Raw genomic sequence first — 144,179 nt, 5'->3', positions numbered from 1 at the left:
GAGGACCATGTCAATGGTCTCTTGTGTGAGGTTGATGTTCTCGTCATCCATGTCATCAGGGAACTCATGGACAGGCATATCGGCAGGAGATCTGTGTTCCTCTGCAAAGAAACAGGATACAATTAGTGTGTCTGTGTTGAGATCATTTAGCACTAAGATACAAGCCTTTGGATGCCTTTACTTTGTACTCTGATTTTGTCTTGGTATCTGCTGTCTGTCATAGGGCATTGTTGTAGGCCTATGGCCCACCTATGTGTCACATATATGATATGGAGCTATCAGACATGCCTGCCAGGACATCTCTAGGTGTTGATTTGTAATTATTTTGGAATATGCATTTTTTTGTCCTACTCCTCTCTCGGTGTTTCACTATTGTTATGGAGGGACATTTGTTTGGGTGGGCTCTCATTATCCTACATGTGATTCTTGGCTTTCTAGGCAGCAGGATAGCTAATGGTGTGGGGGACTAAGTTTGACCCACTTGTAAATAACTCTGTCACCCAGATATTGTATTTAGCTCAGACAGACTAGCAGTGCCTCTGGTCTCCCACAACAGAGGAATGTTTAGAAGTCCAAGCCCATGACATCTTTGGGACTTCTCAGGGAAGTGGTGGTCACTCAGGTCCTACACATTTCTATCTTTTCCGGTATGTTCCCATACACAAATGACACAGACAGTATTTGTTGGATATGAAGTTTCAGTGTACAACTGACTTGTAGGAATTTCGGTGTGAGCCCCAATAACCAAAACAATACACACAGTTAGAACTGAAATAGTCCGCAGGAAAGTAATACATTGGTACACAGCTATCATGGTGCCTAACAGTTTCTACTCTCCCTCTGCTTGTTCTATATATAGCACTGCATGTTAAGTTTGGAGCTTGTCTGTCTGAATCACAGGGGAGACATCATCCCTCATATCAGAGGAATGGGCTGGGATCTGGTTGTGCATCAGCAGCAAGGCAGGCAGCATCTAGATGTGATTTTCGGTTTGTAAACTCCCCCATGCGTGTCTTGGGACGAGGAAGTGAATTTAAAAGACATATGTCATGGTGATGACAAAGTTTCCCTACGCAGGAATGGCAAACCTTAACCCCTACCACATCTATCATCAACGAACCAGACGGTATCCTTGACTGGGGCACAGAGTGAATATGTTCTGGCAAACTCCAGTGCAGAAGTAGGCAAAACAGGGTGATTTGACTAATTGCCAGCACCTCAGGACTGACTATTTGCTACATTAACTGATAGGAAGGGCAATGAGATTAATTTAGTGCAAAGTGCTCTGAGGCACTTAGATGTGAGCAAATGAGTATAAGTACATTCAGGGTAAGATGCACAAAGGCCTCCAGCCTGAGGCTATTGCGCAAAGTATACGTTTCACTTGCCACGCTACACTTTGACTGACTGTGGGTGTTGTGACTGCCCTGCCAGCACACTTGCCTCACAGGCCCTGCACCATACACTTTTTATTCACATTGCATGATCTGTACATGTTAGGTGGCATGACCTATGTATGTCAATGTTAGGATGTGGTATGGATGTAAACATTGTTGATGTTTGTATCTGATGGGGTCTCGTGTGTCTTACTGGATTGGCTTGTTTATCGTATGGATGTCCTATTTTTTGGTTAGACTGTGCAGATGTGTTTCATTGACCAGTTGCCTGTGTCCCCTCGTCAATGTTGTTGTCTGAGCAGTATGACATTTGTGATGTAGCATTGTTAGGCAGGCACGTGAGGGACCCTGATGTATGCAGCATGTGTGTGTCGTTAGTGCTGTGTGGCTCCTATTGCTGTTTACTTAGGCTTATGTATGTGTCAGTTATGGACATTCGGCATTTAAGTGTACTGGTAGCTTTGTCTTATTTCTAGGAGTAGTTGCAGATGTCATCCTCACCCCCTAATTTAGGAATGTATGTTCCAGGGTGGGGTTCCTGCCATTTGGTACTATAGCTGCCCAGAGATGAGAGGTGTTATTGTCAACTGTGGTGGCAGTTAAGTTGCAGTTGTTGTATTTGCTACTGCATTACAGGTAGGGACCTAGTTGATGGGGAATAGTTTGTGCAAAACAAGTGCCTGGATGTGGATTCAGGGTAGTGTCCTTCCCACCTGTCACTGGTTTCCCTTGGCTCTCTTGTGTAATTACAGGATGTCCCCATGGGACTGTAGTGGTGGTAGTATTTTGTCGTGGCCCGGCTATGGTCAGTACTGGGCATTCCCCCCTGCCGTGCCCTTTTCCCCATGCCACTTCATATATGTGCTAAGTTACATGCATGGTGTAGTAGGTATCCCCCCCCTGCTTACAGTCCCCATTATTGCATTGTAATTCCCCATGCGACTTACCCTGCATGTGCGTAGTGTCGTGGTAGTCTGCGCTGTCCAGTCCTTGTATCCCTGTGACAATCTCCTCTGGGATGATGGCTGCGACCATCTCCTCCATGTGGTCCAGAGCCTCCTGTTGTGCTGGACTCCCCCCTCCAGTCTGCATTGCTGCCTTCCTGTTCCTGGCCATTTTCTCTTTGGTCCTACGTTTACAGTCATGCCAGCGTTTCCTACACTCGGTGACTGTCCGGCGTTCTTCAGCCACACTGTTTATCTTGTCCACAATTTCTTTCCAGATGGCCTCTCTACTACTGAGTGGCAATTTTGAGGATATGAAAAGTTGGTGCTGGTGTTCCGTCACCTCTTTCACCAGGATTTCCTGCTCCTCTGCACTGAAGCGACACTTTCTTTTTTTCTTTAACATGTCCTGGTTCCTGTGTGCTTCCTCCTGGCTGGGTCCTGGTCTGCTCTCATCCTCCTGGGGTCTGTTGGGGCATCTGGGATCCATTTTGGGTCTCCTCTCCTGTCAGTGCAGTTTTCGCGCAAAAATGTCACGCAATAGCGTGAAAAAAAACGGCGTATTCACGATAGCGCTGTCGTAAATCGACCCACAGTGATTTGCGTCACTTTTACGTGGGTTTGCCTTACGACAGACCGACGCTGTTTGCGTCACGAAATAATGACTCCCACCTGTTGGTTGCGCCACCGTACATCAAAGTATAAATTTGACGCCCGAATGGCGCATCCAAATGGCGTTACACGGCGCAAATTTTTTTGACGCAAAACTGCGATGGCGCAGTTTTGCGTCAAAAAGTATAAATATGGGCCTAAGAATCAACATCCTTCTTCTTGAAAAAACTCCAAAAGTAAGATTACAAATAAAAAGAAAACCTAGCAATTGAGGTTTCCAATGGCATGAAAAAATTCAGCCTCAGATGACACCTTCGCAGCAAGTAAAACATTGGATTTAGAACAGTACGTAACTGTTCTTCCCAGATCTGGAGAAATGGATGGCACAGTTGTTTGTGAAGAGTCTCCATCAGCACTTGTTGAAGCAGATGAACCTTTTCTTTCATGCAGGATTCTGTTACATGCCCTTTCATGTATTGTCTTTAGGTGCTTCCACATGGGACTTATTTCACAGGAATACTTCTTGGTGGTTGCATTTCAAAGTTGCTCCCCGGAGATGGTACATGTGATATATTTGCTGTCACTTTCGTTTCACCAACACTGATAGTGGAGTGTCTCCACACCTCACTTTCCTTCTTTATAGGAGGTGTAGCTTCCTCTTCCTCCATGCTGAGATCCTCTGGATCTACTGCTGCTGAAGAAGTTGAAGCCATTCTTTTTCGAGAAACTTGGAAAGTAAATCACCTAAAGGAAGAGCTCCTCAAAACAGCACTGCTCCCTCCTAAGATTTTAAAGCAGAATGGACACTGTACGGTGTGGGTGTAACTGTTGTAGGGTGTGGTCCATACACAACGAATAAAATGAGAGTATTTCTTTTTCATCATTGGGAGGATCCACAGAATACTTTGTGGAGCCACAACTCCTGATAAGACATAATATCACATATTTAAATATAAAACAACTATAGGACAAGGTACGTCTAGTTACATAAGGTGCAGCCTAACTCCAATACAAAAATCACATCTCCATATAGTAAAATGTACCTCATAAAAATAGCGAGAACTGCAGTTCCAGAATTGCGGTTCTGCCTCAATCACGTGAGCAGACCAAAAACCATAGAATACGGACATCCACATTTTGAAGCACCGTGGATCCGAATTTAAATTTAATGATGATAAACAAAAACATAGCTATTTTTAGTTTATTAATGCTTTTTAAATACTGACAGAAACTAAGTATCCTGTATTATCATACAAACTTAGAAACTCATACAGTAACTGCCATATGAACACAAGACCTCTTATTCCCTACAACAAAAAATCAGTAACTTACCAATGTTTCCAGCTGGTGCTGAACATTCATGTGAAGATTTTCTGTCACATATACTTTAAGCTAGTTAAACCATTTAATAAGAGTAATACTTTTATTGTAGTACATGAAAGTTACACATGAGGAATATTATGCACCAATATACAACACACTGATGCATATGAAGACACACCCAGGCACACACTAATTCATTAATGCACACCAAGGCACACACAGATGCATATACTAACATACCTAGGGAAACACTGATGCATACAGTGACGCACCCACACACACACACACACACACACAATGATGCATAGCTCACTAAATAGAAGGTAAAATTTGAGTTAGTGAGTTTAAGTGAGTTATGTTTCTTCTTGTCTACTAAAATATCCATGTACACATGAGTTTTGCTATGAATTCTGCAATCTACATGAAAAAAATGATGTAGCACTGGTAGATACAAGATCACAGAACAAAAACAATTTATATATTCATATATATATAGCCACACAACACTTAAGTAAAATGAAGTATGCTATGAAGTCAATAAATTGACGCATGGACCACTCATGCAATCATTCCGTTGCCTTTAGATGTACTCATACAGTAAAATAATCTATATTTTTAAACATAATAATAATACAAACACATTTCTACAAACCTTCAAACCTGAACAAATCACAAAAAATAAAACCTTACAGGGATGTTACAGTTACTAAATACATTTCTTTTAAAACATAGAAATTCACTGAAAAAGATCCACTGAAAAAAATAAAGGTTATAAGGATGTTATAGTTAGGTTCTGCATTTATTGCCCAAAACCAGAGAAATTCATCAGGTATAGTTATGTAAGCTAACTATAACTTGCGCCCCGTAATGCACTGCTTATCACCTAACATATTACATCACTCATGACATGGTCAGTGACATCTCCAATGACATCACTGATATATTTATTTAGTTAAAAAACAAAAGGTTACAAGCATGTTATTTTTCTAGTTAGGTTCACATTGCACTCATTCAATACCATACAAATTCAGCAGTTATAGTCATGGTTATGCTAAGTAACTGTAACTCATGCCCTAAGGTAACTATAACTCACACCCTCGCCATGCACAGTTATCTTACCAATAATTTTACTGCAAATGTTACATTGATATTATCAATGATATTATAAAAGATGCCACGAGTGATGTAATTTCTGGGGAAATTAGAAGTGTAGGTCCTTGGGGCATAAGAGAATAACAAAAAAAGGAGGGGGTGCATCAGCACCCCTCTTAAGGCTCATATGAGCCCCAGGGACCACCACATCCCTGTGGCTTGATTAATATTAAGGAGAGGGCAGTGCAGATCCCCCTCCTGTGGCTTTTTTAGCCCCTGGGACCACAGCCTCCCTGGGACTTTATTAAAAGAAATGAGGGGGAGCCATGCGGACACCACCCCCGGGGCTTTCAGATGATCCAGGAACCACCACCTCCCTGTGGCTAATTCAATAAATAAGTAAATGGGGGGCTTGTGGATCCCCCCGCCCTGAGGACCACCACCTACTTGGGGCAAATTAATAATTTAAACAGGGAGGTGGCTGCATGCCCGCCTACCTGGCCATATACGACCCTGGGGACCATTATCTCCAGGGGGCTGGCCCAGGGAAATGAAAGGAGAGGGGCAATGGCACCCCTCTCCAGGAGCCATTAATGGCCTGGGGACCGCAACACCCCAGGGCTGGCTCCTGCTCTCTCATGAAGTGCCCATCCTTGGGAGATAGCTGTTTGCTTTCACTTGACAGGAGCTGTGACAGCTCCCAATTTTAACAATGTATAGATCCCGGGGAGGTGTTGGTCCCTGGAGACCGGGGGTTCCTCAAGCCCCCAACATATTTCTCCATTTAGCCCCAGGGAGGGGATGGGTCCTGGGCTTTGTTATGCCCCAGGAGGGGGGTCCACGCAGCCCCCCTCCATTATTAAAATAAAGCCCCAGGGAGGTAGTGGTCCCTGGGGATCAAAAGAGCCCAATGGATAGAGGCCATGCGTGGCACAGGGTTGGGTGCTTATAAGGGGTATGGCGCAATGCTGGCCGCAGGAAAGGCCCTGTGACCAACCCTTGCCATGCATTGGTGAAGGCCATGCATGGCACATTGTATGGTGCTTATAAGTGGTAGGCCACAGGGTCCTGGCCGCAGGCCATGGGCATCGGTGGTTGGACTAACGTACAGTAATTAAAATAGCTTAAAGTAAAAAAAAATTGAACTGCACTGAAAAAAAGGTTATCCGGATGTTATAGTTAGCAAATAGAATTAAAAAAACATAGAAATTTACTGAAGAAATGCAAAGGTTACAGGGACTTTATAGTTAGGTTCACATTTTAAATGTACAAAACCATTGAAATTTAGCTGTTATAGTTAGTTATGTGAGTAAACTGGGCTGATTGCAGAAGCCCCCTAACTTTTTGACCCCATTTTCACTTTTTGCTGGTGTTTCCCTGACTCTCATGGTGTTCTGGGTACTGCTTGCCAGTCCCAGGGCCAGTGCTCTGTGTAAAATGAGTATGGAAATTAGGCTAATTATAATTAGCAGGATCAACCTACCTATAAATCCCTAGTGTATGGTAGGGCATGTAGGTTTAGGGACACCAGCATAGGTAGTGCCACCATAGGTGCAATGCTGAGATACCCGGGGTCATTTTAAAGGCAGGCCTTCCTTGCTGGTAATTTTAAATTAAAGTTACATGCAAATTCGCTACTATAAAGACACCCACACAAGTCCGCCAGCGCAAAGGTCAGTGATAAACTGGCGGTAGCAAAACCCACACCGTTACACCAACAGAAATACACCCACAGCAGCAGGACCCACGAATCACCTTTGTGGTCTTTCAACCGCGGTAAAACATTGGCGGTATACACCGGCGCGCTCAAAATACACACAGACTAACAAAACTACACCACATTGGACAATTCAAAATACACACACATGACACACATACAAACACAACACTCACACACCCAATCCAATATAAAAGACACACCCACAATACCCACAATCCTCTACAATGAAAAACAATATTGCCAACTGAGAGAGAGACAAGCCAGAAGCACTCACTCAATCTGAGCCACATAACACCATCACCCATACACCATCCATGCACCTCACAGCACACACCCCAACACATCACCCCACACACCCTCACACATACCACTCACACTACACCCATGGCACCACAAAGACACCCAAGGTTTTCAGAGGAGGAGCTAAGTGTCGTGGTGGAAGAAATCATCCGGGTAGATCCACAGCTATTCGGATCACAAGTGCATCAGACGTCCATTGCAAGGAAGATGGAGCTATGGTGGAGAGTAGTGGACAGGGTCAATGCCATGGGACAGCACCCAAGAACAAGGGATGACATCAGGAAGAGGTGGATTGACCTACGGGGAAAGGTGCGTTCCGTGGTTGCAAGACACCAGGTAGCCGTACAGAGGACTGGCGGTGGACCCCCACCTCCTCCCCCACAACTAACAACATGGGAGGAGCAAGTCTTGGCGATCATGCATCCTGAGAGCCTCACAGGAGAGCAGGAGGACTGGACTCTGGTAAGTCAAATATTTATTACTATTTCCCCCACCCTACCTTCATGCCATCACAAACTCCTACCCCTACCCTCACCCCCCTCACTCCACCACCTCACACATACCCCACTATCACAACCTTCCTATCCCAATACCAAGCCATGCATGCAACAACAATGCATGGACACCTATCACAGACCTGCACGGACACCTATCACCACAGCATGCACACTAGTGACCATCACTTAGCCAACCGAATCACAACTCACACAAGCCAAAGCTGCCTTGCTAATAACAACCATAGAGGGAAACATACCCATGCACAAGATGGCACACACAGATACAATAATACTGCGTTTCATCCCCACAGGATCCCCACTCAACGTCATGGGGAGGAGGTGCCACCAACATCCAGTACCCCACAGAAGAGGCCCACAGTGATGAAAGCAGCTCTGCACGCCTGGATCACGATGACCAACCTGGCCCATCAGTGACCTCTGGACAGTCGGTTACCCTGCCACAGTCCCAAACCTCCACTGAGCCTCCCTCCTCAGGAAACATCAGCACAGCACCCACCAGCGTGCCCAGCCCTCTGTTCCAGGACACGTCAATCAGCAGTGTGTCCACCACTACAAGGACCCCAGGCAACCCCAGAAACCCAAGACAATCAGAGACCTGGGGTCAGTGGCAGTGGGCACACGGTTCAGAGGACAGAGGCACAGGACAACAGGGAAGCTGGTAGGACTGCTGTGCGACAGGGGGAGGACAGGCCCAGGGAACCCACTCTCCATGAGGCACTTGCAGAGATCCTGGGAGCATACCACCATTCCCAGGAGACCATGGCCCAGATACTGTACAAGTTGCAGGAGATCCAGCGGCTGCAGGAGGGACAGTACCTGGGGATCCGGGAGGACCTGAAACACATCCAACCCACCCTGTTCACCATTGCAGGGGTGCTGTCAGACAGGCCAACACCATGAGGGAGGCTATGGCACATCAACGGGCCGCTGACACTAGCCACACCGAAGAACAGCCCTCCACCTCCGCCGGTGCTGGTGGACAGGAGGGCCCGCCACAGGAACAACAGGCCACCAGCACCCCTCCCCCTGCAGATGGAGAACCACCAGGCAAAAGGTCCCTGCGATCCAGGCAGAAGCTAGAGAACATTGCCAAGATCCCCCCCCCAGGAAATAAGACTCTCCTGATTGTTACCCTTCTGTCCCACTCTGTCACCCTGTCCACCTTAAACTGCTATTGCTCCCCTTCCTATGCCCCATTGGACAATGCACCTGTGATACCAATAGACTGGACTCTACCCTGGACTTTCCTCCATCATCAACCCAGCCCATTGCAATACCTCCTCCACTTATTAGCACATAAATAAACACTCTTGGAACAAATACAAGTATAGAGTGTGTCAATTGATTCAAATATGTATTTGTTTTACAAGCTGTAAATATTGCAATTCAACTGTACAGTCATGTAGACATAGGTATGACCTGTAGTGGGCAGCAGTAAACACACCAGGAGCAAGAGCGAGGCACAGAGATCTGAAAATAGAGTTGCCAAAGGGTACAGTAAGTGGCCATAGAATGCCGAAAATCAGGCTGCCATGTACAATGTCTAACACAAAACTGCAATGGAAAGTGAAGTTAGAGTGTCTTACCTGTGTGTCACTGGAAGTGCTGTTGAATAAGTGAACTTCTATTGTCCACATCTTCTTCCTCTGCCTCCTCTTCCTCACTGTCCAAAGGCTCCACCGCTGCCACAAGACCTCCCCCAGGCTCATCTTCCTGCAGAAAAGGCACCTGGCTTCTCAAGGCCATGTTGTGCAACATGCAACAGGCAACGATGATCCGCCACATCTTCTTGGGTGAGTAGTACATGGATCCACCTGTTAGATGGAGGCACCGGAATCTGGCCTTCAGGAGGCCAAAGGTTCTTTCAATTATCCTCCTTGTTTGCCCATGTGCCTCATTGTAACTTTCCTCTGCCCTTGTCCTGGGATTCCTCACTGGGTTCAGTAGCCATGAGAGGTTGGGGTAACCAGAGTCACCTGCAAATATTCGAGGGATACCTGTTAGACAGACACTCACCCTTAGGGACAACCCCACACCCACATACCTACATCAACTGGGTGGGGACCATGGGCTCACCTATTAGCCACATGTGGAGTTGAGACATCACATATGGAATGCTGCTATTCCTCAAGATGAAGGCATCATGCACAGAGCCAGGATGCTTGGCATTGACATAGGAGATGTACTGGTCTATCAAACACACCATCTGCACATTCAGAGAGTGATAGCTTTTTCTATTCCTGAACACTTGTTCATTCCTCCGGCGTGGGACAAATGCTATATGTGTACCATCAATGGCACCAATGATGTTGGGGATATGTCCCAGGGCATACAAGTCAGCTTTCACCGTGGCCAAATCCTCCACCTGGGGGAATACGATGTAGCTGCGCATGTGTTTCAGCGGAGCAGACAACACTCTGGTCAACATGTTTGAGAACATAGGCTGTGACATGCCTGATGCCATGGCCACTGTCGCTTGGAAGGAACCACTTGCCAGGAAATGGAGCACTGACAGGACCCGCACAAGAGGGGGGATACCTGTTGGCTGGCGGATAGCTGAAATCAGGTCTGGCTCCAATTGGGCACACAGTTCTTGGATTGTGGCCCCATCAAGTCTGTAGGTTAGGATAATGTGTCTGTCCTCCATTGTCTCCAGGTCCACCAGGGGTCGGTACACAGGGGGATGTCTCCATCTCATATTCATCTGCAGCGGTTGCAATCCAGGGAGAAAAACAGTGAGCAGAGGGTCATATTCACACATATGTTGAAATAATTATGCATTTCTTCTTTTACAGAAACAGTATGTGAATTTGAGAGTCAGTTGATGTGCCAATGTCTGCTGTGATGCAGTTAGGTGCCATGGCCTGTGCCCCCGTGAAATGGTGGCTGCCTGACCTCTGAGGAGAGACAAGGGGAAATGAGGTAATTCTGCTGCCATTATGTGCCGTAGTGGTCGGCGGTCGATGACCGCAGCGCAACTTCGCATTGGTTAACATTAGGCCCTATGAGTTCCAGGAGCCAATGGCGATGTACGCCGGCTGAAGGTACGCACCGCCGCGGACGTGACAGCCATTTTCTATCTGTTCACTCACTTGCTACCTGACCTTCAACAGGAGAGGACCTACACTGCAAGTGCTGCTGTGACCTGTGTCTGGAAGGGACAGTGGCTCAAGTATCTGGGGAAAGGGCCCCTGCCTTCACTTCGGAGAAGTTGGAGAGACTGCTGGATGGGGTCCTACCCCAGTACACTTTACTCTATGGTCCTCCAGACAAACAGGTGAGTATACTGTGAGCATGATGCCTGGGCCATGAATGTATGGAGTGCTGTGTGTGTAAGCCTCATGTGGGGGGTGCTGAGCAGTCCTGGGCAGAGTGCTGCATGTATGGTCGTGAATGAATGTGCGTAAGGGGATGAGGGGGATATGGTGGGCCATGAGTATAACAGTCCGGACGGTATGACTAATCCCTTTTCTGCTGTATTTTTCCTGCAGGTCAGCGGCCATCAGAAAAAGGGTGCCATCACCAAGGAGGTGCGGACCCTGTGGGTTTTGACAGGCGAAGCACCCACTGCCGCAAACGGTGGGAGGACCTGCACCGCTGGGCAAGGAAGATGACGGAAGCCCAGCTGGGGTTGGCCTCCCAATAAGGAAGGGGTGCCTGTCGTACCCTGACCCCCCTGATGTTCTGCATCCTGGCGGTGGCCTATCTGGAGTTGGATGGGCACTTGAAGGCATCACAGCAGCCACAAGGGGGTGAGTACAGAATCTAAATCATGACTTTGCGCGCTTTCACATTTTACCTGGGTGGGGGATAGGGGCTGTGGGTGCCCCTAGGCCAGGGCAAGCATGGCAGGGTAGGTCCCTTGTTGGGCAGGCTCTGAAGTACTCCAACCACAATAGTGTTAGTGGCCATCTACTACTGGGCAGGGTCCTGTTGGTTTCAGGTGTGCACCTGATGGTGTTATGCTATGTACCCCATGGGCTGGTGAGTAGCTTTGTAACTGGTAGTGCATGGCCTAGTGCATAAGGCTGATCCCTGTGTGTTGTGTACACCAACAGTAGTGTTGTTGCTGGCACCGACCAAGTGTATCCTCTGCTCTCCCCCACTTCTTGTTTTGATACCCTGTCCTTGTGTGCATTAGCATCATCTGGAAGAGCAGCAGAGGCACCGGGGATGGAGGGAGTTGCCTCCCACATGGGCCTGGAGGCTGAATTCACTGACAGTGAGGGCACCAGTGGGACAGAGTGCGAGGGGAGCACCATGACGGAGACAGGAGGGGACACTACAGACAGCGACTCCTCCTCAGATGGAAGCTCCCTGGTGGTGGCGGACACCTCTGTGCCCACCCCAACAACAGATACAGCCACCACCCCGTACCAGCACTGCCCTCCCAGCAGCCCCTCAGTGTGTTTCCCGTGTCTGCTTACCCAGGAGGGTGGGCATCTCCTTCGCCCCAGGCACTTCCCCAGTCAGCCCTGCTGCCCTCAGTGAGGAGGCTATTGAACTCCTGAGATCCCTCACTGTTGGGCAGTCAACCATTCTGAATGCCATCCAGGGTGTCGAGAGGCATTTGCAACAAAAAAATGCAAACCTCGAGGGCATTCACTCTGGCGTTGCGGCCCCACAAAGAGCATTTCAGGTTCTGGTCTCCGCAATCATGGCAGCCATTATCCCTGTCTCCAGCCTCCCCCCTCCAACTTCCTCTACCCAGTCCTAATCCCCTCCACCCCAGCCTATCACAAGCACACCTTCATACCAGCATTAACCCAAATCAACACACAGAAGTGGCTCAGGCAAACAAAAGCACCACACTTCATCTCACAAGCACTCACACAAGCACCATCCAGATGCAGACACACCAACATCCACTGCCTCCACTGTGTCTCCCTCCTCCTCCTCATCCACCCCCTTCCCAGTAGCGTCTCCACACACACCTGCATGCACTACATCCTCATCCACTACCTCCATCACCAGCATGCCTATCACCACACGCCCCTTACTGGCAGTCACCACCCCCACATCCAGGCTCATCTTTCCTGCGTCCTCTCGCACTGTATCTGTGACCCCTCCTCCCAAAGTACACAAACACAAGCACACACCCACCCAACAGCCATCCACCTCACAACAACATCCAGCTCATGCACCTGCACCTGTACCCAAACACAGCAGACTGACACCTCCTACAACCACTCTCTCTTCCTCTACTCCCAAGCCTTCACCCTCTTCCCGCCCCAATGTCCCAAATAAGCTTTTCCTAGCCACCCTTGACCTCTTCCCTACCCCTCCTCCCCCATCCTTCACCTCCGGCCAGGGTGGCCAGAACCCAGCCCAGCACCTCAGCCACCAAGTCCAGGTCCGCTGTGGTTTCTGCAGCAGTCAGAGGCTCTAAGGGGGCACCCGTCAGCCTAGCCAGTGTGCCACCAACACCTGCCACGGCCAAAAAGGTTCCGCCACCTGGCAAGGGCAAGAAGGGGACAGCATCCAGTAAGGAGAAGGAGCCACAACCACCCAGCAAGGCCACGTTAAAGACTCCAGCTGGAAGACCCAAGGATGCACCATCATCTGCCAAGGGCAGGAAGGGGCACAGAACACCAGCCAAGGCACTTCAGCCGTCCGAGCCTGCAGGTGAAGGCCTGGTGGCTACCAGCACAACCGCCAGCACCATCACCTGCACTGCCACCTGCACCGCTGCAAGCACCGCCACCTGCAATGCTGCAAGTAGCACTACTGGCAGCAGACCCAGTGGGCAGCCGTCCAAGGCTGCAGGGAAGGGCTGGAGCCTCTGCCCACCACTGGCAGCACCAGCACCTGCACCAAGGCCAGCACCGCCACCTGCACCGCCACAAGCACTGCCACCTGCACTGCCGCAAGTAGCACCATTGGCAGCAGCCCCAGTGGGCAGCCATCCAAGGCTGCAGGGGAAGGGCTGGAGCCTCCCCCACCACTGGCAGCACCCCCACCAGCACCTGTACTACCACCACTGTGCAACCGTAGCCACCAGCAGATGGACTGTAGGAGTGCCTCCATGGAGTGTCATGCATCCTGCCCACTGCAAATCCTGTGGGTCTGACACCCATGTGAGGGACTGTGACCTGTCACTCCCCAAGGTCTGTATCACAAGGCACAAAGTCCACTCCAGAACCATTGGAAGAAGGCATCCACTCACCCTATCCTTGGCAGGATGAATCACACAGGGCAAAAAAGCCCCCTCCAGAAACAGTGGAAGAAGGCATCTGCTCGCCCCCTCCTTGCCAGGATGAAGCACACTGAGCACAAGGCCCCTCCAGAACCAGTGGGCAAACCACCCACTAGAGAGACTGTGTTTTGCACTCCCCAAGACCAAGCAATGGGCAAACCACCCACTAGAGAGACTGTGGCTTAGCACTCCCCAGGACCAAGCAGTGGGCAAACCACCCACTTAAGAGACTGTGGCTTTGCACTCCCCAGTACCAAGCAGTGGGCAAACCACCCACTAGAGATACTGTGGCTTTGAACTCCCCAGGACCAAGCAGTGGCAAACCACCCACTTGAGAGACTGTGGCTTTGCACTCCCCAGGACCAAGCAGTGGGCATAAAGCCCCTTCCAGGAGCAGTGGCATAGTACCATATTCCGGTTGAGATGCCCCCCCTTCCCCGTCCCCCTGAGGTGCCGGTGTGTTTTTGACCTGATGCTCCTGCAGTGTTCTCTCCGTATTTGGGGCAGTTCGGGCTTAGGCCCTCATAACTTTTTGTCCACATAGGCTAGCCAAGCCAAATTTGCGTCCTTTTTTTCCAACATCCTAGGGATTCTAGAGGTACCCAGACTTTGTGGGTTCCCCTGAAGAAGGCCAAGAAATTAGCCAAAATACAGTGAAGAATTTGTTTTTTTCAAAAAAATTGGAAAAAGTGGCTGCAGAAGAAGGCTTGTGGTTTTTTCCCTGAAAATGGCATCAACAAAGGGTTTGCGGTGCTACAATCACCAACTTCCCAGCTTTCAGGAACAGGCAGACTTGAATCAGAAAACTCAATTTTTCAACACAAATTTGGCATTTTACTGGGACATACCCCAGTTTAAAAATGTTTTGTGCTTTCAGCCTCCTTCCAGTCAGTGACAGAAATGGGCATGAAACCAATGCTGGATCCCAGAAACCTAAACATTTCTGAACAGAAGCCAAAATTCTGAATTCAGCAAGGGGTCATTTGTGTAGATCCTACAAGGGTTTCCTACAGAAAATAACAGCTGAAAAAGAAAAATATTGAAATTGAGGTGAAAAAAAACATCAATTTTTCTCCACGTTTTACTCTGTAACTTTTTCCGGCAATGTCAGATTTGTAAAAGCAATATACCGTTACGTCTGCTGGACTCCTCTGGTTGTGGGGATATATAGGGCTTGTAGGTTCATCAAGAACCCTAGGTACCCAGAGCCAATAAATGAGCTGCACCCTGCAGTGCATTTTCATTCTATACCGGGTATACAGCAATTCATTTGCTGAAATATAAAGAGTGAAAAATAGCTATCAAGAAAACCTTTGTATTTCCAAAATGGGCACAAGATAAGGTGTTGAGGAGCAGTGGTTATTTGCACATCTCTGAATTCCGGGGTGACCATACTAGCATGTGAATTACAGGGCATTTCTCAAATAGATGTCTTTTTTACACACTCTCTTATATTTGGAAGGAAAAAATGTAGAGAAAGACAAGGTACAATAACACTTGTTTTGCTAATCTATGTTCCCCCAAGTCTCCCGATAAAAATGATACCTCACTTGTGTGGGTAGGCCTAGCGCCCGCGACAGGAAACGCCCCAAAACACAACGTGGACACATCACATTTTTTGAAAGAAAACAGAGGTGTTTTTTGCACTGCCTACCTGTAGATTTTAGCCTCTAGCTCAACCGGCACCTAGGGAAACCTACCAAACCTGTGCATTTTTTAAAACTAGAGACCTAGGGGAATCCAAGATGGGGTGACTTGTGGGGCTCTGAGCAGGTTCTGTTACCCAGAATCCTTTGCAAACCTCAAACTTTGGATAAAAAAAAACATTTTCCTCAAATTTTGGTTACAGAAAGTTCTGGAATCAGAGAGGAGCCACAAATTTCCTTCCACCCAGCGTTCCCCCAAGTCTCCCGATAAAAATGATACCTCACTTGTGTGGGTAGGCCTAGCGCCCGAGACAGGAAATGCCCCAAAACACAATGTGGACACATCACATTTTTTGAAAGAAAACAGAGGTGTTTTATGCAAAGTGCCTACCTATAGATTTTGGCCTCTAGCTCAGCCGGCACCTAGGGAAACCTACCAAACCTGTGCATTTTTGGAAACTAGAGACCTAGCAGAATCCAAGATGGGGTGACTTGTGGGGCTCTGACCAGGTTCTGTTACCCAGAATTCTTTGCAAACCTCAAAATTTGGCTAAAAAAACACATTTTCCTCACATTTCGGTGACAGAAAGTTCTGGACTCTGAGAGGAGCCACGAATTTCCTTCCACCCAGCGTTCCCCCAAGTCTCCCGATAAAAATGATACCTCACTTGTGTGGGTAGGCCTAGCGCCCGTGACAGGAAATGCCCCAAAACACAACGTGGACACTTCACATTTTTCGAAAGAAAACAGAGGTGTTTTTTGCAAAGTGCCTACCTATAGATTTTGGCCTCTAGCTCAGCCGGCACCTAGGGAAACCTACCAAACCTGTGCATTTTTAAAAACTAGAGACCTAGGGGAATCCAAGATGGGGTGACTTGTGGGGCTCTGACCAGGTTCTGTTACCCAGAATCCTTTGCAAACCTCAAAATTTGGCTAAAAAAACACGTTTTCCTAACATTTCGGTGACAGAAAGTTCTGGAATCTGAGAGGAGCCACGAATTTCCTTCCACCCAGCATTCCCCCAAGTCTCCCGATAAAAATGATACCTCACTTGTGTGGGTAGGCCTAGCGCCCGTGACAGGAAATGCCCCAAAACACAACGTGGACACATCACATTTTTTGAAAGAAAACAGAGGTGTTTTTTGCAAAGTGCCGACCTGTAGATTTTGGCCTCTAGCTCAACCGGCACCTAGGGAAACCTACCAAGCCTGTGCATTTATGAAAACTAGAGACCTAGGGGAATCCAAGATGGGGTGACTTGTGGGGCTCTGAGCAGGTTCTGTTACCCAGAATCCTTTGCAAACCTCAAACTTTGGCTAAAAAAACACATTTTCCTCAAATTTTGGTGACAGAAAGTTCTGGAATCAGAGAGGAGCCACAAATTTCCTTCCACCCAGCGTTCCCCCAAGTCTCCCGATAAAAATGATACCTCACTTGTGTGAGTAGGCCTAGCGCCCGAGACAGGAAATGCCCCAAAACACAATGTGGACACATCACATTTTTTTAAAGAAAACAGAGGTGTTTTTTGCAAAGTGCCTACCTATAGATTTTGGCCTCTAGCTCAGCCGGCACCTAGGGAAACCTACCAAGCCTGTGCATTTTTGAAAACTATAGACCTAAGGGAATCCAAGATGGGGTGACTTGTGGGGCTCTGACCAGGTTCTGTTACACAGAATCCTTTGCAAACCTCAAAATTTGGCTAAAAAAACACATTTTCCTCACATTTCGGTGACAGAAAGTTCTGGAATCTGAGAGGAGCCACAAATTTCCTTACACCCAGCGTTCCCCCAAGTCTCCCGATAAAAATGATACCTCACTTGTGTGGGTAGGCCTAGCGCCCGTGACAGGAAATGCCCCAAAACACAACTTGGACACATCAGATTTTTTTAAAGAAAACAGAGGTGTTTTTTGCAAAGTGCCTACCTATAGATTTTGGCCTCTAGCTCAGCTGGCACATAGGGAAACCTACCAAACCTGTGCATTTTTGAAAACTAGAGAACTAGGGGAATCCAAGATGGGGTGACTTGTGGGGCTCTGACCAGGTTCTGTTACCCAGAATCCTTTGCAAACCTCAAAATTTGGCAAAAAAAACACGTTTTCCTCACATTTCGGTGACAGAAAGTTCTGGAATCTGAGAGGAGCCACGAATTTCCTTCCACCCAGCGTTCCCCCAAGTCTCCCGATAAAAATGATACCTCACTTGTGTGGGTAGGCCTAGCGCCCATGACAGGAAATGGCCCAAAACACAACATGGACACATCAGATTTTTTTAAAGAAAACAGAGGTGTTTTTTGCAAAGTGCCTACCTGTAGATTTTGGCCTCTAGCTCAGCCGGCACCTAGGGAAACCTACCAAACCTGTGCATTTTTGAAAACTAGAGACCTAGGGGAATCCAAGATGGGTTGACTTGTGGGGCTCTGACCAGGTTCTGTTACCCAGAATCCTTTGCAAACCTCAAAATTTGGCTAAAAAAACACATTTTCTTCACATTTCGGTGACAAAAAGTTCTAGAATCTGAGAGGAGCCACAAATTTTCTTCCACCCAGGGTTCCCCCAAGTCTCCCGTTAAAAATGATACCTCACTTGTGTGGGTAGGCCTAGCGCCCGTGACAGGAAATGGCCCAAAACACAACGTGGACACATCACATTTTTTTATAAAAAACAGTGCCTACCTGTGGATTTTGGCCTCTAGCTCAGCCGGCACCTGGGGAAACCTAGCAAACCAGCGCATTTTTGAAAACTAGAAACCCAGGGGAATCCAAGATGGGGTAACTTGTGGGGCTCTGACTAGGTTCTGTTACCCAGAATCCTTTGCAAGCATCAAAATTTGGCTAAAAAAACACATTTTCTTCACATTTCGGTGACAAAAAGTTCTAGAATCTGAGAGGAGCCACAAATTTTCTTCCACCCAGGGTTCCCCCAAGTCTCCCGTTAAAAATGATACCTCACTTGTGTGGGTAGGCCTAGCGCCCGTGACAGGAAATGGCCCAAAACACAACGTGGACACATCACATTTTTTTATAAAAAACAGTGCCTACCTGTGGATTTTGGCCTCTAGCTCAGCCGGCACCTGGGGAAACCTAGCAAACCAGCGCATTTTTGAAAACTAGAAACCCAGGGGAATCCAAGATGGGGTGACTTGTGGGGCTCTGACTAGGTTCTGTTACCCAGAATCCTTTGCAAGCATCAAAATTTGGCCCAAAAAACACTTTTTCCTCTCATTTCGGTGACAGAAAGTTCTGGAATCTGAGAGGAGCTACAAATTTCCTTCCACCCAGTGTTCCCCCAAGTCTCTCGATAAAAATGGTACCTAACTTGTGTGGGTAGGCCTAGCGCCCACAAAAGGAAATGGCCCAAAACACAACATGGACACATCACATTTTTTCACAGAAAACAGAGGTGTTTTTTGCAAAGTGCCTACCTGTGGATTTTGGCCTCTAGCTCAGCCGGCCCCAAGGGGGGCAGAAATGGCCTAAAATAAATTTGTCCCCCTGCGTGACATTGGCGCCAAAAAAAAATCCCCAGTGCCTAGTGGTTTCTGCCCCCTTTGGGGCAGATTGACATAAAATCGGCCAATCTGCCCCCAATGGGGGCAGAAATGGTCTAAATACAATGTGCCCCCCAGGGGAGCGACCCTTGCCTAATGGGTCGCTCCCCATCTCTAAAAAAACAAACAAAAAAAAAACACACCATTTTTTTTTGCCCTGACGCCTAGAGGTTTCTGCCCCCCCGGGGGCAGAAACGGCCTAAAATAAATTTGCCCTCCCGCCCCAACCCCTCCCCGGGAGCGACCCTTGCCTACGGAGTCGCTCCCCCTGCGTGACATTGGCGCCAAAAAAAAATCCCCAGTGCCTAGTGGTTTCTGCCCCCTTGGGGGCAGATTGACCTAAAATCGGCCAATCTGCCCCCAAGGGGGGCAGAAATGGTCTAAATACAATTTGCCCCCCAGGGGAGCGACCCTTGCCTAAGGGGTCGGTCCCCATCTCTAAAAAAACAAACAAACAAAAAAAAAACACACAAAAAAAATGATCCCTGGTGCCTAGAGGTTTCTGCCCCCAGGGGGGGCAGAAAAAGCCTTCCAAAAAAATGCCCCCCCTGGGAGCGACCCTTGCCCAAGGGGTCACTCCCTTTATGACAATTTAAAAATAAAATAAAATCCCTGGTGTCTAGTGGGCGTTTCAAAAGCCGGATTGCAAGCAATCCGGCTTTTGAAGCACTTGGAGAGACTTCAAAGGGAAGGAAATACATTTCCTTCCCTTTGAAGCCTCTCCGGGCCTCCCCCATGTGATCGAAAGAGAAATGCAAAGCATTTCTCTTTCGATTGCGCTGGAAGCTGAGCTTCCAGCGCGATGGGGGAGGCTCTGTGATTGTCAGCGCGCGCTCGCGCGCTGATGTCACAGGGGGCGTGGGGGAGTCGGGGGTGGTAGGGGAAGGGCTTCCCCTTCCATCCTTGACTTGAGTGGGTGGGGGGGAACCCCACAGAGGGTCCTGGGCACAGAACCGGTTAAAGTGGCTGTCTGTGTTGGCGGTTTCTACCATGGTCATGATTCCATTTTTTGAGGTTTTACTGCCGCTTTAACACCCACCTCCAGGGTTGTAATGAGGGCCAAAGTCTCCAAAGAAGCTAGATATGGCAAGTTTGGTCTCCAACTGATAATTATAATAAACACAACAACTTTCCATTGATGAATTTAATATAACTAGTTCAGGGAAAGAGTTCTAGAACTCTTCCTAAAGGTTACCAGTTTCAGCTCTGTAATACCCTTCTCTGATTGGCCAGCTTCTGGCAGCCTGGCCAGGCTGCCTTGATGAGGTGTGAAATGTCCTGGTCTGAACACAAAGGAAGTGCCTGGGGGAGGAGATCTGCCTCAGCAGATGGTGAAACAGGATGGGAGGAGAGCAGCCAAATTGGTCTTCATAGGAGTGAAGGACATTTGGAGCAGCTCAGGATCTCCCCCATTCCCTGCAAACCCAGACAACCAGATGCCCTCTTAACTAGATTAGGAGAGGCAGGAGAGCGGTGTGTTAAGGATTTTTAGCCACAACAGTGGGTGGGCACAGCCAGACCTAACCTAGAGAATTCAGTTTCAGTCATGTTGTATTTTTAAGGGATATTGCTCCCTGGGATAGATTTTTGCCACACTTCCCAGGAAGTGGTCATCGAAGAGGGTTGGGACCTGCCTGTGATTGGACAGTTGGACAGGTGATTGGACACCCCAAAAGCAAGGATACATTTGGCAGAGCTGCACCCACACTCAGATCCCCACAAGGAACAGCATCAGAAGAAGGACTGCCCTGCTGGACCACCTGACCTGAACACTGCACTCTGAAGGACTGTACCAGTTGCATACTTGGTCTACACCACTAAAAGGACTTTGCCTGTCTTCAGATGAATCAAGAAGGGACTCACTGCTTGCTACAGGTGAAGTGGAGGTTAGTGGCCTACTGCTAAATGTAGCTACTTACCTGCCTTTATCAATAATCCACTTTCCAACATTTTTGGTGCACAGTGGTGGGATCCAGTACTTGTGTTTTATATCACAGTACATTTTTAGGTGAAATGAGTTAAAATCTTCTAAATTGACCTAGAGCAAAAGTATTTTTCATTTTTCAGATTTAGACTAATTTTTTTTTAAATTACTACATTTGTGATTTTTCTAAATTGTTCTGTTCAATTCGTGCCAGCATTTCTTTTAAGTGACAAATGACTTTAAGGAGACCATGGAGTTTGATCTGGCTAGCCTACGCACACTCACGGCAGCTCAGTTTAGGGTGTTCTGCAGAAAGAGGAGATTACCTCCTGCTAACAACCTTAAGAAGGGTGTGATGATCAAGTCCCTTGAAGCCTCGATAGTGCAGATGGAGGCAGAAAAAGTTTCAGAGGTAGGAATGGAGAGGGAAGATGTCGGTGACATCAGTAGTGAGGGCCCCATCCAGAGCTAATGGGAGGGGAGGGTCCATGGCATCAACCCAAGAAGAGGCAGACCTGGACCTCAGGGAGAAGGACCTTGAGGCCAGGCAGCTCTTATAGCTTTGGAGGCAGAGAAGTTGGCCTTAGTAAAGACAAAGTGCGCAAAGATTTAATTCAGCGATGGAGGCAATGACATAGAAGTTGAGGTGTCCATGGGTGGTGGGTTCTGTCCCAGGTTACCCCAGTCAGCTGTTCCTGCTTATGTAGAGGGGGATGACAAAGACAAGTGGTTGGAGGCCTTTGAGAGAGCTCTTCAAATGAGGAGGGTTAAGCCCCAATATTGAGAGTTGGTCTCGGAGGGATAGGCTCGTGAACCTAGGGGGTAGGAAGCAAATTCCTATTCCAGTAGAAGGTGTTTAACCAAGACGCTTGGTCTGACCCAAGAGCAGTACCCAATGAAGTTAAGGGATACCCAGAAGGTCAATACCCAGTCTTGGGTTGACTTTATAGACACCTCACTTAATACACTAGAGGGCAGGATAACAAACTGAATACTTATAAGGGGTTGTACAATTTGACCATGAAGGAGCACATCTTGACCAATTGTACCCAAGAGAAGTTACACGAACATCTAGTGGACTCTAAGCTGACCAACCCCAGAGTGCTGGGGGATACAGCTGAGGAGTAGTTGAGAAGCAGGGAGGTTGTCAGGTCCCAGGGGGAGACTCTAAGAATGGGGAGTCAGGTCCCCAAAAACCTAAAGAGGGATGTGGTAAGCCTATCACAGAGACTCCCTCTGTACCCCGAACCCTAAGAAGGAGGGGAGTAAATCCCACTTCACCTCTGACAAGCAGAGACAGGGAGACCCAGGTTTAAAGAAGTTCTTGAACTATAAGGCCTGCTTTGACTGTCAGCAGACAGGTCACCAGAGAGGAGATGCAGCCTATCCAAAGAAGGGGGTTAGCACTGGGCTGTCCAGTGTAGCCAGGGAGGAGGACTCCTCAGATGATGAGGTCCTCATAGCATTGGGCTGGGAGACATGACCTGATGGTAGGCTGGTGATCCCTGAGGGTGGGAGTAGGTAGTTTCACCCCATTCAGGTGAACAGGATCCCTACCAATGGCCTGAGATACACCTGTGCCAGTCACACTATAGTGAGTGACCGGTTGTTGACCCCAGACATGTATGACCCAGGGGAGAGCAGGAAAGTCAGGATAGCCACAGGTGAGGTCACCAACAAAACTGTAGCCATAGTGCCCCTAGAGAGGGAGGGTATCCTTGACTGATTTAGGGTGGTGGTAGTGCTGACCTCCCCTTAGATTGTGTCCTGGGGTATGACCTCCTTAGGTGAGTCTGGTCCCAGAGAGGGTGGTCACCCAGGGCACAACCCAACCCAAAGTCCTGGGGAGCCAGTCCCTACAGTTAGGAGACAGGGGTCATCAAAAAAAGGGAAGAAGAAATGTAAGGTAGGGCACTCTTAAAGAGAGCTCCAGTGAGCCCAAGGCCTTCTGCCCACGTAGGGGGGAGCCCTGAATTGTCACTGGTAAGGTCTCACCTGATCCCAAGAAAGTCCTGAGTAATCAGGCAGCTGTCCAGCTTCAGGGTGTTGCCCCTGCACTGACAGAAGGGAGAGTGGAAGAAAGGTGTCTGCCTCAGGATGTGGTAGCCCTGACTCTAAACAGCAAGAGGGGTGACAGGACCCCACAGTTGCCCCTAAAGCAGCTCACCCACCTGTCATTGGAGAGCTTAGGGTATGGTTCTGGCTTCTGACAGCTTTCAGTAGCCTCTGCTGGGTGCTGCCCTTCATGGCAGCACTGTACTTGGCCTGGGAGGCAGACTACAGGACCAAAAGCAAAGTAGGCCCCATGACCCTGTTGGTCATCGTGGCATTGCTCCAGTGTTTTGGGTGACCTGTTTGGGTAAGCTAAGTGTTACCATAGCAAAGTTAGGGATAGTGGAGGTGGGCACCTCAATACCGAAGTTGGTAGAAATAGAGAAGGAAGACACCCATAGAGGGAAGTTATAGTTTAAAATGGGTCCATTTACTGTTGGGATGGGTTCACTACACATAGGGAGTGACCATGACAGGAGGATGAAAGGCAGAGTAGGCACTGCAAAAGGACAGACAGTTTTTCTCACTGTCTCCCTAGCCTGACAAGACAGGAACACTCTCATAGGGTTGGTCTGAGTCGCCTCGGCGTGTGGGTTGGGGGGGCTTGTGTGAGAAAATATCACTGATTTCAGAATCCCCCTAACTTTATGTCCCAATTTTTCACTTTTTTATATTTTTTTCCTGACTCTGATGGTGCCCTGGGTACCTCTAACTGTGCTCTGTGTAAAATGACTATGCAAATTAGGCTAATTATAATTGGCAGTGTCATCTTACCTATAAGTCCCTAGTATATGGTAGGACCTATAGGTTAGGGAGCACAGCACAGGTAGTGCCTCCATGGGTGAACTACTGAGGTGCCCATGGCCATTTTAAAGGCAGGCCTGCCTTGCTGGCTGTGTTTAAATTAAAGTAACATACAAATTCAACTTTGGAATTAAAAGTACTTCCAAAGTCTTAAACTACCTTATTGTTACATATAAGTCACGCCTAAGGTGTGCCTTAGATGCCTCTAGGGTTGGGTGCAGTGTATCTAAAAGCAGGGACCGTTAAATATGTTTTATGAGCCCTGATGAGGAAAAATAGCCAAATTTGTTTTTCCCTCATTGTAGTGACTAGGCTCCATTGCGGTTGGCCTCAAACTTTGACTTTGCCCCGGGCGAGTGTGACCAGATGACCAGATGACCAGATTGGGGCTTTTAGTTTTTATGCGCTCAAAAACATTAATTATTTAAAAAAATCATATCTCCAGTATCCCTTATCCTATTTTAGTAGTTTTGGTGTAATTTTGAAGGTAAAACTTTTCTGTATTTTTATGAATTGGTGTTGGATTTTTTTTTTTTTTGTGTTTTACTTATTTACTGCTTTGTGATTTTTAAATGCTTCGCACACCTGTCTCCTAAATTAAGCCTTAACGCTCATTGCCAAGCTACCAAGGGTTGAGCAGGGATTAATTTATTGAGACCTGACTGGACCTAGTGTGGGTTAGTGACCTATTGCTAAGTGTAGCTACTTACCTGCCCTTACCAATAATCCGCTTTCCAACAAGTTATTTCAAATAATTATAACTTGTGCCATAAGGCAACTATAACTCCCGCCATCACCATGCACTGGTAATTACCTAATATATTACATAACTCATGACATCTTTTATAACATCACTGAAAATATCAGTGTTACATTTGCAGTAGAATTATTGATGAGATAACTGTGCATGGCAGGGGCACAAGTTATAGTGACCTGAAATAACTTTAACTGTAGCTGAATTTCAATAGTTTTGTAAATTTGAAATGAGAACCTAGCTATAACTTCCCTCTAACCTTTTTTGTATCAGTGAAAACAAATATATATATATATATATATATATATATATATATATATATATATATATTAAAATTTGTAACCTTTTATCTCTCTCTCTCTCTATATATATATATATATATATATATATATTTATATATATATATATATATCCTAGTGGCGGTCACCACTAGGTAGTTAGTGTTACAACCTAGTTTCTATATAAAAAGCGTTTATTGGCTTGCCTGTATCTTTGGCGCCACTTGAGGAATCTTCACGAAATTACGAATCATCAGCTGCTGCCTGGAATGTTTCAGGGTGATCAGTCCACGGGGGCAGAGAAAAAAGGGGGATCCTAAAACAAGTTTTTCCCATTCATTTTTCCATTGGGATTTTGAAGAGCGATAGCGCAAAAACTACTGGACGAGATTACACCAAATTTGGCAGTAAGGTAGGTCCTGTTCCAGAAAGAGTGCTTTTTGTTGTATTTGTGTAATTTGGTTCAGTAGTTTCTGAGAAATTAACACATTTTATAACTAGAGCTGAAGCCGAGTCCCCACATTATTTTTTTTTAAACAAAAGGGGCCAGGGTGCAAACACCCTGACCCTTTAGCTCTAGTGGCGGGGTCCCATATGGAACCCCCAGGGATGAAAAGCATTTTTTTAAATTTTATGATTGGAGATGTGGTACATCAGCGAATCCGCTCGTAACATTAAAAAAAGCTCCTGCGCTTCATTAGCCTAATGCCCCGGGGGATCAAGTCCCAGGGGCTTTAAAAAAAAAAAAAACAGGGACCACCAACCCCCACGGCAACACGCTATTTGGAGGGGGGGTGACCCCCCTCGCTGCCCGGGGACCACCAACCCTCTGGGAAACACTATATTTGGGTGGGGGGGCCATGTGCCCCCCCCACTGTCCCAGGGACCACTACCTCTCAGGGCAACACTATATTTGGATTGGGGGGCTTCATGGCCCCCTGCTGCCCCGGAGACCACCAACCCCAGGCAGATGTTTACAAAAAGAAAGGTTGTCCCTATCTGACCCCTGCACCCTGGGGACCAACACCCCTGGGCCTAAGTTCTCATAGGAGCCTCTTTGAGCCTCTGATGGTCCTGGCAGCCACCAACACCCTGGGCTGGCTCCTGCTATGTCCCAGAGATACCCACCCCCAGGACAAAGCTGTTTTCTATGGCTTGGCTACAGCGCTGCAGCCAGGCCACAGCAAACACTTTGGGTTTTGACAGTGGGACCTTAAAAGCAGGTCCCACTGTCAAAATCTGAAGGTTCAGTGCTGCGGACAAGGATGAAAAATTCAGCAAGCATGGAACTGCTGTTAAATCAGTTCCATGCTTGCTGAAGCAATGGCACTAGTGCAAGGGATTTGTATTAAGAAACATTTTAATTTAAAAAAGTAGGGACCAACGAGGATCCCAGGAGGGCTCCCGCATGGTCCCACATAACCCGTAAAGGGCTTTGTAATGAAAATTAAAGTTAACAAAAATAAATAAATAAAGTAGGGACTGTGGAGAGCCCTTGAAGGCTCCCTCGTGGTCCCAAATAGCGCACAAAGTGCTAAAAAACTAATCCCATAGCTCAGTGTGAATGTCACAGACCTTCACACTGAGCTACGAATGTTCAAGTCCAGCTGGACTCATTTCCTTTTTTTCTTTTTTATTAATACAAAAATTATACTTTTTTAAATATATAAATACATTTTTCTTAAATTGAGCAAAAATATCTCATTCTAAGTATGAGATATTAAAGCCTAAAAAAACTCTCTCTTTTCCCTCTTTCTGCCTCTCTTTCAATCAATTTCTCCCACTCACACAACCACTCAGACACTCATGCACCCACTCATAGATACACTGACACCTTCATGCAGCCACTCACAGACCCACACACAGACTGTCGCATCCACTAAAACACTGAAGTACACACTCTCACACCTAGACAGACAATCTGACATCCTCTCTCACCCCCAGATACACCCTCTCACTCCTATTCTCATACCCAGAAAAGCTGCGGCTACCTCCCGCTGTGCACAGCCAGGTCTTGCAGGCATCCTCCTCTGCGCATGGGTGAAGGACGTGCATGGTTGGCTGCTTATAGGGTGTTGGCCTCATGTTATAGTTTCAAAATAGAATTTAAAAAAACATAAAAATTCACTTAAAAAAAACAAAGGTTGCATGGAAGTTATAGTTAGGCTCACATTTTAAACGTACAAAACCATGGAAGTTCACCAGTTATAGTTAGAGTTCTCTCAAGTAATTACAACTTGTGCCCTAATGTAACTATAATTCGAGTCTTTTTTGTGATATATGGGGGGGGTACCCTCCCTTGCCCTGGGTACCACCCTCTACCCATGGCAAAAATGCTTTAATTGAGTGGGGGAGGCCCATCGCGCCCCCACCATGCATTGCTAATTACCCCACAAATTACAGCAGTCATGACATCTTTGATAACATCATTGATAAAGTCACTGTAACATCTGTTGTAAAATTATTGATCACATACCTGTGCCTGGCAGGGGCACGAGTTATATTTACCTTAAGGCACAAGTTAGAGTTGGAGGATGATCAAATGACGGAAACGCAAATATTATCCACTTTAGGAATAGATACAGGACAACATTAATACACCAAGTTTAAACCTAAATCGAAATTTTGTCCATAAGTGACACCAGGTAATAAAATTGATGTATTCCATGATTTGGTTATTAATGATTTGATAAGAATACAGTTTCAAATGAATGGAAACAAAGAAAACTTGACAAAAATTAAATGAGATGCACTTAAGAACTTGATGGAAAATCAAACTATAGTAATCAAACTTGCAGACAAAAGAGGATATATAGTGATTTGGGGAAGGGATGACTATGTTGCTGAAGCGTATAATTAACTTAACATAGAATATAATTATTGCAAGTTAACTAAAAATCTCATAAATGAGTTGGTGTTGGATTTGAATTTAAGATTGGAAAAATGGTATACAGATGGTTTGCTAAGTTTTGATGAAAGAAAATTTATGATGAATGAGAATCCGATTATGCCGACCCTATATTTTTTACCAAAGATTCACAAGACTCTGAAAAAACCTCCGGGCAGACCAATTATTTAGAGCTGTGGATCATTATATGAAAGGGTGTCACAATATGTGGATTACGTTTTGGCAGCTATGGTAAAGAGTTTAAACTCATCCATACAGGACTCAGGAGACTTTTTCAGACTACTAGAAGGTGTGGCTTGGCAGTGTGACTATATGTTGATCACCAGAGATGTGGTCTCTCTGTATACATCTATCTCACATGAACTAGGTATGAGAGCAGTGAAATATTTCTTACAGCAAATAAGTATTCACTTATTAAAACACTGAGATGTTATTAGAGATGACAGAATTATGTGTAAGAAATAATTTATTTATATTGAATCACCAGATTTACAAACAGATCTGTGGGACTGCCATGGGAGCCTCATTTTCTCCATGCTATGCAAACCTAACGATGGGTTGGTGGGAAAAATGCATAGCCTGGGGACCAGAAAATTAGACTTATATGGAGAAAGTAGTAATGTGGTTACAGTATATAGATGATCTATTTTTAATTTGGAATGGTACAGAGAAGCTGGTTAAGGAGTATTTTCTGAAATAAATATGAATGATGTTGGACTTCAGTTTACATACAAAACAAGTGAAATCTCTATAGAGTTCTTAGATGTGATGGTATATATAGAAAACAACATAGTACAGACAACATTACATCGGAAAACCACGGCAACTAACAGCATTCTACATGGTTCAAGCTTTGACCCAAAAACACTTATAAAAAGCATTCCATATGGAGAATTTATTTGAATTAAAAGAAACTGTTCAAATGAAAAAGACATGGATATGAAATTCAGAGATACAGAGCAGAGATTTCTAAAAAGAGGATAAAGAGTCAGAGATGTGAAACAAGGTGAGAAAAAAGCAAGACTGAAAACATGAGCACAGACATTGGTGAATAGGAATGAATGTAAGAGTGAGGCGGAAACTGAGAAAATAAGATTTATATTGGATTATAGCAAAGAGAATCAACAGATATTGAGCATCTTAAATAGACATTGGCATGTGATTAAAAAGGATGGAGACACTGGATCACAAATTGGAACTCAACCATTTGTAACATACAGGCAGGTACCATCGCTAAAGGATATGTTAGTGAAAAGTCACTTTGAATTACCAGCAGTATCTAAGTGGTTAGTAGATGGAGATAAAGGCTTTTTCTGCTGCAACAAGTGTAAAGCATGTAAGATTGGCTTTAATAAGAAGGAGATTACAGACTTTCGGAGTAAAGAAATCCTGATTACAGACAGGATCACATGCAAAACTACATTTGAAGTGTATGTTATAGAATGTCTCTGTGGTTTGAGGTATGTAGGGAGCACCATCTGTCCTCTAAAGAAGTGAATTCTTGAGCATATCAATTACTATAAATGACGATGCCATGACTAAACATCTGAAAAATCATGAAAAATCGAATTGGTTACATATGAGGTAATTTGGAATTCCAACAGTAAAAAAACAAGAGAGAGGAGAGGATAGAGTTAAAAAATTGAGGCATCTAGAGTCAGGGTATATCATCAGATTAAAAATGAAGATCCCTCATGGGATAAATGGAGATGAGGAATTGTACAATCACTTGTAATATGACGAATGATGAGCTAATCATAACGATATAAATATGGAATTGACTGCACCAGGTGAAAAAGTGTAGGTATACCATGCTGACAATACAGGATATGTTGATTTATTAAATAGAAGAGTGGGTACTAGACCACTATGCTTGCTAATGGATTCCATGATAAAATAATATTATAATATAGATAGAATAGAGGATTGGTGCAGATGAAAGAAACAAATACAAAATGCAAAGAGAATAAAGATGTATTGATCAGTAGAAATTAACATTATTTGAAATAACTTTTTGTGATGACTATAAGTAACAAAAGATTTGTTGTCAATATGTGAATATTTGTTTTTAATGGTATTTCTGGGTTTTTCCTACTTTTTTGTTGTTTGAAATCTCAAGTTTATATGGTATTTATTGGAGAGTACTACATATCCCATAATGCCACATAAAGGCATAAAGGGAGAGAGAGTATTTATAGTCATGAATGGATCACTTATTTACCGTGATCAAGACCTTGTTGTTTGAAACGCGTTGGTGTTGGGGTTATCAGTTGCAGATTAAAAGGAGTCATTCAAAGAATCCTGTGAGTGCCACGTCTTTGACTTTGTGTCAAACTTGTGTATATATATATATATATATATATATATATATATGAAAGAAGTGACTCAAACCGAGGATCTCACTAAAGAACAAAAATATATTTCTACTAAAAAAACATCTTGTACTACCTGAGGAAGGCGGAAGCTGAAACGTTGTAGCAGAAATATATTTTTGTTCTTTAGTGAGATCATCTGTTTGAGTCACTTCTTTCTTGGATATTACATTTTCTTGTGACTCATTGTATCCTTTGGGATCCAGATTTGTGCCCTGGCTGGCTGTTGTTTTCTTGTGATCCTGCATCTTCCAGTATATATATACATATACATATATATATTACACCGAATTTGGTAGAAATCTAGATTTTGTCAGCAGATTGTGCTTTCTGTTATTTGGAGTAGATCCATCCAGTAGCTTGTGAGATATTAAAGGAAATCCAAGTTTGCATATCTTAGGTTGCAAATCCTTCACCAATAATACTAAGCTCGAGCAGGGATCTGCAGAGCTCTGATTAGCTTATAACACTTCAACCAGGAAGAGGTGGCAGACATTTTGAGACTTTGCTTCAGCGGAGTCTAAATAAAAATGTTTAAAAAAGAAAAAGGGCAGGGCACCATTACCCTACCCCACTAGCCTTGTTCCTGGGGTCCCAGAAGGACCACGCCTGGGCAGAAAAGCATTTTTTTTTTAAATTACAACAATATCTCAATTATTTGTGAATTTGTTGCAAAAATAAAAGAAGCACAGCCTCCTGAGGTTCTTTAATTATTATCCTGGCAGTTTGAATAGCTGTGTGGATGTTGTTTACTGTGATGTGAATCATCAGGGAATGACAGTGGCACTCAAGTATTAAAATATGAAGAGAGTCCACCTATTTTTGGTTGACTCTGGCATTTCTTCTGACATGTCCCAAAGCTGCTGTTGGTTGATTCTGCTCAGACAGAATTGATCAACTTAAAGAAAAGAAAGCTGCTTTGAGGAATCTGCCGTGCACAGCCATGATGAAAAAAACAGTGCGCTGCCAGTATTTGCTTTAAAGTGGAATCATTTTAAGTGGTTGAGAGATGGTGCTTAAGCACCGGAGAACCGGTATGCAGGGGACGGCAAAGATCTACAGGTACCACAGGTAAGAGTTTTAGTGTTCACCATATGCGCAATGTGTGCTTTGTGGCACCTGCCCACTGACATGGGAATGTGCACTGTGTGTGTGCCCATGCTTATGCATGTGCAGCCTGCCCTGGGCACCCACCCAGGAGCCATGAATGGGCCAGCAGATGGGATGTCTTGTACCTTACAAATAATTGTAACAAATTAAAAAAAGAAATGAATGACAAATATCTGATCATTTCAAATTAATGCATACAGATAGAACATCCATGTGGGTCCCATGCATTCCTGTATGATTTTGTGTGGGAATGTGATTGTCCTTGGCATTGTGGTGTTCTATAAATAAACAAACAAGGGCTTTGCTCTCCAGACAGAGTTATTCTGGCACAGTATTATTACATAAAACAAAAACAATAAGAAACAGTGGAAAATTTAAAGACTGACTCCAATCTTCGGTGAGCTCATCAATCAATCAATCAATCAAAAAAATGTATAAAGCGCGCTATTCACCTGTGAGGGCGCCTGTGGGGGGTCAAGGGGGGGGCAGGGAGGGTCACTGTTCAAACAACCATGTCTTGAGGTTTTTTCTGAACTGCAGGAGGTCTTTGGTTTTGCGGAGGTTGGTGGGGAGGGAGTTCCAGGTTTTGGGGGTGAGGTAGGAGAAGGACCTGCCTCCTGTGGTGGTGCGTTGGATGCAGGGGACTGTGGCTAGGGTGAGGTCGGCTGATCGGAGGTTACGTGTGGGAGTGTGGAAGTTCACTCTGTCGTTGAGGTAGGTTGGGCCAGTGTTGTGGAGGGATTTGTGTGCATGGATGAGGATCTTGAATGCAGTTCTCATGAGGATAAAGTCTTCCCAGTGGCCAGGCACTCCCCATATATTATATTGATTTTCCCCAGGAGGTGGTGGTCCACAGCCCTGCAGGGGGTGGAAGCAATGCCCCCTGCTTTTAATAAAGTGCATTTGCTTTGGGGAGGTGGCGGTCCTCGGGGCTGCAGCAGGGCAATGCAAGCTCCCCGCAATTACTTAAGGGAATTAGCTCTAGGGAGGTGGCGGTTATTTTGGCACAGTATAAACACATCTGTGCAGGCCACTCTGCATTCATTTAACAACTTTTGCCCCGGAATGTAGTGGTCCCCGGGGCATGGAGAGTCTGTGTCGCCCCCCTGTATTATATTTTCTTTTTTATTTGAGACTCGAATGAAACCGAGTCTCAAACTTGCTGCCAACACTTCCTGGTTGAAGTGTTGACAGCCAATGGGATCTCTGCACGAGATGGGTAGTATTTGCAAATTCATCATGACTCTACATATACAAATTGCGTACAAATCTAATTTACTGACAAATTTGGTGTAATTCCGTTCAGCAATTCGGGCTGCAGGCATGTCTAAAGTGTCTATTGGAATTAACATGGGAAATGCACTTTTGTGATCCCCCCCTTTTTCTTCAATCCAGTTGATGGATCACTCTGAAAATGTTCAAATTTCCATGAACAACAGGATTCTACAGAGCACTTTTCTTTGGAAAATATTATGAAGATTCGTCAAACTGTGCCAGAGATATAGATAAGTCAAAAAATGTTTTTCCTATGAAAACTAGGTCCAAATAAATTTGCCAGTCCTGTTAGCTGCTGTCTGGAAAGTTTTGGGGTGATCCACCCAGGGGTTGGGGGAGAGGAAAAAGGGGGGGCCCCAAACACATTTTCCCCAATCATTTTTCCTTAGGGATTTCGAACAGCAATAGCGCAAAAACTACTTTACGGAATTACACCAAATTTGTCAGGAAAGTAGGTCCTTGTTCAGATTGAGTGCTTTTTTTGTTTTGGTGTAATTCAATTCAGTAATGTTTGAAAAATTAAGTGAAAAACAAATTTGCATATCTAGGGATGCGAAGGATTCACTAACCTTGCTGATGTTCTGCAGAGATCTGATTGGCTGTTAACACTTCAACAACAGAAGTCGTTGAAGTGTTGTTAGCCTTCTTGGGACTTTACGAGTGGATCTGCAAATCCACTCGTAAAATTCAAAAAATGAAGCACAAACTCCCTAGGGCTTATAGTTTTATATGCAGGGGGGCTTGTGGCACCCCGCTGCCCTGGGGACCAGAAAATCCCCAAGGCTTTCATATAGTATGCATGAAGGCCGTCTGGCATCCTCTGACTGCCCTGGGGACCACCACCTCCCTGTGGTGTTAAACTAATATCACACAGGGGGGCCTTTGGTTCCCCCCCCGGGGACCACAACCGCCAGGGCAAATGCAATTTATTTGTGGGGGGGAGGTGGTGCACAGGCCACCACTGCCCCAGGGACCACCACCCCTGGGCAACACTGTAGTTGGGGTGGTGGCCACACCACCACCCCTGGGGCAAAATATATTTTATTAATGGGGAGGTGCGCAGCCCCCCCGCTGCCCCAGGGACAACCACCGCTCCTGGGGCAACACTGTATTCTCAGTGTGGGGCTGCATGCCCCCCTGCTGCCCGGGGGACCACCACCACCCTGGCAAATGTTCATAAAAAGAAAGGGGGGCTCTATGGGACCCTGGAACCACCACCCGAGGCTATGTTTTCATTGGAGTGGGGCCATGCAGCCCCCCTTGATGAGCCTCTGATGGGTCTGGGAACCTCCACTTCCCAGGGCGTGCTCCTGCTATGTCCTGGGATGCCCAAACCCGCGACATAGCCATTTGCAGTGGCTTGGCTTCAGCTCTGCAGCTGCAGCCAAGCCACAGCAAACACTCTGCTCTTTGACAGTGGGACCTTCAAAGGACGTCCCACTGTCAAACAGCAGAGCTTTCATATCTGTCCCCTGCACATACAGAGATGAAATGCTTCAGAAAACAGGGAGCTGCTTTCAAAGCAGCTCCGTGCTTGCTGAAGCAATGGCACTGCAGGGGAAGCCTTAAGGCTACCCCCAGTGCCAGATAGCCCATAAAGGACATTTTTAAATTTATTTCTTTTTTTAAATAAGTTAATATATAAGGAGGGACTGCAGAGAAGCCCTCAAGAGCTCCCTCATGGTCCCAGATAGCCCCTAAAGGGCATTTTCTTGCAATTCTTTTCATTAAAAAAAAATTATAATAATTAAGGAGGCACAGTGACTCTGTTTATAAAAAATTTAAAAACAGCTTTTTAGCCCTGGGGGTGATCCCTTTGGGACCCCACCACCCAAGCTAAGGAGTCAGTGTGTTTGTACCCTGATCTCTTTTTTTAAAAACTTTTTCAGCTTCAGCCGACTCACAAGATAGCTGACAACACTTCAAGGACTTCTGTTGTTGAAGCTCGCAGTAACTCCCCATAAGAATGCCTTCATTGATTTGCAATTTCTTTTAGCTCTCAGTAGCTTCCCATAAGAATACTTCTATTGTGTTGTAATTTCCCTTAGCTCTCAGTAAATCCCCATTTGGGGAGTTACTGAGAGCTAAAAGAAATTGCAGCACAATGGAGGCATTCTTACAAGAACAAACTCAGATGATTCAGAGATTCGGGGAAAGGGGTTATCCCACATGGGTACTATCAAAAGCTGTTGAAAGAGTAGCCCAGACTGATTGCAGCAAGCTCCTGTTCAATAACAGAATTGAGAGTGATAATAAAAACAATGATGAAGCTACATATTTGATGGCCTCCTACAATAGAGGTTTCAGGATGGTATGCAATTGGGACATATTAAAATGTGATCTAGTTCTAAGTAAAATAATTCCCAAGAAACCAAGCATTACCTTTCACAATGGTCACTCATTGAGAGATTTGCTAGTAGCAAGTGACAACACTGAAATCAGCAGTAAGTTGGACACCAATTTGCACGGTTTCTTTCCATGCGGCCACTGTAAGCCTTGAAAGAATTGCACCAACACATATGAGTATAAGATGCAATATGGGAAAGGCAAATGACAGATTACACAATTTCTGACATGTAATTCCACACATGTGGTATACATACTACAATGTCAATGCAAAATGTACTATGTAGGAAGTACTCTGCATTGTGTCAAGAAGAGTATATTGGAACATATGAGGGCTATAAATAGGAATGACCCACAATACCCAGTTGCTAGGCATTTTCATGAGAAACATAATGGGGATCGCCAGAAGCCTTCAAATTTTGTGATTGAACAGGTAATGTGCAATGTAAGACGAGGAAACTGTGTTCAGCAACTTAGGAGATGTGAGTCCAGATACATTAGTGACTTAGAGACAAAACACCCATTTGGGCTAAATTCGGAAGTAGAATTGAAAATACATCTGGTACCTATTTAATTATGAATGTTTCGTCCACTGATTTGGTTTTCAGTTTTTAATTTTGTACTTCTGTTTATTTTGTTTATTTTATTCTAGGAGGAAAGGAAGGGGCTGCATAATGTTGGATGCTGATATGACCTATGCTCTCCCCTGCCATTTTCTTCTATCTAAACTGTGGTGATGTTGGTTTTTCACTTTTTTCATTTTTTCACTTCTATTATTAGGATGAGTGAAGTATTATACAGCGGTTAAGATTAATACATTAATACATTTGCAACATAGAATTAAATCTTTCAAACTATTCCAAGTATATATTTGCGCTGATATGTCGATTGTAGTACTAAGATTGGTACAATGCATGTTTATTAGGCAAATTTAATACAATCTTCAAAGACATTAAAACTCGGTATATTCAGGCAATATTTTTGATGATATGCAGTATGGAGTGACAAACCTATTGAATAAGAGTGTGACATGTAGTAAAATAATATGTGAATATATATCCAGGTACAGTCTCTAGCACTGAGAGTACAAGAGTGCATTTAAGGTCTGTTTAAAGATGGCCGCTGTAATTTTGGGAATTTTCATGTTGTGTTTTTCACTTGGACACTTTTCTGTTCCACAGATATATTGACTGCGGTACTAAAATGGTACTAAAATGGACACAATCCATGTTTATAAGATACGATCTTCAAAGATGATGATATTTGGTATATTCATGCAGTATTTGTGACAATATGCAGAATGGAGTGACATATTTATTGAACCAAAGCATGGTATGAAGTAAAATAGTATGTGAATATGTATCCAGCTACAATCTGTAGCACTGAGAATACAAATGTGGCCACCGTATTTCTGGGGAATTTTCATGTTATATTCTTCACTTGGAAAGTTGCCTGTTGCTTATGTCCACAATGAAAGGAGTGACATCCTACTTTTAAGGAGGCCGAAATGTGTTTGTTGTTTTGGTTTGTGCTGTTAAATTAATCGCTGCATAACTGTCCTGCGTGAGCGTCTTTTTGAGGAGATTTGTTGTTGTGTATATATATTATAGTATTAATAGTAGATAGGAGTGGATTAATATTAGCAACAATTTCCATGGTTGAATAGTTTGTATTGTTCACCATTCTATTATTGCTCAATATGCTGTTGTGCCTCATCTGTGTGTGTGTGTACATATATGTATATATATACACACACACACAGCCAGATCTGTTGGGATAGTCTAATCTTTATACCTTGGTCATTAGTGTCAGGAAGCTGGTTTAAATATATAGGCTATGTTCCTTCACAGGATGAAGGTCAGGGTCAAGAGGGCTGTCTCTCAGTCACAGTTCACAACAGTTCCATGATAATCCTGGCATGAAGTGCTCCTCTCACTGAGTGTAGCATGGATACTGTTTATATAAAAACATACTGTCCCTATTGCCCTGTGGCAGAGGGGCACAGTAGATCATTTGTTTCATCTAGCAGAAGCGGGTTGTCTCCTAGCGAACACAGAAAATAAAACCAGACATTGTATTCTGTTTGTACGACCCTGGAGTAAATGTGCAGACTACAGGCTGACAATGCCTAACAAGAATAATTGCTTATGCAGCACATTCTTGTGTTAGTAGTAAACTAGTGAAAAAGTCACCATCAGAAAAATCTAAAATGGAGCGCTACAACACTTCTATATCTTCCACATATCCAGGAGTGTTCTAATGAGAGTTTTTGAAGGTGCTGTTCATTTACTCAGTACCAGCCTGTAGGTGTACAACACCTTCTTTGTCTAACCTTCCCTCTATCATGACTGAAACCCGAGTAAGGTAAAAAGGGGAGGCAGGGCTTGGTGTCATCTGAATTTGTCAGAGGCAAGGCAGGCAGGCAGAATGGGGTGGTCAAAGCCCTAAGGCGACCCTTTGAAGCTTAGGAAGGCAACATAAACCCCCCAGGACATCCTGCTTGGGACAGCAACACTCTGCCCTACACCCAGGGCCCGTTTGTCCCCATGTCTGGAAGGAATACACAGCACATCACAGGAGAACCATTCACAGTCCTGTGACCCTGGACACATGTTGAAAGGCACATTTGGTTTAGGCAGAAAAATGCCAACTTTCTAGAAGTGACTTTTTTAGAATAGTAAAATAACATTCAATTTTACCAATAAAGAGGGTTTTAAATTACAATTCAGATGAGCAGAAGAAGCATTTCTGTATCTGTGCGCAAACTAAAGTTAATACCTATTAAGTTTAATAAAGCTATCCACTGCTGTTAATTTATGAAACAGATAGCCTTACAACAGTGAAAAAGGACTTTTGGTTTTCTACTATCAGGACATGTAAAACATCAATATGCTTGTCCAACCTTTCCAACACTATGCCCCCAGCCCTATGAGTGGTGAGAGCAAACCTTAAGAGTAACAAGTAAGTATTCAAAAGAAAGGATTAACCCTGCAAATGGTTTGCTTTGCCTGGTTGGAATCTCAGTTTAAAACCACACTACAGAGTGCAGAGGCAAGCCTGAGACACATTTTACAGTGCTACTTTATTGGGTGGCACAAGACATGCTGGTACCCTCTAGTAGCTTTAGTTTACATTCTCTGGGTACATGTAGTACCAGTTACTAGGTACTTATAAGTATAAGTAAATTAAATGAGCCGATTAGGTGTCTGCCAGTTTTACAGTGTTTAAGAGAGAGAGCACAAGCTCTTTACCATTAGTTGGCTGGGTTAAAGTGCACAGATTACTAATGGCAACAAATACAAGTTCAGTATAAATAAGGGGATAAAGGCAAAAAGTCTGGGGAACACCATACCAAGGATGCAAGGTCTAACATGTTACCCCCCCCCCCCCCACAGCACAGTACATGGAGAACTACCCACCCTCATGGAGTTCTCATCAATAAGGTGGACCATCAGCATTGATGAGGTCAGTCCTAGAGTGATGTTCCAAGATGAGGTTAATTCCCTGTATGGAGATGAACCACCTCCGCAGTTTGGGATTCACACCCCTTATCTGCATCAGCCACTGTAGGGACTGTGGTCTGTCTAAGTCCAGAAGTGAGTACCACACATGTATGGTCTCAACCCTGTCAGTGCGCAGATCATTGCAAATGCTTCCCATCCTATTGCAATCCACTTTTCGTCCCTGGGAAGTAGCCTCCTGCTAATGAAGGCTATAGTTTGATCCAAGCCCTCAAGATTTAGCTGTGAGAAAACAGGTCCAATGCCATGCTCTAATGCATCCTTCAGCACTAAGAATTATTTGGAGAAGTGAGGTGCCTTGATCATTGACACTGTGCACATGGCCTCTATCCAGTTCAACTCTTTGGGCTGCCTCTTAGAACTCAACTCTTTCAAAGGGCAACAGTTGTGCCATACCCCTTAATACATCTCATGTAGTATCCAGTGAGACCTTAGAAAGCTCTTACCCCAGAGTGGGACTTGGGGAGCCACAAGCAAGGATGGTTTGTATCTTGGCCACAGGGGGCTCTACTTTGCCCCCACCATCCTGGTGACTCAAGTACATAACTGAGCCCTGCCTTAGTTAATACTTACTTGCCTGAAGCACTGCCTAGAGGTGATACAGGTGGTCATACGAAGAGAGCGGTAGGTGGCACTGAAGCCCTTCAGCCCAGCCAGGACCCCATTGGACAACCTTTGGAAAGCAGCAGGGATATTCTGTAGTCACTGTCCTCAGTGATATGGCCTCCAGGTACCGGTTGGTGTATTTCACGAACAAGAGGATAAACCTGCTGCTAGGCCAATGTTCATGCCCATTACATCAAAGTGGGTTGCTACAACAGGGAGTGGAGGGGGGCAGAGTTTTCCACTTAACCTTTGAGTTTCTAGAGTCCTGTCATGTAGTGCAATACCCGCAGAATGGATTTGAGGTAAATTGCATCTGGGGCCAATGGAAGTGGGTGACCAACTTTGCAAAGGTTTTGCCCTTCTCTAGGAGTCCTGCCAGGGGTACATCATGAGCCAGTTCCAGTAAAAAGACCCGGTAGCACTGAGGGACCACCAACATATGAGTTGCCATAGGCTAAGGGACTTTAGGTTCGCTATACAGTAGACTATTTTCCCAATAGAGAAGGTGATCACCAGTGGTGTCTCTATTTGCCTGGGCTTTGGCCTGTAGAAGTAGGGCCTCAAGAGTGAGGCACTCTTTATGTACCCGGCAGAACTCCACCTGGGCCTTCTTCATCTGGACATATGGCTAATTTAGGAAAGTCTCTCATGGCAATAATGTTCTTTCCTGTAGGTTGCGGAGCATCAACCTCAAATGGTTATAAATTGGCATGCGGAATTCTTCTCTTGAAAGCTACCTTTTTCAGGATGGGGCTAGTAATCCTTCCACTGAGACCTGTTTGAGGGACATTTAAAGAACTCTATAGCTGTGTCTATGTCTCACTGCTCTTTCTTTTGTTAGGGACCCTGTCCACCCATTTGGGGATTCTCCTCTGGATACATTGTTTGACAATCTGGTGCTAATCCAGAGGTCAACCTCCTTGGCAAGTTCTTTGGGTACAATGAGCTTGATATCTATCAGGCATTGGCGCAACTCTGTAAAGCAATGACTGAGCATGTATTTTCTTAGAATCAGTTTATACCTCCCATCAACATCACTCACTTTGCTGCCCCTCACCTAACCATTCAGTGGCTTAACAAGATAGTCACAAAATCCACCCAAGTTTGTGATTGTCCCTGACCCTCAATCAGTACTTCTCTAGAGTGAGACAACTTGGTGATACACGCTGCTTCCACGGGCCATAGGTCATCCAGTCAGCTACCTCTAAAGCCAGTTGTTACCCTTCCATAACACTAACTAGCCCCTCAGTTTTGCTCTAGGACCCTAGCATTTGCAACACTATATCACAGTGTTCAAACCACATATCAATATCACCCCCCACCACAGACACCAGGGGCCGTATTTATACTCCGTTTGCGCCGAATTTGCGTCGTTTTTTTCGACGCAAATTCGACGCTAAACTAACGCCAACTAACGCCATATTTATACTATGGCGTTAGAGGCGAATAGCGCCAAAGTTCCCGGAATGTGCGTCATTTTTTAGCGTGAACCCCTTCCTTGCGTTAATGATATGCAAGGGAGGCGTTCCCGTCTAAAAAATGACTCCCAGGCCTTTACGTGGTATTTATACTCCCGGGCAAAAATGACGCCCGGGAGTGGGCGTGGCTAAAAACGGCGCATTTGCGCCGCTTTTTAACGCCTGGGTCAGGCATGGCGTTAAGGGACAAGTGGGCTCAAAATGAGCCCAGAGTGCCCTCCCCTGCCCCCAGGGACCCCCCCTGCCACCCTTGCCCACCCCAGGAGGACACCCAAGGCTGGAGGGACCCACCCCAGGGACATTCAGGTAAGTTTTTTTTTTTTTTTTTTAAATAATTTTTTGTGGCATAGGGGGGCCTGATTTGTGCCCCCCTACATGCCACTATGCCCAATGACCATGCCCAGGGGACAGAAGTCCCCTGGGCATGGCCATTGGGCAAGGGGGCATGACTCCTATCTTTACAATGATAGGAGTCATGTTGATGGGGGATGGGCGTCGAAAATAAATGGCGCAAGTCGGGTTACGACGATTTTTTCGACGTAACCTGACTTGCCCCATTTTAAGACGCCCATGCGCCATTTTCCCCCTACGCCGGCGCTGCCTGGTGTACGTGGTTTTTCTCGCGCACACCAGGCAGCGCCGGTCTGCTTGCGCCGGCTAACGCCATTCAATAAATACGGCGCCCGCATGGCGCTTCAGAATGGCGTTAGCCGGCGCAAAACTTTTTGACGCTAAACTGCGTTAGCGCAGTTTAGCGTCAAAAAGTATAAATATGGGCCCAGATCTTTAGGAATGTGGACCTTTTTGCTCCTCTATGCAACTCTCTGTTGCTGCAACCATTTTCACTGGATTCTTTGAGCCTCTTAACCTTCAAGTCCAGCTCCTGCTGACTCACTTCATGAGCCAGCAAGGCCTATCTCTCCTCCAAGGCAAAATCTTTCTCATATGTCGCTGATTTCTTTTCCTCTGCAGCCGGTTTTAGCTGGGCCAGCTTCAGCTTAAGGTAAGCTCCCTTTTAGCTCTCCTGTCCTCCAGTTCCCCGGGGGGGGCAGATTTGAAAGTGGATCATTAGTAGGTACAGGTAAGTACCTACAGATAGTAATAAGGCCTCAATCACACATAAGATCCAGTCAAGGTCTCAATAAATGAATCCTTGCTTAACCCTTGGTAGCTTGACTAATGAGCAGTCAAGCTTAACTTAGGAGACAGTTGTGTAAAGTATTTCATAACAAAAAAACAGTTAATAAACAGTAAATAAGTAATTAGTGCAACACACAATAAAAATCAAACATCAATTTGTAAAAATAGAGAATATGTGTTTCTTTAAAATGACACCACAATGACAAAAATCCAATGTAGGGAACCGGAGATATGAATTTTTAAAGAGTTGGGGCCAGCTTTACTACAAAGTGGCGCAGCGCAGCGCTGTGCTGCACCAAAATTTGCAACGCCATGCTCCGTCACTTTAGAAACAAAGGGATGCTCCTTCCTGCACATAACAATCATTCATGGCATTTTGCTCTTTCTATGTGTGCTGCAGAATGCAGCACACATGGAAAAAGCAAAAATGAGGAGGAATAAAAGTATTCCTCCTTGTTGTGCCATGCTAATGCCACCCCTAGGGAGGCATTAGTTTTTGGCATTGACACAGGTTTACAACTACTTGTAAATCCGGGGCAACATCAAAAGCAATGGGTGTTGTGGTGGAACACCCACAGCAACACCCATTGCATGTCCATCTGACACAGAAAACTGCATTGGAGGGGCCCATATTTATAAGGTGGCGTTAAGGCACAGAAAGTGGCTTTGTGCTGCTTTGTAAATATGGTGCACTGCACAGCGCCACCAGAGCATCATTTAAAGTGACACTCCGGTGGTGCAAGGGCCTTGTACACCTGGCCCTAAAAGTAAAACTAGTATTTAGAAGCAAATAAAGCTCAAAGGGTTTAAAAGGTAGTGCTAGACCAGGACAAAGTCAAGAGTTGCAGCCGCTCACGGTGTAAGATTTTAACATTTGCTTCCAGAAGTGTTTTTTGATCAGGAAAGTGGTCCATAGCACCAGCCAAGGGTTCAGAAGCTGTGGTTTGTCGTTTGAGATCTGGGATCATAACTCCCACAATGCACCTGGTCAATCCAAGTAAAATCCAGGTGAAGCTTGTCAGCTGGAATTGTCCTTATTGTTGGTGTTGCAGGTAGCCCTCCCAGCATGTTTATACCTGTTGCTGATCAGGGAGTCCACTCCCTATTCTTGAAGAAAGGCAAAGTCCTTTTGATGTGAAGCCTTGTGAGTGCATCAGGTGCAGGCTTTATTAGTGAAGTTCTCGCTTGTGCAGTCCCAGGGGTCCAGCAAGGAAGCCCTTTTTCTCCAGGCGTTTCCTTTGGGTGTATGAGGGTCCACAATAGCAGTCAAGGTTCCAGAAGCTTTGATTTGCTCCTTGGAGAGTTCAGACTACAATTCCCACAATGCACTTTGTCAAATCCTTAAAAGTCCACTAGACTCTAGTAGCTGGGCTCCTCTTGCAGAAGATGTTGCAAGTGACTTTTTATAGCCCTTTTATACCTGTTGCGTTCAGGGAATCGTCTCCCTAAACTTTGAAGCAAGGCAAAGTTCTCTTTAGTGAAGCCCTGAGTGTGCAGCAGGAGTAGTCCTTAGAAGTGCAGTCCTTCTTGGTGGAGACCAGGGGATCAGCAGGGCAGTAATTCTTCTTCTTAATGTTTCTAGGCAGGGATCTGAGTTTCTTGGCAGCTCTCCCATATGTATCCATACATCTGGGGTGACAAGCAGAGGGACACCCCTGACCAATAGGTTGCAGGGTGTCAGGCCAAGGTATGACAACTTCCTCCAAAATGTGCCATATTCTTGTCCCAGAAAGCACTGCTGTTTATTTAAAATCAAAAATGGCAAAAATCTCTCCTCCAGGTCTGGCTTAGCCCACCCACAGATGTGGCTAATTTTCCAGCACACTCCCATTTCAGCCCCTCTTCTAATTCAATTACAGAGGCTGGGGATGCAGTAAAGGGGGGAGGTCTGGTTTCTGTCCCAACTGTCTTTCCCTCCTTGGAAGATCGGTTTGGCCACCTACTCCACTTCCTGCTCTGGCATCTGCTGCTGCAGTTATCCACCCACCAGACTGTTCCTTTGTCTCTGCCCAGGCCACCTCATACCTCATTAAGGCAGCTTACTCAGCATGCCAGAGGCTGACCAACCGGGAAAGGTTACTACATGGCTTCTTTTAGGTAACTTTAGGAAAACTTTCTAAAACACTCTCCCTGTAATAGTTATAATAAATCTAACCTTGCCAAACTATTAGATTTATTCTACCTGTAAGTATTAATTTGACACATTGAATGACATTTTAGTTCACTTCTATCAATAGGAAGACTTTCTTAATTTTAAATAAAGCCTTCCCATGTTAGCCTATGAAGCTAATGCACAACAATGGGTAAAAACTAAATTGGCAGTTTATTTCCCTCACCAGGGCTTACAAAACATATTTTAAAATGTCCCTTATAGGTAAAAGGCACCCTACCCCTGGGTCACCTAGAAGATACCTTATGGGTGACTTATAGGTAAAAATAAGGTAGTTTAAGACATTGAAAGTGCCTTTAATTCCAAGGTTGATTTTGCACATATTTTAATTGAAAAGCAGCCTGCAAAGCAGGGCTGACTTTTAAAATGACAGCAAGCCACACAGCAGTACACACTTAAGTGCATTAAATCTACTGGGCCTCTATACCCACATGCCCTGCCATATATTAGGAACTTACATGTAGGTTTTCAGTACCAACTGTAATTATACTTAACTACTATATACCTTTTTAATTAGAGCCCTTGTTCTGGTTAGCAGAGCCCAGGGCACAATCAGAGTCAGAAGACACAAGTATCATTCACACATGGGGGCAAAAAGTGAGTGGACATCTGCAAAAAGCCTAGTTTTCCCACAGGACGACACACCGCTCGTGGCAGGAAACCTGGCACCTGTGGGCAGGTGTTTCTCTTCCCCTTGCTGCAGCTCTGGGACTGGGACTGGGACTGTGGCCAAGCCTGCTCCTCCTTCTTCCTTCACATCTATCTCTTTACCCTCAGTGGCATCACCCTCCTTCTTTCTTGTTGACTTTGCATTCTGCAGACCTCCTGAAAGGCTCAGGGCATTATTTCAAAGTTCACTTTTGTGGCCCCCTTCCCAAAGTTTAGCTCTCTCTTCTTGCAGCCTCTACCTTGTTTGGTTTTGCTACGTTGAGGCTATCAATGCAGCTGAGCTATTTAAGAAGCTGTCTCTCTAAATAGTTCACTAAAATGGAGTACACTGTGCAGAGAGTCCTGTGGATGCCCAATTGGTATTGCAGAGGCAAAAGTAGATAGGACTAATGATCTATTTGTGGGAGTGTGGGCGAGCAGTAAGGCTTATCAGTGGGTAGTGCTAAGCATTTGTACTCAATCAATCAATCATGAGATTTCTTAAACGCACTACTCACCCGGTAGGGTCTCAAGGCACTGGGGGGGGGGGGGTAGTGGCCGGTTACTGCTCAAAAAGCCATGTTTTAGGTGCTTTCTGAATGTTAGTAGGTCTTGGGTCTTGCGTAGGTTGGTGGGGAGGGAGTTCCAGGTCTTGGTGGTGAGGTGGGAGAAGGATCTGCCGCCAGTGGTGGTGCGTTGGATGTGGGGGACTGTGGAGAGTCGAGGTCGGCAGAGCGGAGCTGGCGAGTAGGTATGTGGAAGTTTACTCGTTCGTTGAGGTAGGCAGGTCCGGTGTCGTGGAGGGCCTTGTGAGCGTGGATGAGTACTTTTAAAATGATCCTTTTGTTGATGGGCAACCTGTGTAGGGATCTGAGGTGGGTGGATATGTGTTCGTGGCAAGGGAGGTTGAGGATGAGTCGTGCAGCTGAGTTTTGGATTCGCTGGAGTTTTCTTTGAAGTTTGGCTGTGGTCCCAGGGTAGAGGGCGTTGCTGTAGTCCAGTCTATTGCTGATGAGGGCGTGGGTGACTGTTCGTCTTGTTTCTAGGGGTATCCATTTGAAAGTCTTGCATAGCATGAGAAAGGTGTTGAAACAGGAGGATGATATGGCGTTGATTTGCTGGGTCATGGAGAGGGATGAGTCCAGTATGATGCCAAGGTTGCGTGCGTGGGCAGTGGGTGTTGGGGGTGGTCCGAGGGAGGTGGGCCACCAGGAGTCGTTCCATACTGTCTTGTTGGGGCCGAAGATGATGATCTCTGTTTTGTTTGAGTTCAATTTGAAGTGGCTTATTGTCATCAATTTGGCGGTGTCGAGGAGTCCGGCGTGAAGGTTAATCTTGGCGGTGGCTGGGTTCTTGGTGAGGGAGATGATGAACTGGGTGTCGTCAGTGTAAGAAATGATGGTGATGCCATGGGGGCGGAGGCTGTTGGTGAGAGGAGCCATGTAGATGTTGAAGAGGGTGGGGCTGAGGGAGGATCTTTGGGGGACCCCACAGATGATCTGGGTGGCTATACACCAGAAAGGAGGGAGGCAAACTCTTTGGGTTCTTTCGGAGAGAAAGGAGGTGAGCCAGTTCAGGGCCTTCTGGCAAATTCCGGCGTCGAACAGGCGTGCACGAATCGTTTGGTGGCATACGGTGTCAAAAGCTGCAGAGAGGTCTAGGAGGATGAGGACGACGGTCTCGCCCTTGTCCACTCTGGTCCTGATGTCGTCTGTGCAGGCAATGAGGGTGGTCTCAGTACTGTGGTTCTTGCGGAATCCAGCTTGGGAGGTATAGAGTATGTTGTTTTCTTCAAGGAAGTGAGATAGTTGTGCGTTGACTGTCTTCTCGGCGACCTTTGCAGGGAAGGGGAGAAGAGAAATGGGTCGGTAGTTTGTGAGGTCTTCCAGGTCTGCTTTGGGTTTTTTGAGAAGAGCGTTGACTTCAGCGTGCTTCCAAATGTCTAGGAAGGGTGCGGTGTCGAAGGAGCTGTTGATGACGGTGCAGAAAATGTGGTGAGGGCCTGGGTCTGTTGGGGAGCCTGAGTGGATGGAGTTCATGGTTTTGCCAATTTCTTCGTCGTTGGTGGGGGTCTAGGTGTTTAGTCGGTTGGTGCGGTAGGAAGTTGTGGTGCTGGTTGTGTCGGTGGTGGCGGTGGAGAGTGCTGATGATGAGGGTGTTGTGAGGCTGTCGTGTATGTCTGTGACAGGCTTTCTCAGTTTTTCGGCATTCTCGTTTGGAAGATTAAAGTTCAGTGGTGAACCAGGGGGCGGTCTTGGTGGTGCGGGTGTTGTTGTTTGTTTTCAATGGGACGAGGGAGTCTGTGAAGGTTTCTAGCCATCGTGTGAGGTTGTGGGCGGCAGTGTTGGGGTCGTTGGTGATGGCCGGTGGAGTTTGTGAGAGGTTGGAGATCAGGTGTTCCTTGGAGATCTTGTTCCACTTGCAGTAGGGTGTGGTGAGTTGTTGGTGGTGGGTTTCATGAAGGAGAAGTGGACGCAGTGGTGGTCAGTCCAGTGGGGTTCGGTGGTGTGACTGAAGGTAATGTGGTTGCTGGAGGTGAAGATGGCGTCTAGAGTGTGTCCTGCTGAGTGGGTGGGTGAGGTGACCAGTTGCTTGAGGCCGAGGTTTGTGAGGTTGTCCGGCAGGGCTGTGGTGTTGCAGACGTGGGTGATTTCCAGGTGAAAGTTGAGGTCACCAAGGAGTATGTAGTCTGTGGAGGAGAGGGCATGGGAGATGATGGTATCGGCGATGGTGTCACAGAATGGGGGGTGGGGTCCTGGTGGTCTATAGATGATTCACACATACAATGAATAAATCCAAGACCAATTTAGAAAAATAACAACTATTTTTATATATGTTTCAAACTCAAGAACTTTGTAATCGGACAAGTGGACTTTTAAGCATAAATGCTTGGCAGTTTCAGAAAGAGACACAATGCGATTTCCAGAGTACTCTCAATGTTACCCTATGGAGGAAAAGCAATATTCAGCAAACACAGGCTTAACAATGACTTACAAAGCCAATCTCAGGGAGCAAAGGTAAGTACTGGGCACTGATCAGAACTACAGCAACAGGTCACACCGGGCGGCACTTGGGCAGCTGGGTGCAGAGGTGCAGTAAGGTGCTAGGTTTCCTAAGGGAGTTTGAACCTGTGACAAACAGGTAGCATGCTCTGGCTGGGAAACCAGTTGAGGACAACAAACAGGTAGGGACGTAGGTACACTCTGGTCCTCTTCTCCTGTGCCCAGGGGTGATGGATGCAGGGGTGTATTTAGGCATCAGTTTTCACGTGTGGGAGTACTCGCAGTCAGAGGGTCCTGTGTGTTGATGCTGAAGGTGTCATGGGGGAGTCTGGCAGGGATGGACCCAGGGTAGACTCAAGCTCTCAGGAGTGAGGGAATGTCATTGGCACAGGTGACCCACCTCAGCTGGGGTCAATGGTCACATTTTTTTCTCCACAAGCCTGTGGGAGAGGGGCCTGTGTGCAAAGAGTGCAGGCGTCACAGAAGAGTCCAAGATGGGTGAGATCACACTGGACTCGGTTTCTGGGCAACCGGGGACCTGTGTTGGCACCATCAGTTGGCTTCACCTCGGGTCATGGACGACGGATGCAACGGTCACTTCTGGTTTGGGGTTTCCGGGGTCCAGCAGCCACAGAGTCTTTTCTTTCGAGTTTCTTGTTGCAGGGCAAGTCAGGTGCCAATGGTAAATTTGTGCTTTTATTGAAGGCTGGACAAGTTGGCTTCTTGTGCAGCATCCTTTGAGGTCAGCTGGCAGGCCGGAGGGGCTGGGTCACGGTCAGCTGCTTCTTCTTTTCTACTCCTGAAGGTGCAACTCTTCTTTGTCCAGGTCTTCTTAGGTTGTCGAAATCTGAGTTCTGGGGTTTAGGGGTACCATGTAAAATTCAATTTAGGGGTGTTACATAGAGGGGCTGGTGGAAGCTAGTGGGGTGACCACCTTGAGGCTGACTACACCCTTCTTATGACCGCTTCTGCTGGGAAGTGGCAATAGCCCTAACCCTAGTGGCCTAATTCCTTTCAAACAAGATGGAGCAATTTAAAAAGTATTGCCTACTTCAGCTCGTCCACCTTAGAGGTGGGTCTGGCATGAAGTGGGAACTCCTCCTAATTTAACTACATTACCTGCCTGTTCTGCCACCAAAAGTGGGGTCAGGATAGGGGGTTGGTCATCTCCACCATCTGAAGAGACATGGGTCACCTTACAAAGGTGGCAGGGCCTTTGAAGCTCCCTGCCCTGGAATGTCCATCCTGCCTGGGAGAGGAAGTCATAGCTCTGCTCAGAGCATGCTTTTGTCTCAGGCTCTAGAGAGTGCTGGCTCTCACTTTGGGGGGCCAGAAACATGCCTGTGGTGGTTGAACTTGTCAGGATCAGTCAGTCAGCACCAAACATCTTAGGATTCAGAGAAGCCATCATGTCTGTGGGGAACTTGTAATGACCAGTGTCCAGCACATGCATTTAAAATGGCTTCCCTGTGCACTTATTATGTCTCAGAATCAACAGAGACATAACAAGGGCATATCGGCTCATGCACATATGCCCTCACATGCATCTGGATGCAACCTGTCTTGGGGGTGACTTACACCTGGCACATGCAGTGATAGGGACCCTGGCACACAGGGGTGTGTGACAGGTCGTGTTTTCAATGTAGCCTGCACCAACACACGCAGTCTGCAATGGCAGCACTCGGTGGGTTTGAAGAGGGGTCCCTGAGGGTGGTACAATTGGTGCTGCAGCCTTCAAAGACCTTCCTTAGGTCCTAGGTACCAGGGGTACCATTTTCTAGGGACTAACAGTGGTAAATAAAGAGTTTTCAAAATTGTGCAAAACAACTGTGCTGTTTTAGATAAAGAGATCTGACACTGACTTGAGTAGCTGGGACCCAGTGCAGTCAAAGCCACATCAGAAACCTAAAAAGTAAGGGCTAACTATGTCAAAAAAGGTGCTTTCGTACAAGCTCTGTCTCCATTTTTGCAAATTCACAGGTGCAAGAGGAATGTGAGAGGAATGGAATTGTTGGAAAATCACAGGACATTGCTACTTAAAAATTAAAGCAGAATTAAACAATAATTGATTCTGATGTCATGTTATTATGAGGGTTTTTTGGTTTTACACAAATCACTCAGTGGTACTGCACATACAGAGATACTGAATACCATTCATACCATTGAGCATCAATTTACAAAACTGGTTTATTAGTTGGGATTGCCTGAGGCGACTTCAGGCCCTGGGTACCACAATCCAACCAGGGCCAATACATTTAAAAAGGGAGGTGGGCATGCGACCATCCTTTTTTAACCTGTTAGAGACCGTGAGGACCCCATCCACTCAGGGCTATACTACAACTAAAGAGTAGGGATATGCACCCCCCCTCCCCGAGCCTTAGTGAGGCCATGGGGACCTCATTCTCCTGATTCTTCTTATAGATAAAGTGCATTCCTGCCCTTTTGTTTCTATGTAGGGCGGCACCGCAAAAAGGTTTGCGCCGCTGCCCTGCACCAAAAATAAGTAAATGTGACCCTGTGTGTATTAACTGACATTTTCACTCAAATATGTTCCGTTAACCTTTTTTTCCGAGAATTTTTACAATTATTTTTAATGCTAAGTAAGATATTGTTACCATATCTAATTCTAATATCACATTTACTTGTGTTTTACTCAGTGAATATATATTAATATTTATATATTAAAGACAAGATGAGAGGTACATAGAAAATGCCAGTGAGAATTATTTACTTTCTCTTTAGACATCGCTTATTCCACCTACTTATCTGTGTTTATTTTTTTTCAATTTAATACATATTGTTTGTTGAGATCAACCACATACATAGTTATACTTAGGTATGCTTTTCCATGTAAAGAGCATTTTTTGGTTTACTAATACCATTGACCTTGTTTGACAAATCTTCACAAAACTTTTCAAGAGTTCATCCACCTCATCTCCATCCTGGAACGTTTCAGGGTGATCAGTCAAGCAGGGGCTGAGAATAAAGGGGGTCCCATAATACAAAATCACCATGCATTTTCCTTACACTTCCTTAAAATAGGCTACAGCAAAAAATGCTGAATGGAATTACACCAAATTTGGTAGGAAGCTTGGTCCATAGACTGTGCTTTTTGTGATATGCTGTATATCAGTTCAGTAGTTTTTGAGAAATTAAGATTGAATGATAATTATCTATTTGGACAGTTGGTGTTCAGGTATGCTTTGATTGGCCTATTTAAAGGAGACTTGTCAATCCTGTTTGGTTGGTTGAAACCTGAGCAATATGCTTCGGCAGCCATTACAAGACTCAGGGACATAGTCCCTGTGTCTTGAAAATGAAATAAAGAAATATGTAAAGGGGCAGGGTTGGCACACCCATAGCCCAAAGGGCATCTGGGGGAGGGGTGTCAACATGTTGTAATGAATGGCTGGGTTTGATGGTTACAAAAAGGAGCACATATAAAGGGTGATAACACATTTTAGTTACAGTTTAAATCATTTATTGGTGGTACCATACTGATTCTAGGAACTGTGGTATGTACTAAAGTGATTTTACCCTGTGAAAAGTGCTGACCCTCTGCTGGGATTCCATGACTCATGTTTGAGAGAAAACTGTTTCACTTATGATCTTCTCATAGAGTTTATGGAAAGAGCTCAAAAAGCTAAAACATACTTCAGACAGGACCAACCTGTCAGGTGAGTCCACTGTGTTCTTTTGCAACCTCCCAGGATGTTTTAATGAAAAACTAAACTGCTAACATTGTTACTTATGACAAAAGTGTGGCACACCTGAAGCTATCTTGATTGAATCAAACTGATAAAACTTAAAATATTTTAGTTGGAAAAGAAAAAAATGAGGGGGTTCATTTTGACATAGAAATGATGGCTTGTGGTTTAGAACGCAAAGGTAGGAAACTTTTTAATGAGTTCTCAAATAAGTTCCTCATCTAATTATTGAAACCACTCCAACAGGCAAACTGAAACATGCACTTTCAACACCAACAGCAGACTGCCAGTTAACTCCCTGGTGATCAACTACAGATTCACCACAATGTTCTAATGTGCAATCAGAGTATTAACATTCTGAGTTTATGACAAAAAGGTGGCATATCTGAATACCATCTTGATGGAATAGAAGTGGAAAACTGAAAGAATTTTCTATTGGGGATACTGCAGTAAATGAGAAAATCAGGGAGCTTCAAACCAAAAATGTCTCCTAAAATGGGCACCATAGAAAAAAGAGCCCAAATATAGCCCAATGAAAGACTTCAACTTCATTTGTAATTTTTATTTTTTTACAGTTTATAGAGAAAAGACATGACCCGAAAGTGTTGAAGTGCTTTACATGAGAACACATTAATTTTTTAGGCAAAGGGAGGTGGGGTGATTTTCCCAGAATCACAGGATGTTGAGCCATCGCTCAATGTCCTTTATTTTAGGCCTTTATTTTAGCTATCTTCCACCTAAATCTACTCTTTTTCATTATAAGTGAGTGAGAATAATCAATTCCTCCAATATTCTCTTCAAAATCACCCTCTTGTCAAGTTCAAAATGATGGCATGGATTGAACAATGGGCCATGGAGTGCAGGATGAATGGGGTAAGCACATGAGCTTGGACAATAAAGGACAGGAGGGAGGTGTAATGAGCACCAAACTGACCTTACAGGGTGTAGTGTTGTGTGAGTTATTAATGACAGAACCCTTTTGGCTCCTGATGGACTCTGTAGAACTGTGATGTAAGTGTTAGAGCGTGGTGAAGTGAATGCAGGTTTAGAACGCTGAGGTTGGGGTTACATGCAAATTAATAAAGACATGTAATACACAGCTCCGTATGAGGCATACTCATTGGTAGGCACCCACTCCACTGTATGCTACACTGTATGTCACTCCACTCTATTGTACTCCACTCCGCTCTACACTAGTCCAATGTACTCCACTCCACTCTACAACACTCCACAGTACACTATCACACTGTACACCACTGCAGTCTATCCCACTGTGCTCTACCCCGCTCCACTCCACAACTTGCTATTCTTATAGCATTACACTCTACAACACTTCACTCAACACCACTATACTGTACACCATTTCACTCTGCACCACTCCAGTCTTTGTTATTCCATTATACACCACTACACTGTACCTCACTACACTCTATGCCATTTTACTTTATGCTGCTCCATGCTACTCTACGGTATGACACTCTATACCTCTCTACTCTCTACTACACTCTATCCCACTCCAGTACACTCTGTTTCACTATATTTCACTTCATTGTACCCCACTCCACTCTATGCCACTCCAGTCTGTATTATTTCAATGCATACCACCACACTGTACCTCACTCTGCTCCACATTAGTCCTCTCTTTAACAGTCCACTCTATCACACTCCACAGCATGCCACTTCAACTCAGTAACCACACTACATTAACTTTAACTCAACCACTCTACCATGCATGAAAGATGTCATGTGAGATGTCATTAGTGATGTCATAAAAGATGTCATGAATAATGTCTTATGTGAGGTCATAAGTAGTGCATTGTGGGGGCGTATGCAATATGCATATGCAATATGGTGTGAGCATAGACTGGTCTCTTTTCTGAGAGCTCTCCAAAGCTATACGTGTGTACTAGAATGTTGGGAGGGAGTGGCATCTCTGCTTAAACTTCTTCCCAGGGTGTCAGTTGAGAGTAGCAGGGTTTGGGGAAGGAGTAGCCTTTCGGCTGAGACCTCTCCCCAAAGTGACAGGTGTGCATAATAGGGTGTGAAGAGACACTGTCCTTTCTGCCAACACCTCTTTCCATGGTGACAGGTATGAAGTGTGTGGAGGGGGGGTAGACTCTATGCTGACACCTCTCCCCAGGGTGACAAGTGTGCCTAGTAGGGTGTGTGGAGACACTGACCTCTCTGCTGAGACCTCTCACCGAGCTGATGAATGTGCAAGAGTATACAGAGAGAGTGGGTTATCCACTGAGACATCTTCTCAGAAAGATGGCTGTGTGGTAGGGTATGAGGAAGGATTGGTCTCTCCACTGAGACGTCTCCCAAAGGTGAGAGCTGTATGCAGTAGTGTGTGGAAAGAGAATGGCCTCTCTGCTGAAACCTCTTCCCAGGGTGACAGGCATGCATCACAGGGTGTGGGGAGAGAATAGCCATCTCTGCTGAGACCTCTGCTGAGACCTCTCCCTTGAGGAAAAAACATACATAGTAGGTTGTGGAGGGAGCTCTCCTTAGAGTGACAGGCATACACAGTAGGGTGTGGAGAGAAACTGACCTCACCACTGACAACTCTTGCCAGGGTGGCAGGCATACTAAATAGAGTGGGAGCTCACACTGGCCTCTCTGCTGAGACCTCTCCCCATTGTGACAGATGTGTATAGTAGGATGTGAGGAGACACTGTCCTCTTTGCTGAGACCTTCACCCTGGGTGACAGGAGTGCATCGTATGGTGTGCGGAGGGAATAGGCTCTCTGCTGAGACCTTTCACCACAATGACAGGTTTAAATTGTAGGGTGTGAGGAGAAGTTGTCCTCTCTACTGAGATTGCTATCCAGCTTGATGGATGTAAATAGTAGGGAGTGGAGGGAAAAGGCTCTCCACTGACACCTTCTCTGGCGTGACATTCATATGTAGTAGGGTGTGGGAGACACTGGTCTGTCTGCTGAGACTTCTCCCCAGGCTGATGAGTGTGTGAGGAAGCGTGTAAAAAGAGAGTTGGCTCTCCACAGAGAATTTTCCTCAGAGTGAGAGCATGAGGACGTACTGGCCTCTATGTTGAGACATACCAGGATTCCATTGAAAGGTGTGCAGAGGCGCTGTCCTTTCTGCTGCAACCTCTGTACAGGGTAATAGGTATGCATAGGAGGGAGTGGAGGGACTAGACTCACCACTGACACCTTTCCTGGGGTGATAGGCCTGTGCAGTAGTGTGGGGGAGACACTGGCCTATCTGCTGAGACCTCTGACTAAGCTGACGAGTGTGCACAGAAGAGTGTTCAGAGAATGGGCTCTCCACTGCGACCTCTCCCCAGAATGACAGTGGTGCAAAGTACTGTGTGGGGAGAGACAGACCTCTTCACTGAGAACTCTCCTTACAGTAAAAGATGTGCATAAAAGATTATTTAGATAGCTCCCATAACCCTTTCTAGTATTCACAATCCAAAGAGAGTCCCATGGGATCCTACAATTACGTTTTATCACAGTACCTATGTCTTAAAGACCTCCTCTCAATTACTAGGGAAACAGGATGCCTTTATCCTGGGGTGCCTTTAACCTGCCCCCCCTTATATAGAATTTTTAATTCATTCTAACCCCACCAGCAATTTTTCACAATAACGAGTAACCATGGACATTTAATTTCTAGACCTCCAACAACCAGCTAATCATAGAGCTCACTTGAGAGGACTCAATGAACCTCTTGTTCTCACGGGAGAGAGAAGGCTGTCAAAAAATGGGCCCTTCAAATAATCAGATGTCTCCATTTTGTAATTCACACTCCTGAGGGACTCTCACAACTGTCTCCAAACCCAACTGTTCATATATACAAATATTTTCAAACCTTAATTACTCAAAAACTACTGCATAGATTTCCACCAAATCACAAAAGTTCACTTTCTGAAACACGATATAACTTACTGCCAAATTTGGTGTAATCAGTTCAGCAGTTTTTGCAATAGGTCTTCTTAAAAAAAATATATGGAAATTTGGTTTTAGGATCACCCCTTTTCTTGGCCCCCACTTCACAGATCGCCCTGAAACTTTTCACTATGTCTATGGAAAAGCTGACCTAATTAGAACTAATCAGTGATCCGTCAAGCAGTGGCCAAGGAAGAGGGGGAGTCTCAAAATGCATTTTTTAATGCGAATATTAAATAGTGATACTTCAAAAGCGGCTGAACAGAATTGTACGAAATTTGTCAGAAATCTAAATCCTGGTCTATAAGCATGTTTCTTGTGATTTGGTGCAAATACATTTGGAAGCTTTGAGAAATCAAACTGTAAAATCTGATTGGCTGATGGATGTGCTGGCAGCCATTTTAGGGATCAGGAACTAAGTACGCTGCCCTAAAAAAAAAGTGAAAAAAATATATAGTTGGAAGTGATAGCCTGCTCCTTTATGCCCGGTGAAGGGGAGGAGTACCAGAGAAACCCCCCTACAGCCAAAACATATTTTTTTATCAGGGCCACTGATTTGCGGCCTAAAGTAGCTGTAACACATGCCCTTGCCATGCATTGCTAATTATCACCCATATTAAATACTTCATACCATGTTTTATGACATAATTGATAATATCACTGTAACAACTGTAATGACAATACTGTACATGGAGGGGATGTAATTTATAGTTAAAACTAAATGTTACATGGATGTTATAGTTACGTTCTGAATTTACTCATACAAAATCATAGAAACTCAGCAGTTATAGTTATTTAAAGTAACTATAACTCGCTCCCTGAGGTAACTGTATATGCACAGTTTTCTCATCAATAATTTTATTCCAAAATGTTGTAGTGATAATGTCAATGATGAGATAGAATTACTCTGCCAGGGTTTTCTATCTCCTAACAATGCCTTGTCAGAGCCAGCATAACTTGACATAGAGAGACAGAGAGGAAAACGAGCCACGTGACAGTTCAAGTTTTCCTCAGAGAGGGTATGCTTTGAATTTCCCCTCTTGGATCATGGGACGGCTGCAAAAGGGTGGCCCCTAAACTGTGAGGCTCACAGTGGTTGCTGAGATGAAGAATAAAATCAGAATCTACAAGACAAAATTAAACACACCAAAAAGTGTTTATCAGTTTGTTTCAAAAAGGTATTAGTATCAGTTGAATGTAAATCAGATTTAAAAATGCAGTCGGTCAGAACCTATAAAAACACATAGATTCACATTTTTCTGCAATGTCTAGGGATGTGCAGAATTCACTTAATTGGTTTTGCATAATTAAGTATATTTTTTGGAAAATTACTCACATTTATATTAAATTATGTGGAATGCAATTTTAGCACTACATTTTGAAGGTGAGGACGCTTTTCACACTATAAAATAGTGCCAAAAGCATAAGTGCTGTGAACAACAGCCACTCACATTCTGGTTGTTCCCATGATTCCCACACTCCTGTGGTATAATATTTCTGCAAATGCATTGTAAATAAGAGATGGGGCATAATGGCATCATTTTAGGAATTTTGCGTAAGAAGCACAATTTAAAATTACACAAGCCAAGTTCAAATTTCATCAGGGCCTCGTAATAACCTGTAATATGAAAATAAAATGTTTGTAATAATATTTCATATCTTCTGAAACTTTTATTTTTAGAAAAAAAAGATCAGAAGGAAAACCCAGTTCTTTTTTATATTGTTTAAACTTAAGCTGTAATTATGCTTCATGATATGTCTTTTATATTGGTTGCTGGCTTTGATGCCAGGCATTGTGACATCTCCACTCAAATCTAAAAACTTGTTACAGTTGAGCAACAGCATGATTTTCTCTTTGGGAGCTGAATAGAAGCGTAACAACTCTAATGTGATAAAGACATTACAGATGGTCTTTTATGTAGGCATTGTAAACTCTAATTTATTATAAGCAGGGCCACTGGAATTATGCGATTGTGTGGATGTGGCGATTTTCACATAAAGTTACTAAAAATAAAGCTGCACTTTTTGCTACGCAGTGAAACGCCCTTTGCAAAAGCTGACCAGTTACATTTGTGTTGCATATTGCTATATTTTGAGATTAAACTGGCACTAATGAGGTACAACCAACGCTCAAACAGTGTTAAAAATGACAAAACGAAATAATACTATTACGAAATGTTCAGCATTATGCAGTATAATTTGCCTTTTCCTGCTGCATAATTTACTGAACCCTGCCACATAATTTGGCCCTCAGCTATTGCATAATTCCAGTGGTCCCGCTTGTAAGAAACTAACATATTGCTACCAGCTCTACACACAACCTACTATTAACGCTTGCAACTATAGTTAGAGATTCCAACTTTCTAGCTGTGTGCAAGCGTTCACACATCCCTCTAACTAAATTTGAAACTCTGGAACTCTTTTATGCAAGCTACAATTAAACTGTATCATGAGATCCTCACAAATGTGTCTTGCAAGAAAGATTGACTTCTTGAGATAATGATTGATGCTCTACTTGTGTGACTGGGAAGTAGGAGTACTGTTCTGAATTGGTTACATCTTAACTACCAGGGAAAATCATTTGGGACAAACAGAATCTTTGAAAACCCATGCTCTTTGTCTGTCTTTTGGAGTACCTCGGGGATCGGCCATATTGGTTATCTTATTTAACATTTACCTAAAATCAGTAAAGACCATCAATATTTTTTAAAAAAAGAGATTTCCTTTCACTAATAGTCAGGCACCCTGTAATAGCCACTGTTAGAAGCTGGGTGGCTAGTTGACTGGGGTGTAAGCCCTGGTCAAGCAGCAACCACAATCCTAGGCAGTATAAGGCACAAGTAAACCCTACATTAACCTGTGCTCACCCTCTTGTAGTTTGGCACAGAGCAGTCAGGCTTAACTTAGAGGCAATGTGAAAGTATTTGTGTAATACTTCAAACAGTAAAACAGTGAAAACACCACATAAAAAGATTCCACACCAGGTTAGAAAATAGAGATTCATTTAATAAATAAAACAAGACCGAAACAACTAAAATTTAAAAAGTAGAACTGAAGATATTGAATTTCAAAGTTCTTAATTAAAGCAAAGTGCTATTGGGGATATCTGGTCACTCTGGACTGGGACAAAGTCACAAGTTAAAGCCAACTGCATTGGAGCATGGGTCGGCTACGGGGAGGCCTGCTGAACAAAAACTTTAAATCCTGTTTGTGGAGCATTTGCATAGATCCATGTTGAAGATGCATCATGCAGCCAAGGTGATGCTCAGTTCCGATGCAATGAGACTGCAGCGTGCGGTCCTGTTGCATTGAGGATTCTGTTGATGGGGCTTGCAATGTGAAAACCAGTGTTGAGGATGCGTTGCACAACCAAGGTGATGCATCGGCCTGATAAGCAGTGAAGCGGTGATGCATTTTGGCATCGTTGCCAAGGTTGCCATTGACAGGAGATGTGGGGAGCTTGTGCTGGGAACACTATCGCACAGTTGTAGTTCTGAAGGCGATGCATTGAATCCAAAATGTAATGGCAATGTGAATCTTTTGCGATGGGTTCAACCGATACAGCAGCGGCAGCTCAACCTTGTAGATGCATTGGTTCTGCTCAGGAATGCATGACTCAGTAGAGAGGATGCCTTAGTTCTACTGGTAAGCATCTTAGAACCACTTCCAAGGTCCAGGACTGGGATGGCATCACTTGGCAGGGTAGACTCACAGATTGCAACATCCATTTGAAGAAGTAGGGTGGTTGTAAGTCTTCTATTTCCCTGAGACTTCCGATCAGGAGGCCAGTCCAATGGCCCTTGGAGTCACACTGGGTTCTGGCTTCGAAAGAGAAGCAGGTCCAGTCTTTATCACCCAGGCAAGAGGGCTGCTGGCAGCAGGTCAGGAGGTCAGTTTAGCAGAGCATGAGTTTTGGAAAGTGGATTATTGGTAAGGGCAGGTAAGTACCTACACTTAGCAATAGGCCACTAGACCCCACTAGGTCCATTCAGGTCTCAATAAATTAATCCCAGCTCAACCCTTGGTAGCTTGGCAACGAGCTGTTAGGCTTAACTTAGGGGACAGGAATGTAAAGTATTTAAAAATCATGAAACAGTAAATAAGTAAAACACACAACACAATATAAATCCATCACCAATTTATAAAGCCATATTATATTTATATATTTAAAACGACACTGAAAGGACAAAAATGCAATAAAGGGAACTGGAGATATACAGTTTTAAAGATTAAGGCCCTCATTATGACTTTGGTGGTCTTCCATCAAGACCGCCCAAGCCACGGGCGCCAGAAGACCCCCCACCATATCATGGGTACTGCTGGATTTCTGCCACTCTTTGGGTGCAAATCCAGCAGTAGTCGTGCTGGCGAGTGGGGGTGCATGGGCGGTTCCACCACCGGCCCGCCCCACCAGTAGAACATTGCCGACCGTATTATGAGCAACTATGGAACTGTTTAACAGTGTGGCAGTGTCCTGATGGTGGGGCGCTGCTGGCGGCGGAAAGGGCCCCTTCCCTGCTGAATGACCTCCTCCCTGGACCTGGTAAGTTGATTGTATGACAGGCGAGGGGGGTGGGAGGTGTTGTGTGTGCATGTGTGAGTGTGTGGTGTCTGCTAGTGTGCATGTCTGTGTGTATGCGTGGTTTTATGCACACATGTCTGAATGTATAAGTGAGTCCGTGTATGCATAGATGTGTGTATGCGTGTGTGTATGCGAGTATGAATGTTGTGGTGAATGCGTGTTTGTCTGCATGTGCGTGTTTGGATGGGTGTGAGTATGCGTAGCAGAATGCATGTATGAATGCTGAGGTGAATGCAAGTATGGATGTGTGTGAGTGAATGCATATATGTAAGTGTAGGTGATTGAGTGTGTGCGTGGTACGTGTGGGTGTCTGTGCCCGTGTGCATGCATGTGAGGAGGGTAGTGGGAAAAGGGGGTGCTGTGTCTGAGGGGTGTGGGTGTTAAGAGGGATTGCGCTGTGTCTGGAGCGGGGGAGGGGAGGTGTTGGGATTGCTGAGTGGGGTGCAGGAGTAACTGTCACCGGTATCCTTTCCGCCAGGTTTTTCATGGCAGTGCTACTGCCACAGAAATCCTGGTGGAAAGGCAGCTCCTAATATGCCGGGTCGGAGGTACTCATCTTCGGCCCGTTGGCTCCCACTGCCCTGGCAATATGAGTGGAGGTGTGGCGGGTTGGCAGAGGCCAACCAGCCACACTCATTATGTGGCAGTCTTTGCCACCAGACTGTTGGTGGTGATACCACCACTTTTACCCTGGCGGCCTCAAGACCGCCAGGGTCATAATGATCCCCTAAATGTTTTTTTAGCACATAGAAACTAAAAAGAGCGAATCCGGACATTTGGTCACACTCAACCTGGGCAAATTCAAAATGTGAAGCCAACGGCGATGGATCTCGGCCTAGCTAAAGTGAGCGGCAGGCCTAGGTGAACGGATTACCTTTGGACATAGTCTTTTTCTTGAAGATTTTCTGGACCAGGACAAAGTCATAAGTTGAGTCTGACCTCCCTGTAGCCCTCTTCAGATATGACTCACAGGAGACCTCGTTCAAGGATTCTATGTTTGGACTTAGACGATTTTTCATCATGGAAATCTTCATCTGGGACCCACTTGAAATTGAAGACAACCTCCTTGTATCCCTCCTCACATCCACTGCGCAGGAAAGCTCGGTCAACTTTTTACATTTGGACTTAAAAACTTTTTGGGAGCTTTTCATCTCCCTCGTCGGAGCACCCTCCACAGCAAGCCAATTTCGATTCAACATCGCCGGATTGCTTTTCCACAAGCCACCGGTGAAATATTGGAAGTCTGGGGCTCCAGAGCTTTTCAGCGGGATGAACCTGCAGGTCAGGCTGGGACACAGTCGATGTAAGCCGGCTTGACTCACGACATCCGGTCAGTCCACTTATGGAGCTTTTTTCCAAAGTTGCTCCAAACCTCTACAAACATCTGGATCCACAACTCACCCCAAGGTTCCAGAAGCTCAGAGTTGCTCCTTGGGGATTAGGACCCCAACTCCCAGAATACACCTGGTCCAAATCCAAAAATGGCCATTCGTTAGCTGGTCAGTTTCTTCAGGGCTTAATGCAGGGGACTCTGGTCAGCTACTTTCTACTTGTAAACTCAGAGGTTAAGTCTAGCTGAGCCCAACCATTGGGGTGGCTATGTTTCCCTTGGCACACCCATCCAGCACTCTCTTAATCTAATTAGGGGGCACCTGGCTGTCAGGGTTTACAGGAAATGGGGAGGGACAGTTGCTGTCCCAAATGTCCTTCTCTTTTTTGAAGACAAATTTAGCTGCTCTACCCCTATCCTCTTCTACAGTCTGTCGAGGCAGATCTCCTCCCACCAGATACTTCCTTTGTATCAGCCCAGGCCACTTCACACCTCATCCAGGCAGCCTGCCCAGGCTGCCAGAGGCTGGCAAATCAGAGAAGGGCACTACAGCACTGAAATTGGTAACATTTAGGAAGAGTTCTAAAACTCGTTCTAGGTGCATGTTATATTAAATTCAACAGTGGCAAGTTGTTGGATTTATTATACCGTTTTAGTATGGTACTAAGCGTGCCACATTTAGCTCCTTTCTATGGAAAATAAGACTTTATCATTTTGAAATTGTCTCCTCATGTTAGGGTATGGAGCCCATTTATTACAATGGGGAAACACATGTAGCTATTTTCCCCATCCCAGAGCTTATAAAACATCTTTTATAACGTCCCTGCTTCTAGTTACAGTGCACTCAACCTTGGGGGCACATAAGGTACACCTTAGGGGTGATTTATATGTAAAAATAAGGTAGCTTAAGAAGTTGGAAGCACTTTTAATTACATTTAAAATTTGAATTTGGGGTTAACTTTCTCTGAAAAGTAGCCAGCAAGGCAGGCCTGCCCTTGAAATGACACGGGGCACCACATTGGTGCACCTGTGGGTGTACTACCTATGCTGGTGCCCCTAAACCTACCTGCCCTATCATATACTAGGGACTTATAGGTAGGCTGGTACAGGCAATTATAAATAGCCTAATTTGCATTTTCATTTTAATCAGAGCACAGGTTCTGGAACTGTTTAACAGTGCCCAGGGCACCATCAGAGTCAGAAAAATACCAGCATAAGTGAATAATGGGGGAAAAAGGTTCGGAGACTTCTGCAAATAGCCCAGTTTTCTCACACAGCCCCCCCCCCCACACAGCCAACACACCCAAGTGGCCTATGTGGGGGACACTTCAAAGACAGGACTTTGAAGTGCACAGAGGACCTAACTTTCTGCCCTGGCTCAAGACTCACAACAAGGGAGACAGGACACAGGCAATATAGGTGCAAGTGATGCTGGGTCAAGCTCTTCCTTCCCATCCTGCCAGGATAGCCTAACAAATCACACTTCAGGTCCCATTGTGTGCGGCTGTGTAGGAGGAATACACAAAGCCCCACTGACATTATCCCAAATGTGTTAAGAGACAGGCAGCAGGTACCAAATGTCTAAAACAAAAAATTGCCAACTTTTCAAAACTTTTCGACTATAAGTTAGGATTTTAAATTGTGATTCCAGAAACACCAGATTTGAAGGTGTTATCTCTTACTAATCGAGAATTACACCTGTAAAGTGTAAAAAGGTAATTCCAATGTTATCCTATGGGAGAGATATGCCTTGCAGTAGTGAATAACAAATATGAGAGTTTTTCACTACAAGGACACGTAAAACTAAAATGCACATGTCCTGCATTTCCGTGCATTGAACCCTGCTATCTGGTTTAAGCAGGGCCTACCTGGGGGGAAACTCATACATACAGGAATGAAAGGTTTTGGCCTGTCAAAAGGTTTATTTTTGTCAGGTTGACACAGCAGTGTAAAACTGCCCATAAAGGCTCTGCAATGGCAGGCTTCAGACGAAGGTAAAATGCTACGTAGATTGGTGGCACAATCAGTGCTATGAGCCTATTACAAGCATTTATTTTACTGGCCCTGGATACATGTATTATTTACTAGGGACATATAAGTAAATGAAATATGCCAATTGGGGATGCACCAATATTCCCATGGGTAGGGTAGAGAGCACAAGTACTTTAGCAATGGTTAGCAATCAAAAAGTGCTAATACCAGTACAAACAAGGTCAGAAAAGTGAAGAGGCAGGCCAAAAGGTGGGGGAAAGACCACCATGAGGCTGCCATGTCTAACCGCTATGGTGCCCTGCCCCAGGTCACTTCACAAAACGTTATTCTTGACATACTCATAAATTGGTTGATCTTTTTTGTTTTGATGCTAAACACAGCTAAATCTAAATTTACTACTGTAGGAAAAAAATCACCTTGAATTACACAATAGCTTCAGATAAAAAAACTCCAGGGTTTTCAATCATGATGCCTACCTAAATCTCAAAGAACAACTTCAAAATGTGTAAAGTTTGCCTTGTTTCATTTTATTTACTAAGGAAAATGAAACCCATAATCCATTGAAAAGTTTTCAAGCTATCCATGCTGTGGTATATTACCACTTGCACATAAGGCATTCCATCCTTGTTGTCCGGGCCAGATCAGCCACAGTTCCACTAAAACTCCAGGCCCATCGGCCATTAGTCAAAGACATAAAAACGATGATTAAACAACATTTATTCAGATTGATTTTCTTTGGCTACCATTGGCACAAACAGTAAACTTCTGGATCTGCTGCTGAACAGAAAACCTTTTACATCTGTTACCCTTAAACCTGATTTCAGTACATAAAGCATGTCATGGGACCATATCATGAATGTGTACACCAACAGAAGGCTGATTTCTGTGCCTGCAACATTGAACAGGATAAAGAAATATAAACTTAACTCTTCTAGTCATCCCATGAGCTGCAGACTATTGAACTCAGAAACAGAGTAGTGATTGTTAATTCTATATCCAAGCTGTGCTGTCTTCAGTTCATACTCTGAGACCCCGATTTACAAATATTGCAAGTGAAGTTGATGTTCTACTTTGCTTGAACCGGAAAGAGCAGAACAGCCCCTCATCTTGAAAGGTTGGCATTGTACTTCTGTTTCCCTAATGCTGGGGCATTATATGCTGCCATGAGCCAATGTAGACACCCTTTCACAATAGCACAAGGTTGTCTGTGTTGTGATCAGCATAGTGTTCTGTGTAAGAAGGGGTCCCTTCTTGAACAAAAACTGAGGCAAAGCTATTCCCTCTTTATATATGTGATGTAGAAATGCAGCACTTCTGCAAAGAGGTAAAATAAGTAAGCCATGTCTACAATTCTTTGTAGATATGGATTTGCATCAAAATCCACTGGTGGGTGAACTGGAATGCCCACGCACCACAAATAGAATGCCTTCTTGATACAAAGTACCCCAAGGCAATGCAGTGTGTTGTGCTGTTTTGCTTTACTTTGGGTTACATTCCAATCGTAATTTGTGTTGGATTGTAAATACAAAACCAACAGTTTGTGTCAGATCTGCATTAAAATATAACACAAACCTGAGGCAACACACCTGTTAATGTGGGGCACACTAAAGACAGTGAGATGTCTTTAAAACAAACTTAAAACTCTGCTTTGCACCTTTGCACCCCTTCACTATACGGCCACTGAATCGTTGCAGAGAGTAAAAAGTCAGAAAATCCCAAACATCGATACAAGCCTTTTCACACAATGTTTTCACAAATAGCAATGTGCTAATGCAAAAGCTAAGACTGGTCAATTCAATGCTATTGTTCAAAGAGGTTTTAAAATTAACTTTTTTTTAACTTTCTGTTGGAAAGTGGATTATTGGTAAGGGCAGGTAAGTACCTACACTTAGAAATAAGCCACTAACCCTCACTAGGTCCAGTTAGTTCTCAATAAATTAATTCCCGTTCAACCCATGTTAGCTTGGCAACGAGCGACATGGCTTAACTTAGGAAGCAGGTATTTACAAATCACAAAACAGTAAATAAGTAAAACACAAAACACGTTAAAAATCCAGCATCAATTTACAACAATAGATTATGGGGGTGACAGGCCGGCGGTAAAGCCGCGGTCAGACCGGCAACACTGACGGTCTCCCGCCAGTGTACCGCCGCCCCTTTGAATCCTCCAAGGCGGCGCAGCTAGCTGCGCCGCCGAGGGGATTCCGCCCCCCCCTACCGCCATCCAGTTCCCGGCGGTCCGCCCGCCGGGAACCGGATGGCGGTAGGGGGGGTCGCGGGGCCCCTGGGGGCCCCTGCAGTGCCCATGCCACTGGCATGGGCACTGCAGGGGCCCCCGTAAGAGGGCCCCTACGAGTATTTCACTGTCTGCTTGGCAACAGCACCCGTCGCACCTTCCCACTCCGCCGGCTCGATTACGAGCCGGCTTCATCGTGGGAAGGACGGTTTCCCCTGGGCTGGCGGGCGGCCTTTTGGAAACCTCAAAATACCCACTGCGGTCTTCCGACCGCGGTACGGTATTTTGGCGGCTCCCGCCAGGCGCGCGGTGACCGCGCCCGGCGGGAGTCAGAATGACCCCCTATATTTTTTATCTTTAGAATGACACCAAAACAATTGAAGTCAGATCAGGGGAACCGGAGATATGATTTTTTAAAGAATTAGGCCCTCATTATGACCCTGGGGGTGAGTGATAAAGTGGCAGTAATACCGCCAACAGGCTGGTGGTAAGTACTGCCTAATTATGACCATGGTGGTGATAACTCCCATAGACAGCCAATGTACCACACCAGACGCCACAATGGAAGCAATAGTCACCATGGCGGTAGCCGTCAACAACCAGGCGCAAGACAAAGTACCACCCACCATATTAAGACACTGCAAACTGCCACCTGTTCCGGGGCAGTATCAACGCCAAAAAAAGCCTGGCGGAAACAGAGCTCAGAAGTGAAAGGACTTACCATTGGAGGCACAGGGAGCAACCACGCCACCATGGAACTCTTCTAAGTCATGCTCCACCTTGACCACCAACGCCGACGAAGATTACGACGGTAAGTACAGCCGTCTAGCACACAAGGGAGGGTGGGAGGAAAACAAGAGTGACACACACACAACACACACCCAACACACACACACCATACACACAACCTGCTACACACGTAAACCAATCGCACACAACACACAGCATAATAAAACATGGACCACAATGCTGGAGTAGCAACAATGTATTAGCATTTCACAATCCACCACACAAACTAAATATATACAAATGTTCAGAAAGGGCCAATGCCTAGTCCAAAGTCACGAGGGCACACAAGGCCACTTGGCACAGTCCAAGGACCAACCTGATTCCTAACACAGTCGGAGAGAACACTGCAGGGGCCTCATTTTGCAAGTGGGAAGGCACCTCAGGGAGGTGGGGGGCACCTCAGCCGAATACGGGAACATCCCCACTGGTTCTGGAGGGGGCAACATGCCCTTTGCTTCATCCTGGGGAGTGCAAGGCTACAGTCTCTCAAGTGGGTGATTTGCTCACTGGTTCTGGAGGCAGCAACATGCCTCTTGCTTCGTCCTGTGGAGTGCAAGGCCACAGACTCTCAAGTGAGTGACTTGCCCACTGGTTCTGGAGGAGACAACATGCCCATTACTCTGTTCTGGGGAGTGCAAGGCCACAGTCTCTGGAGTGGGTGACTTGCCCACTGGTTCTGGAGGGGACAACATGCCAATTACTCTGTGCTGGGGAGTGCAAGGCCACAGTCTCTCAAGTGGGTGACTTGCCCACTCGTCCTGGAGGGAACAGCCCACACAGCAGCCCCTGGAGGGTGGACTGCATGGGGTCCGCCAGTGGTGACAGCTGCACTGTGGTGATGGTTGGAGGAGCCTCCTTGGCAGCTCCTGCACTGTCCTATATCTGCACTGTGGTGGTGGTTGGAGGAGTCCTGGGCAGCCCCTGCACTCCCTGATGGCTGCATTGTGGTGGTGGTTGGAGCAGCCTCCTGGCGAGCCCCTGCACTTCCTGATGGCTGCACTTCCACAGCTGGTGGTGGGGGCCCTGTGACAGCTGGTGGTGGTGGCGGTGTTAGCCTGACAGCTTCCGCTGGCATAGAGTGCCTTGTCTTCTGTCCATGGGTCGTAATTACGTTACCCTTCCTGGCAGGGGTGGATGGGCTCTTCCCCTCTCTGGATGGTGGTGAAGGCTCCTTCCCCTTCGTCACAGCTGGTGCAGGCTCCTCCCCCTTCTTCACAGCTGGTGCAGGCTCCTTCCCCTTCTTCACAGCTGGTGCAGGACTCTTCCCTTTCCTCCCTGGTGGTGCTGGCTCCTTCCCCTTGTGTGTTGTAGGTCTGGTATCTTTACCACCATGAGTAGGTGGTGCTACCACTGTCCCCGTGGACTGTTTGGCTGAGGTGCTGGGCTGTGTACTTGGTACCCTGCCCATACGTGCAGGATGGGGGGAAGGGGTAGGGAAGAGGTAAATTTGGGAAAGGAAAAGCTTTTTAGGGTGGGAGGAGGGAGGATTAATGGGAGTGGAGGATGAGGGAGTGGTTGAAGGTGGTGTATGTCGGTTAAATTTGGGTCAGGTGCATGGGCTGTATACTGATGTGTGGTGGATGGCTGTTGGGTGTCTGAGTGCTTGTGTTTGTGTCCCTTAGTAGGGGGGGACAGCCACGATGGGAGAGGACACAGGGGACGCGTGCATGGTTGTTGTGGAGGTGTCTGCCAGTGAGGTGTGTTTTCTGCTTGGTGTGGTGATGCTGATAGTGGATGTAGATGTAGTGCATGCAGCTGTGAGTATGGACGTGACTAGGAGAGAGGTGGAGGAGGAGGAGGGTGAGACAGTGGAGGCAGTGGATGTTGTCGTGTCTGCAACTGTATGGTGTTTGTGTGAGTACCTGTGGGATGAAGTATGGTGCTTGTGTTTGCCTGTGACACTCTTGTGTATTACCTTGTGTGCATGTTCATCTGTACGTGTGCCTGGGATGGGTTGGGGTTGAGAGGAGTGGGACTGGGAAGTGGTAGTTGAAGGGAGGACGGTAGAAACAGGGACAATGCCTGCATCAGAGAGGAGGCCAGAGCCTGAATCGATCTCTGTTGGGCTGCCAATCCACCATGAATGCCCTCTAGAAATGCATTGCATTGATGCATCTGGGATGCCAGCCCCTGGATGGCATTCACAATGGTTGACTGTCCTACAGAGATGGATCTCAGGAGGTCAATTGCCTCCTCACTCAGGGCAGCAGGGCTCACTGGGGCAGGGCCTGAGGTGCCTGAGGCGAATGAGATGCCCACCCTCCTGGGTGAGTGGGCACGGACAACTTGATAAGGGGCTACTGGGAGGGCGGTCATGGTACGGGGTGGCAGCTGTACCTGTAGCTGGGGTGGTCATAGAGGTGTCCGCCACCACCAGGGAGCTCCCATCGGAGCAGGTATCTGAATCTGTGTTGTCCCCTCCAGTCTCTGCCATGGTGCTCCCCTCGCCCTCTGTCCCACTGGTTCCCTCGGCGTCGGTGGACTCTGCCTCCAGGGTCATGTGGAATGCAGCCTCCTCTGCCACCGGTGCCCCTGCTCCTCCGCCAGATGATGCTAATGCACATAAGGACAGGATGAAAAATCAAGAAAGGGGGGGAGAGAGAGAAATGATACACTTGGTCAATGACTGCACCAACACCACCACTGGTGTACACAGCACCCTCACACACAGGGAACAGGTCTACCCATTATGCATTGCACTATCATTGATATGGCTAGTCATCAAGGCATGGTGAGGAGCACACACTGCCAACTGCAGAACACCTGGGACCCACGCAGCCCTGCCTAAAAGTGACTACTAACAAGCTAGGTTACCTGTATTTGCCATGCAACCATTACCCTTCAGAGGACCCAGGCTGCAATGTCTGGCCTGGCCTTAGAGGCACCCACTAACACACAACCACCACCCGGATACCAGTCCACCAGCAAAAAATTTTAAGGACACCCACTGTACTCACCCCATTGTGGCTGCTGTGATTCCCTTAAGTGCCCATCCAGCTCAGGGTGGGCCACCGCCAGTATGCAGGCCATCAGGGAGGTCAGGGTCCGCCGGGCACACCTTCGTCATTGGGAGGCCATCCCGAGCTGGTCCTCCGCGGTCTTCAGTGCCCAGCATCTCAGGTCCTCCCACCGTTTCCGAGAGTGGGTGCTCCACCTGCCATAGACCCCTAGTGTACGCACTTCCTTGGCGATGGCACGCCATATTCCCTTCTTTTGATGGGTGCTGACCTGTAGAAGCAATAAAGACAGGAGAACACCATTAATCTAACAGTCCAGGCTGTCACACACATGGCCCACCATACCCGTTTCCATCACCATTGGCACACACATTGCCCACCCCACAACATGTACACCACCAACAGATAATCCCCCCCTTACACACTGCCTTCACACACATCTCTATGCATCCATGCCACATGCATTGTGCCCACAGTGTACTCACCTGTTGGTCTGGAGGCCCAAACAGCAGTCCGTACTGGGGTAGGACTCCATCTACCAGTAGCTCCAACTCCTCTGAAGTGAAGCTGAAGCCCTTTCCCCGGTCACACGGGCCATGGTAGGTTCCAGACACAGGTCACAGCAGCACATGTGTCATGACCACACAAACTTGCCAAGTCAAATCAAAGAAGTGCATGAGAAACGCAAAGAGATATCCTCAGTGGAGACAGCAAAGCCCAAACTGGAAGCAGGTTTGCAGAGTAATCTTGCGCTTATTTCAAAGGAAGAATCAAGAAGAGAAGATCCAAGATGGCCGCTGTGAGTCCTGAAGGTTAGTTACAGTTCTAGTCTTGCAATCGGTTGGTTGCTAGGCTACGAGCTCTCCAGCTGGAAGCCTTGCACTTCAAATGAGGTCTGACAGGAATCAGCTGTGTGGAGAGAGAGCGCGCTTCAGAACAGAAACTCCTGTGAGGTAAAATTACATTTGAAGATTATATTACAGAAAACAGATAAATATTGTCAAGGTTTATTCGAAGAGTTTGATAGTAGACCGTTCCCGTGGAAGTCGGCAAGGCTACAGAGTTAATGTATGAATTAACCTTATGTTTACAAGGTTCTTGTTTAAGATATTAAAGTCAAAGAAAAAACAAACTTTAAAAGAGCAAGTATCTACAAATGTCAAGGTTATAAACGAACTGTTAACAAATAAGCATTTACAAATTCAATGGTAATAAACCAAAATAGAGTTTAAAAGAGAAACAAACTTAAATAAACAAGCATTTACAACTACAAGTTATCGACAGATGTCGAAGTAAGGAAGGAGAAACTAACTGTAATAAACAAGCATTTACAAATACAAGTTATCAACAAATGTCGAAGTAAGAAAGGAGAAAAGAACTTTAATAAACAAGCATTTACGAATACAAGTATTGACAGAAGTCACAATAAGACAGGAGAAATTAAATAACATCAGATGATTTGAAGAACGCATTATCACCAACTATATATATATATAGCAACATAAAACCAATCTCTAACAAAGGTTGAGAAGTTCTTCCAGAATCAGTAATAAGCATTTTTTTAAAAGAGCTATCATTTATAGAGAGAAGCAAGGTTACAGAGAACTCAGGGTGAGTGAAGAAATAATAGAATTAAAGAGAATTAAGTGTTGAGAGTAGAAAGTGAAAAACTGATGTTGTATGTCCCTAGTAATTGCGACTGTGACTCTTGCAGGTGCTGTATCCAATCTTAGATGTGAAGAGGCAGACTGAGTACTGGCGTTCATCATCTCTGTGGCAGTCTCTCTACCATCCCATTCCCCTTTCCCCCTCCGGGGTACTCAGCATGAAGTATTAATATTCGTTGTGAGCAGCGCGGGTCGGGACTGAGGAGTTATCTTCTGCTTCTGAGGAAATCGAATTGAAGTATCCTGACAACATGCAGTGTAGGTCTTCTCCTGTTGAAAGTCAGGAAATAAGTGAAAAATGATTTAGAAAATGGCGGTCACATCCGCGGCGGTGTACACCGTCACCGCCAGTGTACATCCCCATTGGCCACTGTACTTCATAGGGCCCAATGTTATCCAATGAGGAATTGCACGGCAGTTCACGAGCTCCTTCCGTCATGACGCCCAACGTCGGCGAAGTTACCTCACTTCCACCTGTCCCTCCACACAGTACAGGCGGTCACCATTTCAGGGGAGTGAGCAGGCCTATTGATAATTGCTGCGTCACAGGATAAATGGGCACATACTTTGAAATTTACACTATCCCAATACATAATTGCATGATGTGGACTGCTGTTGTGGTTTAGTTGTGACAACCTACTCACTCGTGTGCCCATTAGATACCTACCACTGTGGATGAATAGGAGATGGAGGCATAACCCAGCGGACAGACCCCTGGTGGACTTAGCCACGCTGGAGGACAGGCCCATTATACTCACCTATAGACTGGACGGGGGCACAATCACAGAGCTGTGTGCCCAGTTGGAGTCTGACCTGATATCAGCTATCCGTCATCCCACTAGGATCCCCCCTCTTGTGCAACTTCTATCAGTGCTCAATTTCCTGGCAACTGGTTGTTTTCAAGTGACCAGTTGCCAATGGGCTTGGCAGCAGGAGTGTCACGGCCAATGTTCTCAGTCGTGCTGGCAAGAGTCTTGTCTGCCCTGGTAAAACACATGTGCAGCTACATTGCTTTCACCCAGGTGGAAGATTTGGCCACTGTAAAGGCCAGATTCTACGCAATGGGACATATCCCCAATATTATAGGTGTGATTGACTGGACACATATTGCATTTGTCCCCCCGCCAGAATGAACAGGTGTACAGGAATCGTAAGAGTTTCCATTCCATGAATGTGCAGATGGTGTGCCTGGCGGACCAGTACATCTGTCACGTCAATGCTAAATATCCGGGGTGGATGCATACTGCCTTTTTCCTGAGGAATGGCAGCATCCCAAATTTGACAGCCTAACTACAGAGGCACATGATGTGGTTTATAGGTGAGCCTTGGTCCCAACCCAGTGTATGTTAGTGTATGTTAGTGTATGCCTCTGATGTTAACCTAATAGGATAGTGTGTGGCACAATGTTGTCCCTCAATGCCTGCAGGTGACTCTAGCTACCCAAACCTATTGTGGCTGCTGACCCCTGTGAGGAATGCCAGGACAAGGGCTGAAGAATGTTATAGTGAGGCACATGGGCGAACCAGAAGGATCATTGAGAGGACCTTCGGCCTCCTGAAGGCCAGGTTCAGGTGCCTCCATCTGACAGGTGGATCCCTGTGCTACTCACCCGAGAAGGTCTGCCAGATAGTAGTGGCATGCTGCACGTTGCACAACCTGGCCCTCAGACGCCATGTACCTTTTCTGCAGGAGGATGTGACTGGAGATGCTCCTGTGGCAGCAGTGGACCCTGAGGACTGTGAGGATGAGGAGGCAGAGGATGAGGATGTGGACAACAGAACATCAGTTATGCGTCAGTACTTCCAATGACACACAGGGCAACTTCACATTTCTATAACTATTGTTGTATTCTGTGTGGCAGTGGCATGCATGCTGGCATTACCCACTTGTTACCTCTACTTACTGTCACCTATGCATAATCATTTTACAGATGCTGGTGATATGACAAAAATGTCCAGATGTGATTGCTACAGGTCATTCTTTCTGTGCTCTCACTATGTACAGTTCATTTGCAATGGATGTAGCTGTTCCTATCAATACAAATGTTCAATAGATGAAATACTAGTAGTTGAGTTTTTTCCAAGGGTGCTTATTGTAGGGCTAAGAAATAGAGGGGAAAGTGCAATGGAATGGGGTGATGATGGTGGAAAGTCCAGGGTATTGTTCTAGTCTGTTTGTAGCAGAGGTGCAGTGTCCAAGGGGCCAAAGGAAAGGGAGCGAAGGCTGTTCAAGGTGGACAAGGTGACAGTGTGGGACACAAGGGGGACAATCAGGAGAGTCTCATTTCCTGAATGGAGTCTTGGCAATTGTTTCTGGCTTCTGTCTGGGTCACAGGGAACGTTTGAGGGGTGTTCACCTACTGCAGGGGGAGAGATGCTTGTGGCCTCTGGGTCCTGTGGCAGGGCCTCCTGGCCACTAGTGGCAGCGGAAGTGGAGGGCTGTTCAGTTGACAGGCTAGGGGTAGGGGCCCGCTGGTGTGCTGTTGCCTCCCTCATGATGTTGGCCATGACTGCCAGCACCCCTGCTATGGAGATCAGGGTATTGTTAATAGCCTGCAAGTCCTCCCTGATCCCCTGATACCATCCCTCCTGGAGCCACCTGTTCTCCTGCACGTTGTCTAGGATCTGGCCCATCGTATCCTGGGAATGTTGGTAGGCTCCCAGGATCTCGGAGAGGGCCTCCTGGAGAGTCAGTTCCCTGGTCCTGTCCTCCCCTTAGCGCACAGCAGTCCTCCCAGTTTCCCTGTTGGCCTGTGACCCTGTACCCTGAATAGTGTACCCACTGCCACTGACCCCAGGTCAGTGATTGTCTTGGGTAGGAGGTGTGGCATGAGGTCCCTGTACAGGTGGGCACACTGCTGATTGATGTGTCCTGAGGACAGAGGTTTGGGTACACTGGGTGGGTGCTGTGGTGTTGGTTCCTGATGGGGGAGGCTCTGTGGTGGTCTGTGAGTGGGCTTGCGTGACCGGCTGTCCAGTGGTCCCTGATGGGCCAGGTAGGTCCTCCAGATCCAAAAGTCCAGAGTGACTGTTGTCACTGGGGACCTCTTCTGTTGGGGGACTGGATAGTGGTGGCATCTCCTCTCCACTGACATTGGCTGGGGCACCTGTGGGGATGTAAGTTATGTATTATGCTTCAAGTGTATGACCTTTGTACTTCCCTAGCTTCCCCTCTATGGTTGGTGTTGCCCTGCCAGCTTTTGCTTGTGTATGGTGATGTATTGTGGGATTGTTAATTTCCCTATCCTGTGCATGCTTTAGTGATGGGTATCCATGCAGGGCTGGGAGGGGTGTCCATGCATTGGTATGGCATGACAGGCTTGGCATTGGGGTTAGTGAGATGTGTAGGTGCAGTGCGTGGGATTTAGTGAAGGGATGGGAGTGAGGGTGTGAGATGGCATGCAGGTATTGGGGGGTGATAGGTAGTAAATATTGACTTACCAGTGTCCAGTCCTCTGGCTACTCCAGCAAGTCCCTCAGCATGCAGTAATGCCAGTAATTGCTCCTCCCATGCTGTGAGCTGTGGGGGAGGAGGTGGGGGTCCACCGCTAGTCCTCTGTATGGCAAGCTGGTGTTTTGCTGCTATGGAACGTACCTTCCCCGTAGGTCATTGCACCTCTTCCTGATGTCATACCTTGTTCTTGGGTGCTGTTCCACAGCGCTGACTCTGTCCACAATTCTCTGCCTTAGCTCCATCTTCCTTGCTATAGATATCTGCTGTACCTGTGCTCCAAAGAGCTGTGGCTCTATCCTGACAATTTCCTCCACCAAGACCCTTAACTCATCCTCAGTGAAACGGGGGTGCTTTTGTGGTGCCATGGGTGTTGTGTGATGGGTGTTGGTGAGGGTGTGTTGGGTAATGTGGTGGGGTGTGTGATGTGGAGTGCGTGAGGGGTGTATGGGTGCAAGTGGTGTGTGTCTAGTTGTCTCTGTGCTCTTCTTCTCAGTCTCCTGGTGGCAATTGGTGTTCGTAAGGGGTTGTGTGTAATGTGGGCAGTATGTACCGCCAATGGTTTACCTCTGTTGAATGTCCGCCATAGTGATTCGTGGGTCATAATGTGATCGGAGTTGTTTTGTTGGCGTAACGGTATGGGTTTTGGGACCGCAACTTTGCCACTGACCTTTGGTCTGGCGGATTTGTGTATGTGGCAGTATTCTGTAGGACTGGAGTGTGTGTGTGTCATAATATGGTGAATGGATATCCGTCACCGCGGCAGTATGTTGGCTGCGGTAAGCGGGATTTACCACCAATGTCATAATGAGGGCCTTAATGTTTTCTAGCACACAGAAACTAAAAGCACTAAGCTGTCCATCTGTTTGCACTAGAATGGGACAAAGTCAAAGTTTGATGTTGGCCGCAATGGAGTTCTCCTCGGCTTCATCAAGTGGGTGGCCTCGGTCGTGCCACCAACAGGTCAGTGGAGAAGACCGCAGAATTATGAGCATCGCTGTCTTACCAACTGAAAAAAGCCAATCCATCAGTGGCACCTCCAGTACCATTAACCCTCCATGGACAGCAGTAGCTACCCTCAGGCTGGCAGAGACCATGTTTCTGCCAGACAGATTACGAGGCTGCATACGCTAAGGTTTTCACCGCAGTCGCACCACCACGGAAACCCTGGCAGAAACCAACTCCATAAAAGGAGATACTCACCTTCAGGAAGCCATACTCATCTGGAGCCACCATGGAATCTGAACTACAAGTCTTCCCACTGCTCCTGCTCGTACAACGATTTCCGAAACAGCAACAACAACAATAACAACCGTAAGTGCCCACACTTACCTGTCACTATTGTAATATGTGGATGTATCTAGGCACACACAAAATATACATCTGGGACGGACATCGAGGCTGATACACACGTGTACCCTCACACTGATACGCACCTACACAAACAGCCACATACACACATTCTACACAAACCACAACCAATACTCACTACCAAAACACACACCAACCCGCAGATACACAGCACTGGCACAGTCGAACACCAAAATACACAACTCCAACAATTCACACAACTACACCCCAGCCACAACACCCCAAGCACATCTTCAAGCAGCCACAATACACACCTCCAGCTGACATCACATACATACAACAGCACTTAACAATACCTGACAACCAACACACACAATCACACAACCATACAACGAAGCATATGTCATACCCTGCAAACACACCACACAACGCTAATGCTATACAAATCACCACACACACGTACACACATAGTACAACCACACAAGGGCACACCACACCTCAAATAACACATGTCAACACAAACAATACACACCACATCAACATACATGCGTGTCCCAAACACAAACAAGTCCTACAACCAATACACAGCCATTACTGCAGGACAAATGCCAAGCCCACACCCACAAATACGGCCCAGACACAACTGGCAGAACAACCAACACACACACAAAAGTAACTCACACACACACCAAAGCAGGAAAGACCAATACAGTCATGTTGAAAGAAAGGCAGGACAAATCTGTAACCATGGGACCAACTACTAGTTATACCAGATATAGCAGATTAAAAAAAAAGCAAATAAATATTTGACTCTGCACAAATTAAAAAGGCATAGGCCAGTCTATAGAATAATGTGCTCAATACACATATGGCACTTCAGTGTGTCCCTACATGACTCCCCACTGTTACATGACCTCAACAGGGTAGGGGCATCATGGGGGAAGGCAGGTACCTCAAGGAAGAATGGGGGCAGGTGCGGTTAGGGCTGAGGTTTGGGTGGGGGCTCTCTAGGCTTGGGCTTGGGAGGGGGAGCTTAGGGCCTCGAGGTTTAGAGGAGGGCTGAGAACATTTGGAAGAGGTCAACTTCTTGGCAGGGGGAGGGGCATGGGTATTTCTTTTTCCTGGCAATCGACGTTTGTTGGACCTCTGCTCTAAACAGTTGTGCCTCTACCCTGACAATTTCATCCACCATGACCCTCAACTCATCTATGAACCATGGTTGCTTTTGTGGGGACATGATTGTGGTTCTGTTGGAGGGTGTTGTGTGTGTGTAAGGGTGCAAGGTTGGGTAATTGATGGAGTGTGGTTAGTGTGCTGTGTGTGATGGACGCTTGTCGTGATTTGTGTGTTTGTTATGTGTGTTTTGTGTTAGTTGTTCTGGTGTGTGGTGTGTGATACGTGTGATGCGTGTGTGGATACTCTCTCTCTCTCTCTGGTTACCTTCTTTTGGTGTATGTGAATGTTGTTTTTGGTGCGAAGGATTGTGAGTTGTGTGGAGGGGTCTTATATTGCTCAGTGAGTTGGTGTGTCTGGTGTGTAAATGTGTGACAGGTGTGGGGTATTCAAACTGCACAATGTGGTTTTGTGTTCTGACAGTGGCTGGTTCTGACCGCAGCAGTTTGCACCGTCAATGGTTTTCTGCCATGGTAGAACAACTGTAGTGATTTGTGGCTCATAATCTGGTGGGCGGATTTGTGTCAGGCTAGTGGTGCTGGTGGTGGAACTGCTCCTTTCTCGCCCTTCGGTGTCCTGGCGGTCTCGATTTTTTAGCTGTTTTTTGGTGGTCTTCAGTGTGTGACTCTTAACATGGCAGTCGGATGACGGTCAACATGGCGGTCTTTAGGCACCTGTCACCACGCCGTCTTGTCAAAGGACTGCCAAAGTCGTAATCAGGCCCTTAGTCTTTTTCTTGAAGATTTTCTTCAGCAGGACGAAGTCACCAATCCGATCCAACCTTCTTGGAGCTCTCTTCAGATACGTGTCGCAGGAGACCTCAGGGGAAGAATTCTACCTTCGGACTTAGACGATTTTTCAGGACAGAAACCTTCATCCGGACCAAAGCTGAATCTTGATCCGACATCCCTGGAGCCCTCCTCGGATACGCTGCACAGGAAGTCCTGGTCAACTTTTTACATTCAGACTTTGTCACTTTTTTGGAGATTTTTCCTTCTGACTGGGGTCAACTCCCCACAGCAAGTTGATTTTAATGGGAGGTCATCAGATCACCTTTCCAGAAGACCCCAGTGAAATCCTGGAAGTCTGGGGCTTTGAAGCTTTTCAACAGGAGGAACCTGCAAGTCAGGCTGGGTTGCAGTTGAGATAAGACGACTTGACTCACCACGGCGGACCAGTACCTTTATGGAGCTTTTTTCCAAAAGTTCTTCAAACTTCCCCAAACCTCTGGATCTTTTTCGAGAAGGTCTTTGAAGGTCCTTTAGAAGTCCACAGTTCACCCCAAGGATCCAGAAGCTCTGAGTTGCTCCTTGAGGGTTAGGATCCAACTCCCAGAATGTACCTGGTGAAAATTCCAAAAATGAGCACTGCCACTGGTGAGTTGGTCAGTTCATTCAGGTTCTGATGCAGGGGACCCTGAATAGCTAGTTTTCAACTGTAGTAAGCAGGGAGCCCCTCCTTGAACCAGTTGAAGGCAGACAAAGTCCTTTTAGTGGTGAAGCCCAAGTGTGCAGCTGGTGCAGTCCTTCAGAGTGCAGTGTCCAGGTGCAGGTCGGGGGTCCAGCAGGGCAGTCCTTCTTCTTCTGATGTTGTTGCTTGTAGTGATCTGAGGTATGGGAACAGTTCTGCCAAAGTTATCCTTGCTCTCGGGTGAAAAGCGGGGGGGGGGCAACTGTCCAATCATAGGCAGCACACTACCCTCTTGGATGACCAATTCCTGGGAACTGTGGTAAAAATCAATTCCAGGGAGCAACATTCCTCAAAAATCCAAAATGCAGAAACTGAAATTTGGAGGTTAGGTCTAGCTGATCCCACCCACTGGTGTGGCTAACAATCTTTAACACACCCCTCTCCTGCTATTTCCTAATCTAATCAAGTGGGCACCTGGTTATCTGGGTTTGCAGGAAATAGGGGGGTCCTGAGCTGCTCCAAAGGTCCTTCCCTCCTTTGAAGACCAGTATAGCAGTTCTACCCATCCTGTTTCACCATCTGCTGAGGCAGATCTCATCCCACAGGCACTTCCTTTCCGAACTGTTACTTGCTTGTGTCATCAGGCCCATGAAAATTGTTTATTCATGCAGCACAAACAACCCACAGAACTACAAAAACATATTTTATTAACACTTGTTCTACCACAGTTTGCTGTTTGAAAGCACAATGGCCCAAATTTACCAAGATTTTGCTTTAGGGTTTTATCACTATTGTAGTGCAGCACCAATGGATAATAAGTTTTCATATTTACTAAGCCATCAAAGCCACTTTGTGTGGCTTTGTTTAGTTAAGTACATACAGAACTAGGCAAGGCAGTGCATATCTCTGCCTTGCCTTACTTTATCTCAGGTGGGCATTACATAGATGGCGCATGGGAATTCACATGTATCCATCTATGCATTTTGACGCAAACCCAGAGACTTGTAAACCTATGTTTGTGACAAAACTGTGACCGTCATTATGAGTTTAGCGGTCATGAGAACGCCAGCCTAACTGTGGCAGTCTTACTGCTGCGGGGCCTGCGGTAAAGACCGCCGCATTACGAGTTGGAAGGCTTGGCAGATGCCAAGCCTCCACAACTCCACCTGGCCCGCAGCGGCTGGCAGGGAGCAGCTCCACCCCGGCAGCAGGCCTGCCATCTGGAATACAAGTCTGCAAACCGCCAGGGTTTCTGTGGCGGTCACCCCACCATGAAAACCCTGGAGGCCATGCACCCAGTGACAGGAATACATTTTACATTACATTTTAGGTTACATTTTTATTGGCATTAGGACTTTGTGCACTTTACCACTGCAAACCAGTGTCTGTGCTCTCTCCTTTAAAACACATGTCCCCACACATGCACACATCCACCCCACTCGTCCACACACTCACACTCCCCACACTCCTACACACATGCATGCATTCACATACCCACCCATTCAGCAGACTCATACATGCACTCAGGCACCCCCACTCACTCGCATTCATCAACACAGACACCCCCAATCACTCACAGACGCCCCCATTCATGCGCACATACACACACACTAACATTCACATTCAAATACATACACGCACGCATTCAACCCCTCCACATTCACACACTTACAGTGCCCCCTCCTCATACTCGCACCCACACACTCACACATGCAGACACACACACACACACAGACACCCCTACTCATCAGCAATCATTCACACCCCTACCCCCTGCATGCACAGATACATTGCACACTCCCCACTAGGCACACACGCAACCACACACACACATGTACCCTCACCCCTTTCAGATGGCCACTTACCTTTTCCATCTAAGAGGATATCTGGGATGGGGATGGGTCCTGGTGGTCTTCCACAGCCAGCACCACCACGCCAGCAGGACTCTGCCAAACCATATTACGGCTTGTAATATGGCAGGCTTGAGTCCTGCTTGACTGGCGGTTGTGGCGATGCACCTGCCTCTGCATTGCACTTTCCACCAGTAACATGGCGGACAGCTGCCAGCATTTGTGATATGGAGGTCTGCGGATGGGTTTGGCTTTGGCGGTCCGGAAAAAGACTGCCAAACTCGTAATAAGGGCCTGTGTGTCTACCTGACAGAGGCAAAATGAGGAGAAATATATTTTTTCTCCTTGTTACTTTTTTCATGTGTGCTGCATTATGCAGCATACATAGAAAGAGGAATGTTGCTCTAAGGACTGTTTTTATGCCCATAGGCAGTTCTTCCTGCACAAAACAAACCTGCCCATAATTCAGGTGTTAAACCTGACAGCCGTTGTTGTGGACTTCCCACAATTTGTTGGCTTCTCCCCCGTTGCCTAGGTTACACCCGGCGACAGGAATACAATTTACATGACATTTTAGGTTACATTTTTATTGGCATTAGGACTTTATGCACTTTACCACTGCAAACCAGTGCCTGTGATCTCTCCTTTAAACGTGGCAGAATTATCATACACCCAAAATACACATTGTTAGAAATGTGGTCTTTGGTTGGCAGTCAGGTTACCCCCTGTCCAAGCAAGGACACTCACTCTAGTCAGGGTAAAGGAGAATCACCATCAGCTAACCCCCGCTCACCCCCTTGGTAGCTTGGCACGAGCAGGCAGTATTAACATCAGCGTGCTAGGTGTAAAGTATTTGTACCAACACACACAGTAACTTAATGAAAACACTGCAAAATAACACAGTTTTAGAAAAATACAAAATATTTATCTAAACAAAACAAGACCAAAACGACATAAATCCACCATACAAAAGTCAAGTTATTAATTAAAAAGCAAAAAGAGTATTCATCCTTTGGTAAGCAGATAAAACACTGTTAGCGTTGAAAAGTACCTGGATCAAGTTAAAATAACACACACAGGCGAGTGTGCATCGAAAAAGGTAAGCAGTGTGTCAATTTCTCACCTACAAGCGAGCTCTTGCGTCGTTTCTCCTTCTCCGGTCGGACTGGCATGCTTCGTTTTTCCTCCCCGCAGGGGAGCATTGCATCGATCCGGGCAGCACTTGGTTCCTGGCAGTCGTTGCAGCATTTTTCCACGCCCAGCAAGGTTTGCGTCAAAAATCCTGCCGGACGGTGATAGCAAAACCATGCTGTGTGGGTTGGGACGATACCAGCCTACGTCAGAGATGCATCTCAGAAGAGAGTCCAGTTGCTGGCAGGGGAAGTCTTTGATTGCCCTGAGACTTCAACAACAGGAGGCAAGATCATGACAAGCCCATGGAGAGTTCTTCACAAGCAGGAAGGCACACAAAGTCCAGTATTTGTCCTCTAGCACAGGCAGAAGCTCCAACTGCAGGATAGCTCCACAAAGCACAGTCACAGGCAGGGCAGCTATTCTTCCTCAGCTCTCTTCCAGGCAGAGGTTCCTCTTGATTTCCAGAAGTGATCTAAAGTCTGTGGTTTTGGGTGCCCTTCTTATACCCATTTTTCCCTTTGAAGTAGGTTTACTTCAAAGAAAAGTCTCCCTTGTTTGTGAAATCCTGCCTTGTCCAGGCCAGGCCCCAGACACACACCAGGGGGCTAGAGACTGCATTGTGTGAGGGCAGGCACAGCCCTTTCAGGTGTAAGTGACCACTCCTACCCTCCCTCCTAGCACAGATGGCTCATCAGGATATGCAGGCTACACCCCAGCTCCCTTTGTGTCACTGTCTAAAGAGAGGTGCAAACAGCCCAACTGTCAAACTGACCCAGACAGGGAATTCACAAACAGGCAGAGTCACAGTTTTTCCACACCCAGCAAGTTTTGCTTCAAAAATCCTGCCACACGGTGATAGCAAAACCACCCTGTGTGGGTTGCAGCGATACCAGCCTCCGTCAGCAAGGTGGCAAGTCATTTCTCCAGCTGCTTGTGTTGACCTCCCAGCTGCGCTGGAAGCGCTGCATCGATTTCAGCCACGGAGCCTGCAGTGCATCGTTTCTTCAGCCGCTCTTGGAGGTTGCGTCGGAATTTTCCCCTCACAGTGGTCTGTGTGTGGATTTTCAGGCTTAGTCTGCCAGCTTCACCTGTCAAGGCCACAGTAACTGGATAGGGCACCACTTGGCAGGTGAGGAGTCTCAGCAGAGAGTCCAGGCACTGGCAGTGGAAGTCTTTAATATCCCTGAGACTTCAACAGCAGGAGGCAAGCTCAGGACAAGCCCTTGGAGAGTTCTTTAGAAGCAGGAAGGCACACAAAGTCCAGTCTTTGTCATCTTGCACAGGCAGAAACAGCAACTGCAGGATAGCTCCACAAAGCACAGTCAAATCTCTTTAGCTCTTCTCCAAGCAGAGATTCCTCTTGATTGCCAAAAGTGATCTAAAGTCTATGCTTTTGGGTGCCCTTCTGATACCCATTTTGCCCTTTGAAGTTGGCTTACTTCAAAGAAAAGTCTCTCTTGTTTGTGAAATCCTGCCTTGCCCAGGCCAGGCCCCAGACACACACCGGAGGGTTGGAGACTGCATTGTGTGAGGGCAGGAATAGCCCTTTCAGGTGTGAGTGACCATTCCTTTCCTCGCTTCTAGCACAGATGGCTCATTAGGATATGCAGGCTACACCCCAGCTCCCTTTATGTCACTGTCTAGAGAGAGGTGCAAGCAGCCCAACTGTTAAACTGACCCAGACCGGGAATCCATAGACAGGCAGAGTCACAGAATGGTTTAAGCAAGAAAATGCTCACTTTCTAAAAGTGGCATTTTCAAACACACAATCTCAAAATCAACTTTACTAAAAGATGTGTTTTTAAATTGTGAGCTCAAAGACCCCAAACTCCACATGTCTATACCCTCCCAAAGGGAATCTACGCTTTAATCATATTTAAAGACAGCCACAATGTTAACCTATGAGAGGGATAGGCCTTGTAACAGTGAAAACTAAATTTGGCAGTATTTCACTGTGAGGACATATAAAACACATTAGTATATGTCCTATCTTAAACATTCACTGCACCCTGCCCATGGGGCTACGTAGGGCCTATCTTAGAGGTGTCTTACATGTAAGCAAAGGGAAGGTTTAGGCCTGGCAAGTGGGTACACTTGCCAAGTCAAATTGGCAGTTTAAAACTACATACACAGGCACTGCAGTGGCAGGTCTGAGCCATGTTTACAGAGCTACTAAGGTGGGTGGCACAACCAGTGCTACAGGCCCACTAGTAGCATTTGATGTACAGGCCCTGGGGCCCTCTAGTGCACTGTAATAGGGACTTACCAGTAAATCAAATATGACAGTCATGGATGAACCAATTACATACACATTTTATACAGGAGCACTTGCACTTTAGCACTGGTTAGCACTGGTAAAGTGCCCAGTGTAACAAAAACAGCAAAAACAGAGTCCAGCACACATCAACAACCTGGGAAGCAGAGGCAAAAAGTTAGGGGAGATGACTCCAAGGATGCCAAGTCTAACACACATTAAATTTATTTGTAAGTCTCTAGTTAGATGCTACTACATTTGTCCAGGGCCTGCAAATTAAATTATATTAGTGGTCCTTTAGCATGTATTGTGCTACCCATTTTAGTAACCCTTTCAAACTAGCCTCAATTCTTCCTTACAGTCTGGGTCAAGTTTTAAACTTCCAATTCAACCCATCAAAATAAACCTGTTTACCAGGCCCAAACCTCTGTTTTAGTGCATAGACGTCAACCCTATGGCAGGCCCTAAAGGGCCCACAAGGCAGGGTGCATTGTAATTAAAAGGTTGGGCATGTTATTTTAAGTTTTACATATCATGGTAGTGACAAACTCCCAAAATGATAACTTCACTACTGTGAGGCCTATCTCTCTCATAATGTTACAATGAGTTACTTTATTACATTTAATAAGTGTAACATTTGATTGGCAATACATAGAAATGGCATGTTTGACCTCAAAATAATTGTAATTTAAAATCCTCTTTCATGGTATAGTTGGATTGTAAGTCACAATACTGAAATTGCCTGTTTTAGAAACTTGTCCTAAGTATTTGATGCTTGCCGTCTGTGTCCAGGGTCACATGACTGTTTATAGTAGGCAGCTGGTGTTTGTGTATTCCTCCCAGACAGTGAGACAAAGGGCCAATGAATGTTGGTAGGATGGGCCATTCTACCAGAATGGGTGGGGCAGAGCTGTTCCGTGCCCCACTTGCATTTCAAAAAGCTCCCTTCAGCACAGTCACAAAGGAACTTGACACCAGTCAATTGTCACTAAAGACCACTCAAAGCTTCAGCAGGGTGAGGAAGGATGTTTCCAGAACCATATGTGGGAGTAGCAGGGAAGTTTACCCTACTTCAGAGACTGGCGCCAGGTATTCAAATGTAACCCTCAGACCAAGTGTTCAGTGTACACCTGAAGCTGCAGACATTACAGAAGAAGACTGCCTCTTTTTCCAGAGGACTGCCCTGCTACTTGAGGCTTACCTTGTTCCCAGTAGACTGCCCTGCTGCTTGAGACCTGTCTTGTTTTTCAGAAGTCTACCCTGCTGATTAAGGCTTACTTGTTCCCCCGTGCACTTCCCTGCTGTTGGAGTCCTGCCCTGCTCTCTGTGAAGGAAGACTGGAACTGCTCCCTTCATTTCATGCTAGCTGACTGACTCCAACGGTCTGTTGGCTGATCTCCTGTTCTGAGCTATAGGGACACAATAAACTCTAGGGGCCTTCCTGCAACTGCCCAGCTGAATTGCAGGTACTGGCCCTGTCTGGACCCGCAAATAGTCCTGTTTTAGTCCTGCTGGCTGTATAAATCCATTCATTTTATTGGATAACCAGTTCTTTCCTTTATTGGGATCAAAATAACTGTGTGTGAGGATATCCCCCAACAATTTTGTTTTTTTAGATGTTCTTCCTGGGCTCATACCAATAATTCAATTGACATGTTCTTTCTTCTCTAATATCTTGTGCAAGACTTTCTTAATACTGGATTGTGCCTGGCCAAACTCCAGAAACAATCTCTTCACTTGGTGATTTGTTTCACTGGAGTTCACTTTTTCCTGATACAATACTTGTTCTCTTATTTGTTCTCTTACCTTGGTATCTTTTGCTTCTTTCAATACCTTTTTTTTTCAATACCTTGAAAGTATATCCCCGCTGACTACATCTTTCAATCATTTTGGTTGCCTCTTTCTCATACTCCTCTGTTGTTGAGCTGATTATCTTAGCTCTCAGCATTTGACATTTGACTATATTGTATACTCCACTTCAATACCAAAGGATGGCCACTGTTAGAATGGAGAATTGAATTTGTGGCTCCTGTGGCCCCCCACGTGGGACAGTTTTATCCCCGGGGGCCCAGTCCCCCTGGGCCTGGCCTAAGTTAGTGAGGGGGAGAGGACACTAGGGCCAAAGGCAGCCCGGAAGAGAGTTCATGCCCCCTCTCAATTTATTCCTACGGATGGGCTCTGGGGGATGTAGTCCCAGGGGCCAAAATCGGCCAGGAGAGTGGGGCCTATGTGCCCCTCTCCCTTTTTAATATCAGCCAGGACCTGGGGATGGGGTTCTCAGGCCAAAATAGACCAAGGCAGAAGAGCCAGGCACACCCCCATCCTCCCAAATATAATAAAATTTTCCCGGGAAAGATCCCTTCATGGTAAGTTTTTCATAGATCTGTAAAATAACACAGAAAAAAAAGCGGGAGTCCCAGTAGTATGAGTTCCAACTTTAAATTGGCCTGGGCATATATTTAATTATTCCAGAGTAATTCAGTAATTTTGTTATTCAAATTGTCCATAATTGCTGATGTTTATGCCACAGTGTGTTACTGATTTTCCTTTTCGAGGAAAAATTATACCACAAGATGCACAGTAACAATGCATACACAATCTAGCAAACACAATCAGAACATTTAGCGTGCTTTACCAACCAGAGTGGTCATGCTTCACGTGGATTTTTGCTGGTTCACATTTTGGGTGGATATTTTCGTGAATAGCCAGAAATTGAACTCAAAATGCATTATTTCCCAGTACTGATCATTTGGGTATTATTTTTAGTGCAAAACTGACTTTTTATTTTTTTACCAGGAATGACAGAGCAACTGTCTTCCTTATTTCGTATTGTCTCCATATTTACTGGCCATGAGGAGGGGCTGCTTTGTGTGACTAGTGCATGTGTTTGGCATAAGCTGCCAGGTATTCTTTTTTCTGCATTCCTCCTTCTTTGCTAGCCATGTGACAGGGGCCAATTTGTGTGGCTAGCATGTGTTTTTGCCACAGGCAGCCATTTATTCTATGTTTTCCATATCCCCATCTCTGCTGGCAGTAAGACAGTGGCCATTTAGAGTAGCCGGGGTGTTCCGTGCTTGTCTTGGGCAACAATTTTGTTTTTGTTCTCCGTGCCTGCTTCTTTGCTGGATGTGCAGCAGTTGTCATTTTGTGCTAGATAGTATGAAATGTGCTGGTCATATGCAAATATTTTGTCTTTGTGCTCTATAGCTTCTTCTTTGCTAACCATTCAGTGACTGCCATCTTGTGGAGTGAGGTGTGGTTATGTGTTTGATGACCATTTTGTCTTTTTTCCATACCTCTATGAGCGACTACCACCATTTTGTGCAACCAGGGTGTGTTTCTATCTTTTTATCACACTTTTAAAATACATTTTCTAGCAACAATGACAAAGGAGTCCTGTGATATTTTTGTTCATTGTTTTCTTTTTTCCTGGTATATTTTATTTTTGCTTCTTTCTGATTGTAAAGCAGTGTTGTTTGTTATTCAAATATTAGATTTTTGCCTACCTATCATAGAGATTCCATGGGCCCTGGAGGGGGACCCGCACTTATTTCAAGTATTATCTTTTTGCCCTGCCTCCCATTGAGTGTGGCCGAAAGGGTCATGCAGGGACACTTGCAATAGTTTGATGTATTTTCAATTTTTGCCTACCTTCCATAGCCTCCCATAGAGTCTCCATTGGCCTTCGTGTGATTTCAGCAATTAGTTTTCTTGCCTCCCCCTACTTCCCATAGAGTCCTCCTGGGCTCTCAAGGGTAACAGCAATTATGGAATGTATTTACTCATTTTCTTCCACTCATCCATGTCTCCTTGGAGTCATCATGGGCCTAGGATGGACACCAGCAAGTATTTAATGGATTTATCAGGTTTTGACTGCCCCGCTTGACTTCCACAGAATCCTCATGTGCTCTGGTGGGGAACCAGTAATTATATAATGTATTTTTTCAACATTTTCCTTCCTGCCCCTGACTTCAATAGGGGTCCCATGGCCATGGATGAACACCAGCAATTAATTAAATGATGTATTCATTTTCCCCACACCCCCTGCCTCCCATACGGTTCCCATGAGTTAGGATGGGTACCAGCACATAATTAAATTATATATTAATTTTTCCCTGAAATACTGACTCCCTTAAAGGTCCCATGTCTTTGAAGAGACACAAACTAACCTTTTCCTCTTTAATATTGCTAGGAAAAAAAATAGTTTATTCATGGGATGGTTACACTAATTGCAGACATTTTCGATGATGGAGGTGATGAATTCACTTGGGGTCTAGTGTTACATTGGTTGGATTCTGATTACTCATGTCTCACTGACTTTTTGTTTTACTTGCAGGTGCACAACAAGACATCACACACAGTACTGATGCACAGAGAAGTCTGTCAAATAGATGACAGTGACACATGTGTCCTCCAAGATCAAGTGCTTGTACTCCTGCTAAGAGCAAACTGCTGGTGCTAAGAGGATGGCCTCAAAGAAGGGGGTTCCTGCCAAGAAATTGGTCAATAGGGAGAAGAAGATGAAACCTCTTGCTATCACTGGCATCAAGCCCTCGCCCTTTTTCAGGAAACCTGACCTACCTGCTGTACCTCCCTCTGGGCATAAAAAGGATGAGATGACCACTCCTCCACCACCTCTACCAAAACCTAAGCCCATGTCTCTCAGTGCTGGAGTGACTACAATTATGGAGAGCACTTAATCTGAAATGGAGATGTCTCAGTTGCATATTGAGCCACCTCGGGAACATCAACACAGGAGCCACAGTCAACAGCAGATCTTACAAACATAGGTAAAGAAAAGAAGGTTTAGCTTCCTGCTGAGAAAGATGTTGTTGAGAAGGCTCCTTTTCCACCATTGGCTTAATGATCCCCAGTAAGTAAGAAAAAAGTACTCCCCTATCTTTTCCAAGACCCTTTCTCAGAATTTGGATATGGATTGGAACCCGATCCAGTCTGAGAGACAAGAGAAAAGGAAGATTCCTTAAAACCTTACATGTGACTAAGGTAGTGGTACTGGGGATGAGCCTGTGATTGTCAGTGTTAAAAGTGGCAGAGAGGAAGTATGGTTCATCTCTACTCAAACTCCACAGAGGCATGTGGTTCCACCAACACCTTCTGCTCCTATATATGTAAGATTGTAGAAACCTGCAGGCCACCACCACCCCTGAGACAATTACAGCATGCCCAACAGAAAGCACACAGTACCACCTTATGACTTTAGATTCAGTTCTTCAGGCATTGGTACAATAAGATATTTCTCTTCCCCATTTTGGGGCTTTGTTACAGTGAGCCCATATGAGAACAACATTGCAATATGCTCTGTTTGCTACAAAAATGTTCAGTGTGATAAGCTATGTGGGCACTAAGGTACTGGAAGTCATCTGTTCCATTTGAAAAAACAACATACAATCACGTGGGAAAATCATGGCTATTGTTGATGATAAGGAAGAAGGAGCAGAAGTGATAGAAGGTGCTGAGGGGGGAGGATGCCAGAAGTAGCATTATGCAAAGCTGGCCTGTAAATCTCCCCCCATAGTGTATAATCCTCACCTACAGCAACCTCTACTTGGCACAATGCACAGCAGGCTACAGCGACTTCTACCCCTAAAGCATCTAAATAGCCTACCTGCCACTGGTACCTGTAGGTCACTTGTTGCAATAGCACCACAAGATAAGCAGCCTACTGTTAATGCTATGTTTATCAACTAGTCATCGCACTACAGAGGCCACAAATACACCCATTTCTATAACAGGAAGCTTGCTAAATTAAAAAAATTTGACCTGCTATTTTTTAAATTTTTTGTATTAGGCATATACTTTCTCATATTTGTAGAGGCTCTCTACCCAAAATGTGTTGTTCTCAGCCAGCCTATATTGCCACAGCTGTTGTACCAGCACTGCATCATGAAGTGCTGCAATCCAATGCCAATGTCATGAAGCAGAGCAGAGCAGTCCATCCACCTCACGACAGACATGTGGACTACTGCACACTGGATCTTTTTTGAGGGTGTTAATCAAATGCTAGCTGCTGGTCCCACTGTTGATGATGATTTTCAGGGCATTCAACGGTATGCAACAGTTGTGATGTTTGGGAAGGGAAAATTGCATACAGCTGCCAACATCTTCGATGAGTTTATTACAAAAGTTTATGAATGTCTTCAACCCTGTAGTCTCAAAATGGAATTTGTAACCCTGGCAATGGCTGTAATATAGTCAAAGCCATTCCTCACAGAGTATATATCAGAGTCCTCTGTTTATCACATTTAATCAATCTAATTGTCAGGACTTTCTAAAAAAAAGAGGACATAGTCAGCAACATACTGGACACCTTCCCAAAGAATATGCATTTCAGTCAATCATTCAAAGCAGTTGAAGGTCATTCAGAATGCTAATAAATTACTTGTAAAAGCCATTGTACAGAAGGTGCCAATATGTTGGACCTCATCCTATGACATGCCGTACAAGCAGTAAAAGTCTATCAAAGATTTAGTCATACAAATGAGAGGGGATGCAAATGACAAAATCATGACAGTGGAGCTGAAAATATGGGGTCTAATGGAGTGCCTCATGCAAATGCTACTTCCTTTCAAGATTATAACTCTGAAAGTCAGTAAGAAAGACAGCACCATGAGCCAAGTAATTTTGTTGTTTCATCTGCTCCAGGATCATTTAAAGAAAGTTGAACAGACATTCATCAATATCAATGAAGAAGCAGCTTTTTGGTGGATAATTTAATACTTTGCTTGGAAAGGCTGCAAAATGAGAATGTGGGTTCTAAACATTATATTTGTGCCTCAATACTGGACACCTGATACAAAAAAGTGTCCAGACTGAAGACTGTTTACAGAAACGTATGTCTTAAAGTGCAAGATTTGGATCATCAGTTAAGCAAATGATTAAGAAGAAAAACAACTGCAAATTCGAGCCGAGGCCAGATGTTCTGAAGTGCTGCCTTCAACCTCTAGAAAGGGCATGGCTGTTGGCTCACAGCCTCTACAGCAGCAAACAACAACATGTCAAGCTATTTCAAAACCCACAGCAACTTTATCTTCAAGTTAACTACCAGCCTCTGCAACGGTTGGCTTCATTTAGCAGAATGTAAGTCAAGTGCAGGAGTGCAAGCAACCCAGCAGTACCAATTTAAATTCAGAAAATGGTCCAAGGCTATCTACATGTCCCAACAGAGATATACCTGGATCAAGACCCATTGACCTATTGACCTATTGGTATGGGAAGAGTGCATAGTGGCCAGAGCTCAGCAGGAAGGCACTAAAGTATCTAGCATGCCTGGTAGTCAGTGTGTCTTTTAGAGAATGTTTTCAGTGTGACTGGCACTGTTGTCGCAGTCAGAAGGAACAGTCTCTCTTCTCAAAACATGCAGAGATTGGTGGTAATTAAAATGAAACAAAACTTCATTCCAAAAGAGTATAGTGATCACTGAAACAATTGAGGATGATGAGGACAAATGGTCTGACATCCCAGGTTTGGTGATTGATCATGTTCATGATGGTCACCCTAAGTTTGAGGACAAACCTTGCTTTCCTGACTAATCCAACAAAAATTAAATATCGAAGAACTTCTTAAAAATATACATTATAATTGGAATTTGGTGTGCAGCTTATACCACTCCTTGTAAATAATAAACTGAAATGGAGAGAACCAATGTGCATGACACAGAGTCAGTCAAGGAGGATACAACAATAATTTGGCCTGGGTTGGCTGACAAACACAAAGTCAATCTACAGTTCAACTGTAGACTTCAGAATGAGTGATTGGTGAGAGTCTGCTGCAATAGAAACATAGAATAAGAAGATGTCTTCCATTCCTATCATTTGTATGATTCCTTCGCTGGGCTGCCAGTGAAGATTTAAAAGACTGCCATATATTTGATATTTCTTCCATGGAGAAGACATTCATACAGGTAACTGGACACCACACTTGGAACAGATAGCATGTTTGCATCAATGAGTAATACTATATAATTTATGTTGTGGAGATTAGGTGTGTCTGGTAAACCAATCCTGATAATGTAATGTTTGGCAACATCATTCTTCATCAATGCTTGCCTTTAACATTTTACTGGGATATATATATATATATATGTTCATCTCCCTTTCATTAACTAAAGTGCGTCATATCTAGGTCAAATATCTAGACAAACTATTCCTCAAATTCTTTTCATTTTCTTGTTCAACACTACAGGCCTATCATTTTTGAGTGAAATATTAAAGTACCATTGACAATAGCCAGAAGAATAACCATTGTCCAAGAGGGCTCAAATAGGCTTATCCCCTTAGACTTAAGAAAGGTGTGTTGATTAGGAAATGCAAAGTAGTGGTTCAAATGGCAATCTCTAATTAAGTGCTGACCTGTGCACTGCTTCACTGGATGCATGATGGGCATAGCAAAATGTTGATATTTTTAGAGTGATCAGCTGGGTACATGCAGCTGGTGGCCTGGGATTGGTAGTACAAGATTGGTTCCTCTCACTTCTTAGTTAAAAGCACAACACTACAGCAGCCTGCCTCTGTCCTCTTACACCTCATGCAACATAAGGCTTACTTTGACTCTTCAATATTGACATTTTATTTTTGTATTCCAAAAGCCATCTCTTCTTTTAGAAGAATGCTCCATAGTGCTCTAGCTTAATAGTTCAGCCATGCACCCATGATAGACAATAGTATAAGAATGCAGATGCACCATCCATTTTTATACAGTATCCATTTTTCCTAACTGTAATTAATTTGTAAGTTTGTGAGTCTTCTCTATTTTGCATTTTACAAGCCTAGGTAGCAAATTGGTTAGATAACTTGGGAGCCTATGGGCTGAAGGACTGTTTGCATTTTGTAACTGAACTTTCATCTTCCTTCCACCACAGATGTGATGTTTTCATCAACTTGATGAATGTAGTGGTTTTCTATCACTCACTTTTCCCCAAATCCCCTATCCACTAGTTCAACAAATGCCTAGCAAAAAAGTAAACTTACATTTTGTGTGTATGCTATTTTTTGGTATTTATATTACAGCTCTCCCAAGTATCTCTGTCTCACTAACGACCCCCTAATTACCTTATACGGAGACGTTCGTGGTATTAGGGATAGCCTCTTTAGCTAAGATAGGCAGTACTTATTTTGACTGTAGGTTGCTCAAGCCTGAACCTTTAAAAGGATTGAATCCCCAGTTGGTCTCCTGTACCTGAATCATACAGTATTGAAACATGGCGGAACCCCATCAGGTTGTAAATGCAGCAAATATGAGCCTCCCCCTCACAAATAATTTAATAAATAATGGAGTCACAGATAAGGGAGGAACAGATGCATTTGTAGTTGAGGCTAATCCAGCAGATAGAACTGATTTTTTTATTCTTGGGTCACCTTTCCAGCAGTGGATGGGAACACATAGGTTCAACATCACTACACTCCTGCTCACACACCAGCACAATATAGAGCTTATGTATACTTATAAATACCTCTGTCTTATCAAGGACACCAAAAATGGCTTCATGGTGTGCTACCACATGAGGCACACAATACTAGACTAGGGGCCTGATTCTAATGTTGGCGGGCGGAGGGCGCCGCCCGCCAAGCTACCGCCGCTGAATGACCGCACCGCGGTCAAAAGACCGCGGTGGCCATTTAGACATTTCCTCTGGGCCGGCGGGCGCTCTCCAAAAGAGCGCCCGCCGGCCCAGAGGAAATGCCCCTGCAACGAGGACGCCGGCTCAGAATTGAGCCGGCGGAGTTGCAGGGGTGCGACGGGTGCAGTTTGCACCCGTCGCGTATTTCAGTGTCTGCTTAGCAGACACTGAAATACTTTGCGGGGCCCTCTTACGGGGGCCCCTGCCGTGCCCATGCCATTGGCATGGGCACGGCAGGGGCCCCCAGGGGCCCCGCGGCACCCCCTACCGCCATCCTGTTCCTGCCAGGCGAACCGCCAGGAACAGGATGGCGGTAGGGGGTGTCAGAATCCCCCATGGCGGCGCAGCAAGCTGCGCCGCCATGGGGATTCAAAGGGCAGCGGGAGACCGCCGGTTTGCCTCTTCTGACCGTGGCCGAAGCGCCGCGGTCAGAATGCCCTGCGGGGCACCGCCGGCCTGTCGGCGGTGCTCCCGCCGACCCTGGCCCCGGCGGTCTTAGACCGCCGGGGTCAGAATGACCCCCTAGGTTCTTTAAGCAATAAATGCCCTACATGGCCACTGCGGGCGACATCTACACCACACCCTAATGCTAACACCATTGGGGGTAGCTGAAGTGCGCCGTCTATATAATGATTTAGTGCAAGTACATAGAAACCTTTGCACAATTTGTGATGCAAACATTAAATACTGCCCCAGCAAGGGCTTCTCCAGTGCAACCACATTTGGTTACGGCAGGCATTAATCTTGCAACAGTACATTTGATCATGGGTATCAAACGTGAAGAAATGCCATTTTTGTTAGCACAAAAAATAAGTTCTTGGAAACAATGGCCCTCATTACAACATTGGCGGTAAATCCCGCTTACCGCCGCGCAGAAGACCGCCAACACACCGCTGCGGCGTCGGAATTCCGCTACAACTATTACGACCCACAGCCCGGAATCTGTCCTCTTACACCTCATGCAACATAAGGCTTACTTTGACTCTTCAATATTGACATTTTATTTTTGTATTCCAAAAGCCATCTCTTCTTTTAGAAGAATGCTCCATAGTGCTCTAGCTTAATAGTTCAGCCATGCACCCATGATAGACAATAGTATAAGAATGCAGATGCACCATCCATTTTTATACAGTATCCATTTTTCCTAACTGTAATTAATTTGTAAGTTTGTGAGTCTTCTCTATTTTGCATTTTACAAGCCTAGGTAGCAAATTGGTTAGATAACTTGGGAGCCTATGGGCTGAAGGACTGTTTGCATTTTGTAACTGAACTTTCATCTTCCTTCCACCACAGATGTGATGTTTTCATCAACTTGATGAATGTAGTGGTTTTCTATCACTCACTTTTCCCCAAATCCCCTATCCACTAGTTCAACAAATGCCTAGCAAAAAAGTAAACTTACATTTTGTGTGTATGCTATTTTTTGGTATTTATATTACAGCTCTCCCAAGTATCTCTGTCTCACTAACGACCCCCTAATTACCTTATACGGAGACGTTCGTGGTATTAGGGATAGCCTCTTTAGCTAAGATAGGCAGTACTTATTTTGACTGTAGGTTGCTCAAGCCTGAACCTTTAAAAGGATTGAATCCCCAGTTGGTCTCCTGTACCTGAATCATACAGTATTGAAACATGGCGGAACCCCATCAGGTTGTAAATGCAGCAAATATGAGCCTCCCCCTCACAAATCATTTAATAAATAATGGAGTCACAGATAAGGGAGGAACAGATGCATTTGTAGTTGAGGCTAATCCAGCAGATAGAACTGATTTTTTTATTCTTGGGTCACCTTTCCAGCAGTGGATGGGAACACATAGGTTCAACATCACTACACTCCTGCTCACACACCAGCACAATATAGAGCTTATGTATACTTATAAATACCTCTGTCTTATCAAGGACACCAAAAATGGCTTCATGGTGTGCTACCACATGAGGCACACAATACTAGACTAGGGGCCTGATTCTAATGTTGGCGGGCGGAGGGCGCCGCCCGCCAAGCTACCGCCGCTGAATGACCGCACCGCGGTCAAAAGACCGCGGTGGCCATTTAGACATTTCCTCTGGGCCGGCGGGCGCTCTCCAAAAGAGCGCCCGCCGGCCCAGAGGAAATGCCCCTGCAACGAGGACGCCGGCTCAGAATTGAGCCGGCGGAGTTGCAGGGGTGCGACGGGTGCAGTTTGCACCCGTCGCGTATTTCAGTGTCTGCTTAGCAGACACTGAAATACTTTGCGGGGCCCTCTTACGGGGGCCCCTGCCGTGCCCATGCCATTGGCATGGGCACGGCAGGGGCCCCCAGGGGCCCCGCGGCACCCCCTACCGCCATCCTGTTCCTGCCAGGCGAACCGCCAGGAACAGGATGGCGGTAGGGGGTGTCAGAATCCCCCATGGCGGCGCAGCAAGCTGCGCCGCCATGGGGATTCAAAGGGCAGCGGGAGACCGCCGGTTTGCCTCTTCTGACCGTGGCCGAAGCGCCGCGGTCAGAATGCCCTGCGGGGCACCGCCGGCCTGTCGGCGGTGCTCCCGCCGACCCTGGCCCCGGCGGTCTTAGACCGCCGGGGTCAGAATGACCCCCTAGGTTCTTTAAGCAATAATTGCCCTACATGGCCACTGCGGGCGACATCTACACCACACCCTAATGCTAACACCATTGGGGGTAGCTGAAGTGCGCCGTCTATATAATGATTTAGTGCAAGTACATAGAAACCTTTGCACAATTTGTGATGCAAACATTAAATACTGCCCCAGCAAGGGCTTCTCCAGTGCAACCACATTTGGTTACGGCAGGCATTAATCTTGCAACAGTACATTTGATCATGGGTATCAAACGTGAAGAAATGCCATTTTTGTTAGCACAAAAAATAAGTTCTTGGAAACAATGGCCCTCATTACAACATTGGCGGTAAATCCCGCTTACCGCCGCGCAGAAGACCGCCAACACACCGCTGCGGCGTCGGAATTCCGCTACAACTATTACGACCCACAGCCCGGAATCTGCCAAAATCCAGACACCTACACAAGTCCGGCACACCAAAGGTCAGTGATAAACTGGCGATAACAAAACCGACACCATCACGCCAACAGGAATATGCCCACACTATCACGACCCACGAATCCACGTGGCGGTCTTTCATCCGCGATATTCCATTGGCGGTACACACCGCTGCGCTCAAAATACACACACATTTACAAAACACAACCACATTGGACAAATCGAAATACACACACCTGATACACATACACGCACCACTCCCACACACTCAATACAATATAAAACACACACCCACATCACCCACAAACCCCTACGACAAAAATTGCGATAGAAGGCCAGAGAGAGACACCACCAGAAACAACACTAGCATCCACAGGCACACAACACCATCTCTCACACAACATCCACGCACCTCAGACAACACACACAAACACATCCCCTCACACATCACAACCAACACCACCTCACACATCACCCACACCATGGCACCGCAAAGACACCCAAGGAGCTCAGAGTCATGGTGGAGGAAATCGTCCGGGTAGAGCCACAGCTATTCAGATCACAGGTGCAGCACACCTCCATAGCTAAGAAGATGGAGCTATGGCGCAGAATCGTAGACAGGGTCAACGCAGTGGGACAGCATCCAAGAACTAGGGATGACATCAGGAAGAGGTGGAACGACCTACGGGGGAAGGTGCGTTCCGTGGTCTGAAGACACCAGATTGCAGTTCAGAGGACTGGCGGAGGACCCCCCATGTCCTCCCCCACAACTAACAACATGGGAGGAGCACGTCTTGGCTATACTGCATTGTGAGGGCCTCGCAGGAGTAGCAGGAGGAATGGACTCTGGTAAGTCAAATCTTAACTATTATATCCCCCACCCTACCTGCATGCCATCACATACCCCACCCTCACCCTCACCCCCATAACTCCAACACCTCACAAATGTCCCACCATCACAACCCACACATCCCAACACCAAGCCCTGCATGCAACACCAAAGCATGGACACCCATCACCAAAGCATGTCCACTACAGATACCCACACAGATCCCCAAACCAATTATCACACACGGTCCTACACAAGAATGCAAGCACTGGAGTACAGGGTCACCCACCCATTGCACACAATGGCACACACAGATGCAATAATCATGCCTTTACACCCCTGCAGGACCCCTACCCAACGTCACCGGACAGGAGGTTCCAGACATGTCCACACCCCCCACAGAAGAGGCCCAAAGTGATGACAGCAGCTCTGTCCAACTGGATCAAGATGACCAGCCTGGCCCATCTGGGACCTCGGGAAAGTCAGTTCCCCTGACACTGGCACAAGCCACCACAGAGCCTCCCCCCTCAGGAAACACCAGCACAGAACCCACACTGCGGGCCCATCCCTCTGTCCCCAGGACACGTCAAGCAGCAGTGTGTCCACCACTACAGGGAACCCAGGCAAACCCACCACCCCAAGAAAATCAGGGACCTGGGGGCAGTGGCAGCGGGCACACAGTACAGGGGACAGAGGCACAGGAAAACAGGGGAACTGGGAGGACTTCTGTGTGACAGGGGGAGGACAGGCCCAGAGAACCCACTCTCCACGAGGCCCTCTCCAACAGGCCCTCTCCAACATCATGGGAGCGTACCATCATTCCCAGGAGACTATGGCAACAGTACTGGCCAACTTTCAGGAGACCCAGCGGCTGCTGGAGGAACAGTTTCTGGGGATCAGGGAGGAACTTAAGTCCATCAACACTACCCTGGACACCATTGAAGGGGTGCTGAAGGACCTTGTGAACACCAGGAGGGACACTGTGGCACAACAAGGGGCCCCTGACACTAGCCTGGATGATGGAAAGCCCACCACCTCTGCCGGCGCTAGTGGGCAGGAGGCACCGCCACAGGACCACGACACCAGCACCCCACCCCCTGCAGATGGAGAACCACCCCGCAACGGTCCCTGAGATCCAGGACAAAGACAGAGAACAATGCCAAGTCCCCCACCAGGAAATGAGACCCCCCTGAATGTCATCCTTCTGTCCCACTTCGTCACCCTGTCCATCCACCAACTGTTCTAGCTCCACTTCCCATGCCCCTTTGGAAAATGCACATGTGAAACAAATACAGTGGACTCTGCCATGGACAATCCTCCACCATCACCCCTGCCCATTCTACAACCCCTTCCACTATTTTGCACTGAAATAAACACCCTAGAATCACAAAACAGTCAGTCTGTGCTTTCACAAACGTGTATTTGCAATAACTATGGAATATAGAAATGTCGATTGTATTGTCAACACACCGATGTAACACAGCTCTAGTCCATGAGGTATTATAGCAGAGGTCACACAGTGGGACCCACATCTGTGAAATGGAAAGGCAAAGTGACAAGTCAAGGTCCATACACTGGGTGAAAGTGTCAGACATATGATGGGTCTAACAATTGTATGAGAGGTGTGAGGCAGTGACATCTTCTTACCTGTGTCTCACTGGAAGTGTTGCTGGATAAAGTTGTTTCTGTTGTCGATATCCTCTTCTTCTGCCTCCTCTTCCTCACTGTCCACAGGCTCCACAGGTGCCACAGGACCCCCATCTGGACCATCCTCATGCAGAAAAGGCACCTGTCGTCGCAAAGCCAGGTTGTGCAGCATACAGCAGGCCACGATGATCTGGCACACCTTCTTTGGTGAGTAGTAGAGAGAACCACCTGTCATATGGAGACACCGGAACCTGGCCTTCAGGAGGCCGAAGGTCCTTTCGATCACTCTCCTAGTTCGCCCATGTGCCTTGTTGTCTGTTCCTCTGCCCTTGTCCTGGTATTTCTCACTGGGGTCAGTAGCCATGACAGGTTGGAGTACCCAGAGTCACCTGCAAATGTCGAGGGACAACTGTTAGACACACACTAACCCTTAGGGACAACCCCAGACAACTATTCACAGGTTATAGGGTCCTTGTCCTCACCTATTAGCCACACACGGTGCCTCTGGAGTTGCCCCATCACATAAGGGATGCTGCTATTCCTCAGAATGTAAGCGTCATGCACTGAGCCAGTAAACTTGGCATTCATATGGGAGATGTACTGGTCGGCCAAACACACTATCTGCACATTCATTGAATGGTAGCTCTTCCGGTTTCTGTACACCTGTTCACTCCTGTGGAGGGGTACCAAGGCCACATGTGTCCCATCAATTGCACCTATGATGTTGGTGATATGTCCTAGGGCATAGAAGTCGCCTTTCACTATATGCAAATCCTCCACCTGAGGGAAAACGATGTAGGTGCACATGTGTTTAAGCAGGGCAGACAAAACTCTGGACAACACGTTTGAGAACATAGGCTGGGACTTCCCTGATGCAATGGCCACTGTTGTTTGAAAAGACCCACTTGTCAGGAAATGGAGTACTGACAGGACCTGCACTAGAGGGGGGATTCCTGTGGGATGGCGGATTGCTGACATCAGGTCTGGCTCCAACTGGGCACACAGTTCATGGATTGTTGCACGATCAAGTCTGTAGGTGACTATTACGTGTCTCTCTTCCATTGTCGACAGGTCCACCAGCGGTCTGTACACCAGAGGATGCCGCCATCTCACCACCTGCCCCAGCGGACATGCCCTATGGAGGAAAACACCGAGCAGAGAGTCAGCTTACACTGAGGTATTACTATATGTCATTAGCAAACATTTGTAAATCCGTAATGTGCCTGTTACTGTGTGTATGCAAGGCCTAGATAGGTGTGATGCAGTTAATATTAATGCCATGTGGCCCCCTGACATGGCGGCTGCCTGACCTATAAGGTGGGACAAGGGGATATGAGGTAACTGTGCTGGCGTTGTACACTGTCGCTGTGGGTGGTCGAAGACCATGGCGCAATCTTGCATTGGTTAACATTGGACCCTATGGGTCCCAGGAGCCAATGACGATGTACGCCGGTGGTGATGGTATGCACCGCCACGGACATGACCGCCATTTTCTGTCTGTTCATTCACTTGATACCTGACCTTCGACAGGAGAGGACCTACACTGCAAGTGCTGCTGTGACCTAAGTCTGGAAGCGACGATGGCTCATGTGTCTGGGGAAAGGGCTCCTGCCTTCACTTCGAGGAGTTGGAGAAGTTAGTGGATGGGGTCCTCCCCCAGTACATGCTACTCTACGGTCCTCCAGACAAACACGTGAGTACACTGTGAGCATGCTGCATGGGCAATGCCTGTTTGTAGTGGTGTGGATGGAAGATACATGGGGGGGACTGATGCCTGCATGTGCGGACGGTGAGTGTATGTGCATCAGGGCAAGGGTGGGAACGTGGGCCGATGACTGTGACGGTCCGGACGGTTGATGTTTTTCCTTTTCCCCTGTACTATTCCTCTAGGTCAGCGCCCACCAGAAGAAGGATGTTTGGCGGGCCATCGCCAAGGAGAACCGGACCCTGGGGGTCCGCCATAGACGGAGCACCCACTGCCGGAAAAGATGGGAGGACCATTCGCCGCTGGAGCAAGAAGATGGCAGAGGCCCAGCTGGGGATGGCCTCCCAACATGGGAGGGGTGCCCGTCGCACCATGACCCCCCTGATGTTCCAGATCCTGGCGGTGGCATATCCGGACTTGGATGGGTGCTTGAGGGCATCACAGCAGCCACAAAGGGGTGAGTACCATCACATCCATCTGACTCTGCGTGCATTATGAGGTGTCTGCGTGGGGGAGGTGGGCAGTGGGTTACCCTAGGCCAGGGCGAGCATTGTAGGCAAGGGCCCTTTGTGAGGCAGGCTATGTGGCACCCCAACATAGGGAGCCACCTACACCTAGTCAGGCTCCTGTGACTTCCATGTGTGCAGCAATCAGGCATAGGCCTTGTACCCCATGGCCATGTGATTAATCTAGGAACTTTAAGTGCATGGTGTAGTGCAGAGGGCTGCTGTCTCTGTAGTGTCGCCAATGGTAGTGATATTGCATGCACTGAACATGTCTTTCTTCTGTCTTTCCCCCACCCATTTTGTGGTCTCCCTGTTCTCATGTGCAATAGCATCATCAGGCGGAGGAGCAGTGGCACTGGAGCAGGAGGGAGCTGCATCCCACTTGGCCCTGGAGGGCGATACAACGGAGTCTGAAACCACCAGTGGGATGGAGGGCGGGGGGAGCTCCACGGCGGGGACAGGAGGTGACATCAGCAACAGCGACTCCTCCTCTGATGGGAGCTCCCTTGTGGTGGTGGGCCCCTCTGTGCCCCCGCATCAACAGGTACAGCGGCCCCCCCCTACCAGCGCCGCCCTCCCAGCAGCCCCTCAGCGTGAGTCCCGTGGCTGCTCACCCTGCTGCCCTCTGTGAGGAGGCTATTGACCTCCTGAGATCCCTCACTGTTGGGCAATTCACCATTGTGAATGCCATCCAGGGTGTCGAAGGGCATTTGCAACAAACAAATGCATACCTGGAAGGCATTCATTCTGGAAAGGCAGCCTAAAAGAGAGCATTTCAGGCCCTGGCCTCAGCACTGATGGTAGCCATTGTCCCTGTGAACAGCCTCCCCCCTCCAACTTCCTCCACCCAGACCCAATCCCCTGTACCTCAGCCTATCCCAAGCACACCATCAGACCAGCATGCATACAACTCATCCCACAAGGGTGGCTCTGGCAAATATAAGCACCACACAAGCATCATTCCCATGCAGACATACCAACATCCACTGCCTCCACTGTGTCCCCCTCCTCCACGTCTCCCTCCTCCCTCCGTGTCTCATCTCCACTCACACCTGCATGCACAACATCTTCAGCCACTGCCTCCATCACCAGCACGCCCATCACCACACACTGCTCACGTGCACTCACCACCCCCACTACCATTCACACATCCCCTGTGTTCTCCACCAGTGTGTCTGTGAGCCCTCCTCCCAAAGTACACAAACGCGGGCACACACCCACCCAACAGCCATCCACCGCACAACAGCCTCCAGCCCATGCATGTTAACCCAAATTCAACAATCGTACACCTCGTACAACCACTACCTCTTCCTCCACTCCCAAACCCACTCCATCTACCCATCTCAGTGTGTGCAAAAAAAACAACATTGACCTCTTCCCTACACCTCCCCACCTCCCTCCCCCCGTCCATCCCATAGGGCCAGGCTTTCCAGGTCCCAAACCAGCACCTCATCCACCACCTCACCGGGCACAGTGGTCCCAGCAACAGCGGGTTTTGGAGTGCGCCAAGCATCAGGGCAGCCAGTGTGCCACAGAGCGAGGGAAGAACATTCCGTAACCTGCGAAAGTAAAAAAGTTGCCCACATGCCGGAGGGAGAAGGCGAAAACACCTGCCACCAAGGGGTCAGGGAAAACAAAAGGGGATAGTGGCAAGACAGCTGCGCCACCATCCAAGGTGGGGAAGGGCCAGAAAATAAAGGGCAGGTCAGGGGAGGGCATGATGGCACCGACTATGGGACCAGTGTCACACCTTCTGTCCACCTCGACGCCAACCGGTATGGCGGAGAAGACCGCCACCAGCACCGCAGTCCCTGAGCCCGCCACCAGCATCTCCGCCATTGAGCCCACCACCAGCACCGCCACCACAGAGCCCGCCACCAGCAGCGCCACCAGCACTGCCACCACAGCTGCCACCACAGAGTCCGCCACCAGCACCGCTGCCACGGAGTCCGTCGCCAGCACCGATGCCACAGAGCCCGCCACAAGCACCGCTGCCAAGGAGTCTGCCGCCAGCACCGATGCCAAAAAGGCCGCCGCAAGCACCGCTGCCACAGAGTGCGCCACTAGGACCAATGCCACAGAGGCCGCCGCTACTGACACCGCCGCAAGCACCGCCAGCGGCCCTGCGATGTCCTGAGCCAGTGGCACCACTGCAAACACGGCTGCCATCCCCAGTGATCAGTCGACCGAGCCTGGTGGTCAGTTCCAGGAGCCTGGCCAGCTTCCATGATGCAACACCTTCAGTGGAGAAAGGCATTTACTACCTCTGTCCTTGGCAGGATGAAACACTCTGGGCACAAAGCCCCCTCCAGAACCAGTGGAGATTCACATCAACTACCTCTGTCCTTGGCAGGATGAAGCACTCTGGGCACAAAGCCCCCTCCAGAACCACTGGAGTATCACATCCACTACCTCTGTCCTTGGGAGGATGAAGCACTCTGGGCACAAAGCCCCCTCCAGAACCAGTGGAGTATCACATCCACTACCTCTGTCCTTTGCAGGATAAAGCACTCTCGCACAAAGCCCCCTCCAGGATCAGTGGAGAAAGGCATCCACTACCTCAGTCCTTGGCAGGATGAAGCACTCTGGGCACAAAGCCCCCTCCAGAACCAGTGGAGTATCACATCCACTACCTCTGTCCTTGGCAGGATGAAGCACTCTGGGCACAAAGCCCCCTCCAGAACCAGTGGAGAAAGGCATCCACTACCTCTGTCCTTGACAGGATGAAGCACTCTGGGCACAAAGCCCTCTCCAGAACCATTGGAGAAAGGCATCCACTACCTCTGTCCTTGCCAGGATGAAGCACTCTGGGCACAAAGTCCCCTCCAGAACCAGTGGAGTATCACATCCACAACCTCGGTCCTTGGCAGGATGAAACACTCTGGGCACAAAGCCCCCTCCAGAACCAGTGGAGACTGTTATCCACTTGAGAGACTGTGGCTTTGCACTCCCCAGGATGCATCAGTGGGCAACCCACCCACTGGAGAGACTTGAGAGACTGTGGCTTTGCACGCCCCAGGATAATGCAGTGGGCAACCCACCCACTGGAGAGACTTGAGAGACTGTGGCTTTGCACTCCCCAGGATGCAGCAGTGGGCAACCCACCCACTGGAGAGACTTGAGAGACTGTGGCTTTGCACTCCCCAGGATAATGCAGTGGGCAACCCACCCACTGGAGAGACTTGAGAGACTGTGGCTTTGCACTTCCCAGGATAAAGCAGTGAGCAAACCACCCACTGGAGAGACTTGAGAGACTGTGGCTTTGCACTCCCCAGGATAATGCAGTGGGCAAACTACCCACTGGAGAGACGTGAGAGACAGTGGTTTTGCACTCCCCAGGATAATGAGTGGGCAAACCACCCACTAGCGAGACTTAAGAGACTGTGGCTTTGCACTCCCCAGGATAAAGCAGTGGGCAACCCACCCACTGTAGAGACTTGAGAGACTGTGGCTTTGCACTCCCCAGGATAATGCAGTGGGAAAACCACCCACTGGAGAGACTTGAGAGACTGTGGCTTTGCACTCCGCAGGATAAAGCAGTGAGCAACCCACCCACTGGAGAGACTTGAGAGACTGTCGCTTTGCACTCTCCAGGATAATACAGTGGGCAAACCACCCACTGGAGAGACTTTAGAGACTGTGGCTTTGCACTCCCCAGGATGCAGCAGTGGGCAAACCACCCACTGGAGAGGCTTGAGAGACTGTGGCTTTGCACTCCGTAGGATGAAGCAGTGGGCATGGAGCCCCCTTGTGGAGCAGTGGCGTTGTGCACTCATCCGGCTGAGGTGCCCCCCTTCCCTTCCCCCTAAGGTGCCTGTTTCATTTCGAACTGATGCCCCTGCAGTGTTCTCTCCGTTTGATGTCTGGTATCAAGTGTGGGCCTCGCCCATGCAATTTGGGCCCAGTGGTCCACGGACAATAATTGGTGCACTATACAGACTTGTGTAGTTGGTGTACATAATTGTATATCCTGTATTTCGAGTTTTGACTACTGTTTTTTTCATGATTACAATCGTTCACCTCATTTCCTTTTGTCCTTGCGTTATTGAATGGGGGTGTTAATGTAATGTTGCAGCATGTATTTGTGTGTATGGTGTTGTGGGTGAGGGTGGGGGTGGAGGTGTTGCGTGTTGCGTATGTGTGTCACTCTCTTTTCCCTCCCCCCTCCCCTGTGTTGTAGGTGCAGTACTCGCCGTGGTCGTCGCCGCCGTATTTGTTGCTCCTGATATAGGAGCAGGAATACCATCGTAGGGAGTATGTGGAGTTCTGGCTCCATGGCGTCCTGGTTCCTCGTGAGGTGTGGAGAGGTTAGTGTTTTCCCTTCCAAGTCCTGTTTCCGTCCTATTTTTGTTCGCGTTGGTTCCACCCCGGAAAAGGTGGCAGATTGGCCTCTCATAATAGTGTGGGCGGTACATTGTCTTCTGCCTGTCTGTTGGCGGTGACCGCCGCGATGTTTGTTTGTACCGCCGTGGCGGTTGGAGTGTTAAAGTGGCTGTCTATGTTGGTGGTTTCCGCCACGGTCGTTATTCCATTTTTTTTCTGCCGGCCTGTTGGCGGTATTACCGCCGCTTTAATACCAACCGCCAGGGTTGTAATGAGGGCCAATGTTGCCCTATACATGACCCCAAGATAAACAAAGAACTCTCACAATGTGCTTACTGTTCGGGATGGTTCACTCAATCGACAACTGTGCCACATGAGGTGCCGTATTTGCTGCACTCTACACTATTGCACACGGTACACCGACTCCTGTGAATCTTCCAGAAGTGTTAAAACAAATTCAAGATGAACACAGGCCTGCCCTGGTACTGGTCTTGGGGTTGCAATTAATGGACAACTTTGCCACAGTATTGTAAATAATATTAAGTAATTTTAAAGGAGAAGCAGTACCTATTGCAGTCCACATGAGGCTCCAGGTCATTCCTGTACAAGATCAGGAGCGCGAGCTGCCAAAGATTAACACCAAGAACTATTCTAGTATAGGTCTGGTTATTTGTAAGCCAGACCAAGTAAACCACAACTACAAGGTAATTCCAATATGGATTCTACCAAGTAAGCAACGCAGGTTTCTAAAAAATGCTGGGATTAACAAAAAAAGAAAGATAATGTAAAGCAGAGAGGAGAATCTCCGCATCCGGACACCTCTGAGAAAACCTAAGAAATAAAGATAGTTGAAAACTCCTGATACATATCAATATACTGATACACGCCAGTCTCGTTTCTTTCAGAACTCACTGGTTAAACAAAGTGAGAGAGGTGGGTGTTCATAACAATGAAACAAGTACATGAAACAAAGAAAAGATTCACAAAGCTCGGCTGAAACTTCCATAAAAAAGAAAGAGACACCTCCCCAATAGAAACAATAATTTAAAAAGAAAAAGGTGGCAGCTATTTCAGCTCATAATGCCACGCATTTTGAGAGCTTTACTGAAGAACAGGAAGTGGACACTGAATCTTCTACACAGCACAGCAGAGGTCACAATAGTTTGCCAGAATCTTCAAGCGCTTCTGGATGCGAATACATAGCAGTCTAAACTACAGACATGCGCGTCCCCCCAAAAGAGTTTATAAATTGAAATTGCAACTAGAAGGATATATTGAGTGCACAATTAAACTTTTATTTTGGACAAAAATTTACGCTGTGCTATGATATCCTATTTGTAGAAAATAACTGGCCACCAGAATTTGCCCATAATCTTTAATTGGGGAAGACGTTATTATGCCTTCTTTCTCACCTCTCGTTCCCAGAGAATTAGGGGAAGCTTATGCAATAGATTGGGCATTGGCACAAGCCACTGCGCTGTATCGCATTAATGTGGGGTGGGACAGAGACTCTCCATACCACATAATACCTTTTAGATCACAACCACAGTCTCAACCTCAATATCCAATTACTCACAAAACTTAGTACCAGGGTGTAATTGAGCCCTGTGTCTCACCAATGTAAAACCCCTTGCTTCCTGTAGCTAAGCCAGAGCATTCTTATAGAGTAGTCTTAGATTATAGACACCTAAATAGTAATACACGCACATTTGCTATCGAAAATGCACCCAGCATGGCACTGACTAATAATTAACGGCCTGATGTATGACCAATTGGCGAGCCGCAAATCAGTTGCAATCGGGTTTGCAAATGCAAAATCAGCCATATGCGATGTACGACAAGTAGTCGCAAACGCGAAATTGCACTGCAACTGGTTTGAGAACACAAAAAAAGCAGTAGCAAAATGCAACTCGCATTTAGCAAGTTGCTAAATGCGAGTCACAAAATAGCATCTACAAATGAGTCACAGTTTGCGATTAGTCTCAAAATGGCCTTTTGCACATGCAATTTAGCACCAATCCAAAATAGGAGTTAACTTGAACTTTCCTATAAAAAACAGGGCCCAGAATGCATCAAGTACCACGCACAATGGCTGACCTGTACCTGATCGTGAGGAGGAGATGAATACTGGCTGACCAACAGAGGAGGCGGAGACAGGAGTGGATCTTCAGGGTCAGGCTGACCCTGTTTGAGAAGACAGATGAGGAAATTTATGAGCAGTACAGGCTGAGTAGCAATGTGATCCTTGACCTTCTTGCCACCCTGAAACCACACCTGGAGGGCTCAACACAGCACAGAAATGTAATCCCCATGCATCTCCAGCTCCTGTATTCCCTCTGCCTTTTGGCCAGTGGTAACTACCAGCATGTCATAGCATTGGTCGGAGGGGTATCTCAGAGTGAACTGTCGCGTTTCTTCAACAACTTCCAAGACGCCATGCTCCTGCACATACACCAGCACATTTACATGCCCAGGGGCAAACAGGAAATGCAGCATACTAAAACACAATTCTACAGGATAGCAGGATTCCCCAGGTCATCAGGTGCATAGACGGAACACATGTGCCCATATGACCTCCATCCCGTCTAGAAAACATACTTTTCACAAGCAAGTGCACACATTCCATGAACATGCAAGTGGTGTGCGATGCTCAGAACATCATCACAGACCTTATAGCTAAATACCCAGGTAGTACAAATGAGTTATTTATGTTCAGGCACAGTGGCCTATACCAGTGACTAGAAAGGGATGACTTTGATAAACGACTCAGGGAAACATCCTTTTTTACATCTTTTTTATTACGAAAGTCGTGGTTAACGAAAGCGTAGCAACGCTTTTTTAACCACGACTTCGTATTTTTGTGCCTTAACTACGTATGTTCTGAACAACGAACATGCGTGGTTAAGGTACAAAGAAGGGAGTTGGCGAAGGTAAGTGGTGGGTTTAGGTTTTGGGGTGGGGTTGGGGGGTGGGGCGTTTTCGGTTTTGGGGAGGGGGTGGGGGGTCAAGGGGTTTTAGGTTTTGGGGTGGGGTTGGGGGGGTGGGGCGTTTTTGGTTTTGGGGAGGGGGTGGGGGTTAGGGGGTTTTAGGTTTTGGGGTGGGGTTGGGGGGGTGGGGCGTTTTTGGTTTTGGGGAGGGGGTGGGGGGTCAGGGGTTTTTAGGTTTTGGGGTGGGGTTGGGGGGGTGGGGCGTTTTTGGTTTTGGGGAGTGGGTGGGGGGTCAGGGGGTTTTAGGTTTTAGGGTGGGGTTGGGGGGATGGGGCGTTTTTGGTTTTGGGGAGTGGGTGGGTGGTCAGGGGGTTTTAGGTTTTAGGGTGGGGTTGGGGGGTGGGGCGTTTTTGGTTTTGGGGAGTGAGTGGGGGGTCAGCGGGTTTTAGGTTTTGGGGTGGGGTTGGGGGGGTGGGGTGAGGGATGTAGGGTGAATGGTGCCTATTGCTAATGATTTTATCAGGAATGCCTTTACAACGAATTATCGTTGTTAAGGCATTAGTTGTAAAATCATTAGTAGTAAGGACGAGGTCGGTTTTCCGACCTCGTTGTTAAGGTTAGTAGTTGTTTTTAATTCGGTGTTCCGTCATATAATCAACGACTCATATTAGGTAGTTGCACAGAAATGTGTAGTTGTGCATATGCTTACCTTTATGATTTATGACTCACATACGTATTTCCACAGTTGATAGTGAATATGCCCTGCGTCCTTGGAACATGACAACCTACTTGACTCTCTACACTCCCTAGGAAAGGCATCACAACATGGCACAACAACAGACTGTGATAGAATGCACTTTTGGCCTTCTAAAGTAAAGTTTCTGGTGACTACACAAGAGTAGGGCAGCCATGCAGTATGCACCTGAACCAGTATGCAAGATACTGGGGACCTGCGCAATATCGCACAACATAGCCTGCAGGCGTGAATTACACATAAATGTTTCAGAACCAGATTCTGACAACAATGACCCCGCGACACCTGGACAACAGCCATTTGAGGGAAGCAGAGCAGCAGAGGGGAGAAGGTGCAGGGACCACATTTCATACCATTATTTTGCAAGATACGAAATGCACAAGTACCCAATCCTCCCAAAAAATGACCCTGTCCATAATGAGGGCTATCCAGATTGTGCCTGTACATGCTGTGTGAATATGTCACCGCATGGGAGAGAACTAAGGAGAAAGCAAGACAGGCACAATGTCAGTCTGCAGTCATCTCCTTGTGATGCATCTGGCATGTGCAGAGCCAGATGTTGCAGGTGTTGAATGGCGGCTGCTGCATGGTGTAGGACATGTGGTTCATGGCAGACACAGTGTTTAGGCTAGATAACTTGTTATCTGTTCCATCATCTGTCGTACTATTGGCAATGCTGGCAGTTTGTATTGCCTCTACTGCTGCAGTAATTTGATTCAGCCCTCTGGCCATATCGCCACTGAAGTGGTCCATCTCCACCTGCAGGGCCAGGGTGCATTTGCTGTGTTGTTTAGTGGCTTGGGCTAGCATGCTGATAACCCTGATGATGGCATCCATTCTTGTGGCATGGCTGTGCTCACAGCGCCTAAACAGGTGTCTTTCCTTTGCTATCTCCCTAAAGAGTTGGCCAAGCGAACCATTGATGGCATCCAATTTTTGGTTGAGGTCTACGTGGGTTGCAGACATCTGCTGGGTGAGATTTTCAAAGTAGGTGAGATTTTCTGATTGATGATGTGCATCTCTTTGTTTTTCAGATGCTGAAACCTTAACATGGCCTTCTACACATTGCCTGAGTCTGACCAGTAACTGCTTCCTGTCTGGAAGCATGCAGCCTGCAATGCCTGCTGGTTCCTTTGGGCCCGTGGTGGGTGCAGACACTGGACCCTGGTCATGGGGATGCTTCAAAGGGTGGATTACTGTGGATCTGCTGGACCCCTACTACTAGGAACATGTGATGGTGTAACAGCTGCACTTGAATGGGACAGCGATGTTCTGGGTGGACTCATGGACACATCAGCCTGCCTTTCATCCAGCTAAGATTGGGAGTGGTCCTCTCCCTCTTCAAGTTCCCCTTCCTCTGATCCACCAGGTGTATCTATTTGGGAATTGGAATAAAATGTATGTGTGAGACACGGGCTCTTTTGTTTGGCTAAAGATACAAATACTAGCTGACTGTGACATTGCAAGTTCTGCACATGACTGCATGTACCATAATGCCCCAGTTATGGTGATTCCCTCATCTACGACGACCATCCAGGCATTTGTGTGTGAGGCTGTGTTGCATGTTTGTGGTGAGCAGGGTTTTAGTGCCAGGTGGTAATAGTAGGAAAGTTGTACTTACCAGTGGCTGCTTGGGGTGCAGATGTGTCCAGGGACCCAAATCTACAGACTGCCTCTGACACCAGAGTTGTCTCAACCATTGCATCCACTTCTATAGGGGTTGCCACATTGAACCCTGCAACCCTTTCCTTGGCCCTTGGCAGAGGTCATACCACCTCTTCTTGATTTCCTCTAGTGACCTGTCAACCACTCCCAGGGCATTAATCTGGATTGGTGTCTCCCTCCAGATTTTTCTTTTGTCTCACTCAGGGACACTCTGGGACAACAGAACAACTACTCATGGTGGTTGCAGCAAGTCTCTCCTTTTGCGCACCCAGCACCTTTTCTCCCCTGTTGGCTAGCCATGGTTCTTTGTGGTGCAAAGGTAGTCAGCAATGTGGGGTTTTGATGCTGTTCTTGACCATGTGCTGCTCGTCCTGTGCAGGGATCTCCAGGGACACTACTTCCTGATTTAGGGTTCTTGCAGTGCATTAGGAAGCGATTTTCCCCTATTTGTATGTGTGGTTGCAATTTGCGATGCACAATCACAATTTGCAATTCACAATTGCAAATTATGAGCAGTTACCAATTTGCAGATTGCGTTTTTGGAAACTGTGATGTGACCTGTTTGTGAGTTGCAAATTGGTGCTTGATTATTTAAATACATCAGAAATAGCAAGTTGCAATTTGCAAGTTGTTATTTCTGGCAGTTGTACATTGAGCCCATAAGTGTGCAAAAAATACAAAACGACCCTGGATATCCACAACTTTCTGTTAAAGTATAGTGCCTGAGAGGAGGGATTTAATAGCATTGTGCAATTTAGGCTTGCAAATAATTTTTTGTGGGCTCCCAAAGGGTACAAGAACAGTCCTAGACTGTTCTCAGCATGTGTAACGTCCATTTTACAAGAGATTGACCCTGAGGCGTTGTCTTATGTAAATCATATCTACCTTATTGATGACGATCTCATGAAACATTTAAGACAGGTATCCCACATTGTTTTTAGGATACAAGTTATCTGATGAAGAAAAGAGCCTGGTGCTCCACTTTCTGGAAAAATATGCACAATTACAATCAGTGAATACCATTAAAAAGCTGCAATCATTATTGGGCTTTTTCAATTTTGCCAGAATTTAAATTCCAGTCTATGCACAATGCATTGAACCATTGTTTGATTTAATGCGCCCCAACTTTTCAAATATTGGACGCTTTCTAAAGAGCAATACAGCAGGACATGCTTGAAGTAAGATACTGACACACACGTGATAACAAAACAAAGTTGGTCATCTGGTGCCATCAGAATCAGCTATGCAACATTTAATGAAGGTGGTAAGGTACCTATAGCATACAAATCACATCTATACTCCACAGCTGAACAACCCTTTGCTCCCACAGAAAAGACTCTGACTGCTATTCAGATGGCTGTCATAAAAGAGAGACCATTGGCCCCGGGGAAATACATTATTGTTGTAACCCTCATACCAGCCATTGAGGCTGTTATAAAAGCCAGTGTCCCAAATGCTAAAGCACTACATACATGTTGGATCCAAAGGGCAACGTCTCTGACTGCCACTGATGTAGAGTATGTTTTTGACCCAAAACGTCAGACTCGAGCATTCCTTCAATATCAGCTTGAGTAGCCAGTACCAACAAATATATTGCTGCTTGATCAATGTCAAACATTAATTTACACTGATGGTTTAGCACAACCGAAGGTAGGCACAAAACAATACTACTCCACAGTCTGTGCGGTTGTGAGTGGTGTCATGATGGATGGCAAATTCTTTCTCAGAACACTTACACGCAGACCTTAGGGGACTGCACTGCACAATTGGCAGAGCTTCAGGCTCTGGTTTTGGCATTGGAACATACAGATCTGGAACAACTAACACTAATAGTGTGTCATTCATATTATTGTGTCCAGTCCTTTAATGAACATCTGCATAACTGGCACCAAAGCAGAGATTCAAAAGGGAACACCATCAAACACAGATTACTGTGGGGAAGAGTAGCAGATCTGAAAGAGGTGCAACCCACTGTCCATGTAGTTCATACAATTTGTCATCAATGTGTAGGGATACACATTGCAGGCAATACCTTGGCTGATGAAGCAGCCAAATCAGAAGTATCCATGGCTTCTGTTGCTGTGATTACTCATTCCAGAAGGAGGTTGTATGATGAAACCCTGGCTGCTGTAAAAGCTGAAGCATAAAGCAAGCCCCTACCAAAGGGATGTCCCGCCAAATATTCCTACCACATAAGTGCACAGAACATTATCTTTGTAACAATATCAGTGTGTGATCCTCAACTAGGAGCAGAGGCCAGAGTTGATAAAATCAGCTCATGAGAGAGTTGCTTCTGCCCTTGCAGGTGTGGCGGCTACTATTTCCATATTGCAAAAACATTACTGGTGGCCAGGTCTATATAAACAGACCAAACAGTATGTCCTTTGTTGTGACATCTGTCAAAAAAATAAAATAATCCATCTTCAAGTGCCCACTGCAGACACCCCTACTAATTTCCAACAACCTGCTATAATGTGTGTACCTAGGCCATTGTAATCCTTTGACACCTGATGGTGCATACGAATACATCTTAGTCGCTGTTGACTCTTGCTCCAGAATCCTATGGGTATGGCCACAACTATCAGCTGACACTGAAAATGTTATTAAAGATTTGCACATCTTTATCAGGACATATGCAGTTGTGGCATTTCATTCAGACCAGGGCCCTGCTTTTGCCTCAAGGACATTTGGGGACACCATAGCCTCATTGGGGGTCTAATTCTATGATTTCTCTTCCTATTATCCTGAGGAAAACAGTATAGTGGAGCAAAAGGACCAAGTCTAAAAGCAATACTCAACGGCTAGAACATTTGGTAGGGTTCATAGTTGGCTGTATGGAGTCCAGAGAGCACTCAATAATCTCCCTTGATGGACTTGGGAGGGCTCACCCCATAAGAGGTTCTGTTTGATGGCTCTGGTATGGTGGCGGCAGACACGACTTTTCACATAAATTAACATGTCATTGTCTTGTAGGAATTACAGCAATTCTGTGATGAAAACTCATCTTCATGTGCTGCCATCTTTGGGATAAGGATGCACCAATAACACCTACCAGCTGGATTCCAAAAGTTGGGGATCTGGTGGGAGAAATAGTTACTGTGAAAAAAAGAATTTGCTGCTTCATATCGAGCACTAGTTCCAGTCATGGGAATACACAGTATCAGAACTGTCATCTTACCACTGCTGCCTGGGTCTAAAGGAAACTGCTTTGTCTCCATTGACAATGCCAAGTTTCACCATGTGGCTGATCCTACACAACAGAGCTAGAGCATTCCTGAATAGTTCCTGAACCTCTTTTATTACCAATCAGGATGTACCTCTACAAGTTTTAGCCAACAATGCTGACACTTCCCCAAGCTTGAGGAGGGTGGAAAATGATCTTTCATTAGCACCAGTCCCTTCTTCTGCAACAATAAACATCCACACTTCAGACCAGTGTTAATCAAATTCAACACAACCAGATGGAGTAGTTTACTACAAACCACCAGGGGACACATCTGTCAGTTCTACCTTTTCAACATTGGCTCCAGTGTTTGCACAAACTGCTTCTGGTTATTTTGCAATGATTCCTTCACTGACTATTCTCCGTCTTCTACAGTAACTGTATCAAGAGCAGGTAAGCTGCTCACTTACCTTAAACCTAACTCTCTGATTCGTCCTTGGTCTATCTGTGGGTCCTATTAATTGTGTTTGCCATTCTTCTCTGAATTGGTTTTGTCATTGTTTTCTTTTTACTGATGTATGTTCAGTATCTTCCTGAATGCCCTGTGGTTGAACTGGTGGAAAAGGTCCTACAACTACACTTGTCTTCACTTAAGGTCCGAGGGGACTTGTCTTTAGTGAACATTTCAACTATACCAATTCTTGATGGAATTGTATTGGATAAAGTATCATTTGATGTCTTTAGTTCCACAGAGATTCTTCAAAGACCATATGTGTTTAAAGTTTCAATGAATGATATTATAACACCGGAAGTAATTTCTGATGATTGGGATGTAAAAACTGTTGATTCTATACTTACTGAGCTTGAATATTATACTCAGGGATGGCTTCCCACCAGCAGCAGGAGCTGCAAAACTTTTATAGAAACAACATAAGAAACTCAGTTTATTTTGTTGTTTCTGTAAAAGTGGGCAGGCAACTAGTATGACGTGTATGGAGGGGGAGTGCTCACTCCCCCTCAATACACAAATATGTTTGGCCGGCCGTCTGTGGCCGGCCAAACTCACATGTGCACAGGGCTCTATCCAGCCCAGCAACATTGTTGCTGGGCTGGAAGGAGCATGCACAGGCTTCCAGTCTGCCTGGAAGTGCCCTGGCTAGGCACTCCCAGCCAATCCTGATGCTGCTTTGAGGATTGGCCGCATGGCAGCCTGGGAGCCTGTGCCTGCCTGCAGCCTGCGATGGAGGAGGAAAGTGGAGCTGCACAGCGTGGGAAAAGCGTGAAATAAATGTTTTCTTTTTTTTTTAAACACCACCATCCCCGCCACTCGCCGCCCTGCCCTTTTTCCCTCCCGCGAGCCGTGACTGATTATACTGCATTTGAAAGTGAAGCTCTTTATCAAACAACTGCTAAGTATGGCCATGTGTTCTGTTACAATCATTACAGACATAATTTCATACATAAAGCTAGAACCCTGAGAGATGTGTATAATTACACACATTGGGAACATCGCCCAAACCCACCAGTTGGAGGTTCTAAAATGTATATGGAAACATTTTCATATTTTACTGGGAATGACAGAACAAATGCTGAGACGTATTATTTCAAATAACTTCCTATGAAATTGCAAAGTATTTGGTTAACAGAGAGCAAGTTGATTTATTGTTTCCTTTGCTTCCCAGTTGGCGATAAAAGGCTATGGATATTGGTTAAAGTTGATTTGATTAAAAAGGGTTTGGGGAATTAAATTTTGGCAAATACAGGAAAGAAAAGCTTTGTTTAGAACTTGCCTTCTTCAGTTGCCGATTATTTTTGTAAATGACACCATACAGCAAACCAGCTGTCTAGGCTTAGCAAAGATTAAGGAAATTAATGCACCCAGTATTCCCTCACCAGCCAAACTTAAACGTTGGCCGAAAATAACAAATGCCACTGAAGAAGGGCTCAACTGGAGGGTCCAGAAAGGAACATTTAACACAACACTTTCAGGTCCTGATGGGTGGTCATTGTGGCCAACAGACACAAATCGTTGGCATGAACATTTTGTAAACTCCACAAGGGTTTTTAGAGCGAGCCGACCTGACCCTCGTTGCATATCGTCACAACATTCTGATATTATAACCACATATAGTGTAGAGAAATTATGCCAACAGTGGCTGATACCTTCTTCACTAAAAGCTGTAAAAGAACACCTCAGCTTCCTATCAGAAGATGCAGTTCTACAAAATTTCCAGTTGGGCCCCAGAAAACAATGAAAAAGTGCTTCTTATATGCAACTTACAATGAATTTTGAAAACTTTCCCAAATAGAAGCCGCAGCCCAGTTAAGTCAAATACATCAGGAAAACTTACAGAAAGAATTAGACGTTGTAGATAATGAAATGAACACTTTGTCAAACCACATATACACGTTCAACAACATCATTTCCTCTGAGATCGAAATTATACAAAACAACATGTAATCTTTACAACATGGTCAAAATCAACTAAGTTCCATTGCAGTTAGTTTGGACATTACAAATCCTAAAATGTGGTTAGGTGCCATGGTAATATGTTATCTGGAAAGACCCATTTGCCACATTTAATTTAATGTGACAGCAACAAATAATAGCTAAGAAAGAATTGACTAATGTCATGCTTAACATCGAAAAGTTGGAAATACCATCTGTTGTCTGGTTATTCCATGGGGATATTAATCTGCCTATTTCCACACTTCAATTCACTTCATTCTTGAAGTACATTCCTGTAAGCAGATATGAAAGGCTAGGAGATAGTGACATTCATGAGGTGTAGGAGCTGCACCTTCTCATACAAATGTATTAATGGCATGAAAGAGGTCTTTCTTAGCGGAAGCAAGTGTCAAACTTTTGTGAGCCATTCGTTGATTTGTAAACAGCTGCCCTCGCACATAGCAAATGTAGCCTGCTATCTGAAGGGAGTTTCCATCCCTTTGATTCGCCCAGCATTGCAGGTGCTCTTGAATGAGAGCTACGTGATTCTAACCAAAGAAAACTGTTGTGAAATGCGAGCTGGAATTGCTTATGTCATTTCGGTCTCCCAAATTGTCACCTGTTACGGTAATGTGCTTTTTCCTCCAAAGGAATAGGCGAAAGTAGCAGAGATATGGCCTCATATTGCTACTTCAAATGTAAATCTGAGCAAAGCTGACTGAAAAAAACATGTGATGCTTACATTTGCCTCTGAGATCTTTGCACTTCAAGTGGTGAGGTCATCTGCAGAGATACAGTCCCTCTTAAATACTAAGGGGCATATTTATACTCTGTTTGCGCCGGAATTGCGTCGTTTTTTTTGACGCAATTCTGACCCAAAACTAACTCCATATTTATACTTTGGCGTTAGACGCGTCTAGCGCCAAAGTCCATGGAGTTTGCGTAATTTTTTTGCGTGGACACCCACTTTGCGTTAATGATATGCAAGGTAGGCGTTCCCGTCTAAAAAATTGACTCCGAGGCATGTGCGCTGTATTTACACTCCCGGGCAAAATTCACGCCCGGGAGTGGGCGGGTCAAAAAAAATGACGTACGGCCGCTTTTGCGCAGTTTTTTAGCACCTGGAAAAGGCAGGCGTTAAAGGACCTGTGGGCTCGGAAGGAGCCCAGAGGTGCCCTCCCATGCCCCCAGGGACACCCACTGTCACCCTTGCCCACCCCAGGAGGACACCCAAGGACGGAGGGACCCATCCCAGGGACATTAAGGTAAGTTCCGGTAAGTATATATATATTTTTTTTGTGGCATAGGGAGGCCTGATTTGTGCCCCCCTACATGCCACTATGCCCAATGACCATGCCCAGGGGACAGAAGTCCCCTGGGCATGGCCATTGGGCAAGGGGGCATGACTCCTGTCTTTGCTAAGACAGGAGTCATTTCTATGGGGTTTGGGAGTCGAAAAAAATGGCGCAAATCGGGTTGAGGTGAAAAATTTGCCTCAGCCTGACTTGACCCATTTTTTGACGCCCAAGCTCCATATCCCCCTACGCCGGCGCTGCCTGGTGTACGTTGTTTTTTTCCACGCACACCAGGCAGCGCCGGCGGCTAACGCCGGCTAACATCATTGATTAAATACGGCGCCCGCATGGCGCTTCAGAATGGCGTTAGCCGGCGCTAATTTTTTTGACGCAAAACTGCGTTAGCGCAGTTTTGCGTCTAAAAGTATAAATATGGCCCTAACTTTTCAAGACATTTTGGTGAATTAATTGGTTGAATATTTAACGTCTTGAACACTGCTGGGATTGTACATTTCTTTAAGGCTGTTGGTTCTGTTTTTTTCAGTTTTTCCTCTATACTTGGCATCATACCTTCAGTCATACACTCTATTCTTTCAAGTGTTGTCAGGAGATTCCCTATTACTGTGGCATTAATTGGTGGCATTTTGCTGTTGCTATGCTTTCTTCGCAATAGCTGCCCTTTCCCAATAAAGAGGACTGATGGCACTTCCACCTGCCCAACTGTGTTGTGAACACATGATGCAGTACTTTGGAGTGCAATTCCTAGAAGAACTGGAGTGCAGCTGATCTCTGTCATTCAGACCAGTTTTCACTGTGTGCAGCCTGTCCTTCACTGCTTGTGGTGCCCTTTCATACACGCATGGGAAGTGTGTCTTGCTACACAGTGCATACCTTCTTTGAGCTGATCTGTTGATGTTCTCGCTACGGGCTCATTTCCATACATGCGCATTGAGATTACGTTTGTTGCGGGAAGCATTCTATGAGTCGCTCTTTGAGGACCAAGTGCCTCTTGGTGCTACAACACCTGAGGCTCTTGTTCCTACAATACTGAGCACTGCACGGGATGTTGCCGCCTCAGCTGGGGCTGAGGCGATGGAACATGAGTACTTTCTCACTTTTCTTGCCAATTAATTAGTTGCATTAATATCTGCCATAGTGAGGTCTTCCCTGGATGCCATTAAAATTGATGATTTTCTAAAAGACCATTATTATTGCTGACCTATTGACATTTGGCCCCATTATGACTATTATATTATTTAAATTCTAAATGGACCAGTTTTAATTAGGCCTGTATTTTTGTCTGTTTGCTTGTCAACATGGACATTTCATTGTGTACATTTTAGCACTGATTTAAAAGTTAAAGATGTAGAAATGGTAGATTTGCTTTAGGCTTTGTTGGGACCTTTACGCTTTGAATCGTCAGTTGGGAGGGTGTCATGAGGTTACTTTAGGTATTACACAGACACAGTATTTTAGCCTAGGCCTGCAACTTATGCCCTTTTACTCCGAGGCATGCATTTTTATTTTTCTATTATTTTATCAGAAGCCCTATTTTAGTGGAGATGTTTTTATTATTTTACCAGCTTGTCCTTTTACACAGACTTCTGTTATTCTTTTCTCTGTATGCCATTTTCATTCTATTCTCTGGCCAAGGTTGTATGTGATTAGGTATGAATATTTGCTGGTACAAAGCATTCATCATGTCCCCAACTCTTTTACACAGACTTATATGTGTTGTCATGTCAGGACAATTGTCTCAGAACACCAGACTGCCCCCTACAAGACAGAGGGGAATCCCAACTAGTTGCCATCATCTACTGCACGCTGTCTTTGCAGTTTCTGCTGAGATCTGACTCAGTCTCTCCCTCCATGTGGAATAATTTGCAGTAGATGTACATACCTCTCTTTACCCACAATCACAGGTATGGGGGATGAGATTCTCCCAGGGGTCCTGATGAGCAGATTAGGGCTTACACTGCCATGATCTTGTAAACAACTTTAGTTGTGCAGATAGCGATTTTAGAACAATTGATAATATCAATGCCCCCTGGACCTAGCCCCCCTGGGGGCAACATAGAAACAGGTGCAGGAGCCCTCAGTTCTTTTTTTAAAGTTTTTGGTGGATCCATCATGAAATCTGCAGAAAATAGCTTTTTTGCTCTCAGGAGATGTCCCTCTGGAATCCCAGCACCAGAGCTCAGGGGTCAGGTTGTCCCTACCCCGGCCCCTTTGGTTTTTTTTATCTTGTTTTATGGGGCTCGGCTGAAGCCAAATCCCAGCATGGCTGCAGACACTCCCTTGTTGAAGTGTTGGCTGCCAATAAGATCTCAGCACTAGATTAGGAGGGTTAGCGAAGCCTTCACGGCCATATGTATACAAATTTGGATTTTCTTTAATTGTCTTTAAAAACTACTGATTGGATCTACACGAAATAACAAAAAGGCTGCTTTCTGGATCAAAGAGCTACTTTCTGTAAAATTTGGTGTCATTTTGTCCAGTGGTTCGGGCGCTATCGCTGTTCAAAATCCCTATGGAAAAATGAATGGGGAAAATGCGTTTTGGGATCCCCTTTTTCTCAGTCCCCACTTGACGGATCACTGCAAAACTTTCTAACAGCACTTGAAGTGAGCATTGAATTTTTTGGAAATACACTTTTTCTATGGAAACTAGGTCCTACTATAACTACCTAGGAGATACAGTTTAATAATTAAGGATGGGGAGCACATAGACAGGAATTGTTGTTTTGTAGTAAAATGGAAAAAGGACAACTTGTAAATACATAAAAGGGTGCCGCCACCATCTGCAATAAGAAGAGGCTCAATGAAACCTGAGCTGATGAACAACCGGAGGGTCACAGTCACCAGTGAAGTAGCGGCAAAGGTAACGAACAAGCGGGTGGTATTTGATAGGGACCCGCAGTACAACAAAATAATTATAATTTGCAACCCTGGTATGGTGGAGGGGATCACAACATTGTATTTGTCAAAGACTTTAAGGCATGAATTCAAGGGAGACAAAATGGCGGAAGCAATTTTTGAGGAAATCAATACGGGCAACCGGAGTGAAAAAGAAGGAAAAGCACACTTAACTCATATTGCAATAGATGTGAAGGGCTTAATCAGCCAATTGGGAAAAGCTGGCAAAAAAAGAAATCGACATATGGTGGGAAGTAAAATCTTTAAAAAATTACTTGGAAGTTAAGAGGGTACCGAAAAGCCTGCATATAATTCTGATGCCAAACCACTAGGATGCAAGTGGGGAACTGCTGCGTAATGGGAGGAATACTTATTAAACGCTTTCCCAGGCCTGATTCCTATACTGGTGAAACATGTTGAGATAGTACTTGAGAAAACACAGCATGAACTGAAATCAGTAGAGGAGAGATTGTCCTTCAGATAAAGAGATTGCACGAGAATAACTTTGCAAAAGTGCGGTGGGGCCCTAATGGAGAATTGACTGATTCAATACCTATTAAAAGGGGAGTGAGGCAGGGCTGTGTACTTGCTCCGACACTCTTCTCATTGTATATTAATGACTTGGTAGAGTATTTAAAAGAGAGTAACCATGATTCACCAAGATTGAATGGAGAACCAGTTCCTGCACTACTGTTTGCTGACGATACTATTTTGCTATCTCAAACTCCTATGGGCCTACAATCCCTATTAGGAATCTTTAGTGATTACTGTAACATGAAAGGGTTGGAGATAAATGCAACCAAAACAAAGTATCTGACTGTCAATCCCCATAAAGCACTTAAAAGGGGCATTGTGGTTAATGGGCATGACCTAGAACGTGTTAAAATTGTTAATTATCTAGGGATATTGTTGGATGCAAAGTTGTCCTGGACGCCGCAAATTAATAAAGCTGTAACCTCTTTAGTCCACAGTTCTGCGGCTATAAATAACAACTATAAAAGCTCAAGAACAGGAATTGTCACACCAGTCCTTGAGGTTTATAGATACAAAGCGCAGGCTGCTGCATTATATGGCGCAGAGCTCTGGGGTACTGCAAATTTAAATACACTAGTAGTTCAAGAAAATAAGTTTTTGAGGGGGATACTGGGACTACCACCATCTACCCCGTTAATCCCTCTTATTTATGATATAAACCTGAAGCAAATAGGTAAATTGGCAGCTTTGAGGCCATTACTATACTGGTGTAGATTGTGGACGACTCCAGAACTAATCCACTACAAGCAAGCGTTAATGGAGTTAGTGGATCTCGATAAATCAATTTCCCTACCGTGGCTACATTACATAAGGCACTGGTTTTATAATCTAGGGCTGAAGCATTACTGGGATGAACCCCATACACTTACGATGGAATCTAAGGCCCGATTAAAACAAGCATATTGGGAATTCTACTTGAGTAGTCCCTTTCGCAAACAAAATTTGGGTAGATTGATGTCCAGTTTCTTGGATTTTAAATTTACACCAAGAGCTGAGGACTGGCTAGATACAATCTATCCTAGGCGAGCGAAAACATTGTTTGTGAAATTTAGGTATGGGATTCTCCAGACTAAAGCCTTTACTACTAAATGGAGCCCCCAGAAAGAGAGCAACCATGAGGCGATATGTGGGTTATGCAGTATGGAGACTACTGAAACTGTGGACCATGTTGTGTTTTTCTGCAAAGCGTATGATAAACCTAGAAAAAAATGGATACGACCTATTTGTAGGAACGCAGGTATCAGGAATTATAAAGAAGCGTCCAGACTACCTAGGTCTAATACTAGTCCACCGATCGTTCTTGGAGTAAGCCGTTTTCTTTTAGCCACTTCATTTATTAGGGATAAGGTGGGACTGAGGTTTTAATAAGTCTAGATCGATATTTATAGATAAATATCAAGAAGAATAAATGACTAATAGTCCCCTCACTAAGCAAGTTAGCCGCTAGATATAATACAGCCCTTAAAGTGAATGTAAATATAGTCTTTTTAGATATTTTCTAGGAAATTTCTTTTATCTTCTTAGATTTATTTATTTATTGTTCACTTAATTGGTTAAATAGTCCTCCCATAGTTAAGTAAACAAGTTTTTGATGTTATGGGAGGCAAATTTTAGAATTTTAGAAAAACATTAATAATGTAATTGATTGTTATTTATAGCTTTTAGGACTTCGATTGGCCATTACTTAGATAACCTGATTTTAGTATTTAAGTGAATAATAATTGTTGCTGGAATAATGTGCTTTTTGTTTTGCTTGATTGTACTTTCCTTTTATGGCTTTTAGCCGAATAAAGGCGTGTGAAACGAATATCTTTCTGTTCAATAAACACATTTTTCAACAAATAAAAGGCACAGCCATGGGCTTTTCACTTTCACCGAACTTTGCAAACCTTACCATAGAATAGTGGGAACATCAGCATGCCTGGTCATCAGAAAATGATGTGCAGGTAAGTAAAATAGTGATGTGGCTAAGTTTTATTGATGATTTATTCATAATGTGGGATAGTACAGAGGAGGTGTTTGTTGAATATTTCACAATTTTAAATCACAACTCAGCAAAGTTGAAACTAAACTATGAAATCAGTGGTACCAGAGTGACATTTCTGGACACTGAAATCTACATAGAGGATGGAATGGTACAAATTACATTGCACCAAAAAGACACGGCAACAAATACAATTCTGCATGGGAAAGTTTTTCATCAGCCATGTCTAAAGTGGAGCATTACCTATGGCGAATTCCTAAGAATCAGGAGAAATTGTTCCCAGGACAAGGAAGAATCCAAACATTTAAAGCAGTCAGTTGAGTGCTTCAGAGATAGGGGGGGTACCTCAGTAAAGTAATAAAAACCTATTTGGAGAAGGCTAAAAATAAGAATACAACATGCCTTTTGCAAGAAAGAAACAAAAAATTGCAGAAAGAGGATTCAACCAGATGCATCTTATCATAATGCAAGGAAAGCAGGGATATCTGTAAAATTCTTGAGAAGCACTGGGGGATATTGAAATTGGACACAACATTGAATTCCATCATTGGAAATTAACCAGCGGTTACACACAGGCGAGCTCCCAACATTTGGGACAAATTGGTGCACAGTCATTACACAGTTAATAAAACACATAGGCTTCAGGAAGCCGGGTTTTATAAATGCCACCATTGCAAAGCCTGTAAAATAGCAATCAACAAACAGGAATATGAAGCCATAAATGGCCAGAAAAGAAAAATCATGCAACATCTTACATGTAAGAATACATTTCTCATTGATGTAATTGAATCTCCATGCTCATTGAAATATGTGTGAAGCACCATTTTGTGAAACGAAAAAGAGAATTTTGGAGAACATAAGTGCCACAAACCATGAATATTGCATCAATGTTGTAACAAAGCATATGGAAGATAAACATGAAAGCGACTGACCAAAAAATAAATACTGTGTTATCGATCAGGTGGAAAAATCAGCAAGACGTAGCGACAGGAAAAGAATTCTGAGGCAAAATGAGTCAAGATATATCTTATTGCTTCGAACACTGACTCCTGGGGGCATTATTCATGACGAAGAATTACATGTACATTTGTAATTCCAGTTATTAAGATGATCTTCAATTATGGGAGAACACTAGGACATGGCACCTATTGACGATTCAAAAAGAGAAGTGAACAATTAAATTTAAATTAGCTGTTGTGTCACATACCAGACAGGTCACATGCTTTAAATAATTTGCGCATGAATTTAGAATGATCTAATGGGCAACGAAAATGTAATTCAAACAATTAATTCTGGTGTAAATTTAAGATATCAAAACCACAGGAATGTGAATTCAGCAAATAGTAGAATGTATTGAGTCACGACATTTGGTAATAAGAATTGGGCATGTAACAAAACAAGAATTGAAATCTCAGACAAACTGTGAGAAATGGGTCATCCTGTATGCAAACTATGAGACCCAGAATGCAAGTTGAGGAATCTCCATGGTTGATGGAGGTAAACTCATAATTGCAAAACACATTTAGCGCTTCTAATTTGGCTCCGCATGTACTTTTATGTTTGCACTCAGAAAACATGTGATATGTTAAATAATTGTTTTTTATATAGCAAATGACGTTGGGAAACAATTTATTAAGGATGGGAGCACATAAGACAGGACTTGTTGTTTTGTAGTAAAATGAAAAAAGGACAACTTGTAAATACATAAAATGGTGATCGCAACACAAAGAGAACAAGGTCACAAGACTTAAACACTTTGCGGATGTTAATCTGTCTTTGACGTATTAAAATCACCATTAACACCATCAAAAGTGCATTCCAAGTTTTTTTTCATTGCTGTGCAGGGAAAGAAATGTGAAATTTCTTCCAAAACCTCGCGGGGAGCGTGGAAACAAAAAGAAATAGATACGGTAAGTGGGGAAGAGGTTTAGGCTTGTTGTTTCTTATCTTTTCCCTTCCTCTCTCTTTCCCTTCCTTGTCCCTGTCTCATCTGTCTTCTTGACTTCTTCATTCTTTTCCCTTGGTTTTCTCTCTTCTGATTCTCCTGCCAGACTTCCTTCCTGCCTTTTCCCTCTTCTGCGTCCTGAGAATGTCTTCTTAATTTCTGGCTTGAGAACTTAAATACCCTTTTCCGCTGTCTTCATTCCCTCGTCTCTTTTCTGCGTATGCTCTATCTTCTTGGTGCCTTACTTTCTGTCTTCCTTTTATCTTTCTTTTATAGATGTATGCATAATATCGCTTTCTTACTCCGTCCCCTTTTCCATACCCTTCAGTGCTCCCCGTCCCAAAGTGCCCCTTTCCCTTCTCCCTTCTTTTCCCCGCTTTCTTCCCCCTCCCGCCTCCCTTCCTCGCTCTTTCCCCGCTCGCGTCCCCGTACCTGGAGAGGCCACGCTTCTCCGGAAGCGTGGCGGCTCAGGAGTAGGCCCCCCGGGACCAGCTGTCTTCAGGTCTCCTCCGTGGCTCCTCTGCTCCCACCTGCTCCGTCTTCCTGCCGGCCGTCTCCTCGATGCCGGGCTCCTCGTCTTCTTGTTCCTCCTTTGCCACCAGTTCTGGGATGCTCGCACTCCAGCTCACCACCTCCTTTGGCATAACGGAAGGTCCACTTTTAACCCGCGGTCGGTCCCATGGTTGTTGTAAGCAACCAACCAAAGCGTCGGAGTATGTAGTATTCACCAGGTCATTCGTGGCAGAGACAGCACAAGCAAGGGAAGTGTGTGGGTCGGATCGGAGCGACCCATCACAAACACTCCCCCTAGAGAGCGTCTGTAGACGACGCTCAGTCGAAGGACACCGGGAGAGAAAGTCAACATTCGCCATGAGACGGCCCGGAGAATGGAACACCTGAAAAGAAAAGGGCTGTAAGGAAAGAAACCACCTCAGCACTCTAGGATTGGTATCCTTATGACGAGACAGCCAGGTGAGCGGGGCATGATCAGTCAGGAGGGTGAAAGGACGGCCACTTAGATAATAACGAAGAGATTCAATGGCCCATTTAATGGCCAGACATTCCTTCTCAATAGTGGGATAGGGACATTCTCGCGGGAGAAGTTTCCTACTGATATACAGAACAGGGTGAACCGAACCATCCGGCTGGGGTTGAGACAACACGGCTCCCAGACCGACATCAGAAGCGTCGGTTTGTAAAAAGAATGGGCTATCGAAATCAGGGCAGCACAACACAGGGTCAGTAGCCAAAGCCTCCCGGAGCCTCAAAAAACTGTGCATACTTGATTCTGGTAAGGAGGAAAAGGTTTTGGGGGACTCATTCTTTAGCAAATTCGTAAGGGGCTCAGCGGTGGTTGAAATCCCGGGAATAAACCGCCTGTAGTAGCTGACGAGACCAAGGAATGAACGCACTTCTTTTTTTGATGTAGGTACCGGAATCTGTTGTATGGCTTCAACTTTTTCGATTTGAGGGCGGACCTTTCCTTGTCCCAAGACATAACCCAAATACCTTATTGAGGTACAACCTAACATACACTTTTCAGGATTGGCAGTTAAGTGTGCTTCCCTCAACGTCTGCAGTACTGTTGATAAGTGTTGGAGGTGGTCAGTCCATGAGTCACTAAATATCACTATGTCATCTAAGTAGGCAGCGGCATAGGAGCAATGGGGACGTAAGACCATATCCATTAACCTTTGAAAGGTGGCAGGGGCCCCATGTAACCCAAAAGGGAGAACGGTAAACTGATATAACCCAGAGGGTGCTGAAAATGCCGTTTTCTCTCGGTCTGTCTCTTTTAATGGGATCTGCCAATATCCTTTCGTGAGATCTAAAGTAGACATAAATTTGGCGTGCCCTATTCTCTCCAAAAGTTCGTCGATGCGAGGCATAGGGTAAGCGTCAAAGTAGGTGAGCTCATTCACCTTCCGGTAATCTACACAGAAGCGTGTGGTCCCGTCTGGCTTGGGTACTAATACTATAGGGGAACACCAGGGACTACTGGATGGTTCAATAATACCGGAGTGCAACATTTTGGTGACTTCTTGTTCGATTACAGTTTTCTTGGCCTCCGGAATCCTATAGGGTCTTTGTCTTACAATTGTCTCACTCTTGGTCCGAATACTGTGTTCGATTAAAGTAGTGTGGCCAGGTTGTCGAGAGAATACATCTGCATAAGTGGTAAGTATTTGAGAGAGAGAAGTTTGATAATTGTCATCAAGGGAGGTATTGATCCGGGGTTTATTATCCTCTTCATTGGAGGAAGATGGAAAAGAGGGATAGGGAATGTCTTCTATCTGCTCGGTCATGATATGTTGTATTCTATGGACATTATCGGTTTCTTGCCATTTTTTTAACAAGTTTATGTGATAGATTTGTTCTTTTTGGGGTCGATGGGGAAGGGCCAGCCGGTATGTTGTTGGGTTGATTCGTTCTAATACTTCATATGGTCTTTGCCATCGGGCTAACAACTTGTTCTCACTACTGGGGAGCAGAATCAGAGCCTTATCCCCAACATTAAGTGTACGAAGCACACTTCTAGCGTCATAATTCTTCTTTTGCTTGTCTTGGGCTTCTCTGAGATTCTCATGGGCCCTATCCCAAACAGACTGTAGATTTTCTTTTAAGTCTGTAGTATAGTTCAAGAGATCTTTTGTTTCCTCATCTCTTTCTTCCCATTGTTCTACTAACATATCGAGGAGGGTTCTAGGTGTTCTACCAAATAACATCTCGAAAGGACTATGTCCAAGGGAAGTCTGGATATGGGTACGTATGGCATATAACACAAGTGGTAATTTATTTTCCCAATCTCTTCCGTCCTCTGCTACGCTTTTCCTAAGTAATGACTTAATGGTTCGATTATATCGTTCCACCAGGCCGTCAGTTTGGGGATGGTAGACCGAGGTCTGGATTTGTTTTATTCCCAAGGCGTCACTGACCTCCCTCATCAGTCGAGACATGAACGGCGTACTCTGATCAGTCAGAATTTCTTTAGGGAACCCAACCCTTGAAAAGAACTCGATCATGGCCTGGGCTACTACCTTCGTATGCATATGGGAAGAGGAATTGCCTCGGGATACCTCGTGGCATAGTCTACCAATACTAGTATATACTGTCTCCCTCTAGCAGAGGGGGTGAGGGGACCAATAAGGTCCATTCCTACACGAGAAAACAGGGTTTCTATAATCGGGAGGGGTTGTAAAGGGGCAGGGGGTTGCATTCCTGGATTATAGAGTTGGCACTTCTGACATGTTTGGCAGTATCTCCGTATATCCCCATATACACCAGGCCCAAAAAACCACTGTAGGACCGCTGCTTCAGTCTTATCTCTTCCGAGATGCCCTTCCCCTATCTCACCATGGGCTAACTGTAAGACCTGATCTCGGTAACTCCCGGGGACTAACAATTGTCTTCGGTCCATATTTCCTGATTGTGGTATTCTATATAAGAGGTCATTGTGTATGTGAAATATGGGTCCTACCCCTTCTTCCTCCAGACTCAGGGCTTTTCCCCAGGCATTCTTTAAGGATGGATCCTCTCTCTGTTTTTGTCTAAAATCCCCCGCCACGGTATATACCTTTCCTGTGATTCTTGGTGGGTCCATGTTCCCCGGGTTTTCCTCCCAATGTTGTTGTCTCTGAGCTCTTTTCTGTCTTTTACTTAAGTGTGGTTTGAGAGGTCGAGACTCGGCTATTTCAGTATCATAGGGTATTTCCTCCCACCACTTCTTCATCAGATGTTCTTCCCCGGCTTTGTGCAATAATTGTGGAAAGGCTACATAGTCTGTCGCGATAATGAGATCTTCCTCAAGATGTGGCAACACCCCAACCCTGAGGGTTTCTTCCTCACCCCTCCACTGAAACCTAATCCTAGCTACTGGATAATATGATTGATCACCATGGACACATGCTATCAGTACCTGGGTATGGGGTATGGTTTGCCTTGCTTCTGCTAGGTCTTGTCTGATAACGCTCTGACTGCAACCAGAGTCAATTAAGGCTACTTTTTCTTGTCCATTTAGACGAACGGGAAGCGTATATGTAGGCTTAATCTCTCCAGCCCAGAAAACCCTGCCTTTGGTGACACCAATTTCCATGGGTTCTTCTATATCTTTTTTTTGTGGACAAAACCGGGCGATATGACCCCATTCTGAACAGTTATAACATTGAGGCCCGTTAGTAGTATAGGAGGCTGGAGGAGGATGGGGACTACGTATTCTCTCCTGCTCAGGTGAGCTTATGGGTCGGGATGGCACTATTTTCCCTATATTTGGCCGTGCAGGGGATGGTCCAAGATTTCTATTAGGAGTAGCTCTAAAATCTGGGCTCCTGTGGAAGGCACAGGCTAAGTAAATTGCCGTTTCGTTGTTTAACCCGGGGTGTTGCCGAACCCAATTTCTTGTGGATGACGGCAGTGCATCAAGGAATTGTTCTAGTACGATAACATCGAACATTTCTTCCCGAGTCTTTTCTGTGGGCCGTAACCAACGTCCCGCAGCGTGTTGAACCCGGTAATATAAGGCGCGCGGATTCTCTTGTAATCCCCATTTCATATGTCGGAATTTGCTCCGATAACTTTCTTGGTCTAGTCCTATTCTTTCTAGGATAGTCTTTTTGATATCCTTGTATGGCAGTGTACCCATGGGATTAATGGCTTGATATGTGGCTTGTAGCTGTCCAGTCAATAATGGGGCTACATATTGGCCCCATTTTTCCTCGGACCAGATGGCTGAACTGGCCACCCTTTCAAAATTAAGAAAAAAAGAGTCAGGATCCTCCTGGTCTTGATATTTTTGTAGTACACTGCTGGGCACATTCGGATGTACTTTTGTATGTGCGATGGTTTCTGTTAATTTACTCAAGGCAGTTTCATGGACCAATTGATTGTTGGCCATAATTGTGGCCTGACATTTAAGGGCCGTTTGTAGTGCCTCTCTCTCCTCTTTAGCGTCCTTCATTTGCTGCTCCCACATCAACTGGAGATGACGTTGTCCTTCTGCGAGTTGAGCAATTACATCCGCCATGGTGGGTTTTTCCTCCATCTTCTTCTATATGTATACTGGGCTCCTCATCCCACTTCTGACACCACTTTGTACGAGGATGGCAGATTTATGACGCTGAATAGCAATATTGTGGTTTCAAAGAACTGTCTTTTTATTGTCCTTGAAACAGTTTAAACGGTAAGTTTTATATACAAAGTTTGTGAAGTATAAGTAAGTTGTTGGCTTGTCCTCTGGTTGACTTCTTGGCTCGTCTTCCCTTCTTTCTTCCAAAACCTCGCGGGGAGCGTGGAAACAAAAAAAAATAGATACGGTAAGTGGGGAAGAGGTTTAGGCTTGTTCTTTCTTATCTTTTCCCTTCCTCTCTCTTTCCCTTTCCTTGTCCCTGTCTCATCTGTCTTCTTGACTTCTTTATTCTTTTCCCTTGGATTTCTCTCTTCTGATTCTCCTGCCAGACTTCCTTCCTGCCTTTTCCCTCTTCTGCGTCCTGAGAATGTCTTCTTTATTTCTGGCTTGAGAACTTAAATACCCTTTTCCGCTGTCTTCATTCCCTCGTCTCTTTTCTGTGCATGCTCTATCTTCTTGGTGCCTTACTTTCTGTCTTCCTTTTATCTTTCTTTTATAGATGTGTGCATAATATCGCTTTCTTACTCCGTCCCCTTTTCCATACCCTTCAGTGCTCCCCGTCCCAAAGTGCCCGTTTCCCTTCTCCCTTCTTTTCCCCGCTTTCTTCCCCCTCCCGCCTCCCTTCCTCGCTCTTTCCCCGCTCGCGTCCCCGTACCTGGAGAGGCCACGCTTCTCCGGAAGCGTGGCGGCTCAGGAGTAGGCTCCCCGGGGCTAGCGGTCTTCAGGTCTCCTCCGTGGCTCCTCTGCTCCCGCCTGCTCCGTCTTCCTGCCGGCCGTCTCCTCGATGCCGGGCTCCTCGTCTTCTTGTTCCTCCTTTGCCACCAGTTCTGGGATGCTCGCACTCCAGCTCACCACCTCCTTCGGCATAACGGAAGCTCCACTTTTAACCTGCGGTCGGTCCCGCGGTTGTTGTAAGCAACCAACCAAAGCGTCGGAGTCTGTAGTATTCACCAGGTCATTCGTGGCAGAGACAGCACAAGCCAGGGAAGTTTGTGGGTCGGATCGGAGCGATCCATCACACAGACTTTGAACGAGGGGGACGTATTCGCTGTCCATTTCTGACAAATTTCCCTCCTAGCCACCAAAATAGAATAAAAAATTAAATCCTTATTTACTTTGCTAATGTTATGTCTTCCTCCAGCTGCACCTTGCATCTGACCAAAGATAATCAAAGTGATGGTTATCAGAACCTCCCATCCCAACACCTGAGAGAGATATTTACAAAGGTCCTTCCAAAAGAGCTCCACCCCTGGGCACTCAAAAAACATATGACAATCAGAAGCAAGCTGCAAGTCACATTTGGGGCAATCACCTTATTATTGCCTAACCTAGAAAGTCTCCCTGGGGAGAAGTATGCTCTACGAATCGTAAACAAATGATTCCTCCGACGAGAAGCCGGCTTAACAATCCTAAACAAAGTAAGCATTGAGGATTCCCACCACTGCCCTACTTTTTCCTGTGGCATGCTCTTCCCCCACAGGGCAGCGGGCAGCACAAATTCCTCATCCAGACCTTCTAGTATCTCCCAATACCAGCTTCAAATTGGGGGGCTCAGATACCACTAGTTCTTCCAGGAAGCCGGCAACACCACATATCACTTGTGAGACTCGTAGCCAGCCTTTTATTGAGCATATTTTAACCTAGAAAAAATACACCCCAACTTCACCTCAAGAGCCTCCAAAGGGATTAGCACTCCATCAATAAACAGGCCCCCCAGTACCTTATTCCTGCCCTCTTCAATGGTAATACTAAAACGTCCTTAAAACAATCAGGGGTACACGGAGAGTCCCAAATTGGAGCATATGGATTGTAATAACTGACTCTTGCCGCCTGCCTCAAGTATACCTCCAGTTCACCCTATCAAAGGCCTTCATTGCATCCAACGTAACCACCTCCAAAGGCATTTCAAATGATGTAGTCATATCTATTGCCCCGGCCAAATTATAGGTCAATTCGTAGAGAAACCTACCCTTAATGAATCCTTTTTGGTCAGGGTGGATTTAGACGACCCATCACTCTGCTGAGTCTATCAGCCAAAATCTTGGCAAATATCTTATAATCACAGTTCACATTTGACCGGGCTCTTACCCGGTTTCTGAATTAAAGCAATCGTAGCCTCATTCCAAGAACCAGGAATGGGGGCCCTGCCTTCAAAGATCTCAGCAAACAAGTCTACTAGAACTGGAGTTATTGAATCCGCCATTAATTTATAAAATTCCATAGGAATGCCGTCAAGCCGACATGCCTTACCATCTTTACTATCCAACAGCACCTTCCTAATTTTCGCAGCAGATATCGGGCTATTCAAAGCAGTTTGTACTTTTTGTGAAACTGTTGGGAGAATGTCATCTGACAACCATTTTTCAATATCCCCCTCTCCTACCCCCACTACTTCTTTGTAAAGCTTAGAAAAAAAAGAGTGGAACGCTCCCTCCATTTCCTCTCGATGAGAAGATCTCTCACCGGCCTCATATATTTCAACCTCCTTAATATAGTTCCTTACTAAATCTCGCTTACATTTCCAGGCTAATAACTTCCCTGCATTCTCCCCATACTCAAAATGTGCTAATTTACTAGCCTCTACTCTTTTAGTTACTCTAGCTTGCATCTCCTCCTCCAGCTGAAACCTTAACTCCTTCATCTTGGACTCCAATGCCTCAGCCTCCTCCTGCTTAGTATCCTCCCAAAGTTGCCTCCTCACTTTAAACGTTTCCTGTTCCAACTGTGAGATAGTAGCCCTGTACTGCCTATTCTTAAAACTAACTATACTCATAGCCTTGCCCCTCATAACTGCTTTAAAGGTGTCCCATGCCACCGACAAGGGGGCTGAGCCTAAATTGTTTTTAAAAAAGATCTCCGCCTCTAGTCGCAGCTGATCCGGAACCTCCCTATCCTGCAATAACGTACGGTCAAACGTCCACCTAGTACTGCTCAACCATCCAACCTTCTTTAGTTCTAATACCACTGTTGCATGATCTGAAAGGTGGGTCGGTAGATAAGTAATGTTACCCACAGAACCTTCAAGCCTACAGTCCATAAGAAAATAATCTATTCGAGATGTATGATTATACTTCTGGTTGTAAAAGGAAAACTCCCTTACTTCTTTATTGCTCTGCCGCCACACGTCCCTTAACCCCCACTCTTTCATCACTCCTCTCAAAAAGCGTTGAGATTTTGGAGTCCCTAATGACCTACACTTCTCAGATCTATCCAAATTGCTGTCTAATACTACGTTAAAGTCACCAGCAAATCAGTAACGGATCCAAGAAATCAACTAACTGTGAAAAGCATTTTTCGAGTGGGCCAGTGTCATCACAATTTGGGCCATAAAACCCCGCCCCAGTGAAATTTCTATCATAAATTTGTAACTTAACTATGAGCCACCTTCCCACTGGATCAGATTGCGCCTCTAACAAACCCGCCTTATTCCCATGCTTGACTAAAATAGCGACCTCCCCCTAGTATTTGAATTGTGCTCCGTGCAAACAAATGCGTGTACCCATGGTAATTTTTTAAAGAGATCATTCCCTTCTTCTCTAGCCAAATGCGTCTCCTGTAAAATTAAAACTTTAGCAGGGGAGTCTTTTAAATATTGAAGAATTCTATCTCTTCTACCTTTTGTTCTTCACCCATTCACATTCCATGAGAGTAGCTGAACAGAGGAGGGGTCCCGGCCTCCCCTACTCTCACCCACCATTATCTCCTGGGTGCCCTTTTAATTGAGGTGAATGAGGAAAACTTTTTTTTTACATTTTCTCCCGCATGCTTCCCACCCTGTGCCCCCCCACCTCCCACCACCCCCCTTCCCATGGAGAACCCCCCTTGATAAGTGGACTGAATTCTGTCCACAGTTAAAGCACGCATGTTTCCCGGGTGAGAGCCAGGGACATTATTTTCCCATCATGCTACCCCCAGACTTGAGTACAGTCAACAGTTCATCCGCAGATTTCCCATCTCTCACCTTATACATTTTGTTATTAAACATAACCTTCAGGTTAGCAGGAAATTTAAGTTGTGCAGAGGCTCCCAAAAGTCTAAACTCGTTGAGCCGTTGCCCCAGTTCCCATTGCCTTTTCATGGTGATCCTAGAGAGATCAGATCTAACTTCAAATGCAAAGTCCTTCGCTTTTAAAGATCTCAACTTAAGAGCCTTTAACAAAATGTTCTCCTTCAGCTCATATGTTAGAAAATTAATCAAAATTTTCCGAGGTTTGCTAACACTTGGGTTTTTCCTAAAGGGGTCTCTATGAATCCTTTGAATATCCCGTGCTATTTCTTCTTCACTCTCCTCAAGTGAGAGTGCGGATTTTAAAAGTGAAACCAAAAAGGCCTTCAGATCTACTCCTTCTGCTCCTTCCGGGACCTGCAGCTCCAACTTATTCTGGAGGGCCTGCTCAGAGACTTTCAAGGCCTGTATGTCACTTCTATTCACTTCAATGTCCTCTTTTAAAGCCACCACCGTAGATTCAAGGGCCTGAGTTCTCAATGACAGTAGATCCAATTTTTTTCCCAAGGCCTCACAGACCTCCCTAATCTCCGCCTGATTTTTTTCCGAGGTAGAAAACCCATTCCCAATATCCCTCGAAAGGGAGAGAATCAATGCTTCCACTCAAGCCTCCTTTCCAGAAGTCTGTTGAGAGGGACACGACTGATCTGCCAGAACCTGGCGTGAAACACTACCCTCATGAGCACCCTGTGATATCTCATCGATAGGATCTTCACTTTCAGCCACCGGAGGAGAGGGGAGAACCCCTCCCCTTGGGAGTGACAGTAGCCCAGAGCATTGTGGGATTTCACTAATTGGATGGGGCCCTCTAATTTACAACTCCTTGTATCCGCTCAATCCTGCATTTTCCTAGTGCCTTGAGAGTCACTTTCTGGCAAGGACCCTAATAAAGCAGCTTCTACCCCAGGCTTAAGTTTGAAGAAGGATCTCACAGAGGGGGTAACTTTAGGGGCAACCCTAATATTAGTCTTTTTACTGCCCGGCCATCCAGGCTGTTTTTTAAAGATTAAGCCACCACGACTAGTAATGCTCCCGTCGCCCCCTAAGGACCAAAATTCTCCATTTTCAATTGGACCTACAATGTTAGAGGCAGAGATAGCACAAGAGTCAGCCTTGTCGGCACAGACCGGGTCCACTATCTTCTTACCTTGAGCTTGAGCCCCGTCCAGGTATTCCATAACAGAGGTCATCCTGGTTGGTCCCTTGGGAACTTTCCAGACCCCTACAGCACTCCGTTCCCCCTCCTCACCTTCTTGGAGCCTCCTAAGGGAGCCTTAGAAGGACCGGGATCGAGCCAGCCTTCGCTTGTGCTGGCTCTGCCCCTGCCTGCTTCTCCCCTTAGGGGGGCCTGAGAAATGGCCCTCCGCGAGCACCGCAGCTCCAGGGCTACTTGCCTCCAAAATGCCCCAGGGTAGAGGATCTGCTGTGCTAAAGTCGGCTCCCCACACTTGAGATCCGGAGGGGCAGCATTAGCGAGGTCCGGCTGGCACATCCAGAGTGCAAGAGAGCTCTCGCCCCGCCCCTTCCTAACCTGGAAACACGCACTGCTCAGTGCACAGCAGCGCTGTTGCGGCGCGCCATGTCCTCCGGCCCACAGTCGTTATTTTTGTTATTTATTTATTTTGTAATATGACCTTGCAGGCTTTCTGTAACTGCGGGGGAAGCCTCAAAGACTCCACGGTGGTCCCATTGCTCCAGGATGCAGGCAGCTGCTTTTAACACCAGCTGCCTGCTTGCTGGAGCAATGCTTTCATATCTGTTTCCTGCATGCACATCTGCCTTCACGGAACGGAGATAAAAACTCTGCTTTTTGACAGCGGGACCTATTTGACATGTCCCGCTGTCAGAAAGCAGAGTGTTTGTTGTGACTTGGCTGCAGCTGTCAAAGCGTGGCTGTCACCACTAGGAAAAATATATAGATAGATATATAATAATACCTTCTGGCGGTAGCCACTAGGTAGTTATAATTAGGACCATGTTTCTATTGGAAAAGCATATTTTGACTTGCTTATATCTTTGCCACCGTTTCATAAATCTTCACAAGATGTTTTGAAAAAAGTGTGATTCTTGTTGCACACAGAAACTTTCCAGGTGATCCATCAAGCGGGGCGGAGAAACAGGAGGGATCAAAACAGTTGCATTTCCCATGTTAATTCCTATAGGACCTTTGAACATGACTACAACCCAAACCACTTTATGGAATTATACCAAATTTGGGAGAAAGCTAGCTGTTGGTATGAAGATTGTGCTTTGTGGTGTTTGGTGTAAATCCGTTCAGTAGATTAGGAGAAATTAAAGGAAATCCAAATGTATGTATCATGGTGCCCTTGCCATGCAATGCTAATTACCCCACAATTTACAGCACTCATGGCACCTTTGATAGCATTATTGATAACATCAATGTAATATTTATTGTAAATTTTTTGACAAAAAAACTATGCATGGCAGGGGCATGACTTATAATTACCTTAGGGTATGAGTTACAGTTACTTGAGATAAATCTAACTATAACAGATTAATTTACATGGTTTTGTAGAAGGTATGATGGATCAATGCAAGCGAGAACCACGCATGCCTTAACAACGCGGTTGGAACAACATGTGTTGTTTCCACACATGCCTTTACCATGCATGCCTTTACAAAGATTTTTCATTGTAAAAGCATGCCTAGTAAAGGCATGTGTGGGAGCAGCATGCATGGAGCTATCATGCCACCCCCTCACCTGCCCTAATGCCCAAAAGTACCCCACCTTAATACTTAAACTACCCTGACCCCCCAACGTTCCTAAAAACAAAACTACTATGACACCCACCCTGCCCCTAAAAAAGGAACTATCCTGACACCTCCACCCACTCTGAGCCCTAAAATCTTCCCGACCCCCCACCTGCCCTAAAAACAAGTGACCCTCCACCCGCCCTAAAAACAAAACTACCCCGACACCCACACTCCTGCCCTAAAAACAAAACTACCCTGACCCCCACCCCACCCCTAAAAAAAAACTACCTGCTCCACCCATAAAAAGTGAACTACCCCGACTCCCCCACCCACCCTGAACCCTAAAACCTTCCGAGACCCCCCACTATAAACAACCAACCCCCCACCATCCCTAAAAACAAAACTACTCCGACCCCCCACCCTGCTTCCAAAAACAAAACTACCTCAACCCTCCCACCCCTGCACCTAAAAACAAAACTACTCCTACACCCCCACCCGCCCTGAGCCCTAAAACCTTCCCAGACACACGCTTCTGCCCTAAAAACAAAACTACCCCAATCCCCACCCCTAAAAACAAAACTACCCCAACCCCCCTACCTGCCCTAAAAACAAAGTTACCCCAACCCCCCACATCTGCCCCTAAAAAAAAGCCCAAGCCCCCACCCCAAGCCCTTAATCCACCCCACCATACAAACTACTCCCCAACCCTGTCCCAGCCCCACTTACCTGACCATGCCCTCTCCCGATCCACCCTAAAAAAAACACCCCCCACCCAGCCCCTAAAAAAATGCCCAACCCCTCCTCCCCAAGCCCTTTATCTACCCCACCCCTAAAAACTACTCCCAACCCTGCACAACCCCCTACCTTAAGCTCTACCCTTAAAGAAAATCCCAAACACCCCCCACCCTGTCCCTAAAATAAATAACCCAACCCCCACCCCACCCCAAGCACTTTATCCACCCCACCCCTACAAACTACCCCCAACCCTGCCTCAATTCCACTTACCTGACAGAGTCCTCCCCCTATCCACTCTGCCTTTTTCTCTGCCTTAACCATGCACATGCGTAGTTCAGCACATGTGTGGTTAAGGCAGAGAAAAAGGCAGTCCTTGTTATGGAAAGTGTGATTACGCTTGCATGGGAAACGTCCATGTTGTTCCCAATGCGTTGTTCAGGACTTCTCCCGGTTTTGTATGTTTAAAATGTGAGCCTAACTATTTCGTCCCTGTAACATTTGTTTTTTTCACTGAATATATCTGGGGGATATATATATTTATATATTAAAAATGACCCAAACCCTCAAAGGTGTCCCTTTATTAGTGGAGTGGGTGGGCATAACTAAAAATAAGTGTTGAAATAAAAATGATTAAGGTGGGGGTCATTGAGGAGTACAATGGTATGGTCCTATGACCTGCAATCTATTGTTGTCAACATGTTTCTGCCCTATGACATGTGACAGCTCAGAGTGGTTGTGCCAATTTTAATATTTATCTATGTTCACCCTATACATACATACATATATATATATATATATATATATATATATATATTCATATGTGTGTATATATATATACCGATCCCTGAAATACAGTCAAGCCCATCCTGGCTTTTAGCAGCTAGGAAGAACCAGATGATGAAGCAGGTCATATCTCTCCAGAAGCCGCCTGCATCAGTGGCACCACAAAAGAAAATATCCAATCTACGGGCATGTTTAGACAGGAGGGGCCCTATAAGTGCAACCACCCAATGGCATGTTTGTACAACTGGAAGCTTTCTAAAATGTTAATGCTGGACCTGCTCCCTTCTTTCTATAAAGGAAAGTTCAGATTTTTATAATTTGTGGTGGCCATCTGCCTGAAATGGAAGGTTCAGCCGGACCTATTTTGCCACCATTGCTGTCCCAGTTCTCCATCACAATGTGCTGCAATTGGTTGGGCATGCTTTGCAGTACAGTACTCACACTATCCACCTCATGACAGACATGTGGAGCAGTTATCAAGCAACTGATAACATGTATATCACTGCATACTGGTTCTCTTTTGTGGGGGTTAGGGAACAGCTATCTACAGGTGTCAACACTGAAGAAAGTATTAGGGCATTCAGCGTCATGCAACAGTAGTGATGTTCTTCATGGAAAAATACCATGTAGCTGCAAACATCTTGAAAGACTTTAATAGCAAGATGTTTGAGTGGCTGTGACCAATAGATCTAAGAATAAGATTTGTTGCCATGGACAGTGGCATTAATATAGTCAAGGGTATGGCAGATGTGGATATTTCAGGGTTCTGTGTTTGGTGCATTACATCAACCTGATTGTGCATGACTTTCTTCAAAAAAAGACATAAGCCCTCATTATGACCCTGGTGGTCCGAAGACCGCCAGGGCCATGGTGGCCACATCCCCACTTGCACCGCCTGGGCGGCTGGACTGCCGGGCCTGAGATCAGCATCTCCAACCTGGCAGTCCACTAAAGACCGCCAGCGGTATCATGAGTCTGCTTTCCGCCAGGGTTTCTGCGGCGGTAGCAACGCCACGAAAACCATGGTGGAAAGGCTACCGGTGACAGGAAATCTCTTTTCTGTCACCGGCAGATGACTCCCCTAAGCCCCTCTGCAATTTCAATACCCCCTGCACCCCTTCCATACCAGCAACTCCCTCCCCACATACACACACATGTATACACACACCCACACGCACCCCACATACACTCATTCATCAACACTTACATACAGGCATTCACTCACACGCACACATACATGTATTCACTCACACTCATACACGCATTCACTTACACAAAAACATGCAGGCATTCACTCACATGCATACAGACACGCATTCACACAAACATTCCAACACGCAATCACTTCAACAATCATACACGCATTCAGACACCTATACACACACCCATACACTCTTACATTCACACATGCAGACAACACCCACTCACACACAACAACCCCCACCCTAACACCCCCCTCCCCTGTCAGACGATTGACTTACGAGGAGGTCGACTGGCAGGGAACTGAAACAGGTGCTTCCACCGCCGGCAGCACCCCACCATCAGGACACCGCCAGGCCTTATTACAGGACGTAATATGGCTGTCGGAGTCCTTTTTGGCGGGGTGGGGCCGGTGGTGAAACCGCCCCTCCACCTCCAACCGCCAGCAGGACTACTGGAAGATTTCCTCCCAAATTGGGGCGGAAATCCTTTAGTACTCATAATTTGGTGGTCGGAAGTCATAATGAGGACTGTTGGACATTTTGCTTATGCAGGGTCATCCCCAATCATTTTGGCTCCTGCTTATTTTTTCTGACTTGTTGCTGTTGGCTTTTCAACTCTGAGCACTTTACACCTGCTAACCAGTGCTAAATTGCACATGCTCTCTATGTAAATTGTATGTAATAGGTTTATCCATGATTGGCTTATTTGATTTACTAGTAAGCCCCTAGTATAGTGCAGTAGAGGTGCCAGGGCCTGTACTTCAAATGCTACTAGTGGGCCTGCAGCACTGGTTGTGCCACCCACCTAAGTAGCTCTGTAATCATGTCTCAGACCTGCCACTGCAGTGTCTGTGTGTGCAGTTTTAACTATAAATTCGACTTGGCAAGTGTACCCACTGTCCAGGCCTAAACTTTCCATTTTCTTACAGGTTGGACACCCCTAGGTAGCCCCAAGGGCAGGGTTCAGTGTATGGTTAAGGTAGGACATATAGTAATGTGTTTTATATGTCCTGACAGTGAAATATTACTAAATTCATTTTTCACTGTTGCAAGGCCTGTCCCTCTCACAGGTTAACATGGGGGATACCTTTAAATCTGATTAAAGTGTAGATTCTCTTTGGGAGCGGATGGACATGTGGAGTTTGGGGTCTCTGAGCTCACAATTTAAAAATACATCTTTTAGTAAAGTTGATTTTAAGATTGTTTGTTTGAAAATGCCACTTTTAGAAAGTGAGCATTTTCTTGCTTGTACCATTTCTGTGACTCTGCCTGTTTGTGGATTCCCTGTCTGGGTCAGTTTGACAGTTGGGCTGGTTGCACCTCACACTAGACAGTGACACAACAGGAACTGGGGTGTAGTCTGCATTCCCTGATGGGTCATCTGTGCTAGGAGTGAGGGGATGAGTGGTTACTTACACCTGAAAGGGCTGTGCCTGTCCTCACACAATGCAGTCTCCGACCCCCTGGTGAGTGTCTGGGGCCTGGCCTGGGCAAGGTAGGATTTCACATTCAAAAGAGACTTTACTTTGAAGTAGGCCTACTTCAAAGGAAAAGTTTGGTATAAGAAGGGCACCCAAAACCACAGACTTTAGAACACTTCTGGAAACAAGAGGAACCTCTGCCTGGAGAAGAGCTGAAGAGCTAAGGATGAAGAGCTACCCTGCCTGTGACTGTGCTTTGAGGAGCTATCCTGCAGTTGCTGCTTCTGCCAGAGTAAGAGGGCAAAGACTGGACTTTGTGTGCCTTCCATCTTGTGAAGAAATCTCCAAAGGCTTGATTTAGAGCTTGCCTCCTGTTGTTTGAAGTCTTAGAGACAGCAAAGACTTCTCTCTGCCAGCACCTGGAGTCTCTGGAGAGACTCCTGCTCTGACAAGTGGCTCCCTATCCAGTCCCTGGGCCCTTGAAATGAAAGCTGGTGGAAATCCAAGGAAATCAACTTCGGGCGACTTCGGACCGACGCCGCTGCTGACTCTGGTGAGGCCGCCTGCAACCGACTCCGCGATCTTCGCTGGAACGCGACAGCCTTCGCAGGCCTGACACCGTTGCAGCCCCGCTGAAGTCTGCGACTCCGTGGAAGTAGCCGCACCACATCGTGACCGACACCGCTCGAAGTGCACGGATTCAACATTTTGCACAGACGCCACGGTCCCCGACTTTGCGGATCAACTTGTTTTCACTCTTCACCAAAAGTACTGTACTTGGGGGTCTATGCAACTCCATGTCCGGCGCCCCTGGTGTCGGCTTGTTGGGAACGACTCCGTCACGATGCCGTGTTAACACCTCATCTAAGCATTTTGTGTTTCTAAGCGCTATTTTTGAGTTTAATCTTTAAAAATTCATAACTTGACTTATGTATGTCGGATTTTTGTCATTTGGGTCTTGTTTTGTTTAGATAAATATTTCCTGTTTTTCTAAACTGGTGTTGTGTCATTTTGTAGTGTTTTCATTAAGTTACTGTGTGTGTTGGTACAAATACTTTACACCTAGCACTCTGAAGTTAAGCCTACTGCTCTGCCAAGCTACCAAGGGGGTAAGCAGGGGTTAGCTGAGGGTGATTCTCTTTTATCCTGACTAGAGTGAGGGTCCTTGCTTTAGCAGGGGGTAACCTGACTGTCAACCAAAGACCCCATTTCTAACAAGGGCCATAGTCAGGAACATACTGAACACCTGCAGAAGAATTAGCACTCATTTTCTGCCATTCTCTTAAAGCCCAGAAGTATCTGAGGATCATTCTGCATGCTAATAGAGTTCCAGTTAAAGCCTTCATACAGGATGTGGTAGAACATTGTAATGTGACCTATTACATGTTGCTACATCTGTTTGAGCAATACAGACCAATCACTAAGTCCTTCAAAGAGGAGGGGATGCAACTGGGAAAAACATGACCATGGAGGTTGACACATGGGGCCTTGTCAAACGCCTGACACAGATGCTACTTCCTTTTGAGGTTTTCACAAGAGAAGTCAGCAAGGAGGACAGTATGATGAGCCAAGCTATTCCATTGTTGCATCTGATACAGGACCAGTTAAAGAAGGTTTTGCAATGGTTTACCGGTGTGAACGAAGATGTGTATTAGTTGGTTGAGAGCTTAATCCTTTGCTTGGCTGTTATTCCAAGGTTGCAAAGAGAGATCATATCCTTCAAAGAAAATGTCTTTGTCACAATACTTGATCTACCAGGAATAAAAGAACTTGCCACTTTCATTCCTTTTTCTGGAGAGGATGTTTCACTACAAAAGATGTGCATTGTTGAGCAAATGGGAGACCTGGAAGAAGAACAGCTGGAAATAGAGTCCCAGTCAGAATTTCTAGTTTGCAGACTTCACTTTTCAGAAAGGACACTGCTGTTATCTCACAGCAACCAACACCAGTAACAACACCAGCAAGAGAAGAATTGGACCCAACCTTTGCAATGGCAAGTTTAGAGGTGAACTCTAAAGTGGTCAGGCAAGTGGTAATACCAATGAGCATTCACAGGATGGTCAAAGACTATATGGGTTACCCAAAAGAGGTCTATGTGGATCAAACCCATTTGGTCTATTGGTATGGGAAGATGCACCAATGACCAGAGCTCAGCAGGCTGGCAATAAATAATCTAGCTTGCCCAGTGTTAGACGTTAGACATGGCATCCTTGGTGTGGTCTCCCCTGTCTTTTTGCCTCGGCTTCCCATGTTTTGACTGTGTGCTGGACTCTGTTTTTGCTGTTTTTGGTACTCTGGGAACTTTGCCCTGCTGACCAGTGCTAAAGTGCAAGTGCTCTTGTATAAATTATATGTGTGTCTTTGGCTTTTCCATGATTGGCATATTTGATTTACTAGTAAGTCCCTAATAAAGTGCAGTAGAGGTGCCCAGGGCCTGTAAATCAAATGCTACTAGTGGGCCTGCAGCACTGGTTTTGCCACCCACATTAGTAGCCCTATAAACGTGGCTCAGACCTGCCACTGCAGTGTCTGTGTGCGCAGTTTTAAACTGCCAATTCGACCTGGCAAGTGAACCCACTTGCCAGGCCAAAACCTTCCCTTCATATACATGTAAGGCACCCCTAAGGTAGCCCCCCCTTGATAGCCCCATGGGCAGGGTGCAATGTATGTAAAAGGTGGGATATGTACAGATGTGTTTTACATGTCCTAGCAGTGAAATACTGCCAAATTTGGTTTCCACTGTTGCAAGGCCTATCTCTCTCATAGGGTAACATGGGGCTGATTCCCTTTGGGAGCAGAAAGAAATGTGGAGTTTGGTGTCTCTGAAATCACAATTTAAAAATACATCTTTTGGTAAAGTTGGTTTTTAAATTGTCAATTTGAAAATGCCACTTTTAGAAAATGGGCATTTTCCTGCTTAAACCATTTTGTGACTCTGCCTATTTGTGGATTCCCTGTCTGGGTCAGACTGGCAGCTGGGCTGTTTGTGAATCCCCTCTAGACAGTGAGACAAAGGGACCTGTGAATTGGCCTGCTTATCCTGATGGGCCATCTGAGCTAGAGTGGAGGGAGGAGTGGTCACTTACACCTGAATGGGCCCTCACACAATGCAGTATCCAACTCCCTGGTGTGTGTCTGGGGTCTGGCCTGGGCAAGGCGGGATCTTGTGAACAACGCAGACTTTACTTTAGAGTTTGCCTACTTGAAAGGCAGAAAAGCGTATAAGTAGAGGACCCAAAACCCCTGACTTTAGATTTCTTCAATATTACTTCTGGGATCAAGAGGAACCTCTGCTAAGGAGAATAGATGAAGAGCCGAGGAGAAGTTTTGTCCCTTCTTGTGACTGTGCTTTGTTGGGCTATCCTACAGTTGCTGCTTCTGCCTGTGAAAGGGGACAAACACTGGACTTTGTTGTGCGTTCCTGCTTGAGAAGAATCTCCAAAGGCTTGAACTGAGCTTGCCTCCTGTTTTGAAGTTTCAGGGCTATCA

This window comes from Pleurodeles waltl, chromosome 11, assembly GCF_031143425.1.
Source record: "Pleurodeles waltl isolate 20211129_DDA chromosome 11, aPleWal1.hap1.20221129, whole genome shotgun sequence".
NCBI lineage: Eukaryota > Metazoa > Chordata > Amphibia > Caudata > Salamandridae > Pleurodeles > Pleurodeles waltl.
Note: the sequence above shows the minus strand (reverse complement) of the source record.